This window comes from Populus trichocarpa, chromosome 7 (genome assembly GCF_000002775.5).
Source record: "Populus trichocarpa isolate Nisqually-1 chromosome 7, P.trichocarpa_v4.1, whole genome shotgun sequence".
NCBI classification, from domain to species: Eukaryota; Viridiplantae; Streptophyta; class Magnoliopsida; order Malpighiales; family Salicaceae; genus Populus; species Populus trichocarpa.
Genome location: NC_037291.2, coordinates 13,145,849 through 13,259,927, shown reverse-complemented (window position 1 = coordinate 13,259,927; position 114,079 = coordinate 13,145,849). Strand labels below are relative to the sequence as shown.

The following is a 114,079-nucleotide window of genomic DNA, read 5'->3' as shown; positions in this document are numbered from 1 at the left end:
AAATGATTAACATAATAAAATCAATATGGTACAGAGAAAACGAGTAATTCTAAACCTTATGTTAACCCTAACAAATCTCAACCTTGTGATTTAAAATTAATAGAGGAGCATTCTACTTTTCTTTTCTTTTTCTTATGACCCCGTCGACTGTGGCTCCCTTGCAGAGCAAAGAGAAGCAGGTCTTGAATTCGAGTTCATCTTCTTATATGTAATTAGCTTGAAATGGAGCTTTTAATCTTAATCATACGTTCATAGTTATCTTGGGTTTTAATGGAAGGATGAGCAACATTTGCATGCTTGAAATGAGCACAGTAATAATGAAAAATACTTGTAATCATATTTTGCCAGTGCAAAACCGTGTATCTATTGAGAAAAACTCGATACATCATTCTCCACTTATAAATGTCCTCTCATTATTCCAAAACTCAATGTTTATGGAATCCAATGGAGTTGTGAATAATAACCAAACAAGTGGATCCATCAAGACCCCTCCTTCCCTTGGGTGGTCATGATCAAAGGGGAAAGCTTTGAGTTGATGGAGGCTTTTCGAGTCCTTTGCTATTTGTTATGATAACATGTTATGATAAATACCACAAATATAGAAAAAGCCCATAATTCCGCAAATTCATCTCACTATATCCATGGAAAAAAGAGAGAGAGATGGGCACTCCAAAAGGTCCACTTCCCTCATCATTACTTGAAAATTGGGTTAATCGATGATGAATACACACACACACACACACACACACACACACACATACATGAATCTAAACATGTATCATGGATACACGTACGTACGCATGAATAATTTGTACTTCATGATGTCGAGGCAGAAAGATTGATGGAGTGAATCGCTGTTTGCTATGGAAAAGAACAGAAAATACAAGTACTGTAATGGTGGAAGACATGTAATTTTTCTGGCTTGGCAGGGGACATGTAAGCATTGATTTATACGTGCATATCAAATCTAAGAAAAGCACAAATCAACAACTGCATCGCATTGCTGCACATGAGAGTTCCCCTGCCTTGTATTCAATGGCAGTGAACAAGGTTTGCTGGAGGAAATATCACAGGAGGCTTACCATTACGGTTTTCGGTGTAACAATATTTACTACTTAAATCAAAAAATTAAGTGTAAGAAGCCTAGTTTTCCTAAAGTTAATCCTCACTTGACCATTTTAATTAATTTGACCATGAGATCAATGAATAAAGTTACACCAAATATTCAATTTTAGAGAAAACTTGAGGGGGGGGAAGAAAAATTTAATTGGTGGAGCAGATCTAATTAGATTTTGGTTGAATTAGAGGTATAGCCTTTTAATGTCATTAAAAATAATTAATTTTCACGAATTGGTATTGTTGAATTTCTTTATTAATATGACTTGATAATAAAGAAAGAAATTAATGCCTATTATTAAAAAAAGAAAAAAGAAATTAATGCCACATGACTCCCGAAAACTCCACCCTTATGGATCATAATGAACAATTAATTTATCGAGTAGTTCAAGCTATGGATACTAAAATCAAAATACATATACACGAGCCCAAATTAAAAAGAGAATATATAGATGATATAAAAAAAATAACATACATATATTAGACACATAATATATGTCTATAACTCAAAAACATAAGCAAAATAGAGGGTACGTGTGGGAAAATCTGCAAATTTGCAATGAAGAAGGAAACTTCTTTTCTGTAATATTTTTGATCTATCTGTAATTAACCCACAAACAGAAAAATATGTGTATATATATTAAAAAAAAGAAGTAATAATTAGACTTCTGTCATCAAGCTAGTGATTTTGTCTACATTTGATACACACCAAAATTACCAACCAGTTTCTCCATGAGAGTAAAGGAGAAACAATACATACTCATAACAATTTCTTTGAACAAACTTCGTCAACAAACCTCCCATTAATTAAAAAAGAATTATACTACCCAGCAACCCCATATACAGTACCCACAACTCCTCAGTGTTTTCAAGAAAAAAAAAATACGAATAGTCACCTTTTCTTCAAGAAATCTATTTAATCTTCATGGTGATTTCCAATTCTGTAAGCCAATGTCGTTGTGTCTCCTTGAAGGGCCAGAAGTTGGTATAGGTAAATGTCTTGGCAACAAATTGAAGAAATGACCTTTGTACTGAGTTTTGGGCTTGAATTTAAATACATGGGTGGACCTTGAACCAAGAGAGTAACCAACAAAGAAAATGAAGAACAAGAAGAAGAGACAAAGAAGTAGAGTTAGAGGTCTTCTACATGCAACCATCACGCAAAACAACAAGCGACGAAGAGAGAGAAAGAAAGACTTAGGAGGGTAATAGGAGGAGTGCTGGCTTGTTGCTTAGGGTCTAACTTTGATGAGCAAAAGGTGTTGAGAGCAGGAAACATGGGCACCTTTGTATGTGTTCGCGTGTGCAGATTTGAGAGAGAGGGAGGGAGATGATTTTAAAAGAAAGATATCGGATGCTTCTGCAAGCAGTAGCATTAATGTCACAAGCAGAAAGCTGAGGAAATGTGAGAGCTGGATAAAAAGCTTTTGAGTGGGTCTTGCCGGGGGGGTTTTATTGAAAGAAGGGGGAAAAAAGGGTTCTCCTTCGAGTGATCAAATGCCAACAAACAAGTGATCGAAAGAAAAAAAAAAAGGAAAAAGGAAACGAAGCAAAAGGAGAGAAAGATTAAAGATTTAATTAAAGTTAGGAGAAGGTTATGTTATGCCATCTTTTCTTGTGGTTAGGTAGTGTTTGGTCCCACTTGTTATTAATGGCCGACTGTAAGCTGGGATTGCAGCTGTAGTTTTAGGCCCCTGTAACAGCAAAACTCGTCCTTTATTTGTCCCCTCCCCTACATTTGATGAGCTTGTATTTCATGCTCTCTAATGTGGCCTCATGTATATGCAAGGGTTTTCGGCAACGGCTGTTTGTGATTTGATTATTCTTATCGAGTGATATGTTGATGGACTAAATAGATAACATTTTCAAAGAGGTTTGGAAATATCAAATGACTTGTTTGATGAAAAAGTTTATAATTTTCTATTTAATTATTAAATTGTGCTCAAATTTTATTAGAAATTTTTATGAACTCTGTTTTATAAAAGGGTCGGATTGTTGTTAATCTAAATAAGAAAGGCTATAGTTTTTTTTTAAAAAAAGTTTTTTCCCATTTATTTTTATATTATTTTCTCAATTAGATTTTAGAGCTTTGATTGATCAGCTTGTTTTTTTTTTTTTTTTTCATGATCCTTAATATAAAATGTTAAGGTCAAAGATACTCATTTCTTTACATCGCTGAGTGTATAAAAATATTCAAAATGACCTATAGTTTACCCCCCATTAATTATATATAATGGATATTTTTCTAACATTAATAATGTGTTTGAGATATTTATCCCACTTTAAAAGTTATCAGGGCAAAATGACATTTCATGCCCTCTTTTCTATATAAAAAAAACAAGATTCATGAGTTATAATCATAAAAATCCTTTAAAAAAAACAGGTTTATAATCTTATCATTCTCAATAGTTTTAATATAAATATTTTTAAAGTTTATTTCTTTAAAATATCATTGTCATTTCTCTAAAAAATATTCTTTCTTAAATATCAAGGAGTCCTTAAATCTACAAATTAGAACTTTTTACATGTACTGATTACTATTCACTCTAGCATACCAGACATTAAGTATATATTGGCTACCAGCTATCTTGATTAAGGAAAGTGAATTAGATTTTAGAATCAAGAGATTAATAGATTATCCGACATATAAGTCTTGTTTCTAAGTTATCTAGATTTTTGAAACCTCATCAAGTTTTATGAGATTTTTCTATATAAAGTAATTGAACTGAGCTATTTTATTAAGATCATACTTCATATTAATTAGAATTTATAAGGGCTGTAACCTAGCACTTAGCACTTGAGAAACTCTGATTTCTTTTCTTTTGTTATTTGCTGTCTAACTAAATAATATAGCTTAGAAAAAAGTAATTAGATTATTGTGTGCATGTATTGTCTTTTTGAGCTAATAATTTTGACTTCAATGGAAGTTTCGCCCCAAAATTATTCAAAATGTTAAGAACCCAATTTCCATTTTTTAAACCACAGGATTTAATATCACAATCATCGAATCACAGAGACCTTCGCTTTAAAAAAAAAAATCCGTAAATATAACTGGTATATAATTAATAGTATTTCTTGACGTCCTGCCCACTCTCCTTGATCAAAGGGGTCTGTCTGGACAGGGTGTCTTTGTGCACGAACAGTAAGTAAATAAACATCAATGCCTTTTCATGTACAGTGGTATCGTACAACCTTATTGCCTCTCAAATCTATCTCCCCTCCCCCCCGTTGTTTTAGCTTTTAAGGCTGCCACATGTTCGTTTTCTTACAGGAGATATGATTTCCTAGGAATAGAGTTGAAGATCAATTCATGTTCATGTTCATGTTCATGGTCATGTCTGTTGTCTAATATTGAGTCCCATTTTGCCACGATATATAGATGTGAGGTTACGTAGAAAGGTCCTCTATATAAAGGGATAAGAGATGGTTTCCATTGGACATATGGTAGATATTGTAGTTCTTGGAAGCAGAAACAAAAACTCCAACACAAAAATTCCCTACAAAATTATAGCGTTTCCGTGATAAATATTATTTTTTATTAAAATAATTCAAGAATATTAAAAAAATAATTTAAAAGTAAAAAAATAAATTCAAAAATACAATTGGAACATAATATTAAAACATCACCTAAAAACAAATGTTGTAATGACTAATGATATATACAGAGAAACTTGATTTGATTAAATTAATTTTTACTATCAAGATTCAAAAATCTAAAGTAAATAGTAAAAAACTTGTGATACATTTTACTTGGTACTTGTAACGATGCATATATTACTTTGATTTTCATAAAAGAAATATTATAAATTAAATGGACTAATTTAAAAACCCTATTTTTCGTTAACAGATTGAATTCCTTTTAATTTACGGCTAATATGACCTATCGTGTTAATTAAATCATAACATTTAAACTTTCATGAACGGTACTGAGGATATTTCATGTATTAATTTCATCTGTAAAAATAATTAAATTACCTAACTTAATCCCACTTTATTTAAGCTCCAAATTTAGTGCAACCAGGTCCAAGTTATGAAGCGAAGGTTTGCTTGTAAAATATTTGGGGGGGAAAGTATCTGGACATGATGAACATCTAAGAAAATCGTATGATCTTGGAAGAGGTGAATCATACAAGACTCTGCATCTGACCGGAATCAATATGAAAAAAAATGGTTTAAATGAGAAATAAACGGTTCGTGCTCCAAGCACAAGAGACCTTAATGGGTGTTTTAGGTCTTGATGGACCATGCCTCAACCTATGAGGTTCGGCAAAGCTCCCATGGTTTTGGTGGTCCAAATTCATCTCTTCCAGGCCAATTTGTCTTTAATTCAACCCCAGCTAACTCATGTGTGAAAGCTGCATGCTTCCATTCGCCCATTAACAAATAGCAATGGTGAAAGAGATGAGGTAATCAAGTGGTTTTGGGGATTGATCCAAATTCACTCGAGGTAACATGCTATATTTAATTGAGGGCTAGATGAGATCTGGTGTAAAAAGCTTAAGGTTTGGGTAAAAATCTTGAAAACTTAAAGTGTTTCTTGATTTTTAACGGAAAAAATGAAACTGTATGATTAATTCTTGATCCATAAAGTGAACGCAAATAATGAAATCACTGTTCCCTATATTTTTTTAATATTTTTTTGTAATGATGGGAATGTTTTCGTAAAACCAAATCTTTCTCAAATCAAGTTTTATATACTTCATTTATATTAAAATTAATTTAATTCATTTATAAAAAATAAATAAATTCTATGTATGTCGGCAATATTCTTTCCATTAAAATTTAAATTTTTTTTTTCTTCAAACTAATATTTTTAATGTTTTTAAATAGTTTTAATGTGCTAATATCAAAAATAAATTTTAAAAAATAAAAAAATATATTATTTTAATATATTTTTTAATAAAAATTATTTTAAAATATTATTATTATCACACTTCCTAACAACACACAAAAACACACACGATTTGATTGTGCTTGAGATTTTGTACATAGCCCCTCACGGTTTCATGTGGGGTAAATATAAAAGGTAAAAACATACAAGCTGTTTTATCACATGATTTTTATTTCTTCAGAGCCCTGTGATCTGTAAAATAATATAGCTATTATTTTATTGGAGAAAGGTCAGGTAACCCATCTGGGTATGCAATGCAAGCATCTACCATGCTACCATGCTATGCTGTTGAATTACATTACATAATTACATTAAGGCCCCATTTATTTGTAGAAAAGTGAATTCCTTTGGAAAAGTGAATTCCGGGGAAAGTGAATTCCGGGGAAAGTAAATTCCTGAAAAGTGAATTCCGGAAAAGTATTTTCCGATGTTTGGTAGTGTTATGGAAAATAAACTGGAAAACACTTTCCAGTGTTTGGTTATGTTATGAAAAATGAACTAGAAAATAATTTATTAATGAATTAATTTTTTTTTTAAGTTTATCTAATATATATAAAATATTTAATCACTTACAATAAAAAAATAAAATCTAAAAAGTATAATGATGAATTTTTTTTATTATATCCTATATTCATACCTAAGCTTATGAAATATTTCTACAAAAAACCTATTAATATATTTTTTTCAATTTTAAAAGCTTAAAATAAGTTTTTTTTTTCATATGAAGAAAGCCAAATTAGTTTATGGTAAGAGTTATATATTTGAGTTTTTTTTTGTATGAAGAATTTTTTATAAGATCAATACATACAAAAATATTTTTATGGGTTTTTTAGATAAATATTTTTTTTGTACGGGTAAATGCAATTATCTCTTTAATATCCCTTTAATATATATCAAATAAACATCAAGATATAAATATAAATATCTAACATCAAACATAATCATACATAAATATTAAGTTTCGATGTCATATACATACATATTAGTTCAAATTACAAACATAAACATGCTAGACCGAATTAAACAAGTAAACATACTCATTAAATAACAAGCATAGTCTGAACCCAAATTTTGAACATAGTCAAACCATCTTAGCAAGCAGGCCTGTAGTAGTGGTGGTTCACAAAATTTTGAACCCAAATTTTCCTCAAATTAGCATTTTTTATCATAAATGCTTTTGCCAACATTTCATTTTGGACCAAATGATCAAATGCATCCCCAAGAATGATCTCATCAAAGCCTTCAATGCTGTCAATATAGAATTCTCGTTGAGCAATTGCATTTATACGTGGTTCTCTTGGTATATAAATTGTATTTCTTTCTTGTTCAATAATAGCTACCCCTGTAGCTATCACAGTTACAGCTGCTCCCATACATGTTGCATGAATTATCTTACTATCCATATCATGAAAGTGAAGTTTTCTGATAACAAAACCTAAAAATTTAGGGAAATAAATATTAAAAAAAGCATATAAAATACTTACACAATTAATACAATAAATTATGCTGAAAGAAGCGGACAATAATTCCCTATTTTTCTTGTTATATTCATTCCCCATTTCCCCTGTTATAACCGGTTTGTATAATTCCCCATTAACATCCCCAATTGCACTGTTCCATTCCCCTGTTATTCATTCCACATTTTCCCTATAGTTTCGTTATAACCGGTTTGTATAATTTCCCATTAGCATTCAACAATTTCACTGTTCTCATTCCCCTCCCAATCCCCTCTCCTCTCGGTTCCAGTTCCCCCAATTCCCCTGCTCCCATTCCCCCCCCCCGAGAGCAAGGATTCACTGTAACAGAAATCCCCCCCCGTTTTGTCTCTCTTTGCTAACAGATTGATCGCCCCCACAACAGAAATTGGCCGCCTCACAGAAATCGATCGCCCCTCCCGTTCGTTTTGATCTCACAGAAATTGATCGCCCCCCCCCCCCCGTTTTGATCTCACAGAAATCCCCTGTTTTGGTCTCTCATAGAAATCGATCGCCCCTCCCCACCCGGTTTTGGCCTCTCTCTGTTCACATAAATCGATCGCCCCCCATCGCGTTGCCTCTCCATGTTAACAGAAATCGCCCCCCCTATTTTGCCTCACTGTTCACAGAAATCGCCCCCCCACTGTTTTGCCTCTCTCTGTCACAGTTATCTCTCCCGCCCCCCCCCCCCCGCCGGTTTTGTCTCTCTGTTTGGTTAGTAAGCTGCCGATTGTGATTCATAAAGAAGAAAACAGTAGCAGAAAAAATGTGTTTTTTTTTTTGTTGCTTGATTAATTGAATGTGACGAGATTAATAATTGTTGACAGTAGCAGTAGTAGATTTATCAAGATGGAGAGTTATGGAAATGTTATGGAAATAATATGACAGTAGCAGTAGCAGATTTATCAAGAATATCAAAGATTTATGCCATCATTTTTACATATCTACGCAGAATCAGAGAAAACATAAAGGAAATAAAGAGGAAAAAATTACTTGAAATTAATTGGTCTAGAAAAATACTCTTGTTCCTGCTCAGTTTCCAATTGATTTTGAAGAAAAAGAGACTGTGTGATTTTGAAGAAAAAGTTCTCCAGTTGTGTATGAGAAAATGTGTATGAGAAAATGAACGGAAGGAAAGTGTTTTCCTTTCTTTAACAAAAGGAAAACACTTTCCTTTCGTAACGTTACTTTTTTTAATTTGATTGGAATTCAGTTTCCTTTGACTATTTTCTTATATTGCTGCCAAACATGGGAAAACATGGAAAGTGAATTCCAGGAATTCACTTTCCTGCAATCAAACACGTCCTAAATTAAATTAAAATTAAAACAAAAACTGATTCCCTTGGCATTTTCACTGTGCATTGTCTATGGATGGAAACAATGTTTTTCTTTTTCTTTTCCTTTTAGTCCTTTTATTTTTTTCAGTTACTTATTTTTTAAAAAAAAAATTACCCTTCTAAATTTAGTTAATTTAAGGTTATGGTTAGTGATTTGATTATATTAGCTTTGCAAGGGTTTCTCAAAGTATTTAAAAAAGATTCAGTGATTAAATCAATACCACATTTGTCATAATCAGATTTAATTTCATTGAATTAAAACTGAAGACCAACATTAACAATGAGAAAAATCCCCATGCTATTTTTTTTATTTTTTTTGGGTTCACTATAGTTGCGGCGGGCTTTTGAGCATTTTTATTACCTTGACTTTTTTTTTCAACTCGTTACAATTTCGGTGTAAAAGTGTTTCTATTTATTAGAGGAGTGTCACTAAAACATTATGGAGTGAATTATTAATTAAAAAAAATAAAACGAATGATAGGTTATTTACCCTCTCAAAAAAAGAAAAAAATTAACTAGGCATTTTTATTCTAAGACCTAAGTGCACTGGGTCACCAAGGCTTCTGCGCCTGGGCAGGCCTTTTTTTATAGTGTTTTTTTTAAAAAGTATTTTGGTTAGTTATTATATTTTTTTTAATTTGATTGTTTTGTGTTTTATTGATTTAGAGTTAACGCTAATGATTTGTCTCAATTCACTAAGGTTATTAAGATGTATTTTTTTTTTTTCATGTTAGTTCGTCAACATTAAGTTTTTGTTGTTTTTTTTTAATAAACATATATTTTTATGAATTGTGGTGGAATTCTTAATTGTGGTATTTAAATATATTTTATTTTACAATTCCATCCTTATTTGATTTATTTTTCCTATCAAATTTAATCCATATTCTTTTAATTACCAATTTATTTTGCTTTGACAAGTTTTTAAAATTGATATTTTTAAATTGATCATAATAAATTTCTTGAATGGACCCGGATCTAGAGTTTCACAAGTTGCAAGTTTTTAGATTTGACTGGTTTAGAATGTTTGTTTGGTTTTTGTTTCCTTCATCTAAGATAATTTTTTCCGGTTTCATACTTCAATATTTAATCAATTAAAAATTAAGTTTTTAATTTTAGCTTCCTTTCTATGAAATTTTTTATTGATCTTAAATATGATCCAGATATCTCAGGTCTTTCTATTTATCATTATTTGTTGGGTTTTTTTAGTTTAATTCTTTAAATTCTAAACTTTGACTTTGATATAAGCAAGGCGGGCTTCTCTTTAAATATATATAAATGTAAAAACAAAATACCATGTTTTTTTTATAAAATATGTGATAAATCTATTTTTAAAAAGAAAAACTTGAAAGCATATAGAAAAATTTGGGGCAATGAGATCGTTATCCTTAAACCTCAAAGTTCAATTACTTGCATTGATGAACTTTCCATGCCGGAGCTTGGCCGCCTCATATGTTAAAATCAATAGAGCCCACAACAATATTTGATGAGCACATTTGTTTGGAGTCGTTTTATAAAATCTTGATTTTTTTTGTTTTAAATTAATTTTTTTAGATTATTGTTTTTTGGTAAAACAGTAAGTTTGGAATTTTTATTTCGAGGGAATGCATGTAAGCTATTTTTTTATTTGATTAAAGCGTAATTACCCTCTGAATTACCGGTTAATTCTAAATAGTCTCTGTTAGTTTTATGGGTTTTCTCAATGAATTATGTATAAAGATGGTGTTTGATTACTGTTTTGTGATAATAAAAAATTAAAAATAATTAGAAAAGAAAGAACATGTCTCTGTGTAATCATGTTTCAAGAACATAGAAATTAAGTAAAAAAATATAACTAAGATAGATTTATTTTATATTATTATTATTTTATCAAAAACATTTATGTACAATCGCTATTGATGGTTACCTACTGTATTACCGTTGTTTCTTCTTCTCTACTTCTTCAAGCCTTAAAACCAGGTAAGCAACTGAGACATGAGTCAACTCGATAACTATAAGACTGTGTTGGAGAAGATAACTGTTCCAAGCCGGCTGTCAGGAGATCCTGCCATCGATCCAAACATATATTTGTAGAAACAAAAAGGAAGAACTGTCGGATGCCATGGATAAAAGTTTTACCAGTTTCTCTCACAAACCATATCAGCTTCCCAGATTCTATGTTTGAGCCATTTTCCTCTCCCTAGTCTTCTATCCTCTGCGTCAGAGAAGAAATGAACGAATGCTAGGATAAAAAAAATATATATTTTTTTATCGTTGAGCCAGGAAATAAGAGGCAAAAGGGGATTTGTCGTTAAGCCAAGAAATAAGGGGTAAAGGGTGATTCTTCATTACGAAAGCTCACTGCATCCCCTTTCATGTTCATGGAAGAGGAACATGCACTTCCAGCCACAAACTAAAAGGGTTTTTTAAAGCAAATGTACGACCGTTGATGATAATTGTTGCTATATTGAAACCGTGATTTTAAATTGTAATTTTCATTAAAAACTTGATTCAAAATGATGGTTTTATATATATATATATATATATATATATATCTTTTTAAAAAAAAATTAAAATTGAGTTATTCTCTTATAACTTTCTTGTAATCTGTCATTTTTCAACAAAAAAAATCGCAAACGAACAGCAAAACACATCATAGCATTAGCCAAAATTTAGAAATATATACAATCTCTGCTATTATTTTTTTCTTGAAAACAAAAGAGAAGAGACAAATCAAAATTGTAGATCACGAAGACATTAGCCAAAATTTGTAAAACCGATTGATCAAAGTTCCAAATTCATAGGTGAAGAACTCGATTCTAGTCTGAATTTTGTAGCTTCAAATTGTGTTTATGTACACTGTCAGATGATTATGTTTTTTAAAAATATTTTTCAGTTTTAAAGTATGGTGTTTATATGTATAGTATCTTAATAGATATAGTGTGTTTTTTAAAAGTATTTTTTATTTAAAAATATATTAAAATGTTTATTTTATGTTTTTTAATTATAACACATTGAAATTATTAAGAAACACTACAAATAATATTCAACTAATATTATTTAAAATAAAAACAAAAACAAAAGTATTTTAATAACTTGAATCCAGACATGCAATTTTTTGCAGTCTTTGAAGAATTTATTTTCTCTGTTTTACTTTTTCCCAGTTTTCTTGGACTGGTGAGAGGTTGGACACCCTTCATTTATGGTGTCCCCAACTTCCATCAGCCTTTGACTGTAAAACCTGAATTGTTGGACAACGTTAGTAAATCCAGTAGTCATTAATTAGCATGTCAGGATACATCCATCTATCAAAGAAATATCTTGATTCTTGAGCTATGAATGAGGTAAATTGTTTTAATTTGTCCTTTTTTTGAATATATCTTCATAGGTCTAATTGATTTTAGTGTGTTTTTATGCTTATTAATGTCATTTTTTAAACTACTTTTTTTACAGGTATTTTTATTCAAATTAATGAAAATATCTCAAGTGAGAAACTATAATATGGTATTTTTATATGTATTTTTGAATAATAAATCAAGTGGGATTGAGTTTCCCATGTAAAGGTATTTCGCCAATTTAAATAAAAAAAATACAAAAATATATATTGAAAAATATCTCTAAGCAAATTACTAGCAATTAATGTCTGTTTGGCAACCAATGGCTTTTGGCTTTCTTTAGCTTGTGAGAACTAGGTTTTTGATAAAATTCTAGGAAACAACTTGAAAATTATTTAGAAATAAAAAGTCGTGAGCAATAAAATAAAGCTTTTGAAATTTTAAATATTACATAATGTAAAAGCATTTTAATTATCAAATACCTTTATTTATAACCATAACAACCACAACTACGTAACAAAATTCACAGTTTTCCCAAATAAATTGGAAACTATGTTTAACATATAAGTATAAATTAAACTACTTCCCTTAAAAGAGAGGAATTCTAGTATATGATTACGAGTGTGTTTGTTTAAGCGGCCATGTAGTATTATTTTAAATCAATTTTTTTATATTTTTTTGATCGTTTTGATGTGCTATTGTCAAAAATAAATTTTAAAAATTAAAAAAATATATTACTCTGATACATTACTAAACAAAAAGCATTTTAAAAAATAACTGTCAACGCAATACCATATACTACCTACATGTAAAGTTGATATATGCAATAAGAAAACTTTGATAATGAAGAGAAAATCTTCAATTGTGAACAAATTATAGCAGATAATGTTTGAGGTTATAATTTCTTGAATTTGATAGTTGGAGTGGTTCTTAGTCATCAAGAAATAATTGGAGCAGTTATGCATTAATAATTTTTAAAGTATTTGAGAGTGTGATGGTATTTGTTTTTAAAATGAATTTTGTTTGAAAATGCGTTAAAATAATATTTTTTTAAATTTTTCAAGAATTATTTTTAATATCAAGACATTAAAACGATTTAAAAATATAAAAAAATAATTTTTTAAAAAAAATCAAACTTTTAGAAAACATCATTTCAATCATCTCCCTAAACATTACCTTAATAAAAAAAAACAAAAAAAAAAATTGGAGCTGTTAGGCATATATAACTTTCAACCAATAAGAGAAAATGCCTATTTTTTTAATTGCTCAGGCCCATCTCATTCAAAGAGGAGGCTTTCCAGTACCATGTCAGTAACCCAGCCCATGACACATGTTCATCAAACATTCTATTTAAATTTATAAATAAGGAAATTATTTTCATTTGACAGTAAGGTAATATCTTCCGACAATTCATAAATTAATAAAAGTGATATAAATTAGAAAAACTAATTTTGAGACAATGAAAAACATTTTCAAGAGTTTAAAACCAATCAAATATTACTACAAAAAGCTTAAACATGTGTTATATACCTTCTTGTTTTTTTAGTATTAATAATTATCAATAACTTCACTTCTAATGAAAACAATAAAAATGTTTATTATTATATTTATTATATACTAATAATTTTATACTTAAGAATTGGTATAAATATAAATAAAAAATATAGGTATGAATAGAGATTTTATGAATTCTTTGTTTAAATAAGTCTTTTTTTAAATTTAATATATAAGTGATTCTGGAATGTAAAAATATAATAAATCATAAATTAAGTTATTTTTTATTTTTTAACTTGATTTATTTTATTTATTAATATAATTAAAATACCTTGAAAAACTCCAAAAAAATCATCACGAATGCAATACATGCTTTTTTCTTTATTATTTTCTTACCCAATATCCAAAGCAAATGATTATTTTGATTACATGGTTGGAGAACACCAATAATAGCAGCAGTACAACATTGCACTCTATATATTATCATTACTCATTTCTATGGATGGTGTCTTGCAAGCTAATTCAATGGATGCTTGATTAAAATCCCCTCAAACAAGGGCCGTGCGAGAAACACCTCCTTTTAAAATTGAGAAAATCTTGATTTTGGTATCTCTACTCTATCAAAATATCAATTTCAATTCATATGCTTTGATTTTTCTACTTAAATCACCACATTCTTGAGAAAAAAAAAGAACAATTTAAGTGTTTGTTTATTAAATATACAAGAATTCATACAAAAGAAACTAGAAACTCAAATGGGAATTTTTTTTTTTTGGAAAAAAGAGAGGATAACAAGTGGGTAAGATGACATGATAATCGTGTAGCTACAGCAACATATATGCCTGGTCAAACTTGAATTGTTTGCCTTCCCAATTCTTAGAAAAGAAAAATACACACGTAATTACGTTCAAATCCGATGATGAACAGGAACATAAATCATTTGCATGAAATGCTCTTCGATTTGACTTTTGTGTGTGTATAAAGCAAAGCAAATTATTTATAAGATTGGGCAAGCTTTACTTCCACCACTGAAAATCATGCCCACTACTAGTGCATTGGTGACATAAGAACCACCTAATTAAAAATATGGCAAATTGTCCACCATTACTGTTAAAAAGAGAGATTCAAAATGTGAATATATTGATTCTAAAAAAGATTAGTGTATAATTTGTTGACTAATTGTACACCAGGATTGTTAATTATGGATGAGGAGAATCCAGTTATCCTATAAATATATATTTTCTCTCTAGCCGTTCATTTTCCTTTCTCTACATTTCTTTTTCCACTTACTTTCTCCAACTTTAATCCTTGTTTAACAATATTCCAAATACAAGGGTTTGAAATAGGAGATTTAATGCAAGAATCCCTTAAAAAGATAGAACTGGGACGGATCAAGATTTAGGTATTCAGCACCGAAGAAAAAAGAGAAAAGTTTCCCCCTATATCTTGAGTTTTGGGTAATTTTTTTGATGATCATGGAGGTATTCTTAAACCAGCTTTCATGCACTGAAATTAAATTTACGTGTCGGATTTGATCAAAACTAATCTCTTTATACCAATATTAGAGGACTGGTAAGAGTTTTCCTTTTCACAGCCTGTATTATTCAAAGTACTAATTATTTGCCGATATTTTCTTAGAACCCAAAACCAATTTGCCGACATCACTGACTAAAGAAATTATATAGCTTCATTGTCAAAGTAGCATAAATCCTCTACGAAGTAATTGGGCATCCCTACAGTCAATGGGAAGAAAAACATTGCAACTTACGTGCATGCCTCGTCTTCCAATGAGAGTAGATGGTTCTAATTATGTGAGGCTGGAAAATTTTTCCAAAATTTGACTTAGAAATGGCAAACAAATTGCCATGGGGAACAGCCATGCACACGAAATTGGACAATTTGGTGCAGGAAAGGCCACAAGTTAGGTCTGGTCAAACGGGGCAATTGCTTAGAGGAACTGTTAGAGAGTCTTTGCCTTTGAAATTTTGGTTGCAAGTCCACAAGTGACAGCCACAAGCCGAAGAACAATCAGGTGTCTTTGTCATGCGAAATCTACCAACTTTGACATAGATAGCCTCGTGATTTGATTATACACGACATTTTTATTTGATGACTTTTATTTTCTTATGTTTGATGTTAACTTTCGGTATATTGACTATTGTTAGGCTTCATTGCGTTACAGTAATTAACTAATAATCATTATTCATATTAACGGTGACCTATCTATTTTTTCCTTATTTTTTTATTTTTTGTCTAATTTAGCTCTGTACACTCTTTCTTTGTTACCAAGTTTATTGAGATTAATTTTTAAATTATGAAAGATAAAATTAAAAGAAAGAAGATTACGATGTGAAAGCCAGAAAATGGAGATAATATCTGCAAACTGAAATAAAAGAAGAGATAATATTTAGGAAATAAATTAGGAAACTCTCAATGGAAGCATAATGGGCATTCATTTGACATCATTTTTTCATTATACTAATTATTTACCATCATAGTTAATTAACCATATGATTACGTATTTGGTAGCAAAATTAGAGTGGACTATATTACTATCATTAGACATAATTAATTATCTATCATGCACAATCCCTCTTGAATTTGGTACACGTATATAGTTGTAAATCAAAATACAAATAGAATCATCAATCCTACGCAAACCCAACCAATTGATTAAATATCATTAGATTCTGTATTTGTGAATTAATGAGGATATATATAGGAATATATGATATCATGAACGTGTGTAATTCAATCCAAACATACCCCTCTCGGCCACTTATAAAATCATCTTGTAGTGGAAAACAAAATCATTGCTGATTACTTCAATTGTTATTTACTGTAGAATTAGTTGTAGATAATCAAACACGTCCTGTCCTAACGAGGAGAGTAGAGGTTGCTTGTTAATTATACTTTATAGTATTCAGATTGCTCGAATTTTGTCATTTTTTGTAGTCTTGTCTTGTTCAGCTTTGGAACAGGATGAGTTCGTGCAGGTTGGTTTTCATTTATAAAATAAATTAATTTCTTCCATTTATAAAAAAGGCTAGTCGAGAGGTGTTGGAAGATAATTATCATATTCCGCTCGAATTCTTGGTGGCATGCTGGCAGGTTAACTGTATTTATTCTAATTATATTTATTTTAAAATGATATTATTTTATATAAAAAAATAAAAATTAAATCTAATAAAAATTGTGCTTGAGATTCTAAGAGTATTTTTTACTTGAAAATATATTAAAATAATATTTTTTATATTTCTTTTTGTTTTTGACATTATGTAAGAGTCCGGAACAGTCGGGGTTTTACTCGCTCACCTGAACTAACAAAGTACGTTTTTGGAAGATGGGGTTTCTCGAATCCAAAAAAAAAAGTCAAAACAATAAAAAAATATTAATTTAATTTTCTAAAAAAGAATAAAAAATTTAGAAGATTACTCCCAAGAGTTGCCAAAGTTTATTATGTTATTTAGATTTAAATAAATCAATATTTATCTTAATTTAAAAAGATCTAAATTAAATTAGATTTCGAGATAAAAAATTACCACCTGCCAGAGATAATCGGAGCTATGATTGTCACATCTAAGAATTTCACATGATTAAAGTGCGCACGCCCTGGATTAATGCAATAATCACAAGCAATCCGGGAATTTCTCTAAAAGCTTGAAGTAAAAAATGATGGCACTTTCCATATTATCAAGATACCCAGGAAAAAACATGATCGCAAAACTTTCTCGAGAAAAGAAAAAAAAGTTGCTGTGGCCTCTCTGCTAGATTACTCTTTCGGTGCTATTGCTATGGCAATGATGCCTCTTACCTAGAGGTATAATAATGAGCTCTCAGCCCTAGCTTGCAACTGCACACGGACGTTCACCTATAATAATTCTATATATAATTGATGAAAGAAAATAAAAGGTGATGATAATTCTTTTCAGGTGTCGGTCTAAGAAACTATATAGTATATTTCCAATATACAATAATTTTACACGTAGATGGATGAGTTAAGTCATAGCATTCATCACCTTTTTCGTTACTTTATAGGTATACAAAAATATTTTCAATAATAACACTATCAAGATTTTTATAAATTAAAAATAATTAAATTAAAAGCACATCGTTGGATAATGATCTTAAAGTGAGGTTCAGCTATAAATTTCTTAACCCATCCTCACTTAATTTGAATTCTTATATATTTATTATAAGGTGAGTAACATTCTAAAGTCAAAACCACAAATATTAAATATTATAAGTTAATTCGAGTTTAATTTGAGTTGAGTTTAAAAAAAATATTTAAAAATAAATTTAATATGTTATAATTAAGAATCTGAATTAACTAGTTTTTTTTTTAAAAAAAAAATATTGGTTTAATTGATCCAAAACAATCCGTCACGGGCTATGAACTGGGTGGAATTTCAGAGACTGATTAATGAAATATTCAAGAATCAATTTAATATTCTACGTTCCACATGTAACTTATCCCATCATTTAAACACAATTCAACTTATACTAATAAAAAAACCTATGAAAGGCAAAATGAAGATGGGATAATTAAATAATTATGTGTTTGTTATTGTAATAGATGGTGTTTTTAAAAAATATTTTTATTTAAAAATTTATTAAAATAATTTTTTAATTATTTTTAATATTAAAATTATAAAAATCGCTAAAAAAAATAGAGCTGAGGATAAAAAAACCCCACCCCCGACCATATAAAACAATAAAAGTTCCCCTCCACGAAATCATCTCTTCTCTTGATGTACAAAAGTGCAATCAAACCGAGGAAACAACAGTTCACGTTCCCCTCCTCATCTATTTCCATGGAGCCCTCCTTCCTCTCCTCCCCACGTGTACTTCTCCTCTCATGCCAGCCGTTCATCATATCTCATCATCAAAGTTATTTGTCTCGTAATAAATACAGAAAATTTTAGTTTTGTAGATTAAAATAATTTGACTTTTCTATTTGGAAATGAATTAATATAATATTTTTTTATTTTCTAAATTTTATTTTTAACATCAATATATTAAAAATATTTTAAAAAATAAAATATAATTTAAAATTAAAAAAATCAAAACTTTTTAAAAACATGATTTAACCATGATGCCTAACTAAGAAATTAATCATTAAACCTCTAAGTTTTCATGGTCAAAAACATAAAATAAGCACGCATTTTTTTTTTTACTTGCTAAACAATTACTTAACGAAATGGCGCATGTATTTCACTAGTTTGTGTAAATGGTGGATTTTTTTTTTTTTTTTGCAGGACAATAGGTTATGTGTACACTTAATCATGTGTCCAATGAAAAATATTATACTATACCATAGATATGAAATTAAGATTTTAAATAAATCTACATATGAAATCTATCACTCTTATGGAGGGGTGGAATTAGGGGGAGGCAAGCAAGGACTCGGCCCTACAAAATATTTTAATTTTTTTTTTATTTAATATTTAAATATGGAATATATAATATTTTTTATTTTAAATAAATAGGTTTTTTTATAATATAACTTATTATATTGATTTTGGTCTCCTCTATTAATTACTGCCAGCTCCGCCCCTACTTATGGATGTAATCTCATATAGATTTCTTGGACTAAAAAGATTAATGTTACAAAATCTTTTTTCTTTTGGAACTATTATCTTATGGAACTTATTATAAAACTTGAACCAACTTAATTGGTTAATTTGAGATCCCAATTGATTTGAGTTGAAAAATAAAAAAACTTGATTAATCATTTGAAAATTCAAGTTGATTCATTAACTTGATCAGTATAGATCTTGACTCGTAGATTTTTTAAAAAAAATCAAGAGTTGACTCTTATAACACATAGCGAGTTTTATTCCGAATCGATTCTCTAATCAGATTTTATAACTCCTGTATGGAAGATGCAAACTTTCCCTAGATACACTTTAACTCATTCCAAGAGGATCAATCCTTTTATATTTCATACCATGGTCATTTTTTAAGAAATAAATGGACCTCGACTATTCAATTAACAAAACCTAAAAACAAAATACAGAGAGTTGGTTTAACTCTTTATATAAAGAATGAACCAAGTTAAAATATTTGTTTAATTGTTTTATTACTTGCTAGGTGTTGTAGTTCAATAATTAACATGTGAGAGTAGATGTTGCGTGTTTAAATCTCCGTCAAAACAAAATATTTCATGTTTAAGAGATGACATGTTGAAGTATTTGTTTAATAATTTTATTACCAGTACTATTTCTGTTACCTCACATGATTATTTAAGTTATTCGTTTAAAATAATTCTTGAAAATAATTGTATTGAATTAGTTTTGATATCAAAATTTTATTGATCAAGTAGTCACGAATTCAAATTTCATTATTTTTATTCTAATTAATAAAAATTAAGCACAAGATAATGTTGACTTATACAAGTTTCAAGTTCAAAGAGCTTTTACTTGAAAGAGTATATTAAAAAACAATATAAAAATTATTTTTGTAATCTCATCTAACAACTTGAGTTATTGGATTACAAATGGTTATCAGCATCTGTCACATAACCTTTAGAAAAGAGAGAAAGCAAGGTCCTTTGCTCCATATAAAATGAAAAAAATAAAAATAAAAACTAGACGCACGGGCTTAACTCTGACTCATGCACTTAGACTATTTCATAATATACCTATGATTTTTTTTAATTGGATATTTGAGTTTTTTGTCTATTTTTTTTAAAAAATTTCATCCTTAATAAACATGACATGTTTATCTCCTTTAGGTTTCTTTGGTTTTTTTTTTATTTTTATTTTTATTTTTTTATTAATATGAGATTTTATTTATTTTTATATTTCAATATTGAGTTAATAGTAAATCGGTTTTTATATTTTTTATCACACAATAAAATTTTTGTGGTCTTTTTTTCTATTTAATATGCTGTTTTTAATTCTTTAGGCTTTTTAACCTTTTTAAAAAAATCTAGCCCAATCAATAGAGTTGAAATTTCTAAAAACTCCATCTCACACGCACTAATGAACTACAACACACGCAAAGCAAAGAAAACAATCTCACTCTTTGACCAGAGACCTCAAAAATAAAAAGCCATATATATATATATATATATATATATATAAATGAAAAATACTCAAAAAGCAAAATCTGACGTCACCGAACCTTTGACTCTGTTTCTCTTTTAAACCCACCCCCTCCCCTCTCTTTCCCATTCCTGCTCTCTCATTTTCTCTACCTTTCTCAGCGCCCAAACAGCCAAAAGTAAAAAACAAAATGGTGAGAGACGTTGATTTGTACGTTACAGTCCCTAGTTTCTTCAGGTGTCCAATCTCACTTGACGTTATGAAATCACCTGTCAGTCTCTGTACTGGAGTCACCTACGACCGCACCAGCATCGAACGCTGGTTGGATAGCGGCAACAACACGTGTCCCGCCACCATGCAGGTTCTCAACAGCAAGGAGTTTGTGCCAAACCGCACTCTGCAGAGGCTCATCAAGATCTGGTCCGACTCGGTCCAGACTCAGAAAGACAACCGAGTTGACTCAGCCGCCAGCTCGGTCGTCACGAGGGAAGATATTGAAGTTTTGGTTAAAGAAATGAGAGCCAAGAAGGATAAAACTGATCGTTTGTCGAAATTCATTTGTTTCGCTAAAGAATCCGAAGAGAACTGCGAGTTCTTGGCGAAATTTGATGGCTTTGTTGAAATGCTTGTTGGTTTTCTAGTCGGTGATAAAGACATTAATTTTCTCGAACGAGTTGTTAAAGTTTTTGTTTTGATTTTGAACAAAGTTGGAGATTACAAAGCTTTAAGGTTGTTGATTCTGAAGCAAAACAATGATTGTTTGTCTGCCCTCCTTGCTGTCTTAAAACAAGGAAGAAGCGTGAGTTCACAAATTGGAGCTCTTAAAATAATCGAAGCTATAACCCTCGACGCAGAGTCTAAACAGATGGTCTCGGAGAAAGAAGGGTTCTTGCTCGAATTGGTGAAATTGATCAGCTTAGAAAATGATCCAAGATTGATCGAAGCAAGTTTATCATGTTTAATCGCGATTTCTATGTCGAAACGAGTTAAGACCAACCTAATCAATTTCAAAGTAATTGCAGAGTTAAGAAAGTTATTAACCGGAGGGCAGAAAGCGAGCGTTTCGATCATAGAAAAGGCATTGAAGTTGCTAGAAATGGTAACATCGTTGAGAGAAGGGAGAGCGGAGTTTTGCAATGACACGGCGTGTGTGGAGGCTGTGATGAACAAAGTGCTGAAAGTTTCGAGCGAGGCGACGGAGCATGCGGTGATGATATTGTGGAGTGTGTGTTATTTGTTTAGAGACGGTGATGCACAAGATGCTTTAGTGAAGAGTAACGGATTGACGAAGATACTGTTGTTAATGCAAAGTAACTGTTCACCTGTAGTCAGGCAAATGTCTGGTGATTTGTTGAAGATTTTCAGGGTGAATTCTAAGTTTAGTTCTTGTCTTTCTAGTTATGATACTAAGACTACTCATATCATGCCCTTCTGATGTTTCCAAATATGGGTTGATTGATATAATTTTTCTCTCTTTTTTCAAGAGAGATTTAAAGATTTTCTTGTTCTTGTAAATCGAAAGGAAAATTTTGTTAGTGAATACAAAAGAGAATGAAATTGCTTGATTTTGGATACGAGATTGTTAGTTTTTTATTTGATGTTTTTATTTATAGTCTTGTTTTGTAAATGAAAGTGAAAAATCATATGCTACAAAATCGTTCTTCTTGTGTTTAAAACTTTGAACTCGTCATTCATCATCAGTAGAATTCTTCTAGCCAAGTGATTGGAAGTACTTTGAACCTAACTGTGTTGGTCGTTGGCTTGTCGGGATTTTTCCGGGTCAATTCTCATCTTATTTAAGATTTCGGGTCAGTTAATCACCAGTTAGATTGGAAGAGAAGCAATAATGGATTCAATGTTCAAATTATATCTTTGTCAATGAGGAGATTGATTCAAGATGAAGTCTAGAAAACCGGCACCGGTAAATCTCAAGATTCAAATCTAATGGTTTAATGAATAAAGTATTTACCAATATTGGTATTGTTGCCACGTCGTTTTATCAAGATTTAAATCCAATGGTTTAACGAGGATATCATAATTGTAGCAAACCCGTTAATTCGATGGTGTTAATGAAAAAGAGTAATTGTTTTTTCAAAATCATCTTGAATAAAATGAATTAAACAAGTATGCTAAACTTAAAATACTCGGGCTTGGTAATAGTTAAATCTAAGATGACGTGAATTTGACAAGCATACCAAACTTAAAATACTTGGGCTCGATAATCAGTCACGTCCAGGATAACGTGGATCTGATAAATATACCAGATCCAAAGAATTTAGACATTACTAAGTTTTAAGGTTATATACTTGATCGTGGACGATTCTCTACAATAAAAATATTAAATACATGATAAACCATCATGTCTATACGAGAACTTTTCAGTCATTTTTTTCTCTGAAAACGACAAAGTTCAAAGAGTATAAATATCTCCTGAACTATGCAGGTATAAAGTTAGAACTTTTCATCTTTTAAGATAAAGATATATAAATTTTAGAGTATTAACTAACTAAAAACTCAAGAACAAATATTTATGTTCCTTGAATTTAAGGTTTTTTTAAAGTTATTTATTGTTTTAAGTCATTTAATATTTTTTCTATAAATATATTGACTTTATCATTGAAGCGTCTTTAAATCCTCTGATTGAGATATTTTTGCAGGTACTTAAATTTTTATTATAAGTATGAAATTTCTTAAATTAAAAATAAGAAATTTAAGCAATTAACATATTGATTAACCATTATTTCAAATAATAAATAATTTTTTATTTACATACCTTAAATTTTAGAATCTCACGGAACAATTAATTTTAGTTGATAGCTGAAATCAGAAAGCTTGGGCTCGGTGATGAATTTGTCGAGTTAATTTAGGATCAATTTTATTTTTTATTTTATTTTAAATTAACTATGCCATTTAAAAAAACAAAACAAAACAATAAAATTCAGGTTAAAATAAAATTAATTTGAATCAAACTCTAAATTACCGAATCATCGAACTGATCTGTTGTCGGGCTAGATTTTATAAACCACGCATTAAAAACGAAGTATTTTTCTGTGGATGTGAAGGCTAAAGAATGTGGTTGTTCAGGGTTCAGTGCATTTTTCTTGGGATCTATGTTTCGGTTATTTTCATGGTTCATGCGAGAAAACAAGAAAGAATTTCTGTGCCATGTGCAGTGTTGATTGTCTACTTGTAAGATACATTTTGATGGATAATTCGGACCATTACCAAGTAATATATAAATAAATTGTGAAATTACATAGTAGAGTTTTTTTTTTTTTTTGGGTGGAATAACATATTCTTGAATGTGGGTTGCAACTGTGATAAAAATTTTAATTGATATTGGGATTTATAATTATAATATCTATTTAAATTTAGGATTAACCGGTCAACATGTTTGTTAAACTGGTTAACCGGTTCATAAAAAAAATTATAAAATTATTAAAATTGTCAAAATCACGGCTCCCGTGCGAGATTTTTGAAATTTAAATATGCAATGGTTGTAGCAACGATTCCATAGCTACTCTAAGAAAAAAACCTCTGAAAATTCATATAAAAAATTAAATATATTTCAATGGTCGGATAAAAAGTTACGGTTTTTTTGAACCATCATTCTGGTTTGACACGACTAAACCTCCTCCTGAGCCTAGACTTGTCCCATTGATCCATAAATACATATGTTAGGCCTTCCACGTAATCTGTCTGGAGTAAATCCTCATCTAGTCATGACATCCCACACTTGATTGCTTAGAATTACTCGTGAGAACTATTGTGTGAACAATAACTTTTTAAGATTTTAATTGTCGTTTGATTTTTAGTTTACAAGTTTGGCAAATATTGTATATTTTTACTCATAAAATATATTTAAAAAAATTCATAAAATTATGATTTTTGTGTGAAACGATCAATTAATTATACAACTATATTCAATCGGTTGGTTGATAGTTGTTGATCTTAAAAAACATGACTTGTTTAAATATTTCTTTTCTGAAATTCGAAAACTATTTTATTATATTTAAAAACAATAATATTTAATAAACATTACGTTTCACGAATCGTGACCAGACAAAAATATATTATTTCATTAAAAATTTTAAAGATAAACTTTTAAATTACCTTAAGTTTTTTTTTTATTTTAAATACCAATGTGATCCGAGCAACTGGCATGATTTTTTAGTTTGGCATGTACTTATTATATCTGCCATAGCATTTATAGCCGTTGAATTGAATTGTAATTTTTTTTTCCCAACGAGTTGTGACAAATGGGACTTTTAATTAGTAGGATGCAATTTATTCTTTAGTAAAAGCTGCTGATAAAACGAAAGACATTGCATGAGCTGGAATTGCACTGCCATGAATTGTTTATGTCTTCTTTACTGGATTGTTTAGTGGTAAGAATAACAGAGATTCCGGAACGGAGCACCATGTGAGCTTAGAGACAGAAGAGCAGAGTTGGAGAAGCTCTTGGTGTGATTAAATTAATTAGATTAAGAACAAATAAAGGTTTAATTAGCGCACGGCAGAGAGAGACAAAGAGTCACCACAACTTCTGAAATGGGTTTGCTTTGCTGACTAATATATTGTCTTCTAAGTTTTCTCTCTTTCATTTAAGATTTGCTTGTTTGACAGCAGAAAGGTGAGAAAGGGATTGGAATCACAATCCTGAAAAGAAACGATAGATACATGTATATAAAGAGGTTTGACCATTCCAATCCCCATGAAAGTTGAAAGCTTGTGAATTTTGATTTGAAAACAGAGGGAGCCACTGAGCCAAACCATGGGCTTAATCACAATTTAATTAAGTAATATAGTATATGAATTAATGGGGTTTTGTGTTTTTTTAAGAGGGTGGGGAGAGGTCGCAACATGTACACCAGAAGTTGGCGAAGGAAAGAGGTCCTTTGCTTTATTATTTCCTTTTTGTTGTTCTCCTCCTGTTTTCTTGCATTATATATTTGTTACCGGGTTTAAGTAAATTTTATTTGAAAAAATATTAAATTGATAATTTTTTAATATTTTTAGATTATTTTAATATGCTGATATAAATTTTTTAAAAATACTATACATTAAACAGATATACAATACTTTCATGGATTAGTTGAAACGGTTAAAAATTTAATTTATATATATATATATATATATAAAGAGAGTTGTATACAAATTGGTGTTGATATTGCTGCAATGGAAATTGTTGGTTAATTTTAGTGGAGGTGTTATTATTCTTCATGGGGTAACCATGGGACATCTCCTGTTAACTTTTTACTTGATCGATGAGGGAGCTGCTGGTATCTTAAAGCAATGCCGAAGAGTAGTATTGGATTTTCAACTGGGGACCTTACATCATCACCATCACCATGGATAATTTTATAATATTGTAAGAAAAATAATTTTGAGGTTGATGGAATAGGCTTAACTGATAAGCTACTCCAAGGATTGCTAGGGAAGGTGGTGAGTGATCGATCGATGCATGGCCTTAGTAGCTCTGTTTTTTTTTTTTTTTTTTTTTAATATGGATATTTGGATCAACTTGTGTACACCTTGATTATTTTTATGAACCCTGAAGTTAACGATCATAGAAGCTTTCACTGACCTTGAAATTTATGGGACTTGAACTGGTAATCTTTAGAAAGCAAACCTAGAACTTGACCAGTTAATTTATACATTTCAGGGTTTGTACTTCATAGCTCTTGTTTTGTCTTGTCTTGGCTTTCTTGTTTTTAGTAGTTGCTGCCTTCCTGTGTCTCCCACCAAGCATAAATGAAAGAGAGACTAACGTTAACTTTCAAGAATAGTAATATATTAAATTAAAAGAAATAAATTATTCCCTTTGAACACGAGATACAAAAAAACATAGTTATGGATTTTTTTTTTTTTGGAGTCATAGATCAATAAAATTCGTTTTCCTTTCGGGCGCGAGGGAAACCCAGGCCTGCATCTTAGCCTAGGGGCCAGGCGGTGTTGTTTGTACTCTGTAATTCTTGATAACAGGAGTGTACTTTTCTGGGGCCAGACAAATCACTGGATTCGAGCACTTCGCCACTCCAATATTGTAGAGAAGAGAATGGTAAATATTTTGGCTGTGACAGGCGCCATTGGAGCCTAGGCGAAGGGGCAACCAAAATCGTTATGCTGTAATTCTCACAGGACAAAAAAGGACTGCAACCTTCTTGCAGCATGAACCTTTTATTTTCTATGCTTAAAAGGATCGTAGGTTTTCAAGGCTCGAGGCAAGTCCTTGGCAAGATTATATATTTACATTCGTTTTGTCCTAACATAAATCCACCGTTTTTTTTCTTCTTTTGTTCGAGATTCAAGGGAAGTAGGAACAGTCTCTGCTGACTTAGAATAATAGAATCTGATGGGACTTAGAGCTGGGCTATAGGGCCTTATCTGGTGGAATCCAGGCTTTCTTTAGTCAAAAGAAACCTTAGATTTCTCCTCAATTCCAGGCTTGAATCCGGCTATGCTGGGCTTTGACTATAAGCCACCATGCATAGAGACTCGAACTATTAAAGGTCAACCCAGGCAGAGAGATAGAGAGAGAGTTGAATAACGTGTAGCTTGGAATTTCAAAGTGGTCCTTTGATTAATCCAGGTCAATGACTCGCTTACCTATATTTGTTGACGTTGTTAATATCCTATTTGTTTTTGGTTTCAAGAGCAATTTAAAAAATAAATAAATTTTTTATATATTTTTTTATTTTAAATTAATATTTCTTTGCTATTTTCGAATCGTTTTTATGTATTGATATTAAAAATAAATTTTAAAAAATAAAAAAATATTATCTCAAAATATTTTAAAATAAAAAACACTAAAAAAAAATACTGTAATAGCAAACTATCTCTAAATATGTGCTTAGTGCAGTTGCCAACATTATTTTTATTAATTATCTTCAAGTGTAGCGGAAGCACAGTACAAGATTGGGTTGTGCTAGCTTTTTGAAGTTTTGTTTCTATGTCGGAGGTGTCGAGCTCTTATGGGTTTGAGGGTGTAATCGAGCCCGTTACCACCTAAGCTTTTTTGCAAGAGAAGCTTCAAAAGAAATGAAGACTGAGCCCAGAAATTACAGTAACGATAAAGCAGAACGACAATTCACTAGTACATCAATCACATTGCATCGTAGATGTCCAGTCTATAGTTTTTGTTTCACTAAAAAAACTACATGGACGAGAGAAATAATTTGACTAAAATTATAATTTTTTTCCTTTAATTTTACATTTTAATATTTAATTTATTAAAAATTGCGGTTCATAGTTTATTATTATTTATTTTATATAGAATTGCTTCTATGTTCAGCTTATATTTAAAATTAAATCATGTAAGAGTTGTTCTAATATTATCTAATTGACAACCTGGATATCTGTTATATTTTTTTTTTAAAAAAATCTAAATTAAAATAAAAAAAAAGAGAAATAAAAAAAAATGAGAGGCTTAATTAAAAAAATAAAAAAGAGCTTCACTTCATTGTACATGTAAACAGGAAAACTCTATAATGATTTCCAAGTTTTTTAGCATAAAAGTACTTATTCTCTATTCATATAAACCAAATAAATTAACTCAACTCTTGAAATAAATAAAAATAAATAAGATATGTTAATGTAATTGAATAGGTATATATGTGTATGCATATATAGTTATTAAACTCGATATAAAAATCATTAAGAAGTAAGGCTCGGGTCGTCAATAAATTTTTTAAATGTTAAAATAACATTACTTTAAGCTTTTTATTTAAAGTCAATTGGGATTTTACTAGGTCGATCGAGTTGCGATTTGATCTATTGGATCAATTAAGTTAAACTCGATCAATTCTAGATTGTTTTTATTTTATACCTAGCATAGATCAAGGATAAGTCAAATAGGTTTCAGATTGATACATTTAAGCTGAGTTTAATAATAGTAAATGAATGTCAACGTGGGAGGGTAATAAAACTAATGATAAATGGGTGATCAACTTAAAACATGATTTTCCTTTCAACCGACCATTTAATATGAAAAATAAGCGTGCACCTTTTGGATTTAAATGAGAGGATATGGAGAGAAGATTGAGAGAGATTTGCCCCTAACAAAACTATGGACCATTAGGTGATTAATTAGGTGACTAATTGCCTTAATTATTCGTGGATCAAAACGTTATAATATAGTTTTACAATATAAAAAATTGTTTCAAAACAATGTGCTCCTACTTGATTATTTGCCAATGACCCCAACATGCCCTTAACTTAATTATATGATCATGCATCTCCTCTCCCTTCTATGATCTATATAAACATGTCAAGGAAATTATTATTATGATCGTTAACTTCAGGACTCGTGGAATTAATCAAAGTGCACGTAAATTAACTCAAACATCCACGTTAATTTAAAAATAAAATAATATTTTGGTGCCATCAATTTGATGTATACATCCCCATCTCCTCCAACTAGTGTGGCATAGGAATATATATAAAATTTATTTGGAAAAATAGCACGTGTTGTGTTGTATGTGCGATCTTAACACATGCAAGCTTAACATAGAGGCAATGACAGATACATTTTTCTTGTCTTTCAACTTGAAATTAATCACGTATATGAAATCTGCGTGCCTCGATGAAATATATATACTATGCTAATTTTAAAAAAAGCTCCAGCCTAAACACCATTTAAGTTCAAAGTAATTGCGTGTTGAAAGTTGGGCACCCCGTGCATGTATACAATAACTATTAAATGATAGATCAACTCATGACAGGTCAATCTCTTTGCATTTCAAGAATATACAAATATTTAACCATCTAGGTGGTGATCCAGTAATAAAAATTTAGGATTAAGAGATTTGCTCTTTCTGTGGTCTCAGGTTCAAGTCCTGTGGTTACTCATATGATGGTCACTGGAGGCTTACATGGTCGTTAACTTCAGGGCCCGTGAGATTAGTCGAGGTGCGCTCAAGCTAGCCCGGATACCCATGTTAAACTAAAAAAAAAAAAAATATACAAATATTTTATCTTCATTTGGCTGCATTTGCTGGGATTTCGTCGGCTATTATATTTTGGGGTATTTAAAAGTATAATAATAGTTATTTTTTAAAGTATTTTTTATTTGAAAATAAATAAAAAAAATATTTTTTTTATTTTTTAAAAATTAATTTTAATATCAGTATATCAAAACAACCTGAAAATATTAAAAAATTATTTTTATTTTCAAATCTGGATGAAAAACAAGTTAAATTGTCCAGCCAAATACATCCTTAATCATGAAGGGGCAAAGTTCTTCATACCACCCATTTTGTTAATTTTTTTTTATTTATGAAATATACTAATCAAAATATTTTATTATTATTATTATTTACATTATTATATCCAACGTAATAGTTCTATCCATAACTTGATTAGTGGTCAAATATAAAAGAGATTTGAACAAATCAATTTAAAAAAACAAATTTCATTTTATTTTTTTAAAAAATATTTTTAAGAAACAAAGTAATTTTAATATTTTACAAAAACTAATAAAATTTTGTTTTTTTTAGGTTAACTTGACTAACGAGTAACTTAAACTCTTAAATTGAGATAAATTTTAAATAAGGTTGGACAAGTATACATCTAATTTGACCTATTGGTTTTTTTATTTTTTGAAAACAAGAAGTTTGAGGTTTAACTTCCCTCTTTGTTTCACATGAGAGAAGCATACAATACTCCCAACAATATTAGATGTTAGATTAGTGAATAGTTGTGCTTCCGCGCTAAACATTATTTTTTTTTAATATATAATTTTCTTTTCTTTTTCTCTTTTCTCTTTTTCTATTTTTTTTATGATTTTTTTCAAGATTATTTTTGTAGATTTTACTTTTTTAATATTAAAATAGTTAATAATTTAATTTTATAATTTTTTTCCTTTTGTTTTGTCTTTCTATTGAGATTAGTATGGTCTATAAGTTTATCTTTATATGTTGCGGGTTTGATTAGAGAAAGTAAATGCCTTTGGCTAAGTAGGGATCACAATTCACAGCCTTCTTTTTTTCTTCTGAAAAGAAAGAAAGAAAGCATTTAATTTTTTAAAAAAAAAGTCACTACAGATCTCTCTGGATGAGATATGCCACATAAAACCAGCACATTGCTAGACCTTATCCCTGGATTCTTGTCCTCACATGGCATATGAATATAGTAGTGGAAGCATATAATGCAAATAATAAGGCTGTCAATATTTCATTGTCCCGTCGATCGCATAAATTAAGGGTGCTCCATAGCCTATTTTATGTATAAACATTACCTTATAATAGTAGAGGGGGCAAATCAGCAAGGAAATCTGTTCTTCCTGTCAAATTTGGAAAATGGGAAGCAACCAGATTGGCAGATTCTCTTTGCCCTTCATTGCATTATGGACTAGAGAAACTAGTGGGATTTAAATCAGAAATTTAATGTGAAAATGCAAGAAATACAAGCGAGGATGGATAAAAAAATAATAATATGGTAGTGCTTATTTCTATATAACTCTTGATATAAGAGTAATGCTAGAGAAATCTTCTCAAATTATAGAACTTGAATTTTATCACATTTAATGATATAATCTCGATTATTAAATGAAATAATTAATACAAAATAATCATATTTTCTCAATCATTAAGTACACAATTTTTAATGGATGATTAATTCTTTCTAGCATCACTCTTGATATAGCTAGATAGGTTAAGACTCTTGTCCATCTTTTTTTATTTTTTTTTATTTTGTTGTTGTTGTCATTATAGTCAAATATTTGTACATCCCACATGTGGGTCTTAATATTTGGCATTGGGGTATAATTATATTTCTTAATTTTTTTTATTTTTTTTCTTGAAAAAGCATTACATTGATAATTTTTAGTGTTTTTTTTTATTTTGATGTGTTGATGTCAAAAATAAAAATATATATTATTTTAATATATTTTTAAATAAAAAATATTTAAAAAAAATAAAATTTACTGCACTCCCAAACAAACACATAAAAATTTAGATTTTATAGAAAAAATCAAAATACCCATTATGTTAAGCCATGTATGTTAATAATCATTTGCCTATAATTAATGCCTTTTCCATTAATTCATGTGATTCTTGCATTGGACTACTTCCCATTAACTACTTAAAATGTTGATTTTAGTTAGATAATTGGATTTAAATAAATAAATCATTAAAGAAATTTATTAGGAGCCTTTACATTTCAAAAATACTTTTAAAAAAAATTGAAATTTTTTATTTTTATTTTTATTTTAAATTATTTTTTTTGTTTTTTGATGTCATATTGATGAATTTATATCAAAAATAAATTTTAAAAAATAAAATATATTATCTTAATATATTTTTAAATAAAAAATATTTTAAAAACAATAACTACTCAAATATTATCAACAGACTCTAAATTATAATCTAAATATTTCCTTTCATCACAATACTTAATTAAGGAGACAAAAGGCACTTTTTGTGAGTACATTTTCGTAATGGACCCACAACACGTCAGCCTGTCCATATCAAACGGTTGATAAAATAAAAGAGCATAGAAAACTTTAGATGTTTGGGAACGCGGTGTGCACACCGCGTTCCTAAAAAAATTTAATTTTTTTTGGTTAAAATTAAATATAATTTGTATATTTTAAATCGTTTTGATGTACTGATGTCAAAAATAATTTTTAAAAAATAAAAAAATATCATTGATATGCATTTCAGCACAAAAAGTTATTTGAAAAGCAACGACTACCACCAACTAGGATTTTGGAGACTTCTAGCATTATTATTTTCAAACCCTGCCCATGTCAATAGGTTGTTATGAAAAATCCACAATCTAAGATTTGATTGGAAGTAAGTTTTAAATATAATTAGTTTTGAAATTGATTCAATTAAATTTATTGATCTGATTAGATTAATTTATGTCTTAATTGATCTCATCCGAGTCAACACTAATAATTTTTTTTTAAAATTAGATAAATATAATAAATCTAAATTGATTAATAACCATGAATTAACTCATGTTTTTGTTTAAATATGGATGTATTGAGTCTACTAGTTAGTGTCAAAATAGTTTTTAGAATTATAATAGTTGTTGTTTTTTACTTTAAAATATATATATTTTTATTTTTTAAAATTTATTTTTAACACCAACACAATTAAAACTATCTAAAAAATAATTTAAAATAACAAAAAAAAAATTAAAGTTATTAAAAATTACTGTTTCACCTATAGTTTTTCAAATGATCCATGTTATCGTTTCCTTTTCATTCACGGCCTCTCAAGTGAGTCTCCTCTTCCACCACTACCGTAGGCCCATCATCCGTACAATTCGGTACACTGCACTCAAGGCTCACAATGTGACCTTTGGGATCTTTTTTAGACCAGAGACTTCACATTGAACAACGTGAGCATGAGTTGATATCATTTTATTTTTACGTCTCATCTTGTTTCACTGATGAGAAACCACACCTTCTAGTTAATTCATCTTCATGATTTTTTTTTTAAAAAAATTTAACTATAAAGGTGTTTTTGAGCCTTCTATTAAGGCCAAGCCCTTCCACAGTCTAGCAATATCAAGACAATTGAATGTCTAATTATAATTACTTACTACATATTATGAGTATAAGATTTTTATAGAAAACAAAATACTTATTTTTTCTTAAAAAAATAATCTTCTGTTCAAAGAGAATCTGAAAGAAACTGAGGGATTGGATCTTGTAGAATCTGAAAGGAGGAAACTGAAAGCTATATATATGGTAAATGGAAACAAAGAAAGATAGATGAAAGATATCACGCCTCGTTTTCATGTAATCATGGAATCCAAAGTCTCTCTTTCTATGTCAACTTTTATTTTGCTGGTTTTTTACAGTCCTTTTATTGCATCCTAATGGATTTACATGGCAGCAAGACAAGAACCTCAAAACGTGGGAATGTGTAATAAAAGCACAAAACAACAAAACAAAACAGAAAACCCAGAAACAGAAGGGTCTTTCTCTAGTCTCTCCTCCTTCCTTGCAATCTCTAAAAATTCAATCTTTAATGCAAGAATCACACAATACCCAAGATTTTTATAGGCTTTAATTTAGTGATCAGTACAGCCTGAGTGTGTAATCGCTTTCTCTTTTCAGTCCCTCTTTCTAGCTAGCTACCTAGTGTGTTTTATGTGCTGTGTTGTTTCAGCAACACTGCCTATAGCTTCTTAGGTTTACAGCAGCTGTTGTGCCTATAAGTATACCCCTTCTTGTAGTATCACACAACCTGTCTTGGCTGGTTTGTTGGTTGGTTTTTATCTTTACTCTATTGCTTCCCTTGTAAATTTCTACATTTAATACTTTTTTAGAAACCCCCCACAAAACCCAGAAAAAATAAAAAATAAAAAATAAATTGAAGCTCAGCTGTGTTCTCTCCAAATGGCCTTACTTAAATGCGTATAATTAAGTACAATTCTAGCTGTTGCTCTTTTTATAAAACAAATTCTTTGGTTTAAATTTGGCTTCTTTTTTAGAACGTTTGGTTTTTTTTTATTTTGCTTTGTGGGTTTTGTTTAATCACCGAAACCGGTGTTATTAAGATTGCTTTTATTATTCTTTTTTTGGATTGTGTTACAGAGGCAAAGGAAAGACTGCTGCTTTTGCTGCTACATTACAAGCATGGCACACAATAGAGAATGAGAGTAGCAGTAGATGTGGCTAGAACAACAAACAACACTAGTTTTCTTGTTTTTTTGACCTAGCTATAGCAGCCAGTACTCGTGTTTGATGCTCGTGCGCTTGCAAAATAAAGTAAATATTGAAACTTTATCACTCACGTTATCCAGATCTCGAGACCCTTTTAACCATTGGGGATATTGACATTTGTTGCAAATTCATTAATTCGTGTGGTTCAATTTTAGTGTCAGTGTGTGGCAGTGGCACCTTTCCTTCATCCGCCATTTTCTTTTATAAGCCAACCATTTGAGTTTGGAATTGTGTTTCAATGCATAGCACTTGAAAGTTCTCAAGGGTGTGAATGTTGACTCTTGCGATGTTATACAAGCCATAATCAAAGGAGGGGTCGGTGATTAATAGTGGTTTTTGTAGTGTAGATGTTGGTTCCTTTGCATGGAAACCAAGGTACCAGTTAGTAAGAGCTTTGGTCCTCGTTTATTTCATTTGTTTATTGTTTTTATTTCCGGAGTTTAGGTGTCTTAATTTATATTTATTATATATATCTTGCCTTGGGATCTATCTTATATTGGTGGTTTAGAACATGCTTATCAATAGCCTGTCACTTTGTATTGGTGCTGATGTTAGAAGTTGGTTCCTAGTACTTGCCCGTGTATTTGAATTGATTATTCAGTAGAGTGTCTTGCTGCAAATTATATTATTTTGAATATCTTACAGAGCGAAACCCGGTCCGTTAATTGTGGCAATTTGTGGGTTTATATAGGGGGTTGTTAGTACTTGATATGGTTACTAGAGAAGGGAGTGTTGAGGACAGTGGTTTTGATGTGGAATATTGGTCCTAAGCACTTGAAAAGATGCTGAGTTCTGATGAAGGAGAGAGTGATCTGTTCTTTGATTCTGTAGATTACTTGGAATTGGGGTGTGATAAGTTAGAGTATGATATTTGGTTGAATGAGCCACAGAGTGTTAAGGAGAGACGCCAAGGTTTCTTACGCGGAATGGGTCTAGGTGGGTTTGCTTCCAACATTGATGAGAATCTTGGTTTGGAGAGGATCACTGAATGCAGCGAGGCTGTATCAAGTTCTTTAGTTTCATGTACAAATGTTGAAGAGGTAAATTTGGTTAGTTATAGTGCTGGTAGAGAAGAAAATTCTGAAGCCAATTGCATGGTTGATGAAATCCTTCCTTTCTCGATGGATAAACCGGGTGCAGCTTCTGAAAACGAGAACATTGGACCTTCAGTCCATTTGCGGCAAGGATGTGAACAATGTGAAGATGAAAAATGTAAAAAGTTTGATTCAGAAAAAAGTAAAACGAAGAGCTGGTGGAAACTCTTTGTAAGAAAGAGGAAGGAAAGAGGAGGTAGATGTGCATCTGGGGTATCCAAGTTGGATACCAAAGCACCAAAAACAAACAGAACGAAGGTGAAGCAGAACAAAAAAGGGTGCATGGAGTTTTCAGGGGTATATATGGGACAAGAAATTCAAGCTCACAAGGGCTTCATTTGGACAATGAAGTTTAGTCCAGATGGGCAGTATTTGGCAACTGGGGGCGAAGACAGGATTATCCGCATTTGGCGTGTTACTTCAGTGGATTCATCGTGCAAATCTTTCTCATCTGAAGGACATTCTGACAGCAATCTGAAAGAAGGCAAATCTAGTTTGAGAACAAAGAAGAGAATGCATTCATCTGTTGTCATTCCTGAGAAGGTTTTCCAGATTGAAGAGACACCATTGCAAGAATTTCATGGTCATACCAGTGAAATTTTAGACCTGGCATGGTCCGATTCAAATGTGAGTCAATCCTTTTAAAACTAAATTTGGTTTAGTATCATAATAATACATCTGAGGTCAATATATATCGAGCTAAATTGATAACTTTGTTGCAGCACCTTCTTTCGTCTTCCATGGATAAAACTGTTCGTTTGTGGCTAGTGGGTTGCAATTATTGTCTGGGCATTTTTCACCACAGTAGTTATGGTAAATATGAGAACCTGGTCATCTTATCTCTTTGATCCGTGATTTCATTATACTGTTCGCATTTCATTCCATATGTTTTCTTCGTTCCCCTCCCGTTCTGCTTGCATATGCAATGTGTTAATAAATTCTAAGCTGGTTTTGTTTCATTTCTTCGAATGGCACAGTAACATGCATTCAGTTCAATCCTGTTGATGAGAACTATTTCATTAGTGGCTCCATCGATGGAAAAGTTAGAGTTTGGGGAGTGTCTGAGAAGCGGGTTGTTCACTGGGCCGATGTACGAGATGTAATATCTGCCATATGTTACCAGCCAGATGGGAGAGTATGTTTCTGATTCTTCTTCTTTTCATGAAATATTCTCCATTTAATTTTTCTGTTTTGCAAGTCTATACACCTCAGCCATTCTAACCTTGTTGTGTTGTCTTTTATTGCAATCAGGGGTTTGTGGTTGGTACTATTATTGGCAGTTGCCGTTTCTACGAAGTATCAGGTGGATTTTTTTTCTCTGCTGAAGTGTGTCACATTTTTTTTCATATTGAACCTCAACTCATCCTTCTCCTAGAGGATGCTGACCTGGATTTTTGTGGTGTATAGGCACTGATCTCCAGCTTGAGGCAGAAATACATATTCAAGGCAGAAATAGAAACTCTGGCAACAGAATTACTGGCATTCAGGTTTCAAACTTGAATCTCTTTTCATCAGAAAGCTGAGCTTTCCATGATCTTGTTCACTGTTAACATTCAATACAATCCCATCTTGCAGTTTTCCCAGGAAATATGTCCAAGGGTTATGATCACCTCTGAAGATTCTAAAGTTCGTGTATTTGATGGGGTTGACGTTGTCAATAAATTTAAAGGTAAAAATGCAATATTAATTCTTTAGGGGTACTCGGAGACACCTTACTAACTTGTTTCTAATGGACGTTGCTATTTTGAAGTGACATTTCATCTAATTTGTGTTTGTGATAGAAGATAGTCTTGATCAGTCTAGCTCAGGTAACATCTGCTCAGGATGATTAAAAAAATCGCTCAACTTTTAGCTTCTTAGCTTTTGTTCTTTTTTCTTTCGGTAGACCAGACTCATAAGAATATTTTTCAGTATCAGAAAGGGCCTCCAAGCCCCTTCAGTTGCTCCTCCCATTTTATGAGTTTCCAGTGCATTTCCAATTTGTTTTGTTGCATTACTTTTTCGTTTTTGGCTGGAGAAGATGCGCCTGGAAACTAGGCTTCTACCCTTCTTTGGGTCGTATCAATATATCTCGAGCTTTCACAAACATCAATGTCCATTTTTTTAGCCTACTTTGGAATCAAGCGCCTTGTTTACTAGAACACATCCGCGCGCACATTGAATCTAACTATCTGCACAAATCTGCTTTCATTCATGATTCCACTGGCCTTTACAGCTGTAACCGTGTTGGATAAGAATATAGTTTACCTTTCTGCATGGATCTCTCATTCTTGTTGATCTTATGCGTTTTTTATTGCATGCACTTTATTGGTACAATGAATCCAAACTCGTTTGAGTAACTTATTAAGAGGTTTTAATATATCGCATTTCAACGCACGCCTTTCCATTTCTTGCATGTTCATTGTTTGTTCTAAGCGGTCCAGTTATCCTAAATCAGTCTTTTTTATTATTATTATTATTATTGATTATTGTAGGTCTTCCAAAGTCAGGAAGTCAGATGTCGGCTTCGTTTACTTCAAAGGGGAGACATATAATCTCGGTTGGAGAGGACTGTCGTGTTTATGTATGGAATTATGATGGCTTGTGCACCCCATGGTCTAAACACACAAAATCTGTGAGGTCCTGCGAGTATTTCTTCTCTGAAGGTGTGTCTGTTGCTGTGCCTTGGTCAGGCCCGGGAACTGAATTGAGAGGCCTGAGCAGTAGAAGTCTCCGGAGTTATGTGCAAACAGAGGGGGATGCTTCCTGGATGAGGGACTCGGACCGTTTTTCTCTTGGCAGTTGGTTCTTCATGGATGGCCGATGCAGGTGGGGCTCTGCGACATGGCCTGAGGAGAAACTTCCTACGTGGGATGTGCCAGTTTTAGAAGATGAATATCAAAACCAGCAAACTGAGGACCTTCATCAACAGCATTGCGTTAACACCAATGACCAGATCTCCTTACCAGATGCATGGGGCCTCGTGATTGTGACTGCAGGATGGGATGGAAAAATCAAAACTTTCCACAACTATGGATTGCCTATCAAGCTCAAATAGATTCAAGCGATCTTCCTGGTCTCGCTAATGAAGTTGACTCAAGTCTTCTGTTGTGAGATGACACATGGTGTCATCCAAATTTGTGGCACCTTGTGGTTCAGCCAGGATGGTGTTAGCTTGCAAGCCAATGATCGTGATTCGCAGCTTTAAATACGAGCCCTACATCTACTGTAAATGTTTTTTAGTCTAGTTCTTGTACTTGGCCCTTTTCTTGGTAGAATATCCTCAAATCAGTGGCAGAAAGTCTCTTGACATGCTTTGTAATTACTTTCATGGCTTATGCGGTCATGCTCTGAGTCAGGCCACCGGTTCCCCACGTATATATGGAATGACAAAGAAATACAGTCATTTTTTTTTATTTAGCTTTGTGTACTCACAGTAATTAAATCTACTCGGGTTGACTGAAGGTCTAGATTACATGTTGGATAGATTAATCTAAATTAATTAAAACAATTATATTTTAATTATTTAAAAAAAATTAAAATAATATTATTTTAAAAAGTTAAACTATGTCTTAACTTGATACTAACCTTTTCTATACCTCATCTTAGTTAAGAAAAGAATTGACCAAGTCCTTAGTTAATATGTCGAGTTAAATAAATTTAATAATTGTTTGTTTGCTTTATTATTAATATTATTGCCAAAATCTTTGTTTGAATTGTATATAAAAGGGAATTTCTTAATGCAATTGTAAGCAAAATAATTAATATATGTAATGAAAATCTAAATTCTTTCAAATCTTTTGCAAATAAAGCTTTCCCCTAAATTTATTGGAGATCCAAGCCCACGTAGGAAAAAACAAAAAGGGGTTTAGACTTTAGAAACAGACCCCAACTGTTCGTGTTCTGTGCTGGGCTTCAAATAGCGGTCCCGAAACCTGCCCACGCTAGCTAGAATCAAGTAGAAGTCATTATCAAACCACCATACCATCATTTAAAAGCCTCCAACCACCTAGATAGTGACTTAGTGGTAATAACTTGAAACTAAAAAGTTTGTTTTTTCTGTGATCTCAGGTTTAAGTCCTGTGATTGCTCATATAATGACCATTGGAGGCTTACATGGTCGTTAACTTCAGGGCCCGTGGGATTAGTCGAGGTGCGCGCAAGCTGGCTCGGACACCCACGTTAAACTAAACAAAAAAAAAGCCTCCTAATTTCCCAACATCTCATACGAATAAGATAAATTGGTCAGAGCCTTTGATTTAATTTCAAAGCTCAATGACTTTGGGTTCGGACCCTGTGTCATAACTATAGTTATCAGATGCGGTTAAGAAACCAAGTCTTGAGTTATACATGTTGACTCGAGTTAATCCGAATCAACCTAAATAAATTTAATTTTTTTTAAAGTTTTAATATGTCATATAAAAAAATTAAGAAACAAATCATGTAAATATAGGTTATACATGTTATAAATAATAAAGTTTAAAAGATTATTTCAAAAGGTTTTTTATCCCATATTTAAAAGATACTATATTAATATGTTATTCTTTTAAGTTGAAGTATTTAAACCAAAAATATTTTTTTATCCCATATTGAAAAAACATAACTTTTTTCTTGTGAACATAGAGTATACATACTACAGGGTTTTAAATCTCACATTGAAAAAATAAAACGTTATTCTAGTATTTATATAGTGAACTTTGAAAATGATTAACAACCAACTAAAAAATATAAAAAAAAAACTAGGTGAAAAAACAGATTTAAAAAGAAGAAGAAGTCTTAACCAGGGTTTTGCTTAGATTTTAGTTCATTTTGATCTTTTATCTTATTTGGACTGGTTTAGCTACTAGGTAAACCAGGTTCAGAGTAAACTTGTTATGTTCATAACATGAGTAAAAAATGGTGCCACGTGGACACAATATTTATTTTTAAAGAGTAAGGGTGTTTTCGAATATTTAATTCCTTATATTTTATAAAATATAACTTGAATTATTTAATTATTATTATTATTAATACTATCATTTGTTTGATGATAAAAGTATTTTTATGATAGTTTTTTATGATAAAAGTTTATATATAACAATGATAGAAGGAGCCGTACTTGTTGTAAAATAAAAATAAGCGAGTCACTTGCTAATTTTTGACGAAGTGATATTTTTTAGGTATTGTTGGATTTGCTCTGTGAAGATTTTTCTAAGAACATTAATGATATTGTAATTAGAGTTTCAGTGTATATATTTGCTACTTCGCTGATTCGTTGATTCAGAATGTGTTGTTCTGCCAATTTTTTTTAAAAACCTTGCTAATAAACCTCTCCAAAAACTACACCAAATTTCAATGTTTCTCTCTCTACTTTCTAACTGTACATGATCAGGAAGTTATCTTGCAAACCCACCCATTTCTTTGCGTGCACATTTTATTTCTTCAACACCCTTCTGCTATTAGCCCTAAAAACGTGATCCTCCTCTGGTTTCCCTCTGTTTCATTATGATTTCAAAAAACACCCTGTTTCTTTAAAGTCTTTCCCCATTTTGCTTCATACTAAAAAAGGGAAAAAAAACCATCTTTTGTTGAAACTAAAAAGAACAACCTTTTGTGTTCTATCTGTTAACCTGCATTGTGAAACACCATTAAAGAGGCTGCCTTTAGGGCTCTGGCAGTTGAGCCATGTCAAGTTCTGGTGATACTGTTGTTGACAAGGTACCTTCGCAAAACCAAACGTTAATCTCTATTCTTTTGCTATATCTATAGGCTGTTGGCATGCATTTTTTGCTGCGTTGCATTTCTGTTGTTTAGGTTTTGAATCTGGGTTTAGTGGAATATATTGCACAATGATATGAACAATGAGCATTGCCTTTCTTTTGAGCTTGATTTTGAGTCATGAAATTGAACCATGCAGTAGATTTTCTTCGCCTAAAATTTTATTTTTTTTGCATATAAATGTGCTGATGGAACTGGCCCTCCTTTTGTTATGTGATGACCACTGATTGTGTAAAAAAATATGTGGGCCCCTGTCAACTATGGCTGTATTTGAAGTAGGAACCTCAAAGTTTAAAGCTTTTTAGTTGGGTTTGTTAAAACATTAATCGTTTTTGTTTGAATTGATTTTGTTAGTTTTGAACATTTTCTTCTTTTCTGTTATCTTTTAACCTTACACTTATGACTGTTTAGATTCTTATGCTGTATTATGGGACCTGATTTCATTTGCTGAAGGTTTTTTCTTTCAATTAGGACCGAGTTGTGGGCTAAGAACAGATTTTATCACTCGAAGTTTATGTATGCTTGAGCATTTTTGCTGTCATAGGCTTATTAATGTTGCTCCAAATTATACCTTGGTCAAGTTTATATTGTGTTACCAATTGACATGCTTTCTGTTGAGTTTGATTAGCATAGATGCATGCATTTTTTTGTGAATGTGAATTGGGATTGGACCATGAATCCATCTCTTAGCTGGTTGACTTAATACTTGGTTAATTTTGTCCATTTTATCGAGTGGACATTTTCTCTATTCCAGTGCACACATGCACTAACTAACAAATATTTTCAGGCATGCTTGATGAGAAAGAGTAAATTTTTATGCTGGGAATGAGCTCTATTCATTTATTTTCAGATTCAGTTATAACCAGGGCTTATATATGAGCTAGATTTGACATTTTCAATCAGGTTTATATTACTGGCTAATCAATTTTGAATGCAGAAAATGCTGCCTCTTCGTACAAAACTCTGCGGCTGGATTAATTCCCTGGTTCAATAAGAAACATTGCTGAGTGATGCTAGTACTGTGTTACAATTAAGACATCAGTATACAAATATATGTCGGTCAGTTGAGGTAGCCTGGCATATTGGAGCCATAAAACTCAGCAGCCTGAGATTTTCTTTGCTTTGGCTAGCTTTTGCACACCACATAAACATTATAGAATAACATGTTTGCCACAAGTAATATGGTTATCATGTTCGCAGCCAGCTCGAATAATTCTTAATTCTTTGTTCCAGATGATTGTTTGTCAGAAGTGTGGTGATAGGGGAGATGTGAAACGTCTCATATACTGTAACAAGTGTCACGTTTCAGCCGAGCATAGGTTTGTTGAATGACTGGTTTAGTTATGTTTTGTTGCTTTAGAGCCACTGGTGCTTCATCTATACCCTTTTTTCTCTCTTCCAAAATCTAATTTGGATTTGATATACTGCTCTTCCATACGAGACCATATAATATGATTATGTATGTAAATTGATCCGCTATTCCCCAAGTACTTGAAAAGAAAAGAATCTGCTATCCTTCTTTCTCATGAAACTTTAATGCGGCTGCTCTCTTTTGATATCAGAATATTGTCTTCAACTTGATGGATACTAATTCTATCAAACTTATGTGATGAAATACATGGTTTCTTGTGTTTTTCCCCAGTTATTGTCTGGACACATTGCCAAGGAAAGGCGAGAAAGAAGTCCTTTGGGCATGCGAGGAATGTTGCTCAATAGATGCTAATCCTACTCCAGTTTCATCAAGAAAAAGTGAACGAATAGAAGGAGCTTCCAAGATTAAGTTGAAAAGGATGAAGTTGAGAAAGCAGACAAGATTTTCTCCAGTTACAGCAAAGGCTTTTACAGATAGTTCGAGCCAAGTGAAGCAGCCTGTAAGTGACTATTGTTGCCTGAAAGAGGCGATAGAAACACAATCAACTTCTCAAAGTCTTCAAAATGAAGAGCTCAAAAAACCAAGGAGGAGGTTGGTTGTTAAAGATGATAGCAGCTCAGATGAGGAATCTGGCGTTATTGAGTGTTTGGTTGTCAATCCTCTTCAATCAGCTCCTGCTGTTGCTGCTGATTCACTGAATGTATCCCACAGTTCACCATCTTCAGAATCCGATAGATACATCCATGCAAAACCAATCATCGATCCAATTTGGAAGTAAGATTCTTTTTTTGTTTGTTTTGTATATTAGCATCAGGTCTATGATCCACAGGTATTCTCATTTACAATCTTCTCTTCTTTTTTGGCAGGGGAAGCTTCAACATTCAAAATTTGGAAAATCATACCTCTGTCTTACTTTTGGCCCATTTATCGACAAATGCTTGCTCAAAAGTATGGGATGCAGCGAGTAACCTCCCAGCACAGCTGAACATAGAAATTTTGTCCAGGTCTGATGCATGGCCCCATAAGTTTCAGATAACACCGCCCACTGTTGAAAGTATCGGTCTTTATTTTTTTCCACAAAGAGAAAGGTAGCCTCTGACTTAATTTTAACGGATTATTTTTGTTCTTTGATCCTGTATACAAGACTTTCCTTTTTGTTATGATCATTTAAATCTTTGACAGAGATGAAAAAGTTTTTGAAAGTCTTCTGGATGAGATGATAATTCATGATCGAGCTCTGAAGGCGGTGATAAATGACTTGGAACTGTTGGTCTTCTCTTCTTGTGAACTGCCCCAAGAACATTGGCGTAAGATTTATTTTTCATGGCTTATACTCTTGTTTTGGATTTTAAGAATTTAGTCAATTTCCTTTGTGAAGTTCTATCTGAATGACTGGTGTGCAGGTTTCTGCCAAAAGTATTATTTGTGGGGGGTGTTTAAAGCAACTAAAAAACATGCTGTTGCTAGCAATGCAGAGGCTTCCATGCCCTCCAACCTCTCAAATAATGCTGGCACTCAAGATGGGGAGAGTGTTGGATTAGTCACCCGGAATCCACTCAAAGTCCCTTCAGCAAAACAAATGGCTGCACATTTGTTCTGAAAGTTCCTACTCTTTATGTAAAAACTTCAGTCTCCTCATCGTATCAGTGCATACCCACTGTTTCAGCAATTTTGTTAAGCCTCAGAGAATAGATGATCAAGCGATACCTATAACGAACTAGTTGCATAATACAATATAGGCAGCATAACCACAAATTAAGGAATGAGTTGGACTTATTATGTCAACCACAGACAACATTACATAGTTATTTTGATGCCAAACCTTGTTTGAAATTTTTAATCTGTTTTGAACTTGGTTCAGTTTTGAATTTGAGCTGGGATTTGGCATTCCTTCCACAAGGAATGGGCCATTAGGGCATGAAAGAAAGGCTTACAGGTGAGGTGATCATCCTTGCATCTGCCTTCAGGGAAGGCAATTTTTAGGGTATAGATCACATGTTTCTAACATAACAGTCTTCTTATGCTCACATGTTTTATTGTAAATTACCACTACACATATATATATGGACATGAGCATTAACACTGCAATAGATCAGTTGTTTTTGTATCTTGTTTCTTTTTTATTGCAGAGTTTGTGCTATTTTTTTTGTTTGGTCACAGCAGAGTCTCTGTTTGATATTACAGTTACACATGATGCTCCTTTCTGGTTTTTCTATAACAATTTATTTTTAAAAAAATATTCATACAACAATTTATTCAAAGATTTTAATCCTTAGAACCATGTGATTTGATTTGATCTATTTAAAATAACATTTGATTTGAATTTTAATTATAGTAATTGGCAAATTTGATTACTAGGTCTTTGTATAATACTAACCATCACATGCATTTTATTTCAAAGATATTTTTTTTATTTGATTTTAACAATCAGGCCATCTCAATGAGATTTCCTTACTAGGTTATCCACACTGAAATCTAATACATTTACAAGAAATTTCATTCTGAGATTCTTCCCTGCAACGCCTGAATAGTTTCTCTTGCTACCTTCTTCATAGTTCATAACCAGGGTTAACCCGATTTTTTTTTACAAGATGATATGAAGACAATTTCTATAGAATTGAATTTAAAAAAGGGGCTAAGAAAAAGAGTTAGATTGAGAGCTTTCAATTTTAAATTTCTGTATTGAGTTTAATAATAATATCAATTTTTTATTTATGATCTATATATTATATTTCTTACATTCCAAAAAAATTTGCATGCAAAGAAATAATTAACAAAAACTAAAAAAGTTGAAGATAGATGATTGTTTATATGAACAATGAGTTTTTTACTCAGGTTTTTTTTTTAAAAATTAATTTTTTTTTCAATTGCATCATTTTACGGTATAATTATATAAAATTAAGTTTCAAATTAAAATTAAAATACAGAAAGGCTTACCTTAAATGCATAATAATTTTTATTTTAGTTTAAAATTTTATTTTATTTATTTTTTAGTCCCTGAATTAGAGAGAAATAAGAAAAAATTGCTGAAAAATATCAAAAAAAAGAGAAAGTTGTTGGTTTTCACAATCTGCTTCTTTCTTCCTCTCTAGTTGCAGTTTTGCGGACTTCATGCTGCTGCAAATCCTTCTCCCATACAGCACCACCAATTTGCCTGGAATTTCTGCCTCTTTCTTCTTCTCCAACTTCCTCTTTCTTCCTCTCTAGTCCTTCTCCCATAAGGACTTTTAGCACCGCCAAACTGCCTGGAATCTCTGCTTCTGCCGATTTTGTGTTGTTGTTGTTTTCTCATGATTTCCCTTGCTTCATTCCCATCCTTCTTGCTTTATTGTAGGCATTTTTAGCAGCCAACCTTCATAATCACCATGTCCATACTCCAGCATTTTTGGAGCTTCATGGCTTCTAAACTTGGTTTTTCCATTAATACTCTAATATTTTTTTATTTATCCTGAGGCATGAACAATAATAATAATAATACCACTTTTTTTAAAAAATAATTAAGTTAAGCTAGATTAACTTACTCGATTTGCAACCTGGGTATTTTACGCGGTGAGTCTTTTATATATACACTTTTTTAGTATATATTTTTTATTTATTTACAATCTGCTCACAACTTTTTGCGTTTGTGTCCCAGATGACCGTTTGCCAGATGTGTGGTGTTAGGGGTGAGGTGAAGCTTCTAGTGTACTGTAACAAATGTCTAGCATCAGCAGAGCATAGGTATGCATGCTTGAATGATGGATTCAATTCAATTTGTTTTATTTGTTTATAATCAATTATGCTTTTTATCACCGATCGTGTTACTAAATAAGATTAATTGAGTTTTATTAATAAACTTTTATTAAATCAAAATTTATTTAATTTAATTAAAAACTTAACTCAATTTAAACTTTAAATACTAGATTTCTCGGTTTAATTTACTGGGTTAAATCGAGTTTGATAATTATTATCTAAATTCGCACAACAGCGCGTATTTCCTCATTGATCACAAAAAAGAAAAGAAAAAGTTATTTTTTTATTATTATTATTTAAAGACAACATGGATTGAATATAACAACGTATGTTTAGCACATGTGTACTCGGTTTTATAATAAGATATGGGTAGAAAATCGAATACTGGCGTAATCCTTCATGACTATGCTCTCAAGGCAGTGGTAAACAATTTGGAAATATTGATCTTCGCTTCTCGTGAATTGCCAGTAGAATATTGGCGTAAGCTACCATTACCAACCTCACTGTCTTTACTTTTTAACCTGGGAAGTTCTTAAGAATGCAGCTGACTTTATTTACAATCTGCAATTTGTCTGCAGGTTTTCGCAGAAAGTACTGCTTTTGGGGTGTGTTTAAACCTACCAACACACTCGTCAATGGTAGCAATGCTAAGTCTGCAATGTTTTCCAACCTTACAAAAGATGTTTCGACGCAGCTAAGGAATGGCATTCGCGAGACCGATAACCTGGAGCCATCGCCTAGTCCCTCAAACAGAAGTGGTAGCTGTGTAACTGATTCAGGAGACCCCCTTCCGCATGCATACTAGAACTCAACCTTCTCATCGGACAGCAACTCCCTCATTTCACCAAGTATTCTGGGCACAGAAAACACAAGAACAAGCTATGTTATAACAAGCTATAGCTACGTGTGTAAATTAATGTAATGTAGGAATCATGACAGCAAAAGTGAGTTAAGGACAAGATTGAAGTCGAAATGATGCAGCAGTGACATACGGGCCTTTGCGGTGCAAATGTGTATCAGAGGCGGATAGACAAAGCATAGCATGCCATTCAGGGAACACAGTTTTCGACTGTATACTACTCTTCCTCTTCCTCATGTATTGTAGTTCTAACTTCTCATATTTATTGTAAATATATTGATGTGCCAAGCAAAAGAGCCGAAAGGCCTGATTCAGGGCCCAGGCCTGCCTCCGCACTGGTTTATCTATGACTATTCTATTAATGAGTATATAGGTTAAGTAAATAATTATCCCTTCAAAAATTCTACAAGAAAAAAAAATCGTGTATTTTAAGAGTTGTGATAATAGTTAATTTTTAAAATATTTTTTTATTTTTTTAAAAAATTATTTTTAATATTAGCACATTAAAATAATTTAAAAACATTTAAAAAAATTATTTTAAAAAACATATAATTTTTTTTTAAAAAATATCTTTATAAAAACAAAAACTATCACCTCATTACTATAAAACTAGCTTGGCAAGTCAATTTGATATTAGATTGACTCATAGCCTACTCATTAATTAAGTTTTATTTGAAATCTAAATTTTTTATTGGGTGAATAAATTGTTTTATTTTAAAAAAAAATTTAAAAATATTATTTTTATTTTAAAAAATTAGATTAATTTGTAGATTGATACTATTAATAAATGACCTAAATTAAATATATAAATTTTTTTATTTAATATAAATTTATTTGATAATGTGATAATGATTTTTTTAAAATATTTTTTTGTTGAAAAATATTTTAAAATAATATTTTTTAATTTATTTTTAATACCAGTGTATTAAAATAATTTAAAAATAAAAAAAAAATTAAATTGTTCTATAAAAAATTCACACCGAGAAAACAAATCGCCTGAAACTTCAACCAAATCATATCACAGATCGATCTTTTAAATTTAATTATAGTTCACCGAACTGTCATTATATCTTCCAATAAATAACTAACAAAACTAAAAATGAAGGGGGGAGAAAAACGAAGCAAATCATCTTGTTGCTGCCTTGCTGAAGATAGAGAAACTCACAAGAGGAATAGGCTGAAACGGAGAGCTTTGCCGTTACTAATTCTTTTGCACCGATTACCTCTCTGAATCATACGTCCTCCTCCTCCTCCTCCTCCTTATCATATTTGATTCCATTGAAGCTTAATTACCACCGCTTGGTGTAAGGTAAGCAAAGCTCAAATGGACTGTTGGCGATTCATTGCTTTTCTGAAATGGGTCCAATTTTAGAGCCTATAAATTTAAGGTAATGAAACAACATGGGTTTTGTTTATATTTTGATTTCATGGGTTATTTGAACTGAAGTTTGTATTTGTGTTTTGTCTTGTGAGTGTTTGTTAAAATGCCTGTGTGAAGGCATAAGCGTTTTTTTTATTTTATTTTTTATTTTTTATTTTTTATTGTGTCAATGCTTTCTTTTGAGTCTTAGAGGGCTTTTGCGACTGGCACAAATGTGAAATGTTTCTGTGGGCCCCACATGATATACCCTTTCTTTTATTTGCAGGCAGCCTCAAGTGTCATCTGTGGCTCCCTTTGGGGTGACAATGGATGAGCAATCTTATTAATGGCGAAGAGTTTTGCTTAAAGTTAGTGGAGAAGCCCTTGCAGGAGACCAAACGCAGAATGTTGACCCAAAGGTTTTGGAATGCGAATGATTATGTTAGTCTGTCAGTTTCTATTGGTTTCGTTTGCTGATGGCCACTAAATGAGTCTGTTGTAATTATGCAGGTTACAATGGCGATTGCAAGGGAGGTTGCGACTTTGACGTGCCTTGGCGAGGTTAACCCTCAACACCTTAATATAGTTGTTTTTTTTCATACATATTTGTTTTTTTTTTCATTTTTGCGTTTAATTTATTTCAGTTAATGGTTGTGATTGATGTTATTTTTCTTTCTTATGTTCTTAAAGTTAAGTTTAGTGATTTTCATTGTGCTTTCAAGGCATGTGTGATGATTTTTGTGCAAATCATAAGCCAAGTGATCATTTTTGTTGAAAATTTTGTTATAGTTCACCTCTGGTTCTTGCTATTCCATGGCTTATAACACGTAACATGCTTTTGGGTTATATGCAAAGGGTGTTTGGGTGATGTGGTTGGAGGAAAATAGGCCAGGTGGGAGGAAGGATACATTTCGAACAGTAAATAAGTTTGACAAGAATGAATTGTAATATTAATTTGGGTTGTTGTAAGATAGAGCTTGTGAGCTCAAAAAGTGGATGTTTTGTTGTTGGCCATCAATAGCCTCATCTAATTGATTTGTTGTCAATGCTGTGGGTAGCAATTGTAGTTGGCGGTGGGAATATCTTCCGTGGATCTTCATGGGCAGGAAGCACAGGTCTTGACTGGTCATCTGCTGATTATATGGGGTACTCTTTTGAATTGATTTATTGTCTATCTATTCCACATGGAACCTTTTGTTTTGGAAGTATGCCTAATGATCTCACTCTTTGACTTGCTATCAAATGAAAGTAGGTCTATCTATCTTTTAGTACTTTGTTGCTTTCTACTTCTAATTAGTCCTTGGATTTTTCAATTACAATAATCTCAACTTCATATGAATTCATGGATTGTTTTGTTTCCCTTTTCTGAAATAAAAAGGTGTGAAATGGGATATAAGCTAGCATTATGTGTGAGCAAAAGTTTCTGCATCACAGCATTTATTTTGCAGCACAGGGCTTGATTCTTATGAAGTTTTAGATATAATACTACTGCTTGACATCCTTTAGCATAGCTCATAAACAAAAGGGTTCAGTGCTGTTTTTCTGTAACATTTGATGTGCATAATTTTTATTATTTCTTCAATTGCTTTCTTACTGATTAATATACACAGCAACTTAGTATACTAAGGTGATTAATAATCATAGATATCTGAATATTTTATTCAGAAGACAATAAGTGGTTGTTTATCTTAAATCTAAAAGCTTTTCTTGGATCTTGTAATTTGTAATGGTATGGGGATATTTTGTCAGCAGATAGCAAGTGGTTATTTATCTGAAATCTAAAAGCTTTCCTTGGAGCTTTATGTCCCTGCTGTATAATTTGCATTCTTCTGCCTTTTTTGATTTGATAGGATGCTGGCAACTGTAATGAATGCTATTTTCTTCAAGCAACAATGGAGAGTATTGGCATCTCAACAAGGGTTCAGACTGCATTTCGCATGTCAGAGGTTGCAGAACCATATATCCGTAGATGGGACATAAGACATTTGGAAAAAGGAAGGGTTGTGATTTTCGCAGCTGGAACTGGGAATCCATTTTTCACCACGGATACTGCTGCAGCCCTATGATGTGCAGAAAGCATGTTAAAATTTCTGTATCAGAGTTTTACTTTGTACATTGGCGTTTCTAATATTATATTCAAGTCCTGTTTAACTTGCTAATTTTTGTCATTCTGAAATTTATAATTGAAACACAAGTCAACCTCAGTGTACAAATTTTTGCTTTTCCAATATATACTCCAATTGAGGACAGAATAATCATTTTGGTTCATAGCACAAAAATGATTTTTCTGCTCTGATATTTCCAATTGTTCTTCCAGTTAATGCACAGGTTGTTTTGAAAGCTACAAATGTTGACGGGTTTATGATGACGATCCCAGGCGTAATCCAAGTGCTCGTCTTCTTGAAAATCTAACTTACCATGAGATATGACTTCAAAAGATCTTTCAGTGATGGACGGGACTGCCATTACTTTGTGCCAAGAAAATAATATTCCAGGTATGTCTCATAATCTGCATCTAGATTGTAGCCTGTAGGTAGATCTTTTTATTTTTCAAGACGTCGAAGACATGCTCTGACTAATTCGAAGGCACAAGTAAACCCTCCTTCCTACATGCCCTGTGCAATTATGGGGTGGCCTCTGTAAAGGGATTTGTTGAGGGGTATGAACTTGGGCCTTCATTTTATGGAACTTTTTTTAACCATTTATGAGGCGTTTGATCCAAAATTTACCATTTACTCAACATCCTAGGATTAGCTAATAGAGATGTTACCTAGTGTTTGTGATCTGTGTTGAATATTAACATTTAACGATCATGGATTAAATGAGTCAAGTTGCTGCTATAGACGGGTCCATCAGCTCACTTGTACTCAGTAACCAAAAGTGTTACCATTACACCAGAGAATGATTCCTAATTTTTGTTTAACTTATGCTCTTTTTTTTGTCCTTTTGTCAATGAAAAATCTCTAGTGGGACATATCATTGTTATGTTTAGCATAAAGCATCTAAAAGAAACTCATTGCACCAAGCTTCTTCATCACAGTTGTTGTCTTCAATCTATCCAAACCGGGTAACATTGCAAAAGCGAGAAAGGGTTGGCACATTGATTGGAGGGACATGCAACTCAAGGGACATGCAACTCAACAGTCATAAGGACATGATGATTACTGCCATTTGTTTGCTGGCTTTTGAGGCCTACCTGCTCATATGCAAATAGCTGCTTCTTTGGAAGCTACTCGAGCTTGCATTTGAAGTTTGAAGACAAAAGCATGCCAGGGTCCAACATAAAGCATCATCTAAATTTGCCGGCTGAGGTACTCATTACAGCTAATTCTGTAAATAATTTTGTCAAATATTGGATTCTTTTGAACAGCCATTGTATTTTTGACAGTGAAAGTTTTTATTGCAATTCATTGATGTTTTAGAGTTCAGATTATACTAAATCCCACACCCCCTATACCCCCAAAAAAAAACGGAAAAAAAAATCAGCCTGTTATGACCCAATCTGTGTGGTCTTTTCTTAGATTTTAGGTATAGAGGAGAATGATTGGATTCTTTTGGTACCTTGATTGAGCCTTTAAAACCCAATTGATTTTTGTGTCTGGTGTGTTGTGGAACCTGGGGGTGGGCATATGAATTGTACTCCACTGATCAGGGTCTCAGCTTGAGGTGTTTTATCTCTAGACCAATGTACTGATGGACTTTGACAGAAATATCGAATGCTATTGCATTTGTTCCAATAATTCCTGTAACAGTGAATAGATTTCGTTGTCATTGATTAAAAAATTCAGCAAAATGACAAAAATGGGATCAGGAGCTAGCATTGCCAGAAATATCGAAAAGCTTTCCCAAAAAGAAGCTTTCCCGAAATTTCATGTTGTCTGTACTGAAAATCTGTCAGCAAATTCTTTCTTGACTTGAACTCGTGCTAGTATCTAAAATATCCATCTTTCCCAGAAAATGCTCATCATTGATGGAGTGGATCTCATAGTGGGTTGTACAAGACATCAATCATTAGTGATTAAATTATTTATCACTAATAAAAAAATTTATAAAAAATATTTGGGGATAAATAACATGATAAGCAGAATCATGGGAAGAAGATGTACACTGTTACATCTTTATCTATATAGGCAAAGCTAATCACTTTTTTGGAATTTGAAACCCACTTATCATAACCTACTTACATCAATCAATGACAACCGTGAGCCAATAAACTGCTTTGTTCGACATAAACTGAATCTTTAGAATTATTATTATTATTAATATACATAAATGGTTTTTACAGGAAAAAAAATATTTATCACTCTTTTTGTTCTTATCATTTTTCTTTTATGATTTGTTTTTTAGTTTCCTTTTCTTTTTACTTTTTTTTTGAAAAATTATTATACAAAAACTAAAAAAATAATGTTTTAATATAATAATTACAATATTGTCTCATTTCTCTACTACATTAAAAAGAAGTATCTTTTATGTTTTTATTAACGTATATAATCTTCATTATATTTTATTTTATGTAAACATCAACATTTCGATTCGTAGTTATATTTTTTTACTCGTAGTAAAAAAACATGTTAATAACACCTTCATATTAATATATTTATGTTAGAAAAAAATATTCAACATATAGCTAAGCGAGTTGAATAAACACGTTAATATTTTTTTTGTATTTATAAGCACAAATAGTTCTTGATTTATTTAATTAAACGCATACATGACTCTTTTTATTTAAAATTTAAAATATTTTTTTTAAAAAAATGCATTTAAAAAGTTTAAATATTTATTTATTTTTTGCAAAAAAAATAAATTATCTGATACACGAAACACGGTAAAATAACTATTTTCTCGTAAAAGAGAAAGGAGGCGTGGGCCAAAAGAGTTCATTACACAATAACCCACCAGAGCAATAAACCCCCGTTGAATGCTCTATAGCCATCGAGGATGTAGAAATAAATATCTCCAAAATTTGCTACAATTATAAGTTGCAATTAACCTAACAAAATCCTCAAATCACTAACAAAATCTACAATTAATTTTCCAAACCCTAATATTAAATCTTTCTTCTTCTAGCCAAAAAGTCAGTCAATACAAGTAATCCAACCGCCCCTTCTTGTCTTGGTCAAAACAAGAACCCAATCTAAAACTAACCCTGAAATCTTCACAATCTTTCTTTTTCTTGTCTAGAAATCCATGAACAGGCTGCTAAAAATATCAGGAGAATGTAAAGGAGAAACTATACTAGGACCTGGAAATAAACCTGAAGGACTGGCCATGAAGAATGGACTCATATTAAAATTATCATTCAAGAAAGACTGCGAATTTGCATCCGTTGACGCTGGAGAGAAAAACCCAGTTGGTACTGGCGGTAACATCGCCGGTGCCGGTGACAAGATCCCTGGAATCTGACCAGCACCCACTTCTTTAAGCATCTCCATGAGATCGTCATCACTACTATCTTGAGTGTTACTTGGTCTTGTTAATTCTCTTGGACTTGCTTTCTCAGTGGCAGCAAGTCTTGCAGCTGGAGAAACAGACCCATCGTGGAAGAAGTCACCGGAGGAGAGACCTGTTAACCGTTGGACGACGGCCATGAAGTTGGATTCCTCCGTGTGGATGGTCTTTGGAGAGACTGCATAGATGACGACAGGTTGCTTTGGAGGAGGGGGAGGTGGTTTCTTGATTTTGTGAGAGTCTTGGTTTAGTTTTAGTGCTGAAGGTCTAGGGCCTTGGATTTGGAGTTGTTTTTTAGGTGGTGGTGGTGGTGGTTTGCCGGTGGTGGGATAGCGGTAAGGGTCCATGATGGAGGATGAATGGCGGATGGAGAAAAAAAATATGAAGTGGAAGTGGTCTGGATGACCCAAGTTTAGGGCAATTATTTTGTTATTGTGGAAAAAATGGTTTGATTTGAGTTGAAAGCTTGAATATTATAATATGATTTTAGATTAAAAAAAAAAGAAGACAATTTTGCTTGAAGAGAAAATAAAAGTCAAAACCCAAAACATAACATGTGCCTATAAATAATTGCAAGTTGCCAGGTAATGTCTATTGCAAACACACCATAATTTTCAGAACAATGGTTCAGTCAAAGTGGATGGCTTATGGCTTCATCTAGTTTAGAGCTTGGTGGATAAATTTTATTTGAAAAATAGAGATTTTTTAGTATAAATAAAGTGGGAGCAAGGTAAAAATATAAGATTAAAGTGTGAATTTTGTTGGCGTGATCTATAATTATAATTAATTACGAGATTTGTTAGTCATCTCAAATATATAAAAATCCTATAATAAGAGAGATAAAGATAAGTCTAGGATTGTTTTGATTTTACTTACCTTTTATACTCATCTCTGATGTAATAATATAAGAGAAAAAGAATATAGAATAAGAATGTGATTTTTTTATTATGAATAATTGTCATGGTATTAGAGTCAGTTTTCGATTTGGCTTCTTGTATTACACCCTAAAACATAATTGTTCTTTCCATGTAACTTATAGCAGACTCCGAAGATCATAACACCTCTAACAACACGTCCCATCTCTCAGATTCTATCCTTGAATTGACAACAAGGATGACTGAGACATTGAACAGAACACAGACCCCGACCATCACCTCTCAACCCTCTGCTGCGCCTATCGACATTAAGTTAGATAGCTCCAACTATGCCCTGTGGTCCTAGGTTGTTGAGATGTATATCTCTAGCAAAGACAAGTTGAGGTATATTAATGGTGATTTTCCCCAGTCACCACTGACTGATCTCTCATTTCGCAAGTGGCGCACTGATAACGCTATTGTTAAAGGTTGGTCAATTACTTATATGGATTCCTTTTTTATTGGTAATTTTATTCGCTTTCCTACGGTAAAAACGGTGTGAGATTCCATTGCAACTACCTTCTTCGATAGAAGTGATACATCAAAAGTGTATGATCTCCGACGACATGTAACTCGCCTGAAGCAAGCCTCTAGCTCACTAGAAAAATATTACACTGAGTTGCAGGGGTTATGGCGTGAAATTGATTTTCGTCGACCAAATCTCATGGAATGCTCTGTTGATATTCAACATTATAATAGGATCACTCAGGAAGATCGGGTATATATATTCCTGGATGGTCTTGATGATCGACTAGACAAAATACATGCTGATGTTTTACAGATGAAACCTTTTCCTTTAGTAGAGCAAGCATATGCACATGTTAGACGAGAGGCTATACGACAGCAGGTCATGACCAATTACGACACTGATGGGATGCCAGGGGCTGTCTTGGCATCTAAGGGTCTCATGTTAACCAACTTTGCTCCCAGTAAAACAGGTAAGAGCTGAACCACAAATGATGCAAGAAAATGTTCCCATTGTGGCAACCAGAAACAAACACGTGAAAATTGTTTCCAGTTACATAAATAACCAAATTGGTGGCATGATCTACAAACACATAAATGTCGTGATGGAACTGGTATGATTGGGAGTCTAGGCAAAGATGCAGTCGCTGCTGCTGAGTCTCACCTCTCTCTCATACAACCAGTCATAATATCAATTGTTGCTCTTTCCCACTTAAACTCAAGTAATTTTAACCTTGCCCTCCTTACCAGCCACAATGATGCAACGTGTAATACATGGCTTCTCAACTCAGGAGCCACTGATAATGTGACATTTGATGCCTCAGATTTCTTTCATATATCTCCCCTACGCCGCACCAACATTGCCAATGCAAATGGTGTTATTTCACCAGTCACTAGAGCAAGCTCTGTGACTTTATCTTTATCCCTGTATTTATCCAATACTTTACTTGTTCCATCACTATAACATAAACTGATGTATGCAGGCCAACTTACTATAGACTTAAGGTGTGTTGTATTGATGTATTCAAACTTCTTTCTTATTCAGGATATTCTCATCAAACAGATAATTGGGCGTGGTACTAAGAGGAGGGACTATATTATATGGACGACCTCAACATAAGTCAGGTACATAACATGCACCATCCGTATACTACTAAAGAGAGATAGATCTAGTTATGGCATCCCCGCTTAGGACATCTATCTTTTCCCTATTTGAAGCATGTTTTTCCTGATTTATTTATGAATTTTCAGATTTCTGATTTGAAATGTGACACTTTTATCGTGGCTAAAAGCCACCGTGTTACTTACCCATTAAGCACAAATAAGAATGACACTTTATTTGCTTTAATACACTCTGATGTATAGGGACCCTCACCGGTTATGAATATGTATGACATTCATTGGTTTGTTATTTTTATGGATGATTATATCCATATAACATGACTTTACTTGATGAAACATAAAAAAGAGGTTCTCAATGTCTTCGAAACATTCCATGTAATGGTGTGCACCTAGTATAGAGCCACCATTAAGATTCACTGCTCCAAATCTTAGAGGCTGACATGTTTTATTCCTCTTCGACACCTACTTCCCCTCTTTAAGAGGAGACAGTTAATGAAGAGAATAAGAAAAGCTCAACGAGTTTAATTGAACCAGTCATGAGAAACTACCACATAATGATGAGTTGAATCACAAGAATAGTGAGCTGAATCACAAGACTAGTCATGAGGAACTACTAGAGAATGATGAGTTGAATATATACTCTAATGGGTAGAGTGATATATATGCTAGCATGGAACATGTAACATCTGAGACAGAACCTGCCTCCCTTCTCTCTGAAATACCAGTCGAATCATCTCCTAAAAATACTCCTGAGGTAAGTACTTCTGCAACACCCCTGTATATCGATAATATAGATATATCTATGGGATATACCTTACCTCACAGGTACAATTATGGCAAGCCACCTAACAGATACTCTCTAGAAATGCTTTCCTCCACGGTAACCTTGACTAGCCTTTACATCAATTTGATGTAAAGAATGCTTTCCTCCACGGTAAACTAAAAAAGAAGGTTTATATGGATGTTCCTTTAGGCTACACAACATCTTTAAAGACCGAAATGGTGTGTAAATTGTAGCGAACCTTGAATGGACTGAAGTAGTCACCATGAGCATGGTTTAGAAGATTCAATTTAGCAATGAAGAAATATGGCTTCCAACAAAGTAACTCTTACCATACTTTGTTCCTAAAGCACAAGTTGGTCAAGGTAACTGCGTTGATAGTTTATGTGGATGACATAATTATCACATGAGATGATGTAGAAGAAATGTCTCAGCTTCAAAAGCAATTAGCAACTGAATTTGAGATGAAAAATCTGGGAAGACTCAAGTATTTTTTAGGAATTGAAGTTGTTAGATCTAAGCAAGGCATATTTCTCTCTTAATAAAAGTACATATTAGACCTGTTAACAGAAGTAGGAATGTTGGAGTGCAGACCTGCAGACACATTCATTGTTCAAAACCACAGACTTGAAGAATACCCAGACCAAACACCAACAGACAAAGAAAGATACTAAAGGTTAGTTGGTAAACTCATTTATCTCTCTCACACTCGACCAGATATCGCATACACCGAAAATGTTAGGAGCCAATTTATGCACAATTCAAGTAAGAGTCATATGGAAGCAGTGACTCGGATACTTCAATACCTGAAATCATCCCAGGCAAGGGGCTCATGTTCTTAAAACATGATAATCAGTTGAAGGTTGATGGATATATATATGTAGATTGGGCAGGTAATATTACTGACAGAAAATCAACCTCAGGGTATTTTGCATTTGTAGGGGGGATCTTGTAACCTGGAGAAGCAAGAAACAAAAGGTGGTAGCATTGTCAAGTGTTGAAGCCGAGTTCAGAGGAATGTCTAGGGGTCTTTGTGAACTCCTTTGGTTAAGAAAGCTAATCACAGAGATCAGATTTGTCCCTACTTCCGAGATGAACCTCTTCTGTGACAATAAAACATCTATTTCCATTTCCTACAACCTTGTTCAACATGATTGTACTAAACATGTGGAGGTAGATTGTCACTTCATCAAAGAGAATCTTGAAGCAAAGACAATTCAATTTCTATTTGTAAATTCCAAAGATCAATTAGCAAATATTCTTACAAAAACGATGTCTAGCAAGGACTTCTACAACTCACTTGGCAATTTGTGCATGCAGGATCTCTAAGAACCAACTTGAGGGGAAGTGTTGGTGTGATTTATAGTTGCAATTAATTGGGAGATTTGTTAGCCATCCTAAATATGTGAAAATCCCATTAATAAAGGAGATAAAGATGAGTCTAGATTAATTGTTCTGGTACTACTTACCTTTTATACTCATTTTTATGTAAATATAAGAGAAAATGAATGCAGAATAAAAAAGTGATTTTTTATTGTGAATAATTATCAAGTTTGATATTTTCGTGATTGTAGTTGAAAAAATAGATTTAATAAAAACTATAAATTATAGTCTTCGGGTTTTAAAAGAGATTTTTCAGTAAAATTTATGTAAAATTATGATATGTGTTGATTAATTAAATATTTTCAAATTTATTATTAGGACAAGACATGAACCACATCACACTACACCACGAAAACAAAAGGATCCTAAGTAGCTGTAATAAAATAAACATGAAGATTTATCATTTGAAGTTTGGATTTAGAAGAAAATTGCAGAAATTTACTTAATCACAGATGCACTAGTTTGGATATAAATAATTTATTTAAAGTTTGATAAATGATCTTATGATCTTAAAAGTAAATGGTATCATTTGACAAAAAATAATAGTGGGTGTCAATCATTCATATATATATATATATATATCTTTTAAGGTTTTTTTGTAATAGGTTTGCTATTGTTTAGGGTAGAACTTTTGTATGGAAGTTTGTTTCGGTGTGGATAATTTTCCAATGTAAAAAACAATTTGCTAAAAACTTCGGTGGGGTTATAGGTTTACAGCATTCCCCTTTAGTTATAAATCACAATAATCAAAACTAGTCTCTGAAATGATCTTACATTAACCTAGTTTTCTGAGATTTTGAGTCAGCAGTTCTCTAAAGAGAAAAGAGAGAAAAGATTCAAAGAAGTTTTGATTCAGATTTCTGTGTCCCAAGAAAGAAGGAAAAGAGAAAGGATCAAAGAGAAGAAAGGAAAGAAAGAAAAACTGTGCTCACGGTATTTACGAGGATTGCTGTTGACGGCAAGAACAAACTTCTTTTTTAGTTTTCTTCTTTAGTACCGGGAACAATTATCCTTCTCATTTCCAGCTTGTGCCTGGTTTTCTTCGTTGTTTATACCCGACAAAATGCACAAAAGAATATACGTTATATATAAGTATCAATAGCAATAATCCCACGCCTTTCTTTTTCTGTTCCTAAAGGTATTAGAAGCTGATTTCTGCCCCTTTTTTTTTCGTTTGCTTGGGCTACAAGCACAGTGGTCTTCTCTCAACAGGCATAAAGGAGTCATCGTTTCGTCTTGGTCAATAAGCTTTAAATCTATTCTCTCAACCTAAACTTTGCAAGAATCATTAAAGAGGACATGGACGAAATGTTACAGGAGAAAGAAAACATTACAGTGATCCCGTGTTTTCAACCAGCTCTTTCAAAAGACCCTAAGCAATCACTACATTGTTAGAATCCAAAGCAGAAAAGTAAGCAGAGAGAACTTCCACATATATTCGTAGTTTCATTTACTTCACTTGGAGATTTCCTTTATTCCGTGCATGGTTTATGCCCTCACTCTTTCTTATAAATTAATTGGTTTCGCTTCCTTGAATCCATTAAGATTTTGAGGTCACCTAATCTGCTGCAACCAACTCTGTTGAGTGCAAGCTGTGGTTTGCACACTGTATTCCTGTAAGTATTGATCTTGCATATTAAATTCCTAGGAAAAACATTTGGTATATATATTCGATGATGCATGCAGTTTGCTCTTGTTTATATTTAGCAGCCCAATCACCTGAAAAGGCATGTATCTTGTGCATCCTTTAATGCCACACATGCGTAGAAACATGGTATCAAATCAGCTTCTACCGATTACCTAGTAAAAAATGAGATCAATGTTCAAGCATCTTGACTTGTTAGAGGGAGAAATGCACCATCTATTGATTTGTTTCATGACATTGGGAGTTTGTGCGTGTGTGTTTACCTACACACACATTTATGGCTATTGTTCACTGCAGTGGCAGAAACATTTCAAAAAAATTCTCTGGAAGTAGAAAGTCATACTCCTAAAACTCAAATAGTTTACCTGGTGAAAAAAATTGTGTCAATATGTGATGTGAAGTTTCAATTATATTTTTAGGTTGCTTCCCCATCAAATAAGGATTCTTATAGTGATTTTACCTTAAGCAAGGCACCACGCAAGATGAAATCACGGCCTCCAGACTCACATGAGAGCTCAAGCAAGGAATACGGTAATTAATTAACATCCAAGCTAAATCTTGTTAGTTGTTCAGTACTAATGTCAATGTGCTTAACGCTACAACTAACACGAATGAGTTTTAACTTGGCAGAGATGAAAGATACGGCATACATTCAGTATCTGCCACTGTATAAGGCTGTTGACATTGGTGACCTAGAGGCCACAATGAAGTTCCTGAAAGAACATCCTGATGGACTGACTGCTAGCATTTCAGCAGATGGGGACACTGCCCTCCATGCTGCGGTTCTGGCAGGGCACATAGAGATTGTGGTGGAGTTGGTCAACCAGTTGGGGGAAGGTGACTTGGAAATCAAAAACAGAAATAATGCCACCGCGCTTAATTATGCTGCCATCGGAGGGATCACAAGGATTGCCGAGGATTTGGTGGCAAAGAATGAAGGTTTACTTAAAGTTCCAAACCAGAAAGGCCTGATCCCAGTTGTTGTAGCTTCTCTTTATGGTCATAAAGACATGGTTCGTTATCTTTACAGTGTGAGTCCGAAAGAAGAGCTCAGTCCAGCTACAAACAATAAGAATGGGGTTATGCTTCTCACAACATGTATCATTGACGAACTCTATGGTATAAGCTAGTAGTAAGGATCATATTTTTCGTTTCTCCTATTCTTCAACTGAAAACTCTATCTTGTTCAACTCTCGTTTGCTTTTCTTGGTTCGCTGTTTAATGTTCATATAGATATTGCCTTGGATCTGCTTCAACATTACCCACAATTGGCTTTTTATCAAGATAGTGACAAAGACACAGCTCTTGATATGCTGGCTCAAAAACCCTCTGCTTTCCCCAGTGGAACTCAATTTTCTTTGTGGCAAAAATGGATATACAAGTGTATGTAACTATTTTCACTCAACTGGATGTAACTATTAAGTCAAATTGCTTTTCTTTTCACATCTTAAAAAATGCAGCATTATCTTGTGGTAGGTATCCGGGTACCTCAGCCACTTGCCTCTAGCAACAACCATGGAGACATTGAAAGGCCAGATAGGGGACCAACTGATCGAAGGAACATTGTTAAACGAGGTATTTCATAGAACATAAGATTTCAATCTGATATTTTGAAGTTTCAGTTATTTAGAGTTACCGCATTATTTTCCCTTCTATGAACAGAAGTTTCATTTTGATATGTTATATATGGACTTCGCAGCATCTGACAAATTGTTGGTAATGGTTTGGAAGGGCTTGAGAATTTTTGGTAAGTAGCATCTTAATAATGCCGATCATAGTAGTATTTTGTTTAGAGTCCTGAACCAAATTATACTTGCAGTTCCAGCTATCAAGCATATGTATAACCTGAAGTTGATGCATGGCCAAGCACATGCAGTTCTCTGTTGCCTATGTGAACAAATATCAACTTTGCATAAATCAGAATTCAAAGTAATTGGTGTGTACAGAGCTGTATTCAGTGCTGTTAAGCATGGAATTGTTGAGTTCATCATTGAAATGATTAGACATTATCCTGACATCATATGGTCCGAGGATGAACTTAACCGGGGCATATTCTTATACGCAACCCTACAACGCCAAGAAAAGATATTCAGCCTTATATACAAAATGGGAGCAAAGAAGAACTCTATGGCAACTTCTTGGGACAAGTATCAAAACAATATTTTACATCAAGCTGCATTCATAGCACCTTCCTCTCAGCTTGATCGTGTTTCAGGCGCACCATTACAAATGCAAAGAGAGCTACAATGGTACAAGGTAAATCTCCTACTTCCTATAGTTGATGATCGTTCTTCAGAAAGTAGTTCACATATTTCTCAGAAGAGTTTGCTGCCTCGCAGGAGGTGGAGAGCATTGTCCAACCAAAGTACAGAGAGATGTTAAATTCGTCCCATAAAACAGCTCAAACTTTATTCACTGAACAGCACAGGAAATTAGTAGAAGAAGGGGAGAAATGGATGAAGGCCACGGCTGAATCTTGCACAGTTGTGGCTGCTCTTATTGCTACCATAATGTTTTCAGCTATCTTTACTGTTCCAGGTGGATATGACCAGTATTCAGGCATTCCTATATACTTGAATCGGAATTCTTTCATGGTTTTCATAGTGTCCGACGCAATGTCATTGTTCGCGTCTTCATCATCATTATTGATGTTCTTCGGAATCCTGACATCGCGGTATAGAGAAGAAGATTTCCTCAAGTCCTTGCCTACAAAGTTGATAGTAGGCCTTTCGTGTCTTTTCTTCTCGATAGCAACCATGATGATAACCTTTGGCATTACACTTGTTATGATGCTTCGTGAACGTTTTCACTGGGTTTCCTTTCCGATTATTTTGCTGGCTAGTCTTCCTGTCACGCTTTTTGCTCTGCTACAATTCCCTCTCCTTGTTGAGATCTTCTTTTCCACATATGGACCTGGAATTTTCGACAAGCCGAAGAAGTGGTGGTTGTTTTGAGCAGTCTAGAATTCATTTCAGATCCTATGTTCAATACATATATAAAGAGAAGGGTAGCTTCCAAATTACCATCAGATATTTTGAGAATATTATCCATCCTTCGTTGTTTGGATTATGAGTTGAATCTGTTGCATCAACTGATGTTGTTGTAGTTCTTATCAAACGATTATCTGAAACTATACAACAACTTGCCTGCATTTTTTTTATAGGGAGTAAAAGTGGATTCTATTTCCAACTGATGTTTGGATTGGCTTAGATTTTTAGATATTTGACTATGGACTGGAGAATTCTACTGCATGTAATAGGAGAATTTCTTCTTTTCAATATGCAGAAACTAGGTGCCAAAACAGATGAATTTTATCAATTAGGGCTCAAATTTTTCAGACATTCTCAATCAGTCCATCTATCCATTTTTTTCTGATTTTTATGTTAGATTTTGTTTTGAGAAAAACACCATTTTATCATTTTAAAAGACAAATTTGGAAAAGGACCCAATTGAGAAGTCTTTGAGACATTTGGGACTTAATTGATAAAATATATTGTTTTGGGACTCAATTAGGAATTAATATATTGTTCAGGGACTAACTTAGGCTTTCCCTTTTATATATGAGCAAAGCCAGATAAAAATTACTTCATTGTCTCTTATTATAAAAATAGAGTAGAGCATTAAAATAATTATTGGAAATAATACAAGTTTGAGGGAGGTAATTTTATTCTTCCATGATCAGGCGATCATTACTCATTATAAATTCTAAATACTCTTACCAAATATGTAACTCTAGTAATTAGAATCGAGTCAACTAAGATTATCCTATCAAACTCGTGATTCAGATTATAAAATCAAAATAACCCGATAAAAAAATATAAAAAATCACAAAACTAATTTTTTTAAAAAAAATTCAACATGCGTTAACTTTTTAAACCCGTGACCTAGATTATTAGACCCAAAACACCCTATCTGGAAAAACCATAAAGTTTAATTCTCAATCAATCAAATATTAAATGATGAAATTGAAAATATAATTTCAATTATACAAAATAAATAAAAAAATAATAATTAAAAGAATGATGAGAAAAATTGTAATAGAAAATAGATTTTATATTTTATTGAAGGGTGAAATTGAAATGAAAAATAAATTTAGCAAAAGAAAAAAAATCAAAAGAAAAATGATCAAAATTGACATGCTAAATTAAAACAATTTTTTTATCGAAGAGAAAATAATTTTAACAAAAGAAAAAAATCCAAAGAATAAGTATCAAATTTGTAAAAATAATATACCATAAATTTGAAATGAATGATGAAATTGAAAAAAAAATAAAACTTTTGCAAAAGAACCAAGAAAATAAATAAAACTCAAAAGAACAAGGACCAAATTAAAAAAAATAATATATGAAAAATTGGGATTAAATGATAAAATTAAAAAAATAAACTTTTACAAAAAGCTCAAGAATAAAAATTAAAAATTAAAAGAATAATGATTGAATTTGAAATACCTATAATAAAGAGAACCAAGTTGTCATCTTAGGGGAACGGAGAAAAAAAAAAGACAAAAAAAAAAGCCTCATTGTCAACAAATCATCCACCCAATGCTAGCAAACGCCACCATAAAAGAAAAAGGATGTGACAATGCTTCTAACAACATGATAAAAATGCATTTTTGAAAGGCAAGTGGCTTTGCATGTGTAACATGAAGGACACAGACACCTCTTACATGATAGCGCTTGCTACGTACACACCAATAACTTTTTATTTTTTGTTTATTTTATTTCTGTATTAAAAGACTTAATTTCTCCTCAATTGACCTAATAATAACAAAATAATTTTTTGTTAAAAGATGAAAAAGCCTCTTGGAGCCAATTTTAATTTTTGGTTACTAAAGATATTTTGGTTGTTTCACTGCGTGTTTTGTTTTTTTATGTCTAGTCAAATACCAAACTATCCATCACCTAACATGGTAATTACAAAAAAACTATTATGAAAACACAAATTGTCTCTTAACTCTTGTTTTAAATCTTTTAATTCCAAGAGTATTTTGGTTGTTTCACTCTGCAAATGAGATGGAAAAAGACTTATTTTTTTTCTTGTCAATTTAATATTAACTAATGGTTATTTAAGATTCTAATGCCCCCAATAGCCAATATTTTTTTATCTAAAAGGCAAAATTGTGAAAGTTTTACAATAGAAATCCTTCATGTTTTAGCTTTGGTTAATAATATATATTTTTTGCAATAAAAAAATGCTAAGTAATTGAATTTATAACATTAAAATAAAAGCTAAAAGAAGTCGGTATTTCATCATGCACACACTCATAATTAATTGTGGATTTACACAATAAAATTATCATTTTACCATTGAGAAGAAACCCACTTAACTAGATATTACGGACAATACAATCATTTTCATGGGACCTATTAGTCATTACAAAATTAAACGTGGTGAATCGGTCTTTTTAATTTTTTTGTTGCATAATAAAATTACTAAATTGCCCTTAAGAGTAAAAAAATTAACTTAGGTCAAGGGGTTTTTTCAACTTTTCAATGTTTTGCATAGTACAGTAACTTAAATGCCCCTTAAAATTACACTTTCTTGGCTTTGTGTACCACTTTCATCATTTCATTCTAGTTTTTTTGTAATTATCATGTAGGGTCAGAAGTAATTTAGTTTTTTAATATATATATAATATAATTTAAATAAAATATGACTGGCACCACTAGCGCTCTTTGGGTGGCTCATGCAGTACCGTCTAGACTTCAAATGTTGTTGTCATGGGCAACATTCATTGTGTCATGCCACCCTCTTCATGGTGATGTCATACGTGCCTTAAATAAACGATGGTTAAACTCCGACAACTTGTTTTTTCTTCCCGCTCTTTTCTTTCTCCCCTCCTTAAAAACACGCCGAGCATTACAAAAAATCAAAGAAGTTTGGTTATTTGTTCATTGAATTAATTTTGACGATATGTTTATTAATTTATTTTTTCAATTCATCCCTTGGCATTTGATTTTTATATCAAGTTTGGTTTTTATTTTTTTTATTGTCATTTTTTTCTTATCTTTTTTTTAATTGAAACATTATTTTTTTTAATTTTATTCCTCATAATTTTATCTCATTTTTTTGTGCTAAATTTGGTTCTCATTCTTTTCAAATCTATTGTTTTTTCTTTTTGATCCTTTTTTTGGTTGATTTTTTTAAAAAATTTATCCTTGATTGTTTTAGATGATTGGGAACTTGACATTGTTATTTTTTTTGGTTTATCTTTTATGGTGTAATCCGACCTTATGATCCTTGTCACGAATTTTGAAGATCATAATGGGTTGACTTTGTTTTTTAAAAAAATAATAATTTTTTGAATCTTATATCTCAATATTAAGTTGATTAAAGATCAACATTCATTATTTTTTTAAAAAAAAATTTATGATATTATTCCAATCTCATGTTCTAGGTCATGGATTCGTCATGTTCACTAGGGTTGACTCGTGCTTCTTTTTTTCATTGCTTTTTTTTAAATTTTATTTCTTCAATTTTACCCTTTTATATTAGGTCAATTTGAGAATCAAGTTCAATAATTTTATTCAATTTGCTTTCCATTGGGTTCTCCCGGTCTCACGACTAGGTTATAGATTTGACATGTTGGTACAGATAGTCTCTGGTCGATTTATTATTTGTTTTAATTGTTTTCTTTTCAATTTCTTCATTTGACATTTTATTAGTTGAGAACTAACATTTGAATGTTTTTCATTTTTTTCTATGCAATTATCTTGTTCTTATTTAAATTTTACTTTGTTAACAAATAAGATCATTAAAAAGTTTTAAAAATATTGTAAAGATAAATTTTTATAATATTAAAAATTATTGTTAATTTTTTTATTTATCAATATTTTATCTAATTATATTATTAAATTAGTTGAACTTATTAAACATAATCGAGAACTCATGAATGACTCAACAAACAGAATCATAATTTTAAACAAAAAAAAAACATTTACATTGTTTTGACATGTTTTCTTTGTATGAGATAAAAAATAGATGGCTTGCAGACCACATATGTAGTTTTAAGAAATAAAATCTAAGATTATTTAAGTTATGTTTGAAATTGTGGTAATGATAATGATTTAAAGTACTTTTTATTTAAAAATAAATCAAAATAAATTTTTTTTATTTTTTTAAATTATTTTTTATATCAGTATATTAAAACATTTTGAAAATATAAATTTTTTATTTTAAATAAAAAAATCAAAATTTAAAAAAAATTTGCACCACAAACACATCCTTACTCTTGACCTAACCTTACCAAGTACATGAACGCCGAACGGCTATAAAATCCAAAACCCCGTAACGGGCATTACATCAAATTCTGTGCACACACACTGCGCACGTTAGCATCCATCTCCATTACCCGCGACTTAGAAAAAACTAAAAAGACTCGTTCTCTGTCCATCTCTCTCTCTAGTGCAACAAACACGCACCAAATTTTCTTCCCAATTCCGATTCTACCCTTGCTCATCTCCCAAATTACCAATGCATCCAGCCTCCACCACCACGGCGGCGGCTAGGCGACAAATCGGCTCGCGCCATCGCACCTCGGCACCTCGGAGGCCGTCTCCTCCGCCGTATCCGTCGCCGAAGAGGATGAAGCTGTTGACGGAGGTAATGGAAAAGGCGGCGTATGCGGTTGTGGAGAGGGAGGACTATGGCGATATCAGCTGCGAACAATGCCGCTCCGGGGAACGAGCGGAGGAGCTGTTGTTGTGTGATAAATGTGATAAAGGATATCACATGAAGTGCTTGAGACCGATTGTTGTTAGGGTCCCGATTGGCTCGTGGATTTGTAACAAGTGCTCTGGAGACGGCCAAGGACGTGTAAGAAGTAGGGGGGTTTTATTTTATTTATTTTAATTTTTTTTACCCTGGTGTCGTTTTGTGAGTAACAAATGTGCGTTTTGATTGGTTTGGTTTTTCGTTTGTTAGGGTTATCGCAGAAGAAGATAATTGATTTTTTTAGGATTCAGAGGTGTGAGAAGGATGGCATTAAAGAGAAATGCAGGTCTCTCCAAGGTGATTTCTTCTTATTTTTTTATTTGATTGTTAGTATTGTTTTACTTATTTTATTTCGTGTGTGTTTTTGTGATTTTTCGATTTTCTTTTATTGGTGTTTTTGATAGATTGTGATTGAGCTTGTTTCAGGCTTTGCATGGAACAAAGTTCTGCTGGAAATTAAAAATTATCTGGGTTTAAATGTTTTAATAATAATATTAATAATAATAAAGAATGAGTATTCCTTTGGGGATATTGGAGTGTGTAGCTCAATGTACTCTTTACTGCAAAGCAGTGGAGGAGGGTAGGACTAGGTTCGAATTGTGCCCTTCCCACCTAAAGGACCAAAAAAGGAATATAATAAATAATAAAAAATAATAACAAAAGCATTAATGAAGAAACTAATAGGAAGGTTAATGAAGAAACTAATAGGAAGGAGAGGAGAAGAAGAGCCTCTTTGAGAGAATGATATAAGTTGTTTTTCAAAGTGTTTTTTTTATTTAGAAATGCATTAAAATAACGCTTTTTTTATTATTATTTTTGACAAAATAATACTAAATAGGGTTAACTGATGATTAAAGTTTACCGAAGCAAATGATAAACTGCTTCTTAAATGAGAAAAGGATCCATAACCTTGGCATGACTTAGGTTTATGGTGGTCAGCTCACAATCTAATCATGTCTCAGATAAGTCCATTAGACAATTACTTTGTACTACAGGCAAATTGTTGCATTACATGTTGAATCAGATGGTTCGAGGAAGATCATGCCTTATACTTGGCCTATCCTAAGAACATTCATCTTGTAATCAGCAAACTTATGTTTTGTGTCTTAGGATACTTCATCAATCATAAATTTGACATGATTACATTTGACTTGCATCAATCATTTACCCATCATGTGCTAAATTAGTGGGGTCGATATCTTGAGTGTGATCATTGATGCTATGTTATGTGACACTGATTGTCTGTATTTATGTATGCACTTGCTATTATTTAGGAATTTTATTTTGATGCATATGCATTACCTTGTATGCCATGGTTCATGTAAAAAAGGATTGTAGTACTTAGCTACCCATAAACATTTATGATGTGTTTAGTAGTGGTACTGCAACGCAATAGAGAGACAACAATCATCATTTCTTTCCATTACAGTATTTTTTGCCAAACATTATGTATCTATGTACCATTGACTCCCATAATAAAGCATCAAACTTATGAATTATGATATATTCTCAAAACCTTTTCTTTAAGACCAAGCTTTCTAGAAAATCAAATTCGCTTTGGTGAATGTACTGTATGTTTTCCATATAACTATGAAAATTTCTAAATTCTTACTAAAATTCCTGCACATCTTTGTAAAATGAAAAAGTGAAAGCCCTAGATAAAAAGGTAAGCATTGTAATACAGGTAGTTGCTGTTTTGTCACATCATTTTGTTGCTTCCTTTGAATTGTTTCTCCTAATGCATGGACTTTCATGGCACAAATAGTTTGGGGCCTTGTCATTTACTTCCTATTTGTCTGATCAATTTTTGCTTATTAGTTGCCATGAATGCTATCATGTATTTTTTCACCACATTGCCTGGTTTTTGCTGCACCTTTGAAGCCATAATTTTCTTTTATTGCTTATCTTGTTGCTTTTTATTGCATATGAACATTTCCTTTGAAGTCAAGAAATGTTGGTGCTAATGCATAAACTAGTTGAATTAGATTTGCCGATGTTAAGTTGATGTTTCCATTCCCTCCTCTCGAGCTGTTTTCAAGATTCTAGAAAACGACGGAGACGTTCATTGGTGTATCAAAAGAAAAGAAGGAGACTGTTGCCATTTATTCCATCAGAAGATCCCGCCCAAAGGCTCAAACAAATGGGCACCCTTGCTTCTGCTTTAACAGCATTACACATGGAATTTAGTGATGATTTGACCTACTTGCCTGGCATGGCTCCTCAATTAGCCAATCAGGCCAAGTTTGAGCAGGGTGGCATGCAGGTCTGAATTTAAAACTTTCTTTTCAACCTTGTATTTTCTCCAAACCTTTTACTGTCTTGTATTACATGTTATTTGCATGATCTGGTGCCTTTATTAGGTCCTTTCCAAGGAGGACATTGAGACATTGGAACAGTGCAGAGCTATGTGCAAAAGAGGCGAATGCCCTCCTCTTTTAGTAGTTTTTGATTCATGTGAAGGGTACTCGCATCTTGAATACATTTATTGAGCTAACAACCATATTTAACTACTGCATATTGAGTAGGTTCATGTATATTTTGTGATGCAGCTATACAGTTGAGGCGGATGACCAGATAAAGGATTTGACCATTTTAGCAGAATACTCAGGTGACGTGGATTACATTAAAAACCGAGAACATGATGATTGTGATAGTATGATGACCCTTCTTTTGGCCAGAGACCCATCTAAAAGCCTTGTCATCTGTCCCGATAAACGTGGAAATATTGCACGCTTTATCAATGGCATTAACAATCATACTCCGTAAGCCTGCTTAACCCATTGCTTCTTCTCCATGTTGTGTATATATATGAGCAAATACTGTTCTGATGATACCAAATTATTCTTAGACCTTTTTATTGCCATGTATTCTACTCTGTCCAACTCATGGTGCCCCATTCGCATCTCCTTTGTCACGTCACATATAAAATTCTACATTTATTTGTGCCAAAATTGCATGTAACTGAACTAGAAATTATTAGTCCACCCTCTGTTAAGCTTAAGATATATCTAACTCTGTGCAGGGATGGCAAGAAGAAGCAGAATTGTAAATGTGTGAGATACGATGTTAACGGGGAATGCCGGGTCATTTTGGTTGCTACTCGTGATGTTGCTAAAGGGGAGAGGCTATACTATGATTATAATGGACATGAGCATGAATACCCTACTCAACATTTTGTTTGAGAAAACTTATAGATATCTAACAATCCTACAGAACTGGGATTCAATTTTGGATCCTGCTAGATCCTTTCTCATCTAGCGTTTTATTTCACAGTTTACTCATTGCTACTGCAGATTCAAAAGCATTTCTTCTAATGTATCCATGGGATATTTATAGTAATTTATGATGTAGAGCTGGCCTTTCTAAGGCCACGACAGAAATAGAGCAGGGGAGAAACTTTCCTTGGAATTTAGCATTTGGAGAAATTTTTATGTCCTAGGGATATTTTTAAGGAACATTTTTTGTAATACAGATTTCAATGGAAGTTGTTTCTTTTTATCTATCACTCTCATTCCATGATAATAATTTGTCTTTCCTTTACAAGTATTTTCATTTAAAAATATCCATGCGTGCTCTTTTTATTTTACTTTAAAAATATCCCTTTGGAAATCTTGCCAGCTAATTTTTTTTAAAGGAAATTATGCATTTCACCTTTCTTATGATTTGCTGGCGCATAATCTGTAGAAAAGCAAGTACTGCGATCAGTTGCTTTATGTATTGATGCTATATTTTCTGTCAGCCCCATTGTGATTCAGTTTGACCCATTATGTTGGAATTAGAACATTGGATTGAATGCTTTATTGCAGAGGCTTTTACTGTGTATCAAATCAGCTCATGTTCAACTCACAACGTCTACAATTCATAAGTGATAACAATCCATTTCTTTGTATTTATACCGCAGGATGCATAAAATATGCAAAAACTTGACTGTTGATTTTTGTCTTGGGACATTATGTAAAACTTTTATGGCCATCATTTATACCCCTAACTTGCTTGGCATCGTAGTATTTCATCTATTCTGTTCTTTAATTGGGTATTACAGTACTTTGCAAAGAAGATAGCATTCTCTTACTTTTGAAGCTAAGTATAATAGCCGGGTCTCATGTTAAAGTAAGTCTCATATCCATGGAAATATAGCTTGATATCAGTGGTTTCATGGAGGATTCTGTGTCATTTTGCATACTGAGAACATGCATTTAATAATCTGTCCTTTTGTTTTCATTGAATTATTGTCTTTGTTTTCTTAGTAAACGCTAGTGCAATTCTTGAAATTTCGCTGATATATCTTTCTGCATGCACTTCGGTCTTTTACATTCCTGCTTTTTCATTTGTGATGTGAATCTTGAGATGTTACATTTAGGCATTTAGCCATGGATAATTCAAAGGGATTCGTCAAAGCTCCTGATAACTGGGACATGAGGTGTGCTGCACTTCTTTGGATGCTTGTTGCTGGGTGTGTCTCGTGTTGGCTCCTATGCATAGCTATCTATGTACTTCCAAAGATTACTGAAGGTGCTGGATCTACTGCCTCTTCACCAAGGCTACTCAAGATCTTGATTTTAATGCTCTCAATAGCTGCTTAAATGCTTGCATTACAGAGGCCATTTCTTGGAACCTAAGGCCTTAGGTTCAAGTCTTGAGAGCAGCCAATTCATTCGGCATAACTGAAAGGGTTGCACAATCTCATTCCAATTCACTTCCATGGATTCATGGACATTTTGGTTTCACTAATTTTTATATCTCCACGTGACTATGCATGTTTGATGCATTGTTTTCAGGTTTGATGAGATGGTATGCTTCTTGAAAGTTACTATTGTTGGTGGTTCATCTAAACAGACAGTAAGAATCCTTATGGACTGCCTCACTACTCTAGTTGCTTCCCTTTGTTTAAGTGTTATAAAAAAAATTTGTTAGCCGGAAATTTCCTTAGATGAAAAAACAACATTTTCAAACCAAGGTGCTCCTCATCTCTTATGTAAAATGTATTTGTTAATTAGAAAAAAAGAAGAGGAAAAGATAAATAAACCTCCCATCAAAGTTATAATATAAATTCTGAAATTTATTTTGAAAATCTACACCGTGCTTTTCAACCTGGAATATGCAATATGGTAAGCAATTAGGCTGTAGGATGCTCTGGCATCCATGACCATGTTTCTATGCTACCGTTTCCCCCCCTTATGATGCTTCGTTCTTCCACACGAGTCGTCCTCATTTCATTAAATTTTGAAGTACATGGCACTTTCCTTTCAGGGTTGTACATGCTGTTTGAGAGCCAGATTCAAGTTGTGCCATCTAAAGCTGTCTTTCAATTGTTCAATTTGCTGCGCAACATCGAATAGGAAGATCATTTCCAGGTTGCTGATCTTAGTATCTGACAATAACAGAGTTCTTGTTCGCCCAACTGAATTAATGAACTTTATGTTTCAATGACTTGTAAGATCAGTTCTTTGCCCTCTATTAATGAAATTTATGCCATGCAGTTGAAGCATGTAATCTACTTCATTGTCATTCCTTGTTCTCCTAGTTTTTCCCCCCTTTCATAGAAGCCTTCCTGTATCTGTAATACCAAAAGTAAACACTAAATACTGCTCCTTCGTAGTGTTTTTCTATGTTGGAACTTACAAGTTGAATTTTGCATGGTTCAAACAGATTATCAATTGCAAAAGTTTACCAAGTGTTGCGTTATGGACCTGGGTTCGTTTTCCTGAATAGGTGAGGACTCCTTTACCTAACCTTCAGTTCGTGTGGGATTCTAGCGGACACAATGGTCTATTAATTTTGACATGGTATGAGAAGCTCACCAACTAAAACTGCTTCTCTGCTAGGATTTATTTTATTATCAAGTCTTCTGCATAATTTTCTCCGAACGTTTTTCCTTAAACCTTGAAATGCCTAATTCATGATTACAGACCGAGGTGGTCGCTTCTATTCATGCAGTCGCAGTCCCACACAAGATATCCTAGTACATCAATTTCAGGTATCATATCTTGTTTTTGTTGGGGATTTAGCCCTTCTCATTGATTTAACAGTCACAAAATCCAATATATAATCAATTGTTGAAGTGTCCCCCCATTATTACTTGCATTCCCACAGGACAAAATCTAGGTCGTGCGATTTGCCTACCCCACCAAAACCCATGACCTAACCTTCAAAACACAGTTTCTTTCTGTCAGGGACCGTTGTACGATTTTGAAAACAAGGGCGTTTCTGCAAGACTTGCATGACTTCTAGTCTTGTTCAGCTACCTGATACTTCATATAATTAGGTCTCTTAATTTCCAGATTATTACTACTGGCACACCTCTAAAATAATACATGCAAAATCCAAACCAAGTCCAGTTAAAATAATACATACAAAATCCAAACCGAGTCCAGTTAATGATACAGACAAATTTCTAGTACATGAAAAATCCGAAACCAAAACTATAGCAAGCAAAATCTTTGGGAACAATTATTGTAAAAGCCACGGTGCACGTGAAGAAGGCGCTGTGAACTTGTGACCTTGGCCATACAGTTCGATCCTGTTACGCCTAGGGCAAGCTCGAGTTTCTGATCAGTAATCAGGCTCTAGTAAAGGCCACAGGTGTCTATCCCAGGGAGAGATAACGGTCCTAAACCACTTTACCGCGTGCCAAATTAAGGGGAAAAAAAAAACTAGAACTGATGAATATCAGAAATAACAGCCACAGGCGTCTCTCGCCGCCGAACACCACATTCTAAGGTGGCGTTCAAAGCATCTCGCTGGCCTTCTTAACAATGATGCGACGTGTATCGCTGCCTCTTATATAATGGAGCTCTGTTAATGTTTTTTTCTCTTTTTTCTTTTCTCTTTCCTCAGCCTTGAGAAATGTATTCTCCTTGTAGAAAATCAAAAAATATGTGGTTAGTTTTATAATTTTATCACAATTAATTTTTATTTTTTTAATTGTATTATTTTTTTTAATTTCATCCCTTAACATTTAATTTTTATATTAAATATGATCTTTATTTTTTTAATTGTTATTTTCTCTTTTCTTATACTTTTCTTGATTGAATTTTTTATTCAATTTCATCCATCAGAATTTAATTTTTTTATATCGATTTTGATCCTCATTCTTTTCAACTTTTTTTTTGTTTTGGACCCTTATTTTTTGATTTTTTTTTCAATTTTACCCCTCATTATTTGATTGATTGAGAGTTTGGCTTCATTTTTTTTTTTTTTTTGCCTTTTATGGTTCAATCCTACCTTATGACCTGTGTTATGGATTTAAAATATTAGACCGGGTTGAATTTAATTTTTTTTATGTTTTTTTTTAATTTTTTTTAATTTCATTCTTTAAAATTGTATTGGTTAGGGATTTGCATTCATTATTTTTCACTTTTCTTTATATAGATTTGTTTCGATCTCATCTCTCGAGTCATGAATTCGGCTGGTTTATCAAGGTTGACTTGGGTTCTTTCTTTTAGTTTTATTTTTTGTCCTCCTATTCTTTTGATTGTATCAAATTTGATTATTTTTTTTTTAATTTCATCCTTTGATATTTTGATTTTTATATCAAATTTTGTTCTCATTCTTTTAATTGTTATTTGTTTTTTTTCTTATACTTTTCTTGAATGATTTTTTTTCTCAATTTCATGTCTTAACTTTTGATTTATTTTTTTATATCAATTTTGATCCTTATTCATTTCAATTCTATTTTTTTTATTCTTTTTGGTTGATTTTTTTTAATTTTACCTCTTATTATTTGATTGATTGAGAATTTGACTTTATGATTTTTTGGGTCTACCTTTTATGGTTCAATTCAATCTCATAACTCGTGTCACATGTTTAAGAGATTAGACTAGGTTGCATTCAATTTTTTAAAGTCTTTTTTTAATATTAATTTTTTTTTCAATTTTATCCTTTAATATTGTGTTGGTCAAGGATTTGTATTCGTCATTTTTTCATTTTCCTTTCTATGGATTCATCATGATTTCATGTCTCGAGTCATGGATTCGGTGGGTTTACCAGGGTTGACTCGAGTCTTTTTTTAATGTTGGTTTTTTTTAAAAGTTTTTTTTTTTATTTCGTAGCTTTAACATATGGTTCATTTAAGAATTAAGCTTCATGATTTTATTTGATTTGCATTTCATGAAGTTATTTTAGTCTCACAATTAGGCCACAGATTTGGCTTGTTGGCTTGGATAGACTTGAGTTGTTTTTTTTTTTTAATTTCATCATTTGACATTTTATTTGCTAAGAATACATATGTTTTTCATTTCTCTTTCTATGTGATCATCTCATTCTCATTTAATTTTTGCTATGTTAACAAATAAAACCATAGGGATCTTTTAAGATTATTGAAAAGATATATTTCCATGGTATTGACAAGCTTTTTTTTTCGCATTAAATCATTGTTGATTTTTTTTTTTTATTTGTTGTCGATGTTTTTTTTTCTAATCATATTATTAGATTAACCAAGCTTATTAAACCTAGTTGAATCAGTTACCCGAATCTCATATTTTTATTGCTTTTTTAAAAGCACAGTCATCATCGTAACATCTTTTTTTATGTTCAGAAAAAATTGGCTCAGTCAGCGGTGTAACGCAAATCACCTATCTAGTAAATTTACTAAAATGACTCATTAGCACCGAGCAATCTACAGTAGCGCTAATTTTTTTCTCCAGTTCAGTCCTTAAATTTTCTAGTTGAATTATTTTATGCCTAATTTGTAAAAAATTATTAAGAGAGAAAAAAAAGATGACTACAATGTAAAAATGGGGAGGTGAATTCTTTTTCTTTCTCATACTTTTCTTTTCCTACCTTAATAGTCCCTATAATTTTTGTAATTTTAAATTTGATCCAAAAGTTTATTTCTTTTACATTTGAGTTCTAATAAGTCATGAGAGAGGAGAGAAAGTCATCGAATTTTGATTGAAGAGAGAGAAAATTATCAGTTGACACTAATTTAAGCCATGAAAAATCATCGATTTTAATATTCATAGGTTTCATTCGACGATGAAAGTTTGATGATAATTGTTTTAAACTTTAATCTTACGTGTAAAAACAAATTAGGGCCAAACGAGAAAAATCTTTCCTAGTTTGATTTTATATTTTTTAATTATTTTGGGTTAATAATTGGGTTTTTGGAAGTCCCAAAGATGTTTGTTAGGTCTTTTTACATGAAAATAGGTTTTATGCTAAAAAAATCAAACTCAAATTTTCAGCAACCAATGATGGTTAGATTATAGAAAACTAAGCCATCTGTATATATTATTTTAAATTAGGATGGCTGTTTACCCTTTTTTTTTCCCTTTTTGAATTATTTTTATACAATTTTTTTTTATTTTTTTATAAGGTTTTCAAGTTTCATATCTCTTTTACATTTTATTTATTTTTTTGTTAATTTAAGGGATATTTTGATATAAAAAAACATGAATACATAAGAACAAAGAAGTTTAAAACAATTTTTTAAAATTTTATCTCATTAGATATTTAAATTGCTAAACAATATTTATTTTTGGTTTTTCTAAAAAAAAATAGCTATAACACGATACATAACCTAATATATTAAATATATTAAATTGTTATACGACATTGACTAATTAAATAGTTCTAAATAATTATAAAAATTAAATTATAAGACGTCGAATCAGGAGATTCTTTGCAAGCCTTTTCCCCTATAGAAGATCTCGCTTTTCGAAATGCTGAAAGTTCACTTTTACATCCAAATTAATTAAAAAATAATGGAACATTGCCTTATTGTTATTTGAATATAAAATATATTTTGATACTCGATAGATAATTAATTTAATTTTGTTTTCATACGCAGGTAGCTTCACCTAGTTTTTTTATTTTTAGTTTCAGCTTTTAATATTATTATTTTAATGATTTTTTCAATTTTATCTTTTAATATTTATTTAATTTTAAAATAATTTTTATATTTATTTATCATATAACTAAATTTTTTTAAAAAAATATTATTAAATTTATTAAAATTTACAATTTAAATCATAAATTTAATATATTAAAATTGATCGAATATATTCTCATTCTATTTTAAAAAAGATCACCTTAAGAATTTTTCATGTTCAAAAAAATCTTTGTCTGACCTATCGCACAGTGGGCGAAGTAACCTAAAACTATAACTAGTTAAAGAGATGATCAAAGACTTAAGGACAACGGGAGCTTTCATCCCCTCTTAAATCTAAGGACATCCTCTTGTATTATTCTCCCCTGTTTATAGTTTGCTAGCAATATTTACCATATATTACCATGGATATACTTCATAAAGTTCATATATAGAGGTATAGTGCCCCCTCCTGTTATGACCTCATCTGTCATCCTCACAAGGCTGTAAAATTCCACCGCCTGCTTATAAAGCAAGACTTTCAAGAACCCAATAGCCGAAGAAAAACCAAGATAAGCTCTTCATCAAGTTTTCTTGTTCAAACTTCGAAGGGATGGGTAGCTTAGAAGAGGAAAGGCTGGTACAAATGGTGCGTGACTTCATAGAATCAGAATCATCAGCAGCACCCACATTTACTGCTTCCTCAAACTGCCTTTCTATCAACCAAGTCAAGTATCTCACTTTACAGGTACCTTTTTCTTAAATATTGTTCTGTGTTTTGAAATATTCTTTGTTGTTCTCTGTCTGGCTTTGTATTCGTCTATGTGTGCCTCCTAACATTACGGGGTTTGTATGATCTTGTGTTGGTTAGGAGATACTTGGGATAGTAACAGAAGCTGAGGCTGAGGTTTTGGAGACTCTACTGAAGCATATGAGAAGCAAAAGTGATGCTGAGAAAACAACTAGTAAGAAGTTGTGGCTCATGAAGAGGCTGAAAATGGATGGTTTCAATGCTTCCCTTTGTCAGACTTCATGGGTCACTTCCTTAGGATGCCCTGCCGGTGGGTCTCTCTTCCCCCCCCCCGCCCCCGCCCCTCTCTCTGATCTCTTATACACACATATTCAAGGCTATAGCTTCTCTCATTTTCATCACTGCACATCTGTTTGGATTGAAGAGTCTAGCCTAGCTAGTTTGAGTTTTGCCCGATCATTTTAGTTTTCACAAGACCGTTTTATTTATGAGCAAGAACGTGACCGTATCAATATGCTGTTTCTTGAAAATAACTCTCTCATCAACCAATTTTCATCTAGGAGATTATTCAAACAGTTTTCATTGGTATTGCCAAGAATTTTCAGAGGAGAGAAATATGATCTCGTCCTAATCAGAAAAAAAAGCCAGCCATGCCTTGTGATTTACACTCTGAAAAGGGTGCTTGGTGTTGACAAGGACCCCTTATCTTTGGAGATCTTGGAAAACAGGCACTGGCTCTTAGGTAGATAGATACCTGGTGTGGAGTCCAAGGGAAATAATTTTAATCTTGCGAATCTCATGTTCTTGTTTTTTTGTGCGGTGATCAACTCTCTTCTTTAATGCTGTTTAACAGGGGATTACGAGTACATTGACATCACATTGGAAGATGAGAATGGTGGCACAATGAGGCTCATAGTGGACCTAGACTTCAGGTCCCAATTCGAACTGGCAAGACCAACACCATTCTACAAAGAACTAACAGACACACTCCCATTATTTTTTGTGGGTAGTGAAGACAAACTCCACAAAATAATCTCTCTGCTTTGCTCAGCAGCGAAACAGTCCCTTAAAGAGAGAGGGCTCCATTTGCCTCCATGGAGGACTAGCACTTACATGCAGTCCAAATGGCTATCCAGGACTTGCAAAGTCGCAAGCGCCACTAACATTGGTTACAGCAACAGAGAAAATAGGGAAGCTAAAAATGGGTACAGCAGCATGTGGTCACCTCCAATGGTTAAGCCCAAGAGAAGGGGTTGGGGTGGTGGGTCTGGCGGGTCTGGCTTGTCTAGTCAGCCTCTCTAGCATGGGCGTAAATTGTTGCTGAACATTTTGCTGCTACACAGTCCAGTCCTAATTTTGACAGACACGACAACTCAAGTTCTTTGAGCTTTTTGTAATGTAATGTTACCAAGTATATATGCAAAAACAATACACGTTTTGATTACATTAATTTTGCTAAGCATGTTACTCTCTAGAGCGAATTTTTTTTTTTTTTTTTGCCCTCTTCGATTATCATTGGTTCAATTGATAGCCATTTCACAGACTTCTTCTGGTATAGCTCTAGTTATGGCTGTTAATCATGATTGTGATGATGATATTTAGTGATATTTGTCGTTAAAATGTGTTTATCTTGAATAATATTCAATAAAACAAGAGGCTAAAATAGGATCATAAAGTCAAGGGACAACTAATTAATTGTGATTTGTCTCCTGCTATATCATATAGGGTATCCACGTTGCTCATCAACGATTTAGGTAGCCTATATCTTTATTCATGATGTAGATTTAGAGCAGGGTTGTTTTTATATTTTAAAAGTATTTTTTTAAAAAAAATTATATTAAATTTTTTACTTATTTCAAATTAATTTTTTATATATTTTTAGATTATTTTTATATGCTAATATCAATAAATAAAATTATTTTAAAAAGTAACAGTTATTAAAATATAATATTTCACTTTGATCCTTGTAATTTAAAACTTTTCAATTTCAACCTTAATTTTATAAAAAAATCCCATGTAATTCGACTTTAATTTTTTTAAACACAACGTTATTGATTTGATTTTTTTAAAAAAATAATCGATTTAAATAAACCCAATTAATTCAACGTGATTCATTGAACTTGGATTGATTTGGCTTCAGGTCGACTTTAATAACAGATTCCAGGTAGATTTTGTATGATCCAAGAAAGAATAAAGAAATATATATAGACCAATAATTTCTTCGGTCTAATGTAATACTCACCAAGCCTATCCAAAATATTACCAAAAAAAAACCAAACCCAAAAGTGACACACAAGCAAAAAAGTGAAAAATACAAGACAACGATGCCGTTTTAGAAACCGATTAAAAATATGGTATAAACCGTGTTTTTAAAAAATTTAATTTTTTTGTTAAAATTTAATATGGCTTGTATGTTTTGGATCGTTTTAATGTGCTGATGTCAAAAATAATTTTTAAAAAATAAAAAATTTTTATTGGCATGCATTTCGATACGAAAAATTATTTGAAAAACAACCACTACCACCTTACTAACTAGTTACCACCTTACTAACTAGTAGAAGGCAGAAACCAGTGGCTCTTGAGAAACAGGAGGCAGAAAACAAGGGGGAGAGAGAGCAGAGCAGAGCCTTTTTTCTCCGAGTAGCAGATAGAAAGAGGTAAATGCTAATGCTTTCGTTGTTGTTAGGCTTCATTGTATCTTGGCTGTCTTTCGTTGTTGTTTCCTTCTTGTACACTACAAGGAACCTCCCTCCATTTTGACAACTCTAGAAAGGAAAAATACCCATGGTTTTGGCTTGGAAATTTTCATGGGAATTCAATCTCTAGAAGCTTTTATTTTTATTTTTTCTTTTTAGTCCATGATTATACCGTATTCTCAAATTAGTACTCGATTGCATGATTTAAGATAATTAGACTAGCTTTTTATTCGATCAAATTATTAAATGTAAGTTATTCATATCAAGAATGATCATCTCCTAGTAGTATGATTTCCGGATTTTAAAAATCATATTTCCATAATTTATATTATAGTTACGAGAATGGATTAGAGGATCGATTAAATGAATAAACGGATTATTTGTAATTATAAAAATAGGTTGTCAAAAATGTGTTAGATTTTGCACTAAGTTCAAATTAATAAAACTAATTTTGATATGATTTTATTTTTTCATTGTTTCAAGTTAAATGTATAAAAATTAAATAAAAAATCTCATTCAAGCAATTCCTTTTATTTCTATTGTTTAATTTAATCCTTTGAAAAATCGAACCAATTTAGGCTACCTAACGCATCGCTCATGCTTCTTCTTCTTTTTCCTATGTGTAAAAAAGATGGTAATTTTAATAACATCAAATTGATGTAAAATAAATTACTCTTTTAACATCTATTACATGAATTAAAAGGGCAAAAAATAATTAAAAGGGTAAAAAAAAATCTCAAACATAAAAAAATAAAAAAAAATCAATAAAAGTGCTGACGCCGGCTAAGAGTAGCCGGCCAAATTAGAGCGTCTAGGATGAGGTTTTTTTGCTGAGATAAAGAGGGAGAGAGGAGAGAAAATACTGAGCTTAATCATTTCCTTGACGAATCCGTTGTGTTTGTTTCTCACATAATATTTTTGTTTTTGTATTTTGAAAATATTTTTTAAAAATTAATTTTTTAGTGTTTTCAGATTATTTATATCAATATTAAATATAATTTTTAAAAAATAAAAAAATATATTATTTTAATATATTTAAAAATAAAAAATATTTTATAAAACAATCTCAACTGCACCCTATATCAACCGTTTATAAGCAAATCATCTCTTTAATTAAGAATACAAGATTTTCTGGGTTTTTTTCTCCAAAGGAGAGACAAGATTTTCTCCTGTGGTGAAGTCATATCATAGTACAATGAACAAGCATAATGAAGTGTCGAGAAATCCCTGAATATGCTTTCAGGTAATGGAATGAGAACAGGAAATCTTCCATGATAAGAAAAATCTTTTATCATATCAAACTGATAGTCAAATAAGTGCTGTTTGTCAAAAGAAAATGATAATTTATGATACAAAAATTGACCAATAAAGAATATTTTATATGTCGCTTCAAGAAAATCTAAAGTTAACCCATGTTCTTCTAGTTTATTCAAATTAAATTTATTTAAAATAATATTATTTTAATTTTTTTAAAATTAAATTAAATTATAAATTAATCTATTAAATCGACCAGATCAAATCAAGTCTATCACGAGCAAGTTAAGTGATTGATTAACTTGGTGATATTTATAGGGTAATTATAGGATAATTAATGCCATTTATCAAATCCTAGACTAGTAATCTCTCGTGTCTAGCATTGAAAAACTAGGCAAGCCAAGGCACAAACATGCATGAATTTCAATACTTAGAGGAGTCTCTCATGCATGCATATAATAATTCATTGGAGGATTATGGTTCTAATTATCTTGGGTTGTGCCATTATCAAAGAGGAGAATGATTAGGAAATGGCTAGTTGTTGACTATGCACATTAGTGGATTAATTTATTTGGATTTAGCTGTTTGGTGAGGAAATAATATTAGTCGGCCATTCCTGACTTTAAGAACACCAATTAAACACTGGACTTGTGATCCTTCTTATTCATGGTAGGTTTGGTGTAACACTTTTAACAGGAATTTTCAGAAGATTAATTTTGATTATTTCTTTTCAATCCTCAAAGTTAATATTTAACCAAACACTCACCCACTTTTATCTTTTTGTTATAAATTATGTCATATTTTTAGGCGGCCTGTGCTACACCGCTGGCCGACCGAATTTATTTTCAACGTAAAAAAATGCTAAGGCAATGCAAGCATTCCTAAAAAAAAAAACGATTTGAGATTTGAGTCATTGACTTGATTGAGTTTAATAAACTTGATTAATTTAATAACACAAATAAAAAACTACAATGACAATAGATAAACTGGAAGAAAAATTGGCAATGAAAAAAAGTAAAAAAACTCGACCCGAACCCATCCAGGTTAGCACGCCAAATATGAGACTTGGACGTGATACGGAGGTAACCCTACCAAAAGCAAATTTAATAAAATTATAAAGCTCAATTATCAAACAACACGATATTGAAGGGAAAAACTAAAAAAAAAAATAATTTTTAAAAAGATGCAACGAAAATAAAAACTCGAGTCAAACAAGGTTAACTCACACGCTAACCCCACAATCATTGACATAAGACTGAGGTAACCCTAAAGAAAGGGAAAAAAAGAGAGCACAAAGATCAATTCTTAATCAATTAAATGTTAACATATGAAATTGAGATAAAAAAAATCAAATGTTGAAGGATCTTATCTAATAATGAAGAAAAGATAAATGATAACGTGATAGCCCCCATATAAAACAAAACAAAAAAATTAAAGCTCAATTTCTAGCAAATAAAATATTGAAGGACAAAATTAAATAAAATATATATAATCCAAAAAAGGTCTAAAAAACAACCCAAGCCCACCCGGGCCAACATGCAAAATTTATAACCTGGTTGTGTACCAAGGTAGTCCTGCAAAAAAAAATTAAATAAAACTTTAAAGCTTAATTATCAAACAACTCAATGTAAAAGAGCGAGATAACCCAGATTATTTTTAAAATCAGTAAAAAAATCCATAGAAAGTAAATAAAAATAATAATAACGGGGCTCAATCTCTAATTAAATAAATGTTGAAGGATGAATCTGAAAAAATATGAGCTTAAAAGGAAAAAAAAACCAAGCAAACCTAGATGAATATTATAAACCTAGGTTAATCTTCCAAGCTCACAACCCGTGAAATTCTAAACCTGAACTTAATTAAAAAACTCAATTCCTAATCAATTTAATGTTGAAGGATGAAGCCGAGAAAAAAAATATCAATTTTAAAAATTTTCGAAGTAAAAAAATAGCAATCAAAAGAATGAGAATCAAATCTGATAGGAAAAAAACCTGAAGAATGAAGAAATTGTAAAAAAAATAAATTAAAGGATGATTAAATTGAAAACAAATCTCAATTTGGTAAATTATTTCAATTAAAACAAACTGTAATCAAAATTAAAAGGATCAAATTTGAAAAAAAAACAAATTAAAGGGTTGTTTTGAAGACATATACATATATATATATATATATATATATATATATATATATATATATATATATATATAATCAAATTGAAAATATGAAAAATCCCATAGGCTGCAACTTAAGAATTTTTTTTTCTTTTAAGGATAATTAAGTCATTTTACTGTGCTTAGAAAAATATAAGAAGAACGATTTGCCCCCAAATCAATTTGATAATGACCAAATGGATCATGTGGAAAAAATCATAGTACCCTTAATAGCAAGTTAGTTGATTTGTTTTGAAAAGAAAAAAAAAATCATTATACCATTTCAATTCACAACGCAATGAGTCTACGACCACAATAATTTGTTTATCCTTTTTAGTTTTTTTTAATTAACACATATTTCTAGAATTACTTGTTACTATAAATATGTGTGCGCGCGCGCGTGCGCTTGCCTTAAACATATTTGGTTATTTTCACTTGATTTGTTTAGAACAAATAGAGCTAAATCCAACACACACTTAAGATCACCTTGAGAAAAATTAAAAATTAAACTAGAGTTAATAATGTTTCTTTAGATAACGTTTTTGACGCAACTAGGAGCGAAGGATAACAAAGTTTGTTATAACTCAAAACCTTTAAATACCAAGAACATCATAACTACAGGAAGACACCCAAAATATTTAGTTTATATTAATCCATGTCTGCACTTTTCAAAAGGCTATTATTACCCTTTATATAGAAGAAAAAAAAAACCATAGTAATACTGAATAAGAAAAACAAACTAGAAAAAGAATTCCCTTTAAATAGAAAAAAAAACTTAAAAAGCATAATAGTATTGAAATGGAAAATAAAAATAGGAAAACATAAAATTAACTAAGAAAAATATCTATTTTTCTAAAAAAGCTCTTGCATTAGTCTTTCCAGGTTGGAAAGAATTCATCTTTGAGTTTAGACTCCAGTCAGAAAAAATCATCCATCATGAACATCCTTTTATGTTTGGTCTATCCTATCCTATCATAGATCCCTAACACCTATACACGGGCTGCCTCATCATAGATCCCAAACACAACCTTTGTGTGCGCCATCTTATTATGGATCCCTAACACGACACCTTCATGCGGGCTTCCCCATCATGGATCCTTAATACAACATATTTATATGGGTTCCCCCATCATGGATTTCATCACCATGATTTTCAATAACAACAATTGATGCAAACAAAAACAAGACACTAGTTTCGGGATGTCTTTTTACCCAAAAAAGAACCTCATCTCCTATTACACAAGTACATTTTTTTTTATGACTTCTTCTAGCTATGGTTATTCAACAACACAAAACAACTGATCACCAAGAAATTGATGAGCTTTGATATAGGTCTTCTATGTTTTCTAACTAAAACCACTAGAAATCGTTGGCTCTGATAGTAACTAGTGCAGCCAGAAGTAAGGATAATGAGGTTTATTACAAGTCAAAACTCTCTGTTATAACCTAATTTTTACCTTATATTTTTTTAAAAAATCTAAAAAATAGCGAAAAACAACAAAAAAAATCCAAGAAATAAATTTTTTGACATAGTTGCATCATTTTTAGTATGTTTAGTGTCTTTTCAGAAAATTCAAAAATTTACTTTTAACATGTTTCATTTTTAATGCACCATTTCAAAATATTATTTATTTTTCTTATAGAGTCAACGTTGAAGTTGTATTTTTTAAAAAAAATATTAAAATACAAAAAATATAAGAAAAATATAAAAGATATATAGACAAATGGACAAAAAATGCATAGAAAAAAAATAAGGGAACAAAGTATTTTTAAATTTCTAGGAGATAAATTTTTGCCTGTAAGTAATGAAGAAATCTAAAAACAAAAAAAAAAAAAGGAGAGAATAAAAGACCCCAAAACAAACAAAAACCCTCGCAAACAAAACGCCAAAAACACTTGAACCTTACCTCTCTCCCACTAAAAAAACATTGACCCCTCCACGACCCTCTCTTTTTCAGAAAACAACAAAACTTCTTGGCTGGTGGTGTAGAGAAGCAGGGAACTCCTCAGCCATGGCAGTCGCCATGCTAACAACACCAACAAGGCAACAACCTTCAGCTTTCTATTTTCAACCGAGAGCATTCTTGGAGGATTTTCCAACAGCCTTTAATGTCGTCAACAGCAGTAACCCTGGACAACAACCTTTTCTTCTCAGTCCAGCACTGTGATCTCAGTCCAGCAGTGTCTCAGAACAGCTTCTCCTTCTCCACCATCTTCATCTTCTCTTGCTCAAGCAGCATCAGCAGTAACTCTTCCTCCACAACACCATGAGCAGTAGCTTTCAATCCAGCACCACCAGCAATAACAACGTCCAGCAAGATACTTCCAGCTCAACAGACCCAAGGTTCCAGCAGAGCAATAACACCAGCAGGATTTCAGCGTTTCATCTTCCTCTTAGTCCAGTAGCCCATCTCTCCAGATCCAGCAGTGCAGTCGTGAGCCTCTAACAACATCTTCAGCACAGGTATAACCACCTCCTTTTTCTTGTTACGATAGTCTTGCATGCTGTGTTGATGGACTATGCTCTCTTTAGTTAACATCTGTTAGTTTGAAACTGATAAAAACGTGAATAATGGTGCCATTTTTGTTTGGCTTGTAAATGCATGCTTCTGGGTTTAAATATGAATTCTGGGTTGAATAGTGTAGGGGCTGTAAGTTTTGTTGAAGATGCTGGGGTGCAGATCTTTTGCCATGAGTATAGTTTACGTTTTTAATGTTTGTGGGCATGGACTGATTCTTTTTGCTTTATGGGTAAATTGGTTTATTTTGTTTTGGTTGGGCTGGGCTTCAACATGGATGCCTTGGTCCAAGGTTTGATGGTTTGTGTTTTTGTTTGGGCCAAATACCTTTTTCAAACTCGATGGGCTGTTTTTTTTTTATTTTGGGTCTGTTTATAAGATCTGGTTCGAGTTTGGGTTTAGCTCTTTTATTATCTAGAGAAGAAAACTGTATTTTTTTTATTCTTAGAATATATTTGAAAAACACGCCCTAATAAATTATTGATAATTTTCTTTAATGAACTCTTGTTTTTTTTTGCCAAACAAACCTAGAATATTGATCATTAACAACAATACGAGTTAATCAATTTTTAAATATTTCAACAAGTAAATATCTTTTGTTGGTTTTGTTTAAATTTATTTTACGATATATTGTATGATTAATATGCATGTAAGGGCCTTATTTTAATATTAATTACAATTTTAATATATGTGTAGTGTGCATGCTAAAAATTATTATGATTTCAAGTTATCATATTCTAATTATATTAAGTGTTTATAAACTAAAAATATTTTTCTCACTTATTTAATTTTATTTGCTTATCTTGGAGAACATAATAAACGTTACAAACATAAATCAATGTAAAAGCCCAATCTAATATTATTTTTTTAAAAAATAACAATCATGAGATTACATAATCTCCTTATTCAAACTTATTTTCCCTTGAAATGTCTTGGACAAGATTAGTAACTGAGCAACTTAGGCTGATCCAGCAACACATAGCCATTGTCCCACAAAGAGAGCAGTGCAGTTGAGATTAGGGTTGATAGAATCAAAGAGTGTAGTGGTCAAATTGAACGACTGTGTAATGCCAAAGCAGGTGTCATCACTTCTTACTCCAAATACTTCATCACATTCTGGAGTTCTGGGCTTCAACAAGCCACCCCCCACTGCTCAACAACATAAAAAAAAATGGTGTTAAATATATCTTATTTAAACAAAAGATATTAAAAAAAAAATGCTTAATTATAACAGGAGATCGGAGTAGTCTTTTATCTTTATATATCTTTACAGTGATGATCAATTCAATCTATCATGATAATACGACTAGGCTGTCTAACCACTACACTGTAAAGTTACAGTAAAGTAGTTGCAGGTGCAATATCAATTTTTTATACTATGATGCTAAGTAGTTACCAGCAAGAAAGCGGCTTTCAGCCATGGAGAAAATGAGAAGAAGAGAGAGCACCAGAACAGAGCTTAAAAACAATGCTGAGTTGTGGTTTGCCTTGGCCATTTTAAGAATGACTTCTTCTTCCTTCCCTTACTAGTGGATAGTCAATAGTGATGTCTTCTCTTCTGTGGGATGTAGCTTCTCATAACTTAGCCTTCTTTATATAGTATTTTTAATGGAAATGAAGCCAAAACTCATTGTTATGTTAGTTCTCACAAGGGCCGGGGCCGGGGCCGGCTTTAATATAATAAAAGGTGGTTCTTGTTATTCTCGTTTTCAGAATATCTTTGCGCCTCGGCATTGGTTTTGTAACGTTTATAACAAGTATGACATTAGGAATTTGATCCGTTCTACATTTTCAAGAAATCTTTAAGATACTTTATTTAGATTATTAACCTTTTCGATGTGTTTTTTTATTAAATTATAAAATACGAATTCAAACTAAAAAATATCTTAAAAAAGAAAAACTAATACCACTTAAAATACAATTTTTTTTTTTATTTCAAAGTAATATTATCTAAAAACATGTACATACAAAAAGTAGCATTATACCAATCAACACAAATGGAAAGAAAAGGTTGAATCACTGATTTGAGTACTTTTTTTTCTAGTATCTGGATTACAAGTATCCCCACTGTGCTAATGTTCAAGAATGGAGAGAAGAAAGGAGGTGTTACAGGTGCAGTTCCAAAGGCTACCTTCGCTGCTGCCATTGAAAAATACATTGAAGCTTGAAGAGAGAAGAGCAGCAACACATGTCCTTTAGAAATCTTTAGTTACAATTGCCATTGCCTTGTATGCCATGACAATGTTATCCCGAGTTTTTATATCATGAGGTGTAGTTTGATAATTACATGCATCTGCTGAACCATCTTTCTCCAGATCTCACAAATCTCAGAGCTTAAGCTAAAATGCATCCATGACGGTTAGTCAATCATAGCTTGCCCAAAACCAACGCTATTGAAAAACTATCCTTGACCGTTTATACAAGATTAATAGCAATATCCCAACCAAAATTATCGAATGAAGTAATAAATTCTTGTTGTGATTGGGCTTCGAAGAAAACCCAAAACAGCAGTGATTAGGCCTTGCAGAATTTTATATAGGCTAGGGAAACATGGAAGAAACAGCAATGCAACACAGATGCATTCATTGTCAAGTCAGTATTCCTGGTCCTTGTTGCTTCTTTCTGAAAGCATAAAATTTTAGGCGCTGATACCATGCATTATTCTATTTAAATCAAAAAAAAATTTATTTTATATTTAAAAAACATAATTTTTATTTTAAAAAAACATAAAATATATATAATAATAAATTTCAAATCTCATATTTAAAAAAAAAAACAGATCTTATCCGAATTCATCCGGTCATGGATCAACCCACCAGGTCACCCAAGTTTGACCGAGCTGTTGCCCCAGCCGGTCTTTTATTAAAACCGGACCGGTCCAACCACCGGGTCCCGGATCGACCCACCAGGTGAAGCCGGGTTTAATAACAATGGCCTAAAATGCCTATTGGCAGAAAAAGTTCATATTTGTACCAAATGCAGCTGCTGCCAGCCAATGCATGGAAAATTTTTACATAATTCGGCAGATAGAAGAGATAAAAATGGCCGTGCCTCAAGCCTGAGTTCACGTTTTGAAGCTTTTAAGAGGGATAAAAGACCTTCATAGGGAAACACCCCAGCAAGGTAAACTTAAAATATAAGGTAAAGCTGAAACAACAGGGAAGAGACCTCATCTGAAAACAATAAGCTGTTTGTTTTCCTTCGCTGAACATTTTGCACCAAGTTGAAAATTCATATAATCATAAACAGGAAAGCGTCAAATGGAAATATAGGCGAGCAATCCCCAGCACATGGCACGAGCACCTTGTATCACCACCGGAATTGTATCATACTAGGTACAAACTATCACCATGAAAGTATCAGTAAAATTACCTCCACTCTTCAGGTAGTCCAATCAAATTGGGGATCAAGATATCTATATACTGCTCCAATACTGTTGTGCAGCTGATAAGCCAGTTCCTGTTGCTGATGATTCATACCAGTATCATGATCCATCACTGGCATAGCAAACCTACCAGACAAAGTGCCGGAGACATTCCCCATTTCAGCTGTGATTCCGCTGGTAGAAGCAGAAAGATGATTTTTACCATTCAAATTCCCAAATCCACCACCAACATTAATTGACTTGTTTCTCATCACATTACCCTCTACGTAAGGGAAATTGGTGAGCACATTTTTTCTCGACTCTGTGACCCTATTTATGTCCATATTATTTCCTTCATAATCAACACTGACCATACCACCTGTCCCACTGAACCGTGAAGAGATCATTTCTTGCATGATTTTCTCAACAGAGCTCTGAAATTCATTTGGATCAACCTCATTGGACTGAGATGACTGTTGCATTGGTGTCTGAACAGGTGAGTTTGCTGAACAGACATGGTTTATAGCAGTTGATGCTGCTAAAGTATTGTGGGAACTTTGAGAAGGATTGCCAGATGATGATGGTGTCAGACAAGAGAAGGGAGAAGAGGGGTTGGGCTGAGCTGGTGGCCAAGTGGTTGAAGAACCAGCAGATGGAATCTGAACAGAAGTCCCAGTATATGGACTGCCAGGACTAGTCATCTGATTTTCAATTCGTGAATTCATGGAATTCTGGTGAAGAAGCCCGCCAACAGTGATGGCAGAGGAAGTGGTGGAGCTTGTGCCGAGGGAATTGTTTGCACTTGCAACACCACTGCTTGTGGAAGGATGCATGATGCTTGCCCGTACAGTATGATGATCATAATTCGATGTGTGTCCAGTAATTTGACACTGCTTTTTCTCAGGTGGTTGTTGATCGGAATCATGCACTCCAGAAAATGGCCTGGTTTTGCGAGGGAACTGGGCCAAACTCTCTGGTAAACAAACAAGAAGTTATTATGTGAAGTAAGAACTTTATTTAACCACGAGTCAAAAGATTCTAATACAGCCTCCATATGATAGTTCCAGGAAACTCTCTGATGACTTTGGGACAAATGGGAGAAGTTTACTGTCACATGTAGGATGTCAAGTAATATTTTAAGCCATTTTCTCTGTTATACAACCTTTGAAGCCATCCCCTAGCAGCTAGCAAGGTGTGTCCTAGCAATCTATTGGTTTGTTTGCTGTTTGTAAAAGCTAGTAGCTTTAACTTTAGGAAGCTCTATGCATAGATTGTAGTTTTTATATTTTGGAAAGGAAACTTCTGCATATCATACTTCAATGCATTTTTGGGTGGTGAGATGAATAATCATTCGATATGCAATGCACCCTTCTCTTAAAAATTTAAAATTGTAGGTATTTTTTCATTTCCTTTTTGGTTAAACATAGATGTGAAAGTTTAGAGAGAGTTTCAATCAGCACAAAAGCATTGAGAAATAGTAGATAAGAACATCAAACTGTGCAACTTATGGCAATCTTTGCTGACAAGATTTGATTGATAATTATATTCGCGTCAAAAAAGAACGTATACCAAATGGGGGAAGTTTCTTTGAGCTTACCTATTGGTCCCTTCCCAGCATCTTGAGTTGTATAGTCAATCAAGTCTTTCATGCAGTTTACCACCTCTGATATCTGCAGGTTGTTCAGTAAACATGCAAAAAAGAAAAGAAGGTTCTTGTTAGATTATCAAGATATGATCAGTCCAACATTTTTTAGAAAGAGCAAGAAGCAGATACCACATTTCAAATATAATGCAATCACGCAAATATGGAGTTACATATTCATCTTATGTGCAAGTGTTTTATTAGGGCAGGATATATCATCTTAAATTCAAATCCAAAACCTTGAGGGCGAGGTCACTTGGTAGGTAAAATTGGCAGGCAGTATTGCTACAAAGAATAAAAGACCAAATCAAGCAGGAAGGAACCAAGAGCTAGAAGAGAGGATGGCATGCATCAGTGGCATCAAAAAGAGCCTAGAAAGAAAACGCATGGGAGGAAGTTTAAACCACATTCAAATGAATTCACATGGGCAACTAGGAAACTCAAGTAAAATATTATGCCTTTGCATTTTCAGAACATAATCAACCTGTGCACTACTAACCAATGTAAAAGAAATGAGCTTATTCAAGTCCAATAATCAAGGATGGCCAATTTGAAATTAGAAAATTGCAATAAACTATACCTGGAGACATCGCACATATCTTTTTGTGAATCCTAAATCATTAACTAAAGGTATCTCCAAGGCTTTTGCTAGTTGACAAGCAGATGCAAGAAACCTGGAAAATTCACATCCATAGATATAAGCCAAACAAAAGCCACCAGGAGGAAATAAAAGTTCCACTCTAATTTACCTATCAACATATGTATCAAATTGAGAATCTAAGAAGAAATCAAACAAGAAGCCATCTAAAATTATATCAGTTGAGTTGAATATTCATCAAGTACCATGCAGAAAAAAAATCCAAACATAACACTTTATCACAGCCATCATGTCACGGTCAAGTTGCTGGATGCTATCATTGATGTCATTATGAAGGCCATTAGCTGAGTGACAATCAGACACTATTTGAGAGTCAGAGAATTAAATTACCATGTTGCAATAGTTTACTCAATGTAACTTCATCCATGTTGCAGACCTAATATTCAGGGGTGAATTAGTTTCCAAGTTGCAACATCAAGGTGGTTAGTCAAATGCCTAAAAGTCCCAGATGATGCAAATCATGTACATAAGTGGAGGATGTGCCTAAAAGTCCCAGATGATGCAAATCATGTACATAAGTGGAGCATGTCCCACATAAAAAATTTGAGGTCTTGCAGCTCATGTGGAAAAGAGGGGGGGACATCATGTCAACTCTTAGGTTCAGCAATTTTCATTGTTCAGCAAAGAAAAAATGAAACAAAAAATATAAAGTTTTTAACAGATTATATGAACACAAATTATGAAATTTCAAATAACGGTGGCAAGAGAAAACCACCATCAACTAGTGACAGCAATCAAAAGATTTCAAAGCAAAAGGAACTCACATGTTACAGTTATTTTCTAAATCAGGTGAAGAAGAGCTCGATGAAGCATTTTGAGCAGAAGCTTGGTATTTCTGTGCCACAACTCCAAGCTGGCTTACCTGCAAGGTAGGAAAGTGATCTATAAAAGTTACACAAGAATTTAAGAAGACCTTATACCTTACCACCTCAATAGCGCAAATGGACAGAAAATAAGCAATCACATCAGATGAAAAAAATATGAAAGCGGAAGACTTCAGAGAAAAATTTAACTATGTAACTGTGATTCAGAGAATAATTGACCTCTGATGGCAAGTATTGCAGCAATTAAATCTGAAGTATCATAAAGGGAGATTCCATCCACATGTGCTCCAAGCTGATGAAACTTGGATATGTTGACCATCCTTGGGCACTTCCATTTAAGTATCAAAGAAAGGTGACAAAGAGAATCGCTCCCTAAAGAATGGAGACCAATTTCCCAGACAAGGAGGCCAAGCTTCTCAGGAATTTATTTAAGACCTCTCCCTTCACCAATTCTTGTTAGGGTTATCCCCTAGATGGCTAATCATGTAAATACAAAAGTTTAAGGGCTGTTCAAAAACAGAATAATTCTTCAATTTTCTAGAAAATTGAAGTCAGAAAATGCGAAACTAGAACTTCATGTTCAAATACAATATTTCTCTATCTAGAAAACTAAAAAACTAGTTTTCCAATTTTCCAAATCTATACTAAGTTTAGAAAACCACATTTTAGAGGTTATCCACAGTTTTCCAATGCAAGTTTTTCAAATGAATAAAAAACATGAACAATATAATTTTATACACACACAAGCACTTTTTAGCTAGGTAAAATATTAAAAAAAAAATTCATATTTAGTTAGTGTCATAAATTTAATTTTTATTATAAATATATTTTTTTAAGGTAACAATATAACTTTTTCATGATAGTTTTTAATTCAAATAAAATAAAATTAATAGTCTATAATTAGATTACCACAAACAAAAAATAGTAAGATGACTATTATAAATTATGGTTTTTATTTTTTATGAAAAATTGTTGTCATCTTTATGTATTTTTTATTTTTTCAAATGAAAAAATCGTTTTCATTTTCAATAAATGAACATGTTTTCCCAATTTTTCATTGCAAAAAAAGAAAAGAAAAAGGGAAGTTCTTTTTACTTAACACACCCTTAAGGTTTCATTGCATCATTAATTTCCAAATTTCTATATGTTCTACTTTCCTAGATTAGTGTAGTTTGCTGCTTTTCTGAGGTAGGAAATTTTCTAGCTACTTTCATGCAATCTCTAAATTCATTAGAACTTAAGTTCTGATCATGGAAAGAAAAAGGGCATTCAACCATAAATTCTGAGAATTGAATAGCGCATGTGAAAGCTTAAATTAATCATGATAACCTAATCCAAAGATTCCAAAAAAGCTGCACCAAGATCCCCACTCAAGAGAAAACATAATTTACAATACAAATTAGAAGCACTAAATTAGCAACCTGAGGTATAATCAACCTTCGTGGAATAAGTTCCTCATGACGGCATGCACAAAACTCCCAAGAGCAAATCTAGAGAACGTGGATGAACAAAGATAATTAGGGCATCAATGATATTTATAGTTAATAATAAAAGTATAGTTTCAAATATCCCCCAGGTGCAATTTATCAACGCCCAAACCTTCAGATCTGGAGAGAAAATGATACGAAGTTGGCCATTGCGTACAACACGAAGGTGCTCAAAAACACTCTCTTGTATTGCTTTTGCATAGTCAAGTACAATTTGACCACTTGCATTCTGATATTCACGAGGCATATCGACATAAAGAAGCTCTTCCAAAGTGCCACTATCATATTTGATTTTGAACAACCTAGGAAGAACCTCTACAGTAGTTTCTGAAATTGCAGAAACAAGAACCAAAGAATGAGAATTGCACAAGACTTCAAATATTATTTCAGAAAAGGAAAAGAAAAGGATGACACAATTCCTTCGCTTTTCATAAATTGTTATCTTTAGTACTTTAAAGTTTGTTGAAGACTACGTTTTTTTTCCATCCATTTGTAAGCAAATTCATATCTGCATCATTTAATCCAAAGAAAGAGAGAAACTCTAAACTTTGATTCCTTTGAGCAAATTCACATCACATTTAATTTTTCTTTCTGCACTCTCTCTTCACAGATCTACTTCCCCTCAAAACTGATCCAAGTGCCTAACAAGGCTAAGTTTTAAACAATGAAATGGATTGCAATATATGCCTCATGAATTCAATGAGTGAATATTTATCAGAAGATTTTCAGCTTTGAATGGGTCAAGCATCCATTAAGATGAAATTCTTAAAATCTTGATACAGAAAAATATGAGAAATCTTAATAAATTGCACATGCATAATTACAGAGCATCACATATAAATGTGCAACATTTTGATTTTTGATCCACAAGTTGCAAAATATAGTAGAAACATTGTATAACACGATAGCAAAGATATGATAAACAGCATATTTTGCTTATCACTAAGTGCCACTCTAACAAATCAATGGCAAATAACAAAAAAAGTGTAGGCTGTAAAAGTAGCATACCGAAACCACGACCAGGTTTGCAATTGCATATCTCACAGTGCCACAAATCCTGCAACATTTCCATTAAATTTCAAATTTTTCTAATGGCAATAGAAGTTCAGAAGATATGCTTACTCAAAAACTTCATATTTTACCCTACGGTTTTCATTCCAATTTGGTCATGATTTCATTGTGTTGTGAAGAATATGAAGTCTACAAAAACTCAATAAAAACAACTGCACACATAAGGCAGTGTTTGTTTAAGAGGTAGAATTACACATAGCACAGGAGAGAATCCAAGCTCAAAACTTCTGCATTTTACCGCTCATTCTCTCCTAAATGCATTTATTCATCATTTCTTTTACATTAAATTGAACAGCATAATCCAGCGTAGAAGTATTGAAGTTGAAAAGCAATGGCGTAAGTCAACCAAAGATATTCTGTTCCTTATCCCCCAGTTCCCCTCAGAAAACATCATGCTATCTTCCTCGGTCAATTAGTATTCGTCTATATAACAGCATACCTGAGGAAAAACACCATTTGTTTGGCGGCTATTTCCATACAATGAAACACATAACCTTTTCCTTGCATTGGAAGCAAAAAACTCAGCCACAAATTTCCTCCAGAATTCAATATTGTTTTCCTACATAAAGACCAGTCACTACAAACACAAGAAAAATGCCAAAAAACTGACAGAACACATTTTCTCCAGGAATCAAACAATTTTACCTGAGGTCTATGCCGCTGCTGATAAATGTATTGAGTCAATCGCCTAGCACCTGTTCCCGGTTCATACGGTGGTCTTGCAACAGATCTAACTGGCAAATTTTGCTGTTGAAACTGTTGTATTTGGGGCTGTTGATGAGGAAATGCCCTCAAAAGTTGCTGCTGTTGTTGCAACTGCAGAATTTGCTGTTGCTGTAAGTAATTCATCTGTGCGACAGCAGCCTGAGGAGACTGCCTGGACATCTGGAAGAACTGCTGCTGCTGCTGTAAAACCGATTGAACAGAAAGTTGATTCTCCACTTTAACAGGTCCAATGCCTGTTCCAATCCGGTTCTGTTGTGGTTCTACTTTCACTGAACCCAGACTCTGCAAAGACTGCAACCTACGATGGGGGGCAATCTGGTCATTTATTACATGTGGCTCCAATTTTACAGGTCCCATGGCGCCCAACCCGCCTCGAATGGACTGGAATTGATTTTGCCCATGTTTTATCATGTGTGGCTCAAATTGTTGAACTTGAGGTTGGTGATTAACAGAAGGGTTAGAAATTTGCTTGCTTTGAACTTTTCCAGATGAAGCAGAACTCACCATATTGGAACCATCAAACAATGAGCTGAAACCCACATCATTAGCTACCATAGAAATAATAGTAGACTCTAAACCAGAAAGTCCAGAGCTTGAAACACCTTTCCCAAAACCCTGATTGATAAGAGAAGACGCACTGGGAGAATTTCCAACCAAATTCATGTTATACTGACCTGGCTGCATGGAACCATCTCCTTGAGACCCCAAAATGGCAGAATTTGATCTCAAAAGCACAGGTGAAACAGACTGGGAACCACCGATTGGAGTCTGTGGCCTACTTGGTATCATTTTTTGGCCTAAACCCAGAAAACACAACCTTATTTCATTTCACAAAATGACAAGAAATTTTCACTACAAGCTTGAATTTTTATCAACACCCATTTTCCCAAATGAGCTTATCTAAACAACCCAGAAATTAAAAACATAAAAATTCAGCATCTTAAACCTTTGAAGCCAATTACAGCACACATTAACCATAAACAAAAGAGAATGCAGCAGTTTTTCCACGGACAACAGGACATAACCAAAGAATTGCAGGCAACCTTCAACAAATTCGGGCCTCAGATTATTATATAAAACAGAAGAAAGCTTTAGAAGAGAAACCCATTTTTTCTTTTTTTCTTTCTCTTTTTTTTCCTCAGGAACCAGACAGACTACAAAACGTATGAAAGAAAGTAGTAAATGAATGTGAAAGTAGAAGCCAGCTAGCACCAGAGAGAGAGAGAAAATGCAATTACCCACAAGTGTTGGTTTATAGGCAACGCAATTGAATGGCAATCTTCAGCGAGAGTGAGAATGTTTTCTGAGCGTTTAACACACTAACAGAGAGTGAGTGAAAAGGACTGTGTGTCAGTGTTTGGAGTAGAGAGAGGAAAAAATCTATGATGATGATTCGAAAAGGGAAAAGAAAATAAATATGCTAAAGGACACAAATACTACAATGACGACGAGGTTTATGTGGACCAAAAGGTATATAGAGAGATCTGAGCATATATATTTAGAGCGCGGTCTAAAACCCGGCCCAGTCCATATCATAAGCTGGCTGAATTTATTCGGATTAATTGATTAATCTCAAATTAAAATTTTTTAAATTTTTTTAAGAAAAATTAAAATAATATAATTTTAAAAAATAATAAATCAAACTGATCTCATTTATATTTTAACTAGATCACTCAGGTAAAACCACCCAATTTAATATAAAACCTTGATGAGTGGTTTAATAACACTAATTTGGGGTTGAATTTTTAAACCCGCGCGTACAAGTAATCTAAAATGGATATATTACTTTTTTTAGAAGTTAATGACAGGACTAAATATATCTTTTTTTATAACATGAAATTATTAAAACTACTTGTTTTCATCAAACTATTATATAAATTGGGTTTATTGCGTAAAATTATTTGATTGATTGAACCATAGATTTTGATATATTTTAGGTTTCTTTGAGAATATAATAAAGGTTTTTTTAAAGTGATTTTTTTTAAAAATGTATCAAACTAATAATTTTTTTATTTTTAAAATTTTATTTTTAACATCAAAACAATCTAAAAATAAAAAAATAATTTAAAACTAAAAAAAATAAAATATTTAAAAGCAGGATTGTAAATAATAACAAAGTAAAGGGCATGTCTGCAAGAGGATTCACTCTCCATTTGAATTTTATTATAACTTTGATGAGTGTTTTGAAATTTTAATATTTTTAATATAAAAATGTAATGAGTTTTTTTTTTTTTTTGACGTTTATAAAGATAGAACCCTAGGGCTAGAGACAGGATAGTTATATTATCATTATAAGGTTTAAATTGACAGTCGTTTATAAAGATGAAGGACTATTTTTGACATGCAAACTAACCTCATATACTCTTATAGTTGGAAAAGCTCAAAAAAAAAAAAAAGACGCAAACCAGCCCATTTGGCATCGTTGCTATTTTTTGAGCAGAATAATATAAAAGGAATTAACATCTCTCTTTCATATTGAGTTTTTGTATGCAGGACTAGTTCCTGGAGCCCTTCCTAAAGATGCTGCAGTGCATTCATCTTCTTCTTCAACAACCCAGCTAGATTGTGGCTTCTATCACGAGCACCTGCTGAAAATGTAACTGTGGGAGTGTCGAGTGAAGATGGAATTCAACCTAACAACTTGTCATGTACCCACTTTATTTGATTTTCTGATGATTAAAATTTAAATTGATGAAGCTAAAGATAAATTTTGCTAAAAAATTTCTTCTCATTTAATGCTCTAACCATCATTACAACGATTCTACATTGTGATTTACATTATTCAGTTCCTGACTCTCAGAACCCTTCAGCCTACACATCAACAAATGTTACAGGGGTGGACAATGACAAGAGATGCCTTTTACCTGGATTCAATTGCATGAGTTTCTGAGCCTCTCGGAAATGATCGACGCCACCAAATCTGGAAGGCTTTGCAAAGATTGGGACATTCGGTGCCATGCTTGGAGAAATACCTAAACCATTCAGTGAACAGCACATCCTGCTGCTTCAAAGGAAGTGTAAGGAGTGTCTGACCCATGGCTTCTTCTAATGCTTTCATGTCCAGTCCCTTTTTACATCTCTGTAACCAACCGAAGTCCAAAAGCATTGGCCCAAACCATGCCTGGAGAAGCGCTGCTCTTGCTTCTGAGCGGCAATGCAATTTTCTGGTTCCCATTGCAATAAATAAAATTGCAGAAACCCGGCTGAGCTCATATCTAACCATCGGAGATACACTCCCATGCATGCTAAGCAACTCTCCTTGATGTGCCCACATATCCACAAATTCCTCACCAATCTGTTGATCAAAGAGAATTTCCAGTAGCCAATTGATGTTGTCAACCTGTCTGGAGATGCGTCCAATCAAAGGCTTACTTGTTTCTTTTTTCACCACTTTCCCAGGGGATATGATACCAGAGGCTTCCTCCATGAGGTTGACTAATGAACCTAGACAGGACTGACAAACATCATAAAGATCTTCCTTGTTGGGATCGTGTTGATCCTTCTCGTACACTGAACTTTTGCAAAGGAGACCCTTAACTAATGACTTCAATTCATTTCTTGCATTGGCATCAGCACAAGCAGTAATAGACCAAACTAGCTGTCTAGCTAGATTTTGTTTAGAATCTTCTGAGCTAAGCAAGTGGAGTCTAGCCAAAATGTCTTGAGTTGTTGTCTCATCAAATTTAAACACTGCAAATAGATTCCTAAGTCTGTCCTCTTCTTCCTCCGTCCAAGGGATAGCCTCAAGGTATTTCAGGCAGGATAAAACACCTTTAGTAAACATGATGCCAGCTGATACCTGGTGATAGTTCCAAAGATCTTGTTGGATCAATAAGAAAATGGTTGAAGACAGAGATAAAGTTGTCAGAAAAACACATCATTCTTTGGATTCTTGAATATGAGGCTACAAAAGACAAGATCCAAGCCTTGTACTGTAAACTTTTATACGTTACAGTGAATGACTTACACAATCATTTTTTCTAACGCTAGGCTGTGTAACAATCTAGAAAACGGATGAGCCTGGTACAAGAAGTTGAAGATCATTACATGGGTGGTTGCTATGATTCCTTTGCTTTAAGCATTAGTTCAACGCCGATGGCAATTAGACCACTGGATTTTTGCTATTTTGATCAAATACAGTAGCTCTAATAGCCATAAACATTGTGCCTATGCTCAAAACATTGTCATTTCAGAGATCACACATTTTATACTACCCAACCTAGCATAATCTATGAGTTCAGCTCCTAACATCGTAATGTCTCCTCAATAAGATTAAAAAGACTAATCCATTGATTAATCCTTCTTCAATATCTGTATATACTATAATTTCTACAAAAGTGGATCTTAAAATGACTCTTCTATCATAAGAATGATGAGCAGAATCAATTTTGTGGGCTTGTGACATTGCAGTTGCAATGCCAAAAAAACCATGGGTGTTTCTTCATTCAAATCAGAAAAGTTTGAAATTGATGCTTTTCCAATTAGGATGAAAAGCACTAAAAGAAAACATTTTTGCAACTGCCCCTGCAATACCAAACACACACTTAGAGAACCCTAAGAAATTATGACAGTCTCAAATCCCATCTAGTATACCTAAATATGGAATAACATGAAGAAGGGATTTGGTAGGATTCTTTGCAAAAAGCGAACTGTAAATATCTGCACATTCACATACATGTGCATGTTGTATCTTAGTAAGGATAGAATAATTGTCAACTCTATTATACTTGGTCTCAATCTCAGACTAATTGGGATCAGTTGCATGAATCACTTTCTTCCATCCCATGGTATACAAGGAAACTCTCTGTAAGATGCTTAAAAAACAAACCATCTGCAAGATATTTAAAACTTATATAAAAAAATCTCCATCTTGATTATGAAATTTTATTTAGAAAATAAACCAGTTGAGGAGAAGCTAGTTCACTGTTTACCTTAACCACCTATTGAAGGTTAGTGGGTAAGCCAATTTTCCAGCAAGCACAAAAGGAAAGCTGTGAACAATTGTGATCGATGCGATTGTTTAATTTCAATCATCCGTGCATGACACGCGCGCATGCACATGATACTCCCATCAGTGCATGTACACATGTCATACACAAACAACTAAGATTGGACAACAATGTCACAACTGCTCAAAACCCCTAAAAACAACCTTAAATGATCAAGTACTCTACATTTAAAATAGGATAGTACTGTTCTAACTCTTATAGAACAATCGCATTACATCCATACAAAGCATGATTAAGATATAAGCCTGGAAGGAATGCTTTAAACATTTGCGATTGATGAGATAGTCCAATCCCAACCATCCATGCATGACATGCACGTGTGGTTCCACATCATGTTTATGCTTGACCACAAATACATCATGCACGTATAACCGAGATTAAACAATCTCAACGCAAGTATCCATAGCAATTCCCATTACCGCACAGTCTTCAAAATCAATTGCCGCTGAAATAATAACACAATAATTTTTTCCCCTTGAACACAGTTGTCAAAGAGACTATACCCAGCTAAAATCTTCAGAAAATAAAATAAAATAATATCCACAATATAACACAACATTTCCACTAAAACCCATAAACAAACACACGCAAAAATACAACCCAAAAACATAATAATAATAATAATAATCATCATCATCATCATCATCATCATAAAAAAAAAAAAACAGAAAGCAGAAAGCTAACCTCAAGTATATCTATGGCTCTATAAGCCCCAACCTTCAATAACCTTTTAGCAATATCCTCTTCAAACATCAACTCAATTGTCTCCCTAAAAATTCCCAAATTCTCCACATCAGGCACTTCTATTCTACACATTTTTCTTGACAAATTACCACCACCATCACCGTCACATTTCGACCCCAGGTTTTTCCGATATTCGCATATCAACCCCGCAAAAACTTCTGAATTTGCAATCAAGACTTCCGAATTCAGCTCCAACACCAAACCCCCACCATTCTTCCCTCTCAATTTCAGCCTCACGTCAAACACGCCCCGACCCGAATCCAACCCGGAACCCGATCCAGAATCCGAAAACGACCTCCTCTCATTCCTCCCCCGGAAAGACTCAGATCTCGATTTCGAGTTCAAGTCCACCGGCGGCGACGGGTCGGGTATGATGTCTCGGGTCGTGTCGCCAGTAGGATCCGAGTCAATAGGCGAGACGCGGCCTGGGGAGAGGATTCTTCTCGGGTCTATCCGACCCACGAAATTTAACCCGGGCTTGGGTGAGTTGGGGAATGAGCGGGGACCAAGCTTAGAGACCGAGTAGTCGGGTTTCTTGTTCTTCTGGAAACTGGGTGGTACAGCAAAGGAACAGCACCACGAAGATCGCCCGCGGCGACACTGATAGGTTGAACTATGCCTTTTGTGAGTCGACTCGGCCATGGATCAGAACGGAGTGAGAGACCGAGTCAAGGCATCGAGATAGAGAGTAAGACTGGAGTGAAGATAGGAAAGAATGGGAAGGGAAGGGAAGGATAGTGTGTTTATGAGATATACATGTGTCCTGCCCTTTTATTTATTTATTTATTTATTTAAAAAGAGAATTTTTTTTGTTCTTGGCAATGGTGAAGGTTGTTTATATTCTTTTAAAAATGTTTTTTTAAAATGTAGATTTTAAAAGATTGATTATATTCTTTTCGTGTTTTTGGTAATATAGTATAATGTAGATTTCAAAAATGTTTTCTATTTAAAATTATATTAAAATATTTTTTTATTTTTAATATTATTATATTAAAATTATTAAAAAACATTAAAAATATTAATTTAATATTTTTTCAAGACAAATATATTTTTAAAATACATATAAGCACAAGTGAAGCATGCTTCTAGTGTATTTAGTATTATAGTGTATAATATTTTTTAAAAAACATTTTGTTTAAAAATTTATCAAAATCATTTTTTTATATAGTATTGTTGTTTGTTTATGTGTTTGAAAAGTATTTTTGAAAAAAATTGAAAATTTTTAATTTTTTTATTTACTTCAAATTAATATTTTTTTGGTGTTTTCAAATAATTTTGATATACTAATCTCAAAAATAATTTTAAAAAAATAAAAAAAATTATTTTAATACTTTTCCAAATAAAAAGCACTTTAAAAAACAACTACAACCACACTCCCAAATACTTCCCAAATACTTTTTCTGCACGGGCTAATTAAAAAACTTTATTATCTAGAATTTTATTTAGATTTTGTTTTAAATTGTATTGAGAAAAAAAAATTAAAAAAATTTAGTTGACTTGTCATGTCAACCCAACCAAAATAAAAAAATAATAATATTTAATAAAATAATTAACCATGTTATCCATAAATTAATCTAATGACCCAGAGAAAAAAAAATTAACCGAGGCAAATGGTGATAAAAGGAGTGGGAAATGTGAGTTTAATAAAGTTTGATACTTGATTGAGGAGGGAGGGAATGAGCTGGAGCTTTCATGTTATGGAGTAGGGTTTTTCTTGGATTTCTTTGGCTTGGTGGGGAGGGAAGGAAGGAAGTAAGGCAGGCTGAGGTGTAAAGTAAATGATGGAGTGTTGGGTTGTTTTTTCTTTTCGAACATTCAATGTATTTTGAAGTTTAAATCTTATTCATGAAGACTGAAAAAAAAAGTATTAATTAGATAATTATATTTAAATCCGAGGTTTTTTTTTTAATTTTCTGAATTTCAATGCGCTCTTAATTTTTTTTATTTAAAACAAAGTTTTAGGTTTATTTGATGCTAAGTTAGCTAAAAAAGATATTCTTTAACTCAAACTTGGATTATTCATAAAAATATAAAAAATTATACTTCTTTGATGAAAGGGATGAGTTGATCTCTCAACTTGTCAATTGATTAACTATAGAAATTAAACTTATTATGATTTTAAAGGAATTAAATTAACTTTTTTTTATATAATAAAATTATTGAACTTAATTAGCACCCTTGAAGGTTTAGTTTTGATGAAAGTGGATTCGATCTCTACATTATTTTACCAATGTTTTAATTCTTAAAGAAACTATGAAAAGAAAATTATTTATAAATATATATCGTCAATCTAAATAAAAAAAACTTAAAATTAAAACATCGAGAGATGTAACTTAATTGATTAGGTTTTAAGTTTTCTTTCTAAAAGTCACAAGTTCGAGTCTCATAAATCTCAAAGTTATTGAAGGCTTACATGGTCGTTAATTTCAGAATTCATAAGATTAATAAGATTCACACAAGTTGATTTTCACATTAAAGTATTGTATTTTTTTTTGTCTTTAAATCTCTTGTTTTCCCCGTTATCACAAGGAAAATATATATGGATTTCGTTGTTCACAAGATTATGCTGACCTAATTTTTGTTAGGAAGAATGTCATCTACCTTTTTGTTTTTTTTTCATTTAATACATGCATGTATTGGTGCTGTCTTTACACAAAACAAAAGATTATAGTTTTCTACCTTATCCTCTGATAATATTAATCAGCTCACGAGGCTCTTTACTTTCTGATTTTTGTCAACATGGTCCTTCATCATTTGTTTTTATCAATACAACCACTACCACATTTAACAGTTTTCCGATTCCATTGATATTTATACTAATATGTTATCGGTGATTATTTAACTGACGGATTCATGGAACATATCTTAAATATAATATTTTCCCGTCAATATTTCTTCTAAGCCATGCCGGTTTATTATATAAAATATGCATAATAGATATTGGTACGTAAATGTTGACAAGCTTTGATAGAAGGAACTAATTGAGAAATGTATCAAACAAAATAGAAATGCACCAACGAAGCCCAAAGGGAACAACATATCTATTAATAATTCTTTGATTTCAATTAATAAGATCAGGAATCTTGAACTAAGAATTTGGTTATAAAGCTAATTAAAAAAGATTTTTGGAGCAATTTTACTAATTGGTCTCGTTGATATTCATGATATATATAATTAATGCTATTACACATATATATAATCATACTACACATATATATAATTGTTTATCAGCTTATATATGGTCAATTTTGTTAAGAAATATATTTATTTTATTTTATTCATTAAAAATAAAATAATATTTTTAATTTATCCTTTATATAATCTCTTTATATTTATATTAAAATAAAAACTTCAGAATAAAATGATAAATAAAACCTTATCTATTTGTGTTGCTCTCCAAAATCCTATTGCTATATTATCTATATTATATATTAATACACTCTATAAATTCGTTGTCTTTTTATCATGGTGTCGTTATCCTTATTGTACAAACTTATGATATCTCTATTTGTTTAATTTCGCTTTCTTCATTGGGTATTACTCTTTCTTTAAAATATGAGCTTTTGCACGCTCTTCTTACTATACATCCATATAAGGCTGCTATTAATTATCCTTTCCTCTCGCAAATTCTCTAGTAGAATCAGATTTGTTTATTTTTATATTTTAAAAGTATTTAAAAAAAAAATTATTTTTTTTAATTAATATTTTTTGATATTTTTATATCATTTTAATACGTTAATATCAAAAATAATTTTTTAAAATAAAAAAATATTATTTTAATACATTTCTGAGTGAAAGCACTTTGAAAAGTAATCATAATCACACTTCTAAACAGGCTTTGAGAACCTCATGCTGGCCGTTTTATCCGCTCTAGATTTGCAATTTCATCTTTATTGCATAACCAAACATGAGATTTCTTCTCATCTAGCTCCTCGTTAATGAAATGATTAAAAAAATATATAAATATAAATAATATATTGAATCTTGGGATTTTTTAATATTGATATTTCACCTAATCTATTTATTAGATTTTAAATTTGGGGAGGAATGCTATCTTTGGGGGGAACAAGAAAAGGAAATCACGTTGTTAGATTATGCATGCGTACCCATATATAGAAAAAAAAAAAAAAAAGGGAAAAGAAAAGGGGGAAAATAGAGGGCTAACTATATTATAATCTCATTATTAAACAGAGCTTTATACGAATAGATTACATCCATTGTTATAGGAATGAACTTCGCGGATTAACTTAGAAATTTGTCGATCCAAGGTCCATTTGGATTTATCCAGTGAAAAAACTTGGATTTTTTTTTAAATAATATTATTTTGAATCTTTTTAAAAATTAAAAAAACTTAAGTTAATTATTAACTTATTTAATTCATGATCTGAATTTTAAATTAGACCAAAATTAAATATTTTCTCCATTAAAAATCAATTTAGTATTATAAAATAATAGACAACTATGGTAAAATAGTGATTTCAAAAATAGTTAGGTTAATAAAAGGCTGGTGTTGATCGATGTAAGAGTTGTTTTGAACTGTATTTTTTTAAATTTATTTTTTTGATTTAAAAATAAATTTTTGTATGTTTTTGCATTGTATTGATGTGCTAATGTCAGAAATGATTTTTTAAAAGTAAAAAATTATTTTAAAATATTTTCAAGCAAAAAATACTTTAAAAAATAATTAATATTTAATAATAATAATAGCAGTTAATATATAGTAGTGATGATGACAACCAATCAATACTATTGATATGGAATTTTCTTGCCAATTATGTATTGATAAACCATTATTAAAGTGCCTTGTGTATTCAACCAAATTAGTTGAAAACATGTGTATTTATATTTTAATAATTAAACATTATATTCAAAATCTGCATTAAGAGACCTTCCGAGAGAGAAACAAAATGATTTTTCCTAAGAAAAGTCTTTGGGTGAAAAATTGTTTATATATCGTTATTCTTTTTAAATAATAGATAAAAAGTGCATTTGTAGGAGTCTTTTATTTTTATTTTTTATTTTTTTCTATTTGATTTTTTATTTTTTTATTCATATTTATTTTCATGTATATATCATTTCAATTAAAAAATTAATTTTTGATATAGATTTTGAATTGATGGAGGTAATAGTTGTTTTTTAAATTATTTTTTATTTAAAAATATATTAAAAATTATTTTTAAAAATTTATTTTTCATATAATCACATCAAAATTATCTAAAAATATATAAAATATTTTTTAAAAAACACAATGTTAAAAAAAAAGAAAAAAAGATAGGTGATGATATTGAGGATGAACACGACAATTATTATAAGAAATTGATGATATTAGTTAGTAGTTAAATTAACAACAACTGCCGGCGACAATGACATGAAATGATGGCATTGACGGGTCGGTGATGGTGAAGTTGTGGTTTTAATGAAAAAGGTATATTAGTAGTAAAAACGAAGAAGTATATCAACCGATCCTTGTCATATTTGCAGATATTAATTTGATAATTTAAAAATTTTGTTTTATTTATTGATTTCTTATATTCAAGTTTTTAATAAATTTATTTGAATATTGAAATGCATCTTGTTTGGCAAAGCTCTAGACCGATTAAAAAAAGTGTTTATTTAGTGTCGTGGTGTTTTTATAAAAATATTTTTTAATTTAAATAAAAATATTTTTTAATTTTTTATATTATTATATCAAAATAATTAAAAATATATTAATTTCATTTTTTTCTAGTTAAAATTAATTTAAAAAATATTTTAAAAAATAAATTTAATCGCATTGCTAAGTAAAACCAGAATCTAAATTAGTCTGATCATGCGAACTCTCACAAGCAAATCTTAATCTCTTTGGTTACTGTTTGAAAATGTAATAGATTTTTTTTTTGAAATGTTTTTTATTTAAAACTGAAAGATAATATTAAAATATTAAAAAAATTAATTTAAAATTAAAAAAATTTAAACTTTTTTAAAAACACAATCATATCCCACCGTCATCACACACTTTTCCAAGAACCCTAATACATGTCACTTAGGCCATACCTTGTGGCCCCTTTTGATTGGTCACCGTACCATATGTAACACGTAGCTGTCATATAAACACAACAAAAATCCGCCAGGTCAAATCCTCGTATAAAATATCTACACGTAGGAACCAGAAGATTTCTTGAACAGAGACCAGGACATAATCATCGGACACGTGTTGCGTCACGGGTCCCTAGGTTGGCACGTGCATGACTTTGTGGTTCTACGTTGACACGTTACTTTACGTGTTGCAATAGCTACCGCATCACCTCGCATATTTAAGGGTTTGCTTTCTCCATCTTTTTCACGTCGATCGTGCAGGTCCAACTTTGCACAAGAATATCATATTCATACCATATCCTTTTTGCTCTTTTCCTGTAAAGTCACAGGGTTTTGTTTCTTTGAAATGATGGAAGGTGATACAACTATGGCGGCGAGGATTGATAGAAAAACGTCAATAGAATTTGAGCCAAGGACTCTAAGAATGGAGCAAATCCAATTTGCCAGGGTATGTGCGTATGCTGCTCAGTTTATATCTCCTTGAGGCTTGAGGGGTCTTAGACGGTTTTGTTTACAGACAATTCTGTGTTTGAAATGGTTATGGGACTGATAATTAGGTAGGATGGAGTTCATATTAGGAAATGCATGCTAAAATTGGGTTACGATTTGTTACAGGAAGCAGCTCTATATGTGTTGAATACGAGCAGCATAGAAGCTGCTTTGAGTATATTTACAGAGGTAAACAACCTTTTGGATTATTGCATTCTGTGTTTGCATGCTCTTCATATCTTTTCTTAACTACTCTCTCGTGATTGTAGGGTGTGGAGCCGGTGGTGGGTGTGGCAAGACGAAATGGAGACGCCATTAATGGGATGGAAATGAGTAAAGAAAAGCAGTATTTGGAAAATGAAGATGAAGATGAAGATGAAGACCTGCAGCTGCCTGGGATAAGAGATATAGCATCTGCTCCTTTTTAACTGATTTATTTGTCAGCACAACTTTAAATGTAAATATTACGATTAGTTAATTAGCTATCGGCCTCTGGTGTACGTTGTACAGGATCCAAAATCTGCCTTTCCAAATACCGGCCTACCTATCTAACTCAATTCATTCAACATCTTCTTCTTTCTTTCTTTTCCAGAATTTCATGTGTATAAAACACCTTATACATGAAATACCAAGTAAAAAAGTTCATCTAAAGATGTTTTTATTTCCTTATAAATGAGAAATTAATGAATAATCTTAAATGAAATTAATATTATTAATGGTTTGTTGTCATCGTCGTAGCCGTTCAAGACAAAATCCGAGTTGTTGTTCAGAACTTGCGAGTTTTCCATGATTTCCTCTCGCAGGAGGAAACCATAGCTCATCCTAGGCATAATTAACCAAGATTGATGTCTTGTGGGTTACCAATTTAGGTAAAGTAGGTGAGCAGGGTGGCAAGAAGTGCCGCTGTCTTGCTAGGAAATGGACAATTGGTTAATGTATGGTCCCGAACTAGTATATACTAAATGGACCTGCTGATGGTGGATAGGAAGTGCTTTACTAAGATTGTCTTGGACCCTATTGTTTGCAGCTGGGTCATCAACAAGTTCTTGGAGGTTGCTTGATCCTCTAAGAGCCTGGAGGGTTGCTTGATTTGGATCATTCTGCCCATGTGCCATTGCTCTTATGAAATTCTACAACTTATTGTTCAGAAGGTAAATCATCACCGAACCGTCCGTTGCAGACACATAAAGATTTTGCTTTCTAAGTTGGAAAATTTCTTCAAAAGAAAATTAGTGATAAGCAATGCAATTAGTGTTATTGAATATTAAAAGATACAGGTGGGAAGCCGGAAAGAATGTGACGAATACACAAATTAGCACCATGGAACTGACAAGAAATGCCCTGTTTGGGCACCCTGCATCAATAAACAAACAGAAGCTGCATCGAAACCAGCAGCCCACGAATAGAATAGCTAGCTGTGCCCTCAACATGAACAAAGCCAAGCAACACCATAGATTGCAAAACCAAGAACTATGAATCCAAGTAGAGTTAATATATGAATCATACGCGAACTTAATTAGCAAGCACAGAAGCAGCAGCAATAGTGTAAAATTTGTTGTAGACTGATTCATAAGCAAATGGTAGCTAGTATTTATGCAGCCATGTTTCATGCAATAAGATGTACCTGTTACAGCTTCGAGGCCAGACTTCAAGAATCTGATTAACAACATGCCAGCCATGATAGAGTTTCTACTACCTGCATTGAAGAAGACACGAAATAAAAAAACTTACGTGGAGCGAATTAATAGTATATATGTTTATGGACATTGTAGACAAAGCAAAGTACAAGAAGAAACCTGGCTTTTTGACAAAAACAATAATAACTTTTTATCTAATCATTGAATTGGATTAAAATCTTGTCTGGGCGTTTTACAGGCGTTGTTACCTATAAGGGTCAACTTGCTGAAACTAACCTAGGTTGGGAACAATTCGGTCCAAAAGATCTTGTTTTTTAATTTTGATTTTTTTTCTTTATTTTTTTAATTGTTTTGAGATTTTTTTACCTCTTTAATCTACATCAATTTAAAAATCTTTGCAAATTATTTTAAAACAGATTTTATATTATTCAGAATTTATAAAACAAAGAATTTTTTATAGTTTAGTGTTGTTGCTTAAGCTTGAAAAAACCATGATTTTCTATCTTCCAAACCTTACTATATATTTTTTTAATATTGATTCTGTGTGGAATTATTCTTTATATTTTTGGAATTATTCTTTATGTTTTTTGGATTATTTTGATGTACTGATATAAAAAATAATTTTTAAAAAATAAATAAAAAATAATTTTTATGTATTTTTCTAGAAAAAAATATTTTAAAAAACAAACAAATAACATGTCAGAAATTACATTATTCTATTTGCATTCTTATGGTTAATAAAAAATAGCATTTAGCCAATAAAACCCAAAATTTTAGAAGTAAGATTATAGATCAAGTTTGGTAAGTAATCCATGGGCATAAGCAGTCCTCTAATTCAAAGATTATGTGTAAATGTAATATACTTTTGACTGATTGTTAGATCAACGAAAAGTAAGTTGATACCTGAGCTGTCTACCGGAGAGGAATTGACCAGAATGTTGTTCAATTCCTGCTGGCTTCAGGCTCTTCTCGAGCTTAGCAAACCAGTATGTCCCTTTTCTCGCACGATAAATCAAATTTCTGCAGAAAGTTCATCATTGCCAACCGTTGCCGCCGTCTCATCTTCAGATGGCCAACCATTTTCGGATAAAATAATCAAATTTGGGGCGCCAGCTGCTTTCTCAATAACAGCTTAAATTAATTAAGAGAATTCAACAACGTATCAAAAAAATTGTGGTATATCCATGCTGATCGTCTTGCGCCACAACTCTTCCTGAGATAAATATTATGCCATACTTGACATCTATGCGTAGAGAGAATTAATAAAGAAGTAAAAATTTACGGAAATTCTCTAGAAATTAAGTTTGTCTTTTGTATGTTTTTAGCCTAAGCCTTGGCATGGCAAGCAAATTGAATGATAAAAGACAATATGGAATAAAATAAGTTCAAGATTTAAATTTTAAAACATTGAGATATGATATTTTTTTTTTTAAGATTGATATTGAACCTACAAATTGATTTTCTGCGGAAGACTTTCAGGAGAGGAGATTACAATTTATAAGGAAAATACAAAATATTTTGAAAAGAGAGGTTTGGCCTAATTAACAAGGAATTATCTCTCAATACAAGAGATAATCTTCTAAACAAGGCTAGCTTTTCCTTCTTAACACAATTCCCTCTTTGCATTCTTGTAAAAAAATTCAAGTGGAATTATTGGATGTTTGAACTTATTAAATGATTCTTAGTTAATTTCTACCCTAGTTTTTTATGCATCAGCATTTTTTTTATTTGAATCTCTTTTTAAAAAAATATTAGAGAGATAATGATAACTCAATATCTTTGGGTTCAGCTAAGCGTTTAGCCCAAATATATACAAGTCTAGCAGTCTGTCGTCATACCCTAATATCCTTGAACTCAACCAAACATTAAGCCCAAGTATATGTGGATTTAATGAGCAGCTAGACTCAACATTTCCGGGCTCAATCAAACATTGAGCCCAAGTACATATGACTTTATGTTTGACCATGAGACTCTGGTGAGTCAGAAATATTTTTCTTCTGACGAGTCAGAGATGTTTTTCTTCTAGTAAGAGCATGTTTGAGAACGCGGCCCAACCCGCCTTCCCAAAATTTTAATTTTTTTTGCTTGAAATTAATATTTTATAGTATTTTTAGATCGTTTTGATGCGCTGATATCAAAAATAATTTTTTAAAAATAAAAAATATCATCTTGATGCATTTCTAACTAAAAAATATTTTAAACCGCTGCTACAATCCCAAACAAACCCTAAATCAAAGATATTTTTTTTCCCTTTTTAACATAAAAAAGGTTTTAATATTATAAAAGAAAAAGGAGAGGGCTTTTTAATACTCTTTATAAAAAAGGTTAGAACTATAAGCTATAAAATGAGGAGGTGCACAATTTCTATTATCTATTATCTCTCTCTCTCTCTCTCTCTCTCTCTCTCTATATATATATATATATATATATATATATATATATATATATATATATATATATATATATCATTTTTCTTTAAAATATCATCATTTTTTAGAAAAAATATTTACTTAAATATTTAAGAATTCTTAAATCTATATAAAAAAAACTTTTTACATGTAACAGTCATCATGAACATTAATTATTTTGACTAAACAGAATGAATTAAATTATCAAAATAAAAAAATTAATCGATTATTCAATACATATTTTTACTTTAAAGCTAATTGAATTTTTTAAAACATTGCTAATTTTAAATTACAATCTTTGTTGCCAAAATGGTCACAGTCATTATCACAAACAACATCTATAACAAGTGTTAAATAAGGTGTGAGTATATTAGATTTTTAAAAAACATAATAATTCATATATTTTTAACACTATTATTGATTAAATATAATAATAACATATTTAATAGTTTAATATCATACAACAATAATTGAATTTATTATAAACGAAAACTAATAACACTTTAATAGTTTAATATTATAAAATATTAATAGAACACATCACAAATTATTCATCTTCGAAAGAATCACATGGAGGGTTATAATAATACTATTGAAGTCATTTAAATAGGATAGAATAAATATAAATAAGCATAGAACATTCAAAATGAAGGAAGTTCTCAACGGTACAAAATATTCCACCAGTCAAACTCTCATTCTCATTATCAATAATAATAATAAAAAACGAGCTAGCCCGTTTCCATAATTTCAAACTACGCGATGAAATTTTAAAAAATTAGCGATATAGTT

General features: G+C 32.2%; 11 protein-coding genes, 2 long non-coding RNA genes and 1 pseudogene across 22 annotated transcripts; 10 read left to right on the top strand and 4 right to left on the bottom strand.

Moving 5' to 3' along the window:
• Positions 1 to 10,647: 10,647 nt before the first annotated feature.
• LOC112328134 (uncharacterized) lies at positions 10,648 to 11,238 on the bottom strand. Its single transcript, XR_002982765.2, has 2 exons — positions 10,935 to 11,238; positions 10,648 to 10,860 (listed from the first exon to the last, which is right to left on the bottom strand). It is a non-coding gene; the product is annotated as an uncharacterized LOC112328134 (long non-coding RNA).
• Positions 11,239 to 20,792: 9,554 nt separating this feature from the next.
• Positions 20,793 to 22,245, top strand: LOC7485055 (U-box domain-containing protein 28). The gene has a single exon (XM_002309850.4). The coding sequence runs from the start codon at positions 20,864 to 20,866 to the stop codon at positions 22,106 to 22,108; it is 1,245 nt and encodes a 414-aa protein (XP_002309886.3). The 5' UTR covers positions 20,793 to 20,863; the 3' UTR covers positions 22,109 to 22,245.
• Positions 22,246 to 33,412: 11,167 nt separating this feature from the next.
• On the top strand, positions 33,413 to 38,847 carry LOC7485061 (uncharacterized). The gene is made up of 7 exons (XM_052454796.1): positions 33,413 to 36,075; positions 36,171 to 36,261; positions 36,426 to 36,583; positions 36,700 to 36,751; positions 36,856 to 36,935; positions 37,024 to 37,117; positions 37,923 to 38,847. The coding sequence occupies exons 1-7, from the start codon at positions 35,137 to 35,139 to the stop codon at positions 38,483 to 38,485; spliced, it is 1,977 nt and encodes a 658-aa protein (XP_052310756.1). The 5' UTR covers positions 33,413 to 35,136; the 3' UTR covers positions 38,486 to 38,847.
• Positions 38,848 to 40,557: 1,710 nt separating this feature from the next.
• On the top strand, positions 40,558 to 44,389 carry LOC7485062 (uncharacterized). Of its 2 annotated transcripts, XM_024605328.2 has the most exons (7): positions 40,558 to 41,124; positions 42,122 to 42,253; positions 42,418 to 42,503; positions 42,827 to 43,330; positions 43,423 to 43,644; positions 43,739 to 43,863; positions 43,960 to 44,389. In XM_024605328.2, exons 3-7 carry the CDS (start codon positions 42,418 to 42,420, stop codon positions 44,154 to 44,156), a joined length of 1,134 nt encoding a protein of 377 aa, XP_024461096.2. In that variant the 5' UTR covers positions 40,558 to 41,124; positions 42,122 to 42,253; the 3' UTR covers positions 44,157 to 44,389. The 2 variants fall into 2 exon arrangements, with proteins under 2 accessions (XP_024461096.2, XP_024461095.2); XM_024605327.2 differs by lacking the exon at positions 42,122 to 42,253.
• A 2,264-nt stretch (positions 44,390 to 46,653) lies between these two features.
• LOC112328172 (uncharacterized) lies at positions 46,654 to 47,441 on the top strand. The gene is made up of 2 exons (XM_024605096.2): positions 46,654 to 46,768; positions 46,867 to 47,441. Exons 1-2 carry the CDS (start codon positions 46,654 to 46,656, stop codon positions 47,091 to 47,093), a joined length of 342 nt encoding a protein of 113 aa, XP_024460864.1. The 3' UTR covers positions 47,094 to 47,441.
• On the top strand, positions 47,427 to 51,935 carry LOC18100906 (uridylate kinase PUMPKIN, chloroplastic-like; annotated as a pseudogene).
• Positions 51,936 to 53,333: 1,398 nt separating this feature from the next.
• On the bottom strand, positions 53,334 to 54,426 carry LOC7485064 (protein MKS1). The gene has a single exon (XM_002310467.4). It carries the CDS (start codon positions 54,300 to 54,302, stop codon positions 53,685 to 53,687), a length of 618 nt encoding a protein of 205 aa, XP_002310503.3. The 5' UTR covers positions 54,303 to 54,426; the 3' UTR covers positions 53,334 to 53,684.
• Positions 54,427 to 59,875: 5,449 nt separating this feature from the next.
• On the top strand, positions 59,876 to 63,602 carry LOC7486086 (ankyrin repeat-containing protein ITN1). 3 transcript variants are annotated; one of them, XM_024605262.2, is made up of 8 exons: positions 59,876 to 60,236; positions 60,732 to 60,796; positions 60,896 to 61,384; positions 61,499 to 61,648; positions 61,742 to 61,840; positions 61,965 to 62,012; positions 62,085 to 62,521; positions 62,605 to 63,602. In XM_024605262.2, the coding sequence occupies exons 2-8, from the start codon at positions 60,748 to 60,750 to the stop codon at positions 63,217 to 63,219; spliced, it is 1,887 nt and encodes a 628-aa protein (XP_024461030.1). In that variant the 5' UTR covers positions 59,876 to 60,236; positions 60,732 to 60,747; the 3' UTR covers positions 63,220 to 63,602. The 3 variants fall into 3 exon arrangements, with proteins under 3 accessions (XP_024461030.1, XP_024461029.1, XP_024461028.1); XM_024605261.2 differs by having other exon boundaries at positions 59,877 to 60,236; positions 60,736 to 60,796; XM_024605260.2 differs by having other exon boundaries at positions 59,877 to 60,236; positions 60,685 to 60,796.
• Positions 63,603 to 67,541: 3,939 nt separating this feature from the next.
• On the top strand, positions 67,542 to 71,483 carry LOC7485065 (probable Histone-lysine N-methyltransferase ATXR5). The gene is made up of 6 exons (XM_024605002.2): positions 67,542 to 68,087; positions 68,189 to 68,275; positions 70,018 to 70,241; positions 70,339 to 70,439; positions 70,528 to 70,740; positions 71,001 to 71,483. The coding sequence occupies exons 1-6, from the start codon at positions 67,739 to 67,741 to the stop codon at positions 71,158 to 71,160; spliced, it is 1,134 nt and encodes a 377-aa protein (XP_024460770.1). The 5' UTR covers positions 67,542 to 67,738; the 3' UTR covers positions 71,161 to 71,483.
• Positions 71,484 to 71,613: 130 nt separating this feature from the next.
• Positions 71,614 to 80,011, top strand: LOC7485066 (uncharacterized). 2 transcript variants are annotated; one of them, XM_052454774.1, is made up of 7 exons: positions 71,614 to 72,817; positions 73,229 to 73,411; positions 73,628 to 73,690; positions 73,888 to 73,955; positions 78,398 to 78,534; positions 78,658 to 78,847; positions 79,391 to 80,011. In XM_052454774.1, exons 4-7 carry the CDS (start codon positions 73,910 to 73,912, stop codon positions 79,837 to 79,839), a joined length of 822 nt encoding a protein of 273 aa, XP_052310734.1. In that variant the 5' UTR covers positions 71,614 to 72,817; positions 73,229 to 73,411; positions 73,628 to 73,690; positions 73,888 to 73,909; the 3' UTR covers positions 79,840 to 80,011. The 2 variants fall into 2 exon arrangements, with proteins under 2 accessions (XP_052310734.1, XP_052310733.1); XM_052454773.1 differs by having other exon boundaries at positions 73,628 to 73,764.
• Positions 80,012 to 86,494: 6,483 nt separating this feature from the next.
• Positions 86,495 to 89,442, top strand: LOC18100907 (uncharacterized). The gene is made up of 2 exons (XR_002982984.2): positions 86,495 to 87,101; positions 89,201 to 89,442. It is a non-coding gene; the product is annotated as an uncharacterized LOC18100907 (long non-coding RNA).
• A 680-nt stretch (positions 89,443 to 90,122) lies between these two features.
• Positions 90,123 to 97,723, bottom strand: LOC18100908 (transcriptional corepressor SEUSS). Of its 2 annotated transcripts, XM_024605750.2 has the most exons (10): positions 97,603 to 97,723; positions 96,848 to 97,457; positions 96,642 to 96,761; positions 96,140 to 96,188; positions 95,244 to 95,458; positions 95,066 to 95,134; positions 93,585 to 93,682; positions 92,743 to 92,836; positions 92,118 to 92,190; positions 90,123 to 91,493 (listed from the first exon to the last, which is right to left on the bottom strand). In XM_024605750.2, the coding sequence occupies exons 2-10, from the start codon at positions 97,433 to 97,435 to the stop codon at positions 90,538 to 90,540; spliced, it is 2,262 nt and encodes a 753-aa protein (XP_024461518.1). In that variant the 5' UTR covers positions 97,436 to 97,457; positions 97,603 to 97,723; the 3' UTR covers positions 90,123 to 90,537. The 2 variants fall into 2 exon arrangements, with proteins under 2 accessions (XP_024461518.1, XP_006380368.1); XM_006380306.3 differs by having other exon boundaries at positions 96,848 to 97,717.
• Positions 97,605 to 103,426, bottom strand: LOC7485067 (BTB/POZ domain-containing protein At2g13690). 5 transcript variants are annotated; one of them, XM_024605752.2, is made up of 3 exons: positions 102,622 to 103,426; positions 99,793 to 100,727; positions 97,605 to 97,725 (listed from the first exon to the last, which is right to left on the bottom strand). In XM_024605752.2, exons 1-3 carry the CDS (start codon positions 103,321 to 103,323, stop codon positions 97,704 to 97,706), a joined length of 1,659 nt encoding a protein of 552 aa, XP_024461520.1. In that variant the 5' UTR covers positions 103,324 to 103,426; the 3' UTR covers positions 97,605 to 97,703. The 5 variants fall into 5 exon arrangements, with proteins under 5 accessions (XP_024461520.1, XP_024461519.1, XP_024461521.1 ...); XM_024605751.2 differs by lacking the exon at positions 97,605 to 97,725 and adding an exon at positions 99,193 to 99,528; XM_024605753.2 differs by lacking the exon at positions 97,605 to 97,725 and adding an exon at positions 99,193 to 99,516.
• A 5,562-nt stretch (positions 103,427 to 108,988) lies between these two features.
• On the top strand, positions 108,989 to 109,825 carry LOC7486087 (uncharacterized). The gene is made up of 3 exons (XM_002309861.4): positions 108,989 to 109,204; positions 109,372 to 109,434; positions 109,515 to 109,825. The coding sequence occupies exons 1-3, from the start codon at positions 109,103 to 109,105 to the stop codon at positions 109,671 to 109,673; spliced, it is 324 nt and encodes a 107-aa protein (XP_002309897.1). The 5' UTR covers positions 108,989 to 109,102; the 3' UTR covers positions 109,674 to 109,825.
• Positions 109,826 to 114,079: the final 4,254 nt, after the last annotated feature.

Excerpts from the sequence above, each read along its gene's own strand:
- LOC7485055 (XM_002309850.4), top strand. The coding sequence starts at position 20,864 with ATGGTGAGAGACGTTGATTTGTACGTTACAGTCCCTAGTTTCTTCAGG.
- LOC7485061 (XM_052454796.1), top strand. The coding sequence starts at position 35,137 with ATGCTGAGTTCTGATGAAGGAGAGAGTGATCTGTTCTTTGATTCTGTA. Across the intron at positions 36,262-36,425 it reads TTTTCACCACAGTAGTTATG|TAACATGCATTCAGTTCAAT; the intron begins GTAAATATGAGA and ends CGAATGGCACAG. Across the intron at positions 36,752-36,855 it reads CCGTTTCTACGAAGTATCAG|GCACTGATCTCCAGCTTGAG; the intron begins GTGGATTTTTTT and ends TGTGGTGTATAG.
- LOC7485062 (XM_024605327.2), top strand. The coding sequence starts at position 41,092 with ATGTCAAGTTCTGGTGATACTGTTGTTGACAAG. Across the intron at positions 42,504-42,826 it reads CACGTTTCAGCCGAGCATAG|TTATTGTCTGGACACATTGC; the intron begins GTTTGTTGAATG and ends GTTTTTCCCCAG. Across the intron at positions 43,645-43,738 it reads TTTTTTCCACAAAGAGAAAG|AGATGAAAAAGTTTTTGAAA; the intron begins GTAGCCTCTGAC and ends AATCTTTGACAG.
- LOC112328172 (XM_024605096.2), top strand. The coding sequence starts at position 46,654 with ATGGGTAGAAAATCGAATACTGGCGTAATCCTTCATGACTATGCTCTC. Across the intron at positions 46,769-46,866 it reads ATTGCCAGTAGAATATTGGC|GTTTTCGCAGAAAGTACTGC; the intron begins GTAAGCTACCAT and ends ATTTGTCTGCAG.
- LOC7485064 (XM_002310467.4), bottom strand. The coding sequence starts at position 54,302 with ATGGACCCTTACCGCTATCCCACCACCGGCAAACCACCACCACCACCA.
- LOC7486086 (XM_024605262.2), top strand. The coding sequence starts at position 60,748 with ATGAAATCACGGCCTCCAGACTCACATGAGAGCTCAAGCAAGGAATAC. Across the intron at positions 62,013-62,084 it reads GAAGGGCTTGAGAATTTTTG|TTCCAGCTATCAAGCATATG; the intron begins GTAAGTAGCATC and ends TTATACTTGCAG. Across the intron at positions 62,522-62,604 it reads GAGAGCTACAATGGTACAAG|GAGGTGGAGAGCATTGTCCA; the intron begins GTAAATCTCCTA and ends GCTGCCTCGCAG.
- LOC7485065 (XM_024605002.2), top strand. The coding sequence starts at position 67,739 with ATGCATCCAGCCTCCACCACCACGGCGGCGGCTAGGCGACAAATCGGC. Across the intron at positions 70,242-70,338 it reads TTGAGCAGGGTGGCATGCAG|GTCCTTTCCAAGGAGGACAT; the intron begins GTCTGAATTTAA and ends TGCCTTTATTAG. Across the intron at positions 70,741-71,000 it reads GGCATTAACAATCATACTCC|GGATGGCAAGAAGAAGCAGA; the intron begins GTAAGCCTGCTT and ends AACTCTGTGCAG.
- LOC7485066 (XM_052454774.1), top strand. The coding sequence starts at position 73,910 with ATGCAGTCGCAGTCCCACACAAGATATCCTAGTACATCAATTTCAG. Across the intron at positions 78,535-78,657 it reads TCAAGTATCTCACTTTACAG|GAGATACTTGGGATAGTAAC; the intron begins GTACCTTTTTCT and ends TGTGTTGGTTAG. Across the intron at positions 78,848-79,390 it reads TTCCTTAGGATGCCCTGCCG|GGGATTACGAGTACATTGAC; the intron begins GTGGGTCTCTCT and ends GCTGTTTAACAG.
- LOC18100908 (XM_006380306.3), bottom strand. The coding sequence starts at position 97,717 with ATGATACCAAGTAGGCCACAGACTCCAATCGGTGGTTCCCAGTCTGTT. Across the intron at positions 95,135-95,243 it reads TTTTCTCTCCAGATCTGAAG|ATTTGCTCTTGGGAGTTTTG; the intron begins GTTTGGGCGTTG and ends CACGTTCTCTAG. Across the intron at positions 93,683-95,065 it reads GAAGGTTGATTATACCTCAG|GTAAGCCAGCTTGGAGTTGT; the intron begins GTTGCTAATTTA and ends CCTACCTTGCAG.
- LOC7485067 (XM_024605751.2), bottom strand. The coding sequence starts at position 103,323 with ATGGCCGAGTCGACTCACAAAAGGCATAGTTCAACCTATCAGTGTCGC. Across the intron at positions 100,728-102,621 it reads GAGCCATAGATATACTTGAG|GTATCAGCTGGCATCATGTT; the intron begins GTTAGCTTTCTG and ends AACTATCACCAG. Across the intron at positions 99,529-99,792 it reads ACTCATGCAATTGAATCCAG|TTACATTTTCAGCAGGTGCT; the intron begins GTAAAAGGCATC and ends ACACTCCCACAG.
- LOC7486087 (XM_002309861.4), top strand. The coding sequence starts at position 109,103 with ATGATGGAAGGTGATACAACTATGGCGGCGAGGATTGATAGAAAAACG. Across the intron at positions 109,205-109,371 it reads AGCAAATCCAATTTGCCAGG|GAAGCAGCTCTATATGTGTT; the intron begins GTATGTGCGTAT and ends GATTTGTTACAG. Across the intron at positions 109,435-109,514 it reads CTTTGAGTATATTTACAGAG|GGTGTGGAGCCGGTGGTGGG; the intron begins GTAAACAACCTT and ends TCGTGATTGTAG.